Raw genomic sequence first — 144,179 nt, forward strand, 5'->3', positions numbered from 1 at the left:
CTAGTGGTGACTAATTCATAGGGTTTGCATTTGATGACGATAGTGATTCTAGTGGAGGTGGTAGAAAATTGGTGGCAGGTGGCTTATGCTGGTGGTAACAAATTGATGGTGGGCCACTCATAAAGTTCACGTGTCTTTTTCCCCATTCATCTCCATGCTTGCTTTTAAAAAATTGGTTTTCAAAAAAATCTTGTTTTGACTCCACAATTTTTCATCTTTTAGGTTTTTTTTTAGGTCCCAAATTTCATTTTTCAATAATTTCCAAAGTTCCAAATTTATTTATTTATTATTATTATTTTTAAAAAATTCCACTTTCGAAATAATCTTCTAAAATCTGATTTTAAATTTAGTTTACAAAACTTTTATTATTATTCTATTTATTTATTCATTTATATATTTTTAAAATTTTCATCTTTAAATAATCCTTTAAAATTCCGATTTTCAAATTTAATTCCCAATTTCCGAATTTAATTTTTAATTTTCAGAATTCCAATTTTCACATTTATTTATTTAATCATTATTATTTTCATTATTATTATTATTCTATTTATTTATTCATTTATATATTTTTAAAATTTTCATCTTTAAATAATCCTTCAAAATTCCGATTTCCAAATGTATTTTCCAATTTCCGAAATTCTAACTTTCACATTTATTTATTTAATCATTATTATTTTCTACATCATTATTATTTTGTTTATTTATTTATTTACTTATTTTTAAAATTCCATCTTTAAATAATTCTTCAAAATTCCGATTTTCAAATTTAATTTCCAATTTCCAAAATTCTATTTTTCACATTTATTTGTTTAATCATTATTATCTTCGTTATTATTATTTTATTTATTTTTCAAATTTCATATTTAAATAATTATTCAAAATTCCAATTTTAAAATTTAATTTTCAAAACTTCCATTTTCAAATAATTTTCAAAATTCCAATTTTCAAAACTTCCATTTTTAAATAATTTCCAAGTTTCCAATTTTCATAATTTAATTTTTAGAACTCCAATTCTCAAATAATTTTCAAAATTCCAATTTCTTTCAAATTTAATTTCCAAAATTCCAATTCTTAAATTTAATTGTTGAAACTCCAATTTTCAAATAATTTTCAAGACTTCAATTTCCAAATAAATTTAAAAACTCTAGTTTTCTTTCGAATAGTTTTAATTCCACTCATGTGTTTTTCAAATATTTTTAATTCACAAGTTTTCTTTGATTTTCAAATAATCTCTTGTTTTCCCTGATTTTTTTAATAAGCATGAATATGATTTTTCATAATTCTAAAATAATGAAATTTGTGAGACTAATTCGTGCTAAAATAAATTGGGTTTTGGTAGGGCCCAACATATGTGATTCTCTCATTGATCGATGGATTACTATGCTTGATTGGCTTGCCTCACTCTATGATATGCATGTGATTATCCTGTATTTGTGGACTAACCTTGTCTCTTATGATAGCACTCATCTTACGACTAAGCTACGTCTCATACCCGATTGTGTTTATCTGTTATCATACGTATCTTGCTTTCATACCCTTGATTACTGTTCGGTATCCACAATTAATCGATCAATTGTCACACTTGCTTCACCTTATTAGTAGAGACCCGTTTTTAGGGACTTAGAGGGGTGCTACGATCTTTATTGTACCTTCCTGATAAGTAACCTAACCCCTAAACCTTAATTCGATTTTTCACATACCACCTTTTCCAAATAAGGAGTCACACTTAGGGTTTTCTTTCTTATTTTATTTACCATTTTAAAATAAAACAAAAATAAGTAATGACTTCAAGTTTTTTTCTAAAAATCGAATTTTCACCAAACAAATAAAAAGTGAGTTTCACCATCGAGTGAGAACGCATTGAGTCAAAATGCAGGGTCCATAAAAGGAAAATGATTTTTTAATATTTGGTTGTTCTATAAAAAATATTAAAGAAAATCAAATATAATTAAAATTAGTTAGAAACTTATGCATGTTTTTATTATTTAATCTTTATATTGATGAGTTAATATAAGTAAAATGAATTTGAAGTAGCAAATAAAAATAATTTATAAATTTTTAATTTATATTTTATTTTCCTTTACTTTTTCTTTCATTTTATTTTTCCTTTGTATTTTCTTTCATTTACATTTTCCCTCAAATTTTTTGAGAACCAAACATAGACTATAAAAAAATATTTTCCTTTACATTTTTTTTTCTTTATTTAGTATTTTTCGTGAGCCAAACATAACCAAGGAAAAATGGTTTTTTCATATTTAGTTATACTATAAAAAAATATAAAAGAAAATAAAATATAATTAAAATTAATTTAAAATTTATATATTTTTAAATTATTTAATCTTGCTATAATAGATAGAAATAAGTAAAATGAGTTTAAGAAAATATATAAAAATAATTTATTAAATTTAAGAGTATTTTATATATTTTTCTTCATTTATTTCCTTCTATTTTTTCTCTTTATTTTATTTCCTTCACGTTTTTCTGAGAACCAAATATAGCCTAGGAGCATGTGAATGTTTTTTCTGGAAAATTTTCTTTTATTTTATGTTTGGTTTTCGAAAAATGTAAGGGAAAATGTGAAGGAAATAAAATAGAAAGAAAAAATGGAAGTAAAGAGAAAACGAAGGAAAATTAAAATGGAATTAAAATCTATAAATTATTTTTATATGTTACTTCAAACTTATTTAACTTATTTTCACTTTCTAATATAAAAATTAAATAATTTAAAAATATATAAAATTTTAATTGATTTTATTTATATATTATTTTCTATAATACAACTAAATATGAAAAAATTGTTTTTTTTTCTTTTTTTAGTACTTTCTGAGAACTAAACATAATCTTATAGTATAAAGTTTTAATGAAAATAATTCTCTTTGACTTTCACACCTTTTCTATCATACCTTAATTTTTTATTTTTCAAAATAAAATTAAATATACAAAATTATCAAATATCTCCATTTTCTACCTCTCACATAAATTCTAATTAGATAAATACCTTTATAAAAAAAAAAAGAAAAAGAAAAATGGGAAAAAGGGAGCATGTCATATCCAACCTAATAAAAGGGCATGGATGTGATAATTCACGCATGTTTCTTATCCAAGTAGGCAATAGGCATTAATAGCTAAGGAAGAAAATGTGTCATTTTTCTTCCAAGTTTCAACCAAACAAAAGTGGTCATTTTTTTTTTTTTGCTTTGTATAGGCTAGCCACACATCACATGGCGCACACACGGGAAAGTCCTTCACAAGAGAAATAAGGAGAATTCCAGCAAAGGATTTGTAAGGTGACAAGTGACAACAACTTTTGCACTTATAGTAAACCAGATGTGAACTCCACACCGCATAATTTTGGGCTTGTTTTGTCACTTAATATAAAGTTTTCATTGAAGGACAATATGATTGGAATTTCAAGGAGAATATGATGAGAATTTGAAACCTCTATTTTGAGGAGAATTTATATGTACGCTAACTCTTTTTATTTAATATTTATTTTTCCTATTTTATTGGGAAGGGATAAAATTCAAATATAAATTCTCTCGAATTTACTAGAATGAATGATTATTTATTTACTAAAATTTTGAATAGGAAGTACACATGGCATGGGATATTTTGTGTTTGGTTGGAGTATTGGAAAGGAAAAGAAAAGAAAAGAAAAAAGTAAGCGTGGACGGCTGACGAAAGCAAGAGAAAAGGGCAAGAAAAAGTTATAGAGTGCGTTGGGGTTTCGAATAAAACTGCTTGCAGTTATCTGCCTCCGTGAAATTGATTCAGGGAATTACTAATACTCTCTCAAGTAGAGAGAATGAACTGTACTCGCCGGTAATGAATGACCAGGTACTCTTCGTTGGGGTTTTTGGTAATTATACGTCAGGTTAGTCGGCGGATCGTTTTACGATAATACCATCAGCTTGCGGTCTCTCTTGTGTTCTGTTGTTCGTTCATTCACTGCCCTGAACGTGGTCCGTCTCTCTAGAAGTTTCTGTAGATCTGGATCGGGAACGGCACCAGATTCTCGAAGAGGCGGATTCGCCGGATTCATCGGTGGTTGAGAGGGTGCTGCCGGAGATGGCGGAGTCGCCGAAGAATCAAACTAGTTCCTCTGCTACTTCCGGCGAAGTTCAGACCGAATTTGAACCGGAGTTGGTTGGTGGAAGTGGTAGTGACGATAGAGCATCGGATAGCAGAGAGGGAGTGAACAATGGAGGCAGTGACTCTTCAGGTTGGTTCATTTTACTCTGCAATTTGTGTTTCAATGAATTCCATGTTTGTTTCCCGAGAGAAGTATTAAGATAAATGGAAACGATATAGCAACTTTTCTCTTTCCTCCAATTCTGGCATCGCAATTGAATCCTGAAGCTCTTTTAACCTTTTCTCCATTTCCTAGTTGTGCTTTGCTTGGATGCCTTGAAGGCTAAAGAAAGAAAAAGGACAAGGAATTCTCATTTTTTTTATTTTGAATTTTCTGTGGTTGAGTTCACATTAAGCATCGTATTAAACTTGACATTTCCAAATTATTGTATATTGCATAGTTCACTTGAAAATTTCACTTTCTTTGTGAATCCAGGCAAAAGTAAACATGAACTATCCCATATTTGGATTCCAAAACTTGCATCTACAGATTAATAAAGGAATGAACCCTATTGTTACGCACACATAGGCACACGGCTAGGTAACGGCCCTCCCTCCTGCCCTTCCATGACTAGGTCCTCCCTGTGTGGTGCCTGCTCTGATACCTTATTATGCACATATAGGGTAGAACTCACCCTTGAAAACCGGCAGTTAAGGGGAGGGTGCCCAAGTGCTTATAAGCCCAATCACTCATCCTTAACTTCTCAATGTGGGAAGCAATTGAGCTGTCAAGGGGAGGGTGCCCAAGTGTTACACCTATATACAAAATTCTTTAAAAAAAGATGCAACATTGCCTAATCATAATTGCATGATTAAAGTTTGATGTTCTCTCTGTGCACATTTTAAGTTGCCTATTCAAAATGGTTTGAAGAAGAGAGCTCATAGAATGAAATTATAAGCCTTTGTCGGTTCATTGGATATGGGCTTAGATACTTACATATACATGTTTGTATGTGTAGATATTTGTTTGAATGCTTTGATGTATTTTACCATTATATAGAGTATTATTAGCTTTATATTAAACATGTATATAGCCTTACAATGTGGGCTTATAAATACTTTCTGGTGCTCTTTATACTAGAACTCCAATAGTCAAGGTTTTCTAACCAAAAAAACCTCACCACCCTTTAAGTGGATGCTAACCATTCCAAAAAGCCTAAAAGGGAGAGAAACTCCTCTCCAATATATAGTCTAGCCTAACTCCATAAATTACAAACAAAAAAGTTCTTGAGTTTCTGAATATCTAACACACCCCCCTTAAAGGTTAATCTATTCCTCTCATTCCAAACTGTCCAAAAAATGCACAACAGGATGGATTTCCATATCTTTTTCCTTTTTTTCCCCACAGAGGGGTCTCTCCAGCTAATAACCCAAGGACGATATCCCACAGGACCCTGACCACTATATAAGAATATGATTTATAGATTCTTCTTCACAACCACACAAAAAACAACAATTAGGGAGCTGCCACCCTCTTTTCTGGAGCCTGTAAAGAGTAAGCACCTTCCCCCATGTAGCCTCCCAAGCAAAGAACGCAACTTTGGTTGGAACTCTATCCACCCAAATGCAACTTTTCGGAAAAACGGTGTCAATGGGGTTGGCCAACAAGTTGTACGCTTTCTTGACTCTAAACTGACCGTTTCTTCCTCCCTTCCAAGAAACCGAGTCTTCCTCCAAAGAAGGCCTGTGACCCCTCAAGACATCCCCTACCATATCCAACTCCCAATCATTAAAATCCCTAAAAAATCTTAGATTTTAACCTTCTTGACCGAAATTCTGGTCCCACATCTCCTCCACCCTAGCATTCCTATGTACAGCCATGACAAAGAGATGAGGGAAGCTTTGGGACAACGCTGTACCAACGCACCAAACATCAGTCCAGAATCTGATTTTGGTGCCATTCCCAGCAATGAGCACCATATTATCCCAACACCAATCAGTTTCCTTCAAGATCTCCTTCCAAACCCCTACTCCAGTCGCCCCATTAGCCTTCTTTGTCCTCCAACCTACTATTTTGAATTTAAAAAATGGAACATTAGTAAAACTAAAACATAATAAACTTAATCCTAAATAACATTCACTACACTCCCCCTCAAGTTGGGGAAAAAAATGTCTAGCAATCCCAACTTGAATGTGAAATCCTTAAAGTTTTGTCTCGGCAGGCCTTTTGTTAAGATGCCTACAGTCTGTTGCTTTGTAGGAATGTAGGTGATGCATATTAGCTCTTCTTCAATCTTCTCTTTGATGAAATGATGATCAATTTCCACATACTTTGGTTTATCGTAATGGAATAAGTTGTGAACTATACTTATGGCAGCTTTGTTGTCACAATAGAGTTTCATAAGACTCTGTGAGGGCATCCTCAACCCTTTAACAGTAGCTTAAACCAATCATTTCACAAGTCCCCCGAGCCATAGACCTAAACTTGGCCTTAGTGCTACTTCTAGCAACTACACTTGGTTTTTTAATTCACCATGTCACCAAATTTCCCCAAACAAATGTGCAATATCCCGAGGTGGACCTCTTACTTTCTACTGACCTAGTCCAATTAGCATCAATGAAAGCTTCAATCTTCTTCTATATTCTCTTCCAAAAAACAATCCCTTTCCTAGAGTCATCTTCACGTACCTCCATATTCTATTCATTGCCTCTAAATGTTCCTCACATGGTGCATGCATGTACTGGCTTACCATACTTACAATGAAAGCTAAGTTGAGTCTAGTATGTGCCAAATAGATAAGCTTACCAACTAGCCTTTGGTACTTACCCTTATCCATGGGTGTACCTCTTTCATTACGTCTAAATTTGTAGTTTAGCTAAATGGGTATTTCTATTGGTTTACACCCTAACATCCCAATTTCCTTCAAGAGGTCGAGGGTGTGTTTCCTTTGTGAGACCAAAATTCCTCGTTTGCTCCTTGATCTCAAATTCTTTTGCAAGAATTCCCTTTAAGCTTTCCATCTCACCTATATTGTCTCCTATAAGTATGATATCATCAACACAAACTACGAAGATAGTGATCTTACCATCCTATGAATGTTTGAAGAATAATGTATGATCTACTTGGGCTTGGGTGAAATCGTGGCTCTTGATTTCTTTCCCAAATCTATCAAACCATGCTCTTGGTGTTTGTTTCAAAGCATAGAGAGCAACCTTTTGAGTCTACACACCCTGTTAGAACTTCCCATTTCCTCAAACCCTGGTGGTAGGTCCATGGACACCTTTTCATCCAATTTTCCATTCAAAAAAGCATGGCCAACCTAAATTTTCTGCAAGAGATAGGAGAACCCTTTTATTATTGAGTTCTACAATAAGAGCAAAGGTCTCATGATAATCCACTCCATATGCTTGAGTAAATCCCTTCGCCACTAGTCTCTCCTTGTATCGCTCAATTGTGCCATCTAAATTCTACTTTATAGTGAATACCCATTGATAGCCCATTGTGCTCTTCCTTTTAGGCAAACTCATCAACTCCCAAGTGTCATTCTTCTCCACTGCACTCATTTCCTCCTGAAGAACCTTGTGATTTCTACATTAGAGATATTAGTAGTAACAGTATGGAAGGAAGACGAAAGTTTTTCATAGGACACAAATTGAGAGATGGGATGAAGTGTACATGACTTGACTCCTTTCCTAAGGGCAATGGGCAAATCTAAGTTTGTAAGGTCGTTTTTAATAGATGAAGCCAAGATGGGAATGAAATTGAGATTACCTGAAATATTTTGGTTTGCCACTTTAGATTCAAAGTCTTACCATGAGGAGACATGAGGTGCTGTCCACTTTGAGGATTGGATCTCCTTGAATAAAAACAAAGCACTAGTTGATTTAGCCTTTGAACAACCCTTTCTTCTAAATTTTCTTGATTTGTGATGACATAATAGGGTTGGCTATGACACAAGGAGAAGAAAGAGAAGGGATCAAAGTAGGATTGAGCAATGATAATTCCTAGAAACAATCTTCACTTGTTGTGTCTCCCCTTGAAGAGAAGTGCTTGAGAAATAAGGTTGGGACTCAAAGAATGTAACATCTTTGGACACCAAGAATCTTTTTGTGATTATATGAATTCTATGGGTTCAACAATCTGAGATCAAAACCCTAATCTGAATGCTCTGAACCCTCCAATTCCAACCCTGCAGTTCCTCCATTTCCTAAGGTCAGTGCTTTTTATTTCTCCCCTTTTATCAATCTTACTCTCTTCTATCTATCAAAGTGAGCTTCGGATGGAAAGGAGAATGAAGTGCAAAGTTGAAAGGATTATTGTGGAGAAAAAGTCTTTTCAGGTAGAGTTTGAAGGTTTGAATGGTGGAACTTGGGTATCGGCAACAGAGAGGAGCCGAGGTTTCGTAGTTTCAATAGGATTTGACATGGAGGAGTTGGATTGGCTGATGGAGCATTTGAAGAAAGTTGTGGAGGTGGAGGCTTCCAGGGGTTTTGTACGAAAGATCAGGGGCAAGACTAAGACCCTCTTGATGGAGATATGCTTTAATAACAGAGGGCGGTTCATGAAAATTACAGAATTTGTTACAAAAAGGAAACCTCTTTTTCTTGTCGTCCCCGAGGGCGTCAAAGGGAAAGGATGGGAAGATCTTAGGAAGGCAATCCTATCAGTGCAAGAGTATTCTGAACGAGATGGAGGAGCTTTGAAGGAGAAGAATGGTGATATTCGGATGAATGGGGACACTTTCAGAGGAGGACGGTCATATGTAGAAGTGGTGGCAGAGGCTGGTTTGAGGACTGGAGATACGTGGTCAGCTGGAAAATGGGCCAGAGCTGTAATATGTGAAAGCCAAGAAAAAGTCCAAGACTGGACTCACGAAGGAAGAGCCATTGCGAGGATGATGGGGATGAAAGGAATGGTGTCCATTAATCTCATTTCCGTTTTTAAAGGATGCTTCTTTGTGAGTTCAACAAGGAGAGCGGAAAGGGTTCACGATCAGGGAAGAATTTTAGTGAAAGGAAGGACGATTCTGCTAAGGAAATGGTCGCCTAAGGAAAATATGGTGGTTCAAGGAAAGTTCAGGAGGGGCTGGCTAGTACTGAAAGGTCTCCCTTTCCATTTGTGGGATGAAGTCCAGTTGAATTTCATTTTGAAGAAATGGGGGAGGGTAACAAAGGTGGCAAAGGAAACTTTGAAGTTGGTGGACTTGACGAGGGTGAAGCTGTGGGTGGAGATGCTTCCAAACGTCGTGTTACCAGCGTTGATTGAGGTGGAAGATGGAGAATGGTCCTATACAGTAGCAGTTTCAGTCATCGGAGAAGACGACGACGCCGACGCTGTCACGTCTGAAATAAACCGTAGCAGGAACGAGTGAGCGAGAGTGGGTGGTTGCGTCTCTCAGTTGCCAAAAGTTGCAGAAGGGCTACGAGGCAATGTTAGGGACATCGAGTGCTACAGAAATAGGGGTCTTCCCTGGGCACGTCATCGGCAATCAAGGATGCGTTTGGCAGACAAAGGGGAGATAGGAGGAGGATGGAGCAGATCGGGCCCAGTTGATTATATTGGGCCTGAGAAAGAGTCCTCCTCTAAAGCCCACAAGGTTAGGGCCCAAAGAGGGATGAGGCTTAGTGGGCTTCAAGATGGCCCAGAAGCTCCTCAAGCCCACTAGTCTGCATCGACATCGTCCCTTTCTCCCCAGTGAGATGCTTCTTCTACAAAGGCGATTGCGAAGTTCAGTCCAGATGATGCAAGGGCTGGCGCCGAGGCTTTCTTTGGAGAAGAAGGTCGGGCCGTTGAGCTAAAGGCCCAGTCCCTTCCCAACCCTAGGCCATCGTCAGACAACACCGTGGGCTGTAAGTGTAAAGGCCCGTTGGGGTTGGGCCAAAACTTAGGAGGAATGAAGCCCTCTGGTATGGAAGTCTCGTCGCGAAGGGAAGAAATTGAAGCGAGGAAGGGGAAAGCCCCCGCGGTTCACACGAGAGATGCAACGCAGGAGGAAGAGACGGCAATCTCAAAGAAGACGTGGTCTAACCTCTTCCCTCCAAGTGCCGATCGACGACAGGGAGATGGGTGTCGCAGTGAGCCTATTTTCACACGGGGATCGTCGTCGTCAAGTGAAGACCGCAACATGGAAGAGGAGTCTGGGACGGGCTTTTAGATGGAGCTAGGAATCAGAGTGAATCCTCTCTCCAGATGTCCTCTGACTGGTATTTTGAAGGAGGACACCTCGGCGAGCTGCGTGGAAGTCAAACGAGGGCTAACGGGACGAGTGGGGCTTGATCCTCGTGGCTATTCAGACATGGTTTCACCTTCTAATTCAATAACTAGAGGTAAAGGACCAATCTTTGAGGGGATTTGCGAAATTCCGGGAGCCAAAATCTTGGAGGTATGTCAGCCCTCTTCTTCTCAGCCACCCGAGTCTCCTTCTCTTCCTTTCTGTAGTCCGGATTCTCCTTTGATGAATCCCTCTAGTCCACTTCTTCCCAATTTAGTCCCTCTTCCTCAGTCTCCTACGGAAAATCAAGTCATCTCAAAATTTTTTTATGAAAAAGGTGGTGTTGACTGTTTAAAACCTGGTGACATCCCTGATCGTGTTGAGGAGGAGAACCAGTGTGCTTTATCTAACCAGATGACCGAGTGCTGTACCCCTAAGGAATCTATTGTCAGGTCGCATAAGGAGGATTCGGGTGATTTCCTTATTGATGGTCTGTCCCCCGAGAAAATGGCCAAAGTGCGAGAGGTATTATGCTCTCTTGACATTAAGGTGTATTCTAGGAGGAAGAATAGAGGCCCCACAGGCTATTGAGACTTGTTGGTTTTGGCTCGGAAGGTTAGGGTCTTTGTGTTTTCCCATGAAAATCATTAGTTGGAACGTGAGGGGTTTGGGATCAAGGAATAAGCGTAGGATGGTTAAAGATTTTCTCAGGTCAGAGAATCCGGATGTTGTGATGATTCAGGAAACAAAGAAGGAGAAGTGTGATAGAAGGTTTGTGGGTAGTGTCTGGACGATCAGAAATAAGGATTGGGTTGCTCTTCCGACGTCTGGGGCATCAGGTGGGATTTTGATCATCTGGGATTCAAAAAAGCTGTGTAGAGAGGAGGTGGTAATAGGATCTTTCTCGGTCTCAGTCAAGTTCGCTTTGGACGAATGTGGTCCTCTTTGGATTTCTGCTGTTTATGGTCCAAATAGTCCCTCACTTAGGAAGGATTTTTGGGTTGAACTTTTTGACATATATGGATTAACTTACCCGCTTTGGTGTGTGGGCGGTGATTTTAATGTCATTAGGAGAAGCTCAGAAAAAATGGGGGGTTCTAGCCTAACTCCAAGCATGCGGGACTTTGATAGTTTTATTAGAGAATGTGAGTTGCTTGACCGGCCTCTTCGGAATGCTTCATTCACGTGGTCGAATATGCAAGAGTCTCCCGTGTGTAAGAGATTGGACCGTTTTCTCTACTCAAATGAGTGGGGACTGCTCTTTCCCCAAGGCCTTCAAGAAGCTTTAATCATAAGGACATCGGATCACTGGCCAATTGTTATGGATACCAACCCGTTTATGTGGGGGCCAACACCTTTTAGGTTTGAGAATATGTGGTTACAACACACTAAATTCAAGGAGAACTTTAAAGATTGGTGGAGTGGGTTTCAAGGAAACGGATGGGAAGGTCATAAGTTCATGAGGAGACTTCAATATGTTAAAGCTAAATTGAAGGAGTGGAATAAGTTTTCTTTTGGAGAGCTTAAAGAAAAGAAAAAAAGTATTCTCAATGATTTAGCTAACTTTGATGCCATTGAACAGGAAGGGGGTCTCAATCCTGATTTGTTAAGCCAAAGAGCCTCAAGAAAAGGGGAGCTAGAGGAATTAATATTGAGGGAGGAAATTCATTGGAGCCAAAAAGCCAAAGTGAAATGGGTCAAGGAAGGGGATTGCAATTTTAAGTTTTATCATAAAGTGGCTAATGGCAGGCGGAATAGGAAATACATCAAGGAGTTGGAGGATGAGAGGGGCTTAGTGTTGAAGAATGCCGAGAGTATCACAGAGGAGATCTTACATTACTTTGAAAAGCTTTACACAAATCCTACAGGAGAGTCTTGGGGTGTTGAAGGATTAGATTGGTCCCCTATTTCGGAAGAGAGTGCGCTAAGGTTAGACTCCCCTTTCATTGAAGAAGAGATTTATAAGGCCATTTTTCAGTTGGATAGGGACAAGGCTCCGGGGCCAGATGGCTTTACTATTGCCGTATTCCAAGAGTGTTGGGATGTGATTAAGGAGGATTTGGTGAGAGTGTTCGCTGAATTTCATAGGAGCGGAATTATCAATCAAAGCACTAATGCCTCTTTCATTGTTCTAATACCCAAAAAGAGTTTGTCAAAGAGAATATCAGACTTTAGACCCATTAGTTTGATCACTAGTCTCTACAAGATAATAGCCAAAGTGCTCTCAGGGCGGCTAAGAGGGGTTTTACATGAGACCATCCACTATACTCGAGGCGCTTTTGTTCAAGGGAGACAAATATTGGACGCGGTTCTTACAACGAATGAGATAGTGGATGAGAGAAGAAGGTCAAGGGAGGAAGGTGTCGTATTCAAAATAGACTTCGAAAAGGCATACGATCACGTGAAGTGGGATTTTTTGGATCACGTGTTAGAAAAGAAGGGGTTCAGTCCTAGATGGAGGAAATGGATGAGTGGATGTTTATCTTCGGTATCTTATGCAATCTTGGTGAATGGTAGTGCTAAAGGGTGGGTTAAGGCTTCAAGAGGATTGAGACAAGGCGACCCTTTATCCCCTTTTTTGTTTACTTTAGTCGCAGATGTACTGAGTAGGATGCTTATGAGAGCTGAGGAAAGAAATTTGATGGAGGGTTTCAGGGTGGGTAGGAATAGAACTAGGGTGTCCCATTTGCAATTTGCTGATGACACCATATTCTTTTCTAACTCAAGAGAGGAAGAGTTGCAGACCCTGAAGAGTCTTTTGTTAGTGTTTGGGCACATTTCTGGGCTCAAGGTCAATCTTAACAAGAGTAGTATTTATGGCATCAATCTTGATCAGGTTCATCTTTCAAGATTGGCTGAGATGCTTGATTGTAAGGCGTCTGGATGGCCTATTCTATATCTGGGTCTCCCTTTGGGCGGGAACCCTAAGGCGTGTGGCTTTTGGGATCCAGTGATTGAGAGAATCTCAAGTAGATTAGATGGGTGGCAAAAGGCCTACTTATCCTTCGGGGGGAGGATAACTCTTATCCAATCTTGTCTTACCCATTTGCCAAGCTACTTCCTTTCCTTATTCAAAATTCCCGCTTCAGTGGCTGCAAAAATCGAGAGGTTGCAAAGGGATTTTTTATGGTCAGGGGTTGGGGAAGGCAAAAGGGATCATTTAGTGAGGTGGGATGTGGTGTGCAAACCGAATACAATAGGGGGTTTGGGTTTGGGGAATATTTCTTGGAGGAATCTCGCTCTTCTAGGAAAATGGTTATGGAGGTATCCTAGAGAGGGTTCAGGTCTTTGGCATCAGGTCATTTTAAGCATTTATGGTTCACACTCTAATGGTTGGGATGCTAACACTCTAGTCAGATGGTCACATCGCTGTCTTTGGAAGGCTATTGCTCAAGTCTTTCAGGGGTTTTCTTTGATTACTCGGTATGTGGTAGGAAACGGGGAAAGAATTCGGTTCTGGGAAGATTTGTGGCGGGGGGACCAACCTTTGGGAACCCAATATCTAAGACTATTTAGAGTAGTCGTGGATAAAAACATTTCTATTTCTTCAGTTCTTGGTCCATCTCGGCCTTTCTTGTGGAATTTGAATTTCTGCCGTAACCTGTCAGATTCTGAGATTGAGGACTTAGAAGGCCTCATGCGCTCTCTTGATGATTTGTATCTCTCTCCTTCGGTCCCATATGCTAGATTATGGCCATTATCCTCTTCAGGGCTTTTTTCAGTCAAATCCTTTTTTCTAGCATTATCTCAATCTTCTGGATCCCCTCAGAACTTTCCTTCAAAGTTCGTGTGGAAGTCTCAAGTTCCTTTCAAAGTGAAGTCCTTTGTCTGGTTAGTGGCACACAAGAAGGTGAATACTAATGACATGTTGCAAGTGAGAAGACCCTACAAAGCCCTTAGTCCTGATATTTATATCCTGTGCATGAGGCACGGGGAATCAGCAGATCACCTTTTTCTTCATTGTTCCTTGACGATTGGGTTGTGGCATAGGCTATTTCAGTTAGCTAAGATGGATTGGGTTTCCCCAAGGAGCATATATGATATGATGTCCATCAAATTTCAAGGCTTCGGTAATTCTAAGAGAGGGGTAGTTTTGTGGCAAGCTGCGAGCATAGCTCTAATTCGGGTTGTGTGGTGGGAAAGAAATGTAAGGATTTTCGAGGATAAAGCAAGGAATTCAGAGGTCCTTTGGGACTCTATTGTTTTCCTTGCTTCCCTTTGGGCTTTCTGTTCCAAGGCATTTAAGGGGACTCCCCTTAATGTGATTCAGTTGGATTGGATAGCGGTGTGTTCTCCATAGGGATTGGCCCTTAGTGGGAGTTCTTTTGTTTTTGTGTATTTTCCTGTTTTTTAGTTGTCTTTGGTGGGAGGATTTCTCATCCTTCTTCTTGTACTTCTTTTTATAAAAAGAATCTTTTTGTGATTGTACATTAGCATCTGTACCCCTTTTGAGGATGTGAATAACTAAGACAGATACATTTAATGGCTTGAGGTTCAAGCTTATGAACAAATGCTATACAACCAAAGATTTGAAGGGGTAGAGAGTTGACAAACTTGAAATGAGGATAGGATTTCATGAGGCTCGGAATTGGAGTTTGGTAGTTTAAGATCCTAGATGACATTCTATTTATCAAGTAAGAGGTAGTAAGGATGGCCTTTGCAATCTCCAGTAAATGCCTATTTTTCCTTTTTAGAAACCCCATTTTGTTATGGAGTGTCCACACATGAACTTTGGTGAATTATCCCTTCTTTGGTTAGGTATTCTCCCAAAGATAGAATGGAAGTATTCTCTACCATTATCCATTCTTAGAACCTGAATTTGCATTTGGAACTTATTTTGGACCATGGAATGGAAGTTTTGGAACATTTGGCAAGTTTCAGATTTTTCCTTCAACAAATAAACCTAACATACTGGTATATGGTCATCTATAAATGTTTAAAATCATTTTTTATTAGAGATGTTTGTTACTCTAGAAGGCCCCAATTGTCACTATGAATCATAGAAAATGACTTTGAAGATTTATTGGGTTGAGCAGGAAAAGTTGCACAGTTGTCTTTGGCAAGTTGGCATACTTCGAAAAAACATGGATTTTTATTTATGAATAACACAATGGAAAAAAGTTTTTCAAATAAGGAAAACTAGGATGACCTAACCTATGATGCCATAATATTATTTCTTGATCACTAGAGACAAAAGTAGATTTACAACTAGAAACTAGACCTTGGTTATACTTGGGTTCTTTGTATAACCCACCCCTCATGTTCTCCAGCATTGCGAATCGTCCTCCTTGAAAGTGGTTCCTAAAACTCACAGCAAGATGGAGAGAATTTAGCAACACATTTTTGATCTTTTGTTAGTTTGCTAATTAACAGAAGGTTACAAGACGAATTCGAAACATGGAGAATTGAAGGAAGAGTCAAGTTTCTTGAGAATTTTTATTGAACCTTTTCTAGCAATAATGGAAAATGATCCTTTGATTATCTTTAGCTTGTAGTTATTGGGACATGGAGGATAAGAAATAAAGGAATGTGGACTATAGGTCATGATCCGAAGAGCCTGAATCAATGATCTACGGCTTGCATTTATTTTTGCCAGCATGAATAGTAACAAATGTACTTGTTTGGGCTGGAGTGCATGAGGAAGAATGTCCATTGGTTGTGACTTGAGGTTGGGACTGATTTAGGAGCTTATACAGGTTATCTAGCTGCTCTTTAATTTGTTCCTTGTTGAGTGAATTCTCCTTACAATACTATTGGATTTGGTGGCAACATGATCATCTACTGTTGCTTGGAAACCTCTTGCAACAGTTGGTCCACTTGGTTTCCAGTTTGGTGGCTTACCATCTAGCTTCCAATAGGTCTCCTTGGTGTAGCGAGGCTTATGACAATGGTCACACCGGATTCTTTCTCCTTTTCTGGTTGTTTTTTGATCTCCACTTCCATGACCTGAGTTCTCATAGCCCCTTGATGTCAAAACTGAATCTCTGGTGTTCAAGAATGTTGTGGTTGAGTCTCTGCCTTCTCATCATCGCTTTTCTTATACTTTCTTCTTGTCTAGAGTTTGCAAATGTTTCTTGAGTTTAAGGTAATGGTTCCTTCCCAAGAATTCTCCCTCTTAATTCATCGAGGTCTTTATTGAAACTAGTGAGAAACTCAAACACTCTGTCCTTTTCAATCATTTTTTTTTTTTGCTTCACACTACACTCTACACACCCCTAATCGGCCTCATAAAATAAATCAAGCTTTTGCCATAAGTTCTTCAATGCATTATGGCATTGAGTCAGGGATTGGCTACCTTGTTTTGTATCTCATGGCTTTGATATGATCTCAAATACTTGTGTGGAATTTGCCCAATTTGAGTAGGTCATTTTTATAGCATCCCAAACATCCTTTGCAGTTGGTACAAAAGTATGTTCGGTTAATTTCAATCTCCATAGAATTAATCAACCATGCAATTACTATTAAATTTTCTGCATCCCATTCTTGAAAAGCAAGATCATCCTCCTTCAGTGGTTTAGTGGCTCCAATCAAGTCTCCGAGTCTTCCTCTCCACAACTAATATGATCGATTGAGACTATTGCTGATAGTTTGTTCTGTTCAACTTGTGGTCTGTAATTTGGAGAGAACCATTCTCTCCTCCCATGCAATATGCTTGTCCCTCCCATGGCCATTTTAGTCATTAAACCTGAGGACTAGAGGTACTGCTCTTATACCAGGTAAACAAAGGCTAGAAAATAAATGGAATAGGTCTCTCTTTGATTTATTGGAATGAGCAACCAGTACATTTATAGAGAAAAACGTAAAATCAAATAGAATCTAGGTTAAACTAAATCCCTAGAAAATAGGAACAAAAAATTCAAAGAGAAAAAACTTCCTAATCATTTATTATTTTGAATTTAAAAAATATAATATTAATAAAGGGCCCTATGGGAAATCGTCTTTGCCCTTGTTGGGGTTCAGTGGGTGTTCCCAGAGTTAGTGAAAGAGGCGTTATTCAGTTGGAGGGGATCCTTTGTGGGGAAAAAAAGGAAAAAAATTTGGAATTCTATCCCGTTGTGTATTTTTTGGATGGTATGGAAGGAGAGGAATAGATTAGCATTTAAGGGAGGGGTGTTAGATATACAGAAACTCAAAAATTCTTTTGTATGTACCTTGTGGAGTTGGGCTAGGGTGTATATTGGAGAGGAGTCCTCTTCACTCTTAGGCTTTTTGGAGTGGCTAGCGGCCACTTAAGGGTGGGTAAGGGTGCTTGTTTTTTGTGCTCTTGTTTTAGGCTGATTTGTATACTCCCTGTATGCTTGGTGGCCTTTGCCCTTTAATATATTTGTGTTTATCTATCAAAAAAAATATTAATAAAACTAAAACATAACAAACTTAATCCTAAACAATATTATCTGTGGTCTTAAAAGAAATTGCAAAAATCGTAAAGTTGTCAAATTAGATACATGATTTAATGAAAATAGCAATCAACCAAAATATTTGAAGTTTTAGTAAAAATAAGTTGTTACATTTTATGAAAAAATATTCTCATAAGAAAGTTAATTAGATAAACAATTATAAATATATGTTCTGATAATTTATTAATAACTTTAGTAATTTAAAAATTTAGTATGAAAAATTGTCAAACAAAATTTTTAAAAGATTTTTTTCCTTCATAAGCAATAATAAATCATAGAAACAAAAGTCTGTTTTTTCTCCCAAGTGCTTATAGGCTGTTGGATAAACCTAATGCCACAGTGTTTCCCGCAAAGAAAATATGGGTGGATAGGGTGCCAACTAAAGTCTGTTTTTTTGCTTGGGAGGCCACTTGGGAGAAGGTGCTCACTCTGGATAGACTTCAGATTAGAGGGGTGCAACTACCAAATTGTTGTTTTTTGTGTGGCTGTGAAGAAGAGAATGTAAATCATATTCTTTTACACTGTATAGTGACTAGAGTCCTTTGGGATATTATTTTTGGGTTGATAGATATCAAGTGGGTCCTACCAGAAACTGTAAAGGAGACTCTTATCTCCTGGAGGGGCTCATTTGTAGGGAAGAAAAGGAAAAAGATTTGGAAATCCATTCCGTTGTGTATTTTTTGGACGGTTTGGAAGGAGAGGAATAGATTAGCTTTTAGGGGGGGTGAGTTGAATATTCAGAGATTAAAGAATTCTTTTGTTTGTAACCTGTGGAATTGGGCCAAAGTGTATTTAGATGAGGAGTCTTTCTCCCTTATAGGTTTTTTTGGAGTGGATAGCTTCCACTTGAGGGGAGGTAGTTCTTTCTGGTCCTTTTCTTTTTTGGGCTGTAGCCAGCTTGTATACTTCCTGTATGCTTTGTGGCGTTTAGCCTTTTTAATGAAATCCTTGCTTACTTATCAAAAAAAAAAAAATAATAAATCATAAAAACAACAAAAAGGCAATACATTAAAGTACATAAGACATACAACGAGCACCAAACGACAATGCCAAAAAAGAGGACACAAAAAACTAATCTTCCCTCATATCCTAATGAATCTACAAAATGAAAAAGGCACTGAACCTTCTTTTGTGTACAACCTAACCTATAAAAAAAGATTCCTTAGGAATGAATATTTCAACTTTTAAAGAGGCTGCTCCTTATTTTTCGATTGGTCTTCGATTTCTTCCCCCCAACTTGTCCATAAAAGGTATGAAGGAGTGACTCTTCATAACTTTTTATGATTTCTTCTTACAAAAGATCCATGCCAACTTAAAAGAGTCTTTCTCATCTGGAAGGGAACAACTAAGCTACACTAAGTAAAGTGACTCCTTTGTGTCTTTATAAAGAAAACATCTATTTGCTAGCAACCATCCTCTCTTATGAAATCTTGTGAGGTATGGGTTCACAGAGCTAAAGTAAGGGTTAGGACTTTTCTTCAAGTTTTTTTCTCTATTCTTATTTTTCTCTTTCCATGGGATTTTTGGGTTAAAATGTTCTTTAATTTTTTATTTTATTTTATTTTTATTTATTTATTTATTTTTAATATGTGGCCACTTCATCTACAAAGACCCACAAAGCGTATGCCTCATTCCTCGATGAGTAAAAGGTGTAGCCAAAGCACACCTCTGCCACACCTCACTGTGAAAGGTGTATGCCTTTTTGGACTCTCATTTTTTTTTCCTTTTTTTTTTTTTAGTGCTTCAAGGCATGCTTGAAAAACATCTTTGAAAACTTTGTTCATGGATGCACATTCCTGCATTTGGAAAATAATGACTCCTTCAAATACTACTGTATGCATAAACTTTCTAGCCTCAATCATATGGCCGGTGTATCTTACTTTCGACCATTTGAATTTTCTCATTACCTAAGCATGACAACTTAGATCTAGATTGACCTCTTCAATCATGGTCTTTCTTTCCTATTCTCCCTTTAGCAACTAAACTTTCTCCCTATCCATCTATCTATATATATATATATATATATATATATATTAATTTCTTTTGATCATACATCATGGTATCTACAAAGTTTTTGCAAGATTTAGATAGGGAACCCATCAAATTATGATTTGTCCCTTCATACATGGAGAGTTAACAATTGCTTCTTTAAATACAAGTTATCTGTAAGATACTTTACAATGTACAAATTTTCTAACTTCAATCATAACTTGACTGTTATATCCTCTGCAACCTTACAAAATACCTCCTCACCTAAGCACAATAAAATTGCTTTGTGTGCTTTCCCATAAGTGCATTCCTCTCTTCATCTTCATTAGTCATCTATGCTAGTTGAGATTCTCTCTCTCTCTTTTAAGCGCTTTAGACAAGTTCTGTTAATTCAATAATGGACACATTTTTGCATGCCACAAACTGAGATATATATATATATATATATATATATTCTTTTTTCTATCAAAATTCTGAACTTAGAACTTTTGCAAACTCTTAACTTCTCTTTTTTACTAGTTTATTGTGTAAGGAACAATGACTAAGGAGAAGAAAGTCAGAAAACAAAAATAGACATCACACAAAACAGACAATGAGTGAGGTGATTCATCTCAAGGATGGTAGTGGGTCAGGTTTGTAAGGTAACCTGATGTGATCTGCCCCTATTTGGATGGGTATGGAAAAGCCAATTTTGGGTTATGGTAGTCTTGGAAAGGTATTTAAATGTCCAGGCCAGATTTCGGGTGGAATGGGATTTTTTACACCTGCTTGCCCTGCCCCGTTTATATCCCAGTGACATATTTAGCTTTAAGAATTTTCTAAATTCCCTTAAAAATGTCTTGTATATGCATATTTTTTCACCAAATCTCACCATTCCCCTTTCCACCTCTTACCAGTAACAGGAGAACCTTAGCCCTGCATTATTTCATTTTTTTGGTGTCTTCTTTGCCATCTTCTTTGATGTTTTCTTTGCCTCATATTTGACGGTATTCTTGGACATCTTAATCATGGGATAAACCAGGATTAGCATATCTAATGGAGGTCTTATGCAACTTTGCGGCATAGTATGCTTGGCCAAGATGTGTTTTTTTATGGTCCCATATCTGTATGGTACTCCTTTACATTGATAATGTACATCTACCAAAACTTCAATTGTGTTGGCAGCATCAATTCTATTGATGAAATCTTTGGTAATTTAGGGGTAAAGCATGCTAGACTAGGACATCATTGGAATGGTGGTAAAGGCTAAACCTAAAGCATCAAGGTGTCTTGGATTGGGAATGTAGTTGCAAATATCTTGTCCTTTATTCTTTAGATTTGGTTTGGTGAAAAATGTGTATATGGAGGTGATTCTGCATGACCTCCATATACGCATTTAGCTTTGGTGTCTTGGATTGGGAATGTAGTTGCAAATATCTTGTCCTTTATTCTTTAGCTTTGGTTTAGTGAAAAATGTGTATATGGAGGTGATTCTGCATGAATAAAATACGATTAATATTCTTCCTTTTTACTTATCAAAAAAATAAAAATAAAATCAAAGGTGGGATGGGGATGCTAATAAAATTAGGTCTCTGCTTGGCCTGCCCCCTACAGGTTTGGTTTGGGGATGATATATATTTTATATCAGGACAAGGTTAGGATAGGGTGACTTGTATGGAACTTGCCCTTTTGACATTCCTAGTTCAGCCTAGAGCCTATGTTCATTAGCAAAGTTGACGAAAAACTTTTGTCATCATGTAAGGAGATTACTATCCTAGAGCTCTGAAATCTCAAAACCTTAATTACGTCTAAAAGACTCTTTAAATCAAAATCTTTCTCTTAATTGTTGCTTCCCAATATAAGGATATTAAATAAGGCATTAATTCCTTAATTATGTCTAGATTATAGGAAATATTGTTGGAGAGATTGTGGGAAGGAATGTAGGAGAAATTGTGGGAATATTTTTTATTTATTTCCTTTTATTTTACTGTTATAGGTTTATAAATACCTTTTTAACTTCATTTAGAATAATAGAAGCATGATGGATCCTTGTTGAAAACAAGCATCATATTGGTTCAAGATTCAAGAAGAGGCAGCCAAAGTGGTTACAACTTGATTGTTATGCAGACATAAGCTACTGCAGGAAAGAATTGTTTTTGCTTCTAAATTATTTAACAGTTATCAAGATCGTTTTCTGATGACTCCTCTTTTCTTTATATACATCTTTTTTATCTATCAAAAAAAAAAAAAAAAAAAAGATTGTTTTCTGATGATTGGAATATTACTTATACTTTGTTGATAATGAAAAAATTGTAATTTCACTGTCAATTTTGTGACGTAAATTTTGGAATTATTTTTTTTCCCTGTTTTTGATTTACAAGATTCATTACCTTCTTTCTACTTACCAATTCCATTGTTATAGCATTAGTATCTTTTCTAATCTGGTTGTCATGACCCCCAACTGGAATTGGCTTTTGGGTATGTTACCCTATTTACCTCAGTTCTGTTTTGATGGACTTACATTTATGATTATTCCTGTTTTCCTTTTTTTTTTGATCCAGGAATTGGTGAACAAAATTTTCCTAGAGTCAACACTTTGACATCAAAGATGTCAAAAGATGACAAATTAGAGCCAACTTGGGGTCAGCTTAAGTTGGAGAGATCAAAAACTGAGAGGCACAACAGACATGGTAATCTATGTGCTGAAGACGCAGCACAAATTCTTGATGATAGAATTCCTGTCCAGCAGAAGGTATATCATCATTTATACCATTCTTGATCTTCCTTTTTCCTTATGTACAAGACTTTAGCTTCCACCATCAAGTAAGAATGAGGTATAGCTAAACAACCAGGGGAGGAATCATGATTAACCAAATAGAATGCCTCTATTTCATGAGGTTTGATTTTTATTTTTAAGTAATTTACTAACTAAAAATACCAGTAAGAAGTAAGGACAATATATAGGTAAATAATCAGGAGTGGAATCATGACTAACTAAATTTATTACTCCTATATATATCTTTAGCCAAGAACTAAGCTTCCTGGCACAATGCTCTTATAGGTCCCTTGACTTACTGTGCAATATGGCACAAAAATTTGGCATTTTCTTAGTTCTACCTTTTTGGTCTCACCCTTCCCACCACCATCAAACCTCCCTCTTTTGTCAGATTGTTTAACCCCAATAGCCGCTGAAGGTTCTCTTAAAACTTTGATGAGAGCCAAAACTTCTGTTTGAATCACATAATCCACCTTGACCTTGTCCAAGAATGCTAGTGCACCCTCTAGTTACTTCTGCATTTTTTTTTTTTTGCTTATCATTTAAGTAAGAACAATCTATTAAAATGATTATACCTGATAATACCTCCTATGCCCGTCTGGTCCAGATCAGCCAAAGGACAACTATCAAGGTTTAACTTGAGAAAATCATTCCAAGGAGTGTCCTGGGTTCCATAATGGTTTTCCTACTTCAAAAGGAACTAGCAGCTTCCTGATTAAAAATATGAACAATAAGGGAAACCCATAAAAGTCTTTAATCAAAGAGAGATGATGCAGAGCAAGTGAACAAGAAAAGAAAATTACAATATAACACATCTTGTCAAGGTACATTTATTGGAATTTTTTTTATCCATTTAAGGGATTTTGGTTATTTGTCAAATGTAGTGCTCTCATCTTATTCTGATGCCTCATAAAAAATTAAGTTACTCCCGTGGGAAAAGTTTTAAGTGAAGAGCTAGGATCTTCTGATTTTGCTTCAATTTGGCCTCTAAGTTCGTAGTCCCACACAATCCTTTGGTATAAGACTTACTGCAGCAGTCCACTTTTTGTTAGGTGCTGTTAATAATGTTTTTATTTTGCCTTTCAAGACTTGCTTAATGTTGTTAACGATCACAATGTGGACTAACAAGTTGGAATTCAAGAAACGGAAGTTTGGTTAATGAAAATGTGAGAGTTTTAGTTGTTGATAGGCAGAGAGCTTTACTTGGCTTCAAGCATTGAAGGCATGATCACCTAGATTCTTCTCTCTATTTATTTTCTGCATTTCTTTTCCTGGGTAGACCTAAACCTATTTCTGCATTTAGCATTTAGATCACCAGCTAAGCACCCAAAACCATAGTCTGTATGCATTTCTGCAACTTGTTTCTTGATATTTGCCTGCTGGTGCCAGTCCATGACTGCAATTCCTTTTTTCCCAAATAGCCTATGGTGTTGCTAGAGTGGCATTCAACCATGATACTTTGCCTCTGTTTGTCCTTGGAAAGATCCTAGTTAATCTCCAACATTGTAGGGGTTTCTTCTGTGACTACCCAAGATATATGCTTGCATATGAGAATATTCTCTAGCAACTAAGAAAAGGAACATTTTTCTTGAAAAAAAAAGGCTTTGATACTCTGGCATAGAGCTTCACTGGTCTTCCAACTTGGAGGTTCTCATTTTTGGAGGACCGTGCTATGACTGATCAGCAAGGAACCAGATTTGGTCATGCATGGCTAATAGCAAAGTTCCTGCTCTCATTCTCTTCCAGAAGAGATCAAATGCCAATCTCTATAACAAGGTTTAGGTTAAACAAGTCTAGGATGTGCCCCCCAAATTCTTAACCCATTTTTGAAAAACTACTTCATATTTATAAATTAGGTTTTGTGTGGACAACTCATAATTGGTGTCATTTTTCTCAAGAGTTAGAGCCTACTCATGTATTTCATTAAAAATATATGCAACCTGCTAATGTGTCTTTGCTTTGTTGGATTTTACCATTTTTTTCCAACCTTTTTTCAAAATTTCTTTCTCTTTTCAGTGTTCTGAACCTTGTTAAGCTACCAACTTTTTGAAAAGTTTGAGTTGTTTGGATATGGGCCCATTATGTAAACTAGGCTGATATCCTTCGTCACAAGCATGTGTAACCTGTTTATTTCACTTTGCTTTTTGTTGGATTATACTATTAAGTTCAACTTTTTTAAAAGTTTCTTTCCCCTTTTCAATGTTATGGACATTGTTAAACTACCAATAATATTAACTTTCCTAGAAGTTTAACCTGTTAGGATATGAGTTCAATTCTAAACTGAAAACTAATAACAAGATCAATTCAGATTTGTTGCAAATCTATTTGATTTCTTTCACCAAGGCGAATTTTTGCTTAAAACCAATACCTTGGGTTTGATCAACAGGTGTATGAAGTAATTATGTTTTCAGTAATTTATTCTACCAACTTTAATGTGGTAGTCTCTTAAAATCTGGTTCTCACCAAGATGGATGTAAACAAGGTATGAAGGGAGGTAAGAGCTGGTTTGGCATAGATTCAAAGTCTTCTTAAATCTCCATTGAGGAGGTCAATGATCATTTGCTGGGAAAATATTGGAGTGAGGCAGAGGTTTTTCCAGTTGGATCAGGTTTGGTGATTTGAGTTTGATGCGTTTGTTGGAAAGTGCAGAGCTTTGTTGTCTGGAGGAAGAAGGATTTACGTGTAAGGCGGATTAGGAGGAATGAGGGAGGAGATTCAAATTGGTATGACACAGTAGTGGAGTTGGTAGATTCATTCAAGGTTCGGTTGGTTCTGTGGAGGCGAAGCAATTTGTTTTTAGGGGATCCAAATTAGGTCCAGTAGGGGGTTGAGAAGGCTCATAGGAGGGAAGAGAAGCTGCAACAATGTTTGGGGGTAGATGGGGGAGAGTTCTCTGGTTTTTCTCTTGACTTGAAGGCTTTGAGGAGGTGGGCTTTTCTTAACTGGCAATTGAAAGGAGGGGTGAGGTTATCCTTGTTAGGGGCCATTTCATCTTGTTGAAGTTTGAAGACTCCTTTGATGTGAAATTGGTGCTTGTAAGAGGCTTGACAAGGTTTGAGAATAAGCCATTGTTGTTGGATAGATGGGCCTTAGAAATTGGGTGCTTTCGTAGTGGGGACCATGCAAAGGAAGTGTGGATGAGGGTCATAGGGCTTCCATTGCATTTGTGGATAGGTGTATTCGTAGGTTTACAACTTGTCCTCTCGATCTCTTTAAGTAGATCTAGGGCATATTTCCTTTGAGAGATGGCTATACCTTGCTTTGATATGAGTACCTCCATACCTAGAAAATATCTTAAATTTCCCAAGTCCTTTATCTCACACTCTTTTGCTAGAAGATTGAAGAAAATATTCTTCTTTTTTTCTGTGTCAAAACTGAATACAAAGGACCTATATATATACAAGTGGGATTCCTAATCTAAGCCATATAATATGCACAATCACTATCTCTAAGGAAACAATAACTAATTAGGAGAGATTCTCTCATCCATAAAATAGAAAGTATCCTAACACAATCCTTCTAATCTTGGCACTTAATTACAAATCATAATCCCATATTTCCACACTCCCCCTCAAGTTGGGTGGTAGATGTCTAGCATTCCCAACTTGCTTTTCATGTTTTCGTAGGTGGCCTTTGGAAGTGCTTTTGTCAGAATGTCTGCTGTTTGACGACTTGAAGGAATATACATAAGTCTGATTGTTCCCCCTTCAAGTTTCTCCTTGATGAAGTGACGGTCTATCTCCACGTGCTTGGTTCTGTCGTGTTGAACTGGATTCTTTGTAATACTTATGGTAGCCTTGTTATCACACAAAACTGTCATAGTGGAGTTTGATATAATTCCAAGTTCCTTGAGTATTCTTTGGAGCCACATTCCTTCACATATCCCATGAGCCATTGCCCTGAATTCTGCCTCTGCACTGCTTCTCGCCACTACGGACTGCTTCTTGCTTCTCCAAGTCACCAAGTTTCCCCACACATAGGAACAATACCCAGTAGTTGACCTCCGATCTGTCAAGGATCCTGCCCAATCAGCATCTGTGAATACCTCAACTTCCCTACTTGAGGTTTTCTTGAAGTAGAGTCCTCTACCCGGGCTCTTTTTAAGGTACTGTAAAATTCTGTATACGACTTTCATGTGTCTTTCAGTGGGATTGTTCATGTAGCGGCTTACCATGCTCACAGCGAAACCAATATCAGGCCTTGTGTGAGTTAAGTAGATCAACTTTCCTACTAACCTCTGGTACCTGTCTTTGTCAGTTGGATGACTGTCATTATCTTTATCAATCTTACCAATAGGATCCATAGGCGTGTCCACTGGCTTACAACCTAGCATTCCAGTCTCCTGAAGTAGATCAAGGACATACTTCCTTTGCGTGACCACAATTCCCTCCTTAGTTCTGCCAATTTCCATGCCAAGAAAGTATTTGAGTTGTCCAAGATCTTTGATTTCAAATTCTCTTGCTAGCAGCTTCTTGAGATTCCCTATCCCTTCTTCATCGTCTCCGGTAATTATAATATCATCAACATAGACAATGAACAAAGTCATTTCACCTTCCTTAGAGTGCTTCATAAACAGTGTGTGATCTGCTTGACATTGGATGAACCCATGTTTTTTCACAACTCTAGTCAGTCGATCAAACCAGGCCCTAGGTGACTGTTTTAGACTGTATAGGGACTTTCTCAGTTTACACACTTTTCCTGAATTTTTTGGAGTTTCCATACTAGGTGGAATCTTCATGTAGACTTCCTCTTCTAGTTCTCCGTTGAGAAATGCATTTTTGACATCAAGTTGGTGCAGATTCCAGTCCAAATTTACTGCAACTGACAATAACACTCTGATGGAGTTGAGCTTTGCTACTGGTGCAAATGTCTCTTCATAATCAATGCCATAGGATTGAGTAAATCCTTTAGCTACTAGTCGAGCCTTGAACCTGTTTATACTTCCATCTGGATTGTGCTTCACGGTAAATATCCACTTGCATCCAACAGGCCTCTTACCCTCTGGTAATTCTGAGATTTCCCATGTCCCATTTTTCTCTAATGCTTGTATTTCTTCCTGAACAGCAGTCTTCCATTCAGGTTGTTGAAGTGCTTCTTGGATGTTGGATGGGATACGATCATCTTCAAGAGAAGTGATGAACGCTTGGAAATTCTGTGAAAGCTTTCCATAGGACACATGATTACTGATTGGATGCTGAGTGCAGGATCTTACACCTTTCCTTAAAGCAATGGGTTGATCAAGATCATCAAGGTCATTATTGGAATTTAGATCATAAATTGTGTTACCTGGTTGTGAGTTTGGGTTGCTTGGATCCTGGTCCAATTCTTGGTTCTGCTCAGGTGAAGTGCTGTCCTCGGGCTCCTTTTGAGGAGGTTTCTCAGGCTTTTCCTTTAAATTTTTTCTAGAATAAACTATTACCTCTTTACTGCCTTGTGTAGTTGACTCAGGTATGACAGAAGGGACATCCAAGGAATTGTTTTCGGGGACAGAAAGAGTAGTATCTGTTTGAGGAGGCAGTGATGAACTCAAAGGAGAAGTAGTGCTGATTTCGGTTTCCCAGAATTGGAATTCATCTGTGGACCAGTTCTCCCCCTGAATTGCAATTTTGGGGTAGAAGGGTTGATTTTCGAAGAAAGTGACATCCATGGAAATGTAGAATTTCTTGGTTGTTGGAGAGTAGCACTTGTATCCTTTTTGGTTTGGTGAGTACCCGAGAAAGATGCATTTAGTGGCTGTCGGATCAAGTTTACTACGTAGGGACTTATGGATGTGAACGAAAGCAGTACAACCAAAGACTTTGATTGGGATAGACGAGATTATTCGAGCGGATGGATATGCAGCGAGGAGGATTTGACACGGGGTTTTAAATTGAAGAATCCTAGAAGGCATTCGGTTGATCAAGTAGGTTGCTGTGAGTACAGCTTCACCCCATAATTGTTTAGGCACGTTTGAAGCTATCATGAGGGATCGTGCAACCTCCATCAAATGTCTATTTTTCCTTTCTGCAACTCCATTTTGCTGTGGAGTATCAATGCACGAGCTTTGATGTACGATGCCATTCTCCAGAAGATATGACCCAAGAGTGTTGTGATAGTATTCTCGAGCATTATCTGTCCGAAGGACTTGAATTTTTGCCTGAAACTGCGTTTGAACCATGTTGTTGAAGTTTTCAAATATTTCCCTCACTTCTGATTTCTTCTTCATAAGGAATACCCAAGTCACTCGAGTGTGGTCATCAACAAAGGTGACAAACCATCTAGAACCTGTAATGTTGTTGATTCTAGAGGCCCCCCAAACATCACTGTGAATCAAGGAAAAAGGATGAGATGGTTTGTATGGTTGAATGGAATAGTAGTTGCGAGTATGTTTGGACAATTGACATATTTCGCATTGAAAATTTTTGGAATTTTTATTGAATAATGATGGATATAGTTTTTCAAGATAGGAAAAATTTGGGTGACCTAATCGGTAGTGCCATAACATAACAATACTATCCGTCTTGGTACTAGGGTTGGAAACTACACAAGCAGTCTTCATTGGTAGCCTTCGAATTTCCTCAGCTCTCAGAAGGTAAAGTCCAGCACGCACCTCAGCATTGCCAATCCTCTTCCCAGAGTTCAAGGCCTGAAATTCACACATGTGAGGAAGGAATTTAGTAACACAATTAAGATCCTGTGTTAGTCTACTTATAGACAATAGGTTGCAATCCAATTTCGGAACATAGAGCACGGAGTGAAGAGTAATATCCTTGGAAATAATAACTGAACCTGTGCCGAATACCCTAGAAAGGGTTCCATCGGCAATTCGAACAGAGGAATTGATATGGCAAGGAGTATATTCATGAAAAACCATGAGATTCCCAGTCATGTGATCTGAAGCTCCTGAGTCCACTATCCATGTAGTGTGATTTTCCTGTCTAACATTTAGGGCATGGGAAAAAATACCTTTCTGGGCTACAGATGCGGTACCAATAGTTGTTCCAGTTGATTGAAGAGTCTGTTGGAACATTTTCTGTAGTGCCTCCAATTGCTCTTTGCTAAACGGTCCAGGATTTGAGCTAGTGCCAGATGTGTCTTCTTCGGCTGTAGCGGTGTAACCCCGGCCTTCTCTGTTTTGCTGTGGCCGAGAAGGTTTCCAATCAGCAGGTTTACCGTGTAGATGCCAGCAAGTCTCTTTCGTGTGTCCAGGTTTTCTACAATGGTCGCACCATGGACGATTCTTCTTCGTTTGGTGGTTGTTGTTGTTGGATTGGGTTCCTCGTGCAACTAGGGCTGAGTTCTCAAGATTTTTGGAGGAATTTTGGGTTCCCAACATCACTTTTTGTCTGCTTTCCTCTCTGCAAATTTCAGAAAAAACTTCCCTAACACTAGGTAATGGCTTAATACTTAGAACTCTTCCACGTACCTCATCTAAATTCTTATTAAGGCCAAGTAAAAATTTGTAGATGCGTTCCTTTTCAATGACCTTCTTGTATAGGAGTCCATCTTCGGGACACTTCCAAACCAATTCTTCATAAATATCGAGTTGTTGCCAATACCGTGTAAGGATATTAAAATATTCGGTAACAGTTGAATCTCCTTGTCGAAGATCCTGGAGAATACTCTTGATTTCGAAAATCGCCGAGGTATTATCGATGTTGGAGTAGGTCTCTCTAGCTGCATCCCATATCTCCTTTGCTGTGCCATAATACATGAAGTTTTCTCCTATGTCATTGGTCATAGAGTTAATTAACCAAGACATCACCATACTATTTTCCAACTTCCAGGTTCGGTATCCTGGATCATCTTCCTTCGGCTGAACAATGGCTTCCGTAAGGTATTCTTCCTTACCTTTCCCGCAGATGAAGATCCGAACAGATTGAGCCCATTGAATAAAATTCTGCCCATTGAGTTTATGACCTGTTATGGGAAGAATGATGCCGTCTGTGGTGCTGGCACTGCCGGAGTGAACTGCTTCAGGTCTGGACGTCACCTCCGAGTTTGATCCTTCCGTTCTGCTCTCCATGGAAAAAGATGATTTTTTTTTTTTTTTATACGTGGTTCAGATCTGAATGCTCTGATACCATGAAGAAAATATTCTTCTTTTTTTCTGTGTCAAAACTGAATACAAAGGACCTATATATATACAAGTGGGATTCCTAATCTAAGCCATATAATATGCACAATCACTATCTCTAAGGAAACAATAACTAATTAGGAGAGATTCTCTCATCCATAAAATAGAAAGTATCCTAACACAATCCTTCTAATCTTGGCACTTAATTACAAATCATAATCCCATATTTCCACAGTTTCACACTTTTAATTTTTTCTATATCATCACCTGTATCAATGATATCATATTCATAAACAATAAGAATAGTGATTTTTTCGAGTGATGAGTGATTAATAAATAGAGTATGATCCCCTTGGCTTTGAATAAAACCATATTTTTTCAGCAACTTTCTAAATCTCTTAAACCATGCTTTAAGTGATTGCTTGAGACCAAACAATGGCTTTTTTAACCTATACACCTTCTCATTGTTGGATAAATCCTCAAAGCCTAGTGGAAGGTCCATATATACTTCTTCCTCCAAATTCCCTTCTATAAAGGCATTTTTTTTTTCACATTGTTGAACAACCAATTTTCATAAAAGCTGCATGTGGACCCTCCCTCATGGGTGGCCTTACTTGCATGTGGAGAGACACATAGGTTTGTAGGCATATAACCACAATCAACCTCCTTTTTGGGCTTACATGTGGGATCAATAAACTGGGGAAATAAATATTATGCGATGATGCTTTAAAAAATGTCCTGCTAAATAAGGCTTTGATACCATATTGAATAATCAATTTTCTTAAAAAAGTTTAAACTTGTAGGATTTGGGTCCACAATGTATATCATGTTCTTCAACACACATCAAATTGGTGAAGAGACCAGTCTAGATTAACAACTAGAGATAAAAGGATTTTGATCGAATTCATTTTTGCCATAGGAGCAAATGTTTCTTGATAATCAATTTCAAGAGGGTGTTTACCATTAAATACAAGGAAAATGGGTCAATAGATAGACATAAGGCTACATTGATAGCTAAAGAATATATGCAGCCAACAGTTTCTCTCTATTGATAGCTAAAGAGTAAGGCTACATAAGACTACATTTCTCTCTATTGATCCATTTTCCTTGTATTTAATGGTAAACAGCCATTTGCAGCCAACTGTTTTTTCCCACACAGTAACTATACCACTTCTCAAGTCTCATTCTCATGTAAGGATCTCATATCCTCAAGTATAGCTTCTCTCCATTCAGGGTCTTTTAGAGCTTCTTGTATATTGCTGGTAATAGATTCTGAAACCAAATTTAGTGGTGAAGGCTTTGTGGCTAGGACTAAGACAATGACAAGACACAAAATCAAATAAAGGTTGCTCAGTTCAAGGTCTAACCCCTTTCCTAATTGCAATTGGAATATCTAAGTTAGATTTAAATAAAGAACTTGAACTAGGCAAGGGATGTGCAATACCTTTCCATTATCACTAGGAAAACGACACTTAAGAATATCAATTGGAATTTTCATGTCAATGGCTTTGGATGACATATGATTAATAAGACAGGTGGTAGATAACACAACATCAATGAAGTAGATGTTGGGGACATTTTTTGTAAACATCAAAGCTCTAGCTACCTTAAGTAAATGCTTATTTTTCCTCTTAGTCACTTAATTTTTCTGTGGCTTGTCATTGGAAGAAGAGTCATGTATGATCCCATTTTGAAGAAGATATGAACCTAGACTGGTATTGAAATACTCTTCCCATTATCAATCCTTAAAACTTGAATTTTGGTATGGAATTGAGTTTGGATCATCTTATGAAATGCTTTGAAGAAAGGAGCAGCTTTGGAATTTTCCTTTAGAATATAAATTCATGTTGTTGTTGTGCAATCATCAATAAAACTAATGAACCATTTATAGCTTGAATAAGAAGTGACCCGAAAATATCTTAGAGAAAATAATTGAGGAAATAGTAATTTAAGAGACAAATTTTGGATGATCAATTCTACAGTGCAGCAACCGAATCTCTGTTTCTTTATTATCAACAATCTTTGAAAGATGAGCCTATTTAGTTTTCTTGGGTTTGGGAGTCAGGTAATACAAGACACTCTCCCTTTTTTTTTTCCTTTTCTTTTCTTTTTTTTTTTTTATTAGAAACAAGAATTGTATTAATATTGTATAAAGATTTCATGAGAGGGATGGGGAATCCTTCCCACTCTTATGAAATGCTTTGAAGAAAGGAGCAGCTTTGGAATTTTCCTTTAGAATATAGATTCATGTTGTTGTTGTGCAATCATTAATAAAACTAATGAAACATTTATAGCCTGAATAAGAAGTGACCTGAAAATATCTTAGAGAAAATAATTGAGGAAATAGTAATTTAAGAGACAAATTTTGGATGATCAATTCTACAGTGCAGCAACTGAATCTCTGTTTCTTTATTATCAACAGTCTTTGAAAGATGAGCCTATTTAGTTTTCTTGGATTTGGGAGTCAGGTAACACAAGACACTCTCCTTTTTTTTTTTTTTTTTTTTTTTTGATTAAAAACAAGAATTGTATTAATATTGTATAAAGATTTCATGAGAGGGATGGGGAATCCTTCCCACAAATGTACAAACCTGATCTAAACCACTAAAAACCTCTGCTATATAAGGAGATTTGTACAAAAAAGATATATCACAAAAGAATTTACCAAAGGAACCTCTCTTGAAAAAACAGCTAGGCTTCTCTCAATGGTAGCATAACCCTAATGGTGTACATACTGCAAACCAACTAAGCTAAATGACGTTTAAAGGACAACCTTTAGATTCATCAATATAAAAGGCCCACTAAGAAGTAACGAAATGACATAAATCCCATACAGTCCGTTTGTCTACAAAGATCCTATCATGTCTCTCTTGCCACACCATCTAGATCAAAGTGAGGCAAGCTATCTTCCAAAGCGTCTTGCCCCTGGTGGAGTTCCCAAAACCCATATAAGAAATAGACATCATATCACTAAAAACTCCTAGGCTGAACCCACATCATCCTTGGTTGTAAGAAAAACTTGTGTCACAACCCCAAAGTGAACGGACAATGTAGAAATAGGTGGTCACTTGTCTCTCCACTCTCCCTACATAGTATACACAACTCCGGACTAAGGGCTTTGGAAGGTTTTCTTACTAACTGAAGCAAGTCATTAGTATTCACCTTCTTGTGTGCTGCCAACCAAGTAAAAACCTTGACCTTAGATGAGACTTTTGATTTCCAAATAAAATTGGTAGGATGGAAAGGAACTGAATATGATAATTTAGACGAATTAAGGAAGAAAGATTTTATCGAGAATGAGCCTGAAGAAGTCAATGCCCAAGCTTGCACATCTGGGATAGATGTGGATAAGTGTACACGAGTAAGAGAAGTAATTAATCCTTCGAGATCCTTGATCTCCAAATCAATTAGGTTGCGGCGAAAAATTAGATTCCAAGAGAGAGGAGGCATTGCCACAAATATCCAAAATGGAGAGGTTTCTAATCGTGATGACTTTATAAAGTCTTGGAAATTGTGAACACAATGATTGATCCCCCACCACAAGTCTTTCTAGAAACGAATTTTGGTCCCATCTCCCATCATAAAGCGAGTATGTATAGAAAAAAGTTGGAATGTATGTGTAATGACCTTCCAAGGGTGCCGATGTGACCATCTAACTAAAATATTAGCGTCCCACCCATTAGGATGTGTCCCATAGATACTTAAAATAACCTGATCCCAAAGGGCGTACCTTTCCTTAGGAAACCTTCATAGCCACTTCCCTAATAAAGCATGATTCCATAGAGAAATCTTTCCAAAACCTGAACCACCAAACTCCTTAGGCCCACACACTTGACCCCAATTGATTAGATGGTCCTTTTTTCCCTCCTCGGTACTCTGACCATAGAAAATCTCTTTGCATTTTTTCAATCCTTGATTGAAAAGGGATAAAAAATAACTCGGAATGTGAGACAAACAAGAAAGAATTAGAGTTCCCCCTCCCCCAGTGACAAAAAAGCCTTTTTTCCAACCATCCAATCTCCTAGAGACTCTATCAATCGCTGGATCCCTAAATGATATTGATTTTGGATTCCCCCCTAAAGGAAGACCTAGGTACATTAAAGGCCAATTAGAGACTGTACATCCAAGCATCAAAGCCAACTTGGATATTTGATCATGACTTGTGTTGATGCCACAAAGAGTGCTTTTGTTTATATTAATCTTTAGCCTTGATAGAACCCCAAAAATCAATAAAATGAGCTTCAGATTTTGAAAATCATCCACAGAAGCCCTAAAGAAGAAAATAGTGTCATCAACAAACCATAAATGAGACACTCTAATCCTATTTCTGCCCACTAGAAACCCTCAAATAAGCCCCTTTCCTCCACTCTAAACAACATCCTACTTAAAACATCAACAACAATAGTAAAAAGAAAAGGGGAAAGAGGATCTGCTTGCCTTAATCCTCTATAAGCCTTAATCCAACCTTTGGCTGTTCCATTCACTAACACTGCAAAACTTGCCGAAGACAAGCACCCCCTCATCCAAGACCTCCATTTCAAGCTGATTCCTTTTCTCTCCCTCTTTAGCATTGCTAATTTTCTTCCCTGCAGCTAGGTCCTTAGAATTGAAATGAGTGGGATAGAAAGTTACATGGGACTTGGTCACTTTGCTAATGGCCAATAAATAGCCAGCAATCTTAGGTACATGAAGAACATAGTTTAAAGCTTTTACACTGTATATCAGCTATAGGGTATCACCATCACTAACACTGTACAGCCACATATTTTGTTTTTCTTGAACTCTTGACCTATCCTGATGGGGAAGCAAGTGGTAAACACAGACTACAGGGCTAGTTGTGACACTCAATATTTTAAATAATATGATATACTCTTTTTATTCTTGTGCGTCGATGATTTTTATTGAGCTTTTTAAAAATATGCAGCTCAAATTGTTGAACAGAATTGCTACTGTGAAAGATGATGGATCTGTAGAATTTGAAGTTCTGGGTGATATTGAACCCCAAGCTCTTAATATTAGATCTGAAGATGTTTATAAAGGAGCTGTTGATGATGAAAATCTTGATTCAACAGACCTTCAATGCATTCCACCCCTGCAAATAGTAATGCTTATTGTTGGAACACGAGGTGATGTGCAGCCATTTATTGCAATTGGCAAGAGATTGCAGGTTTGGAGACTTTCCTCTTTTTACAAGTTTGTCAATAATTGATTTTTTCTATTGTTTGTTTTTCTATGTGGATGATTGATTAAACTGTTGACCTTGGTTGCGATTTTCCATTTGGACATTTTTATTACATGGTAGATTCAGAGGTTCAACACAATATAAGCTTCAGATGAAAAGTAGAAGGTACAATTAATGGCATACCCACTTGTTGTATGACAAATTTGTTATGTATACATGTATTGCATAGAGTTTATTTTATTTTATTTTATTTTTGGGAGAAACTAAAATTTGTTTTCACAATGTGAAAGCTGCCATCCTACATATATGAGCATTAGGAGAAAAGTAGAAGGCATGCTTGATATTATCCACTAGTAATGCAACCTGTTTGTTGTGTAAGACACATTTTTTCATACTGAAACTTAAAATTTGTTTATTAGATTTAGTTCAACCAAAGATAAGGTTCCGCAAGTTCCATGTTAATAGAATCAATCCCCAAGAATTTCTCATATAAAAGGGCTAAAGAATCAGCACAAAGAGAATTATTTATGACACAATCTACTAGGTGAATACAAGACAAACTTCAGAGCTGGGGATATCACTTATTTATTACTTATTATTATTTTTATATTACTAAAGCTAAAATGAAATCATTATTATTCTTATATTACTAAAGTTGAAATAATGAATTTGTTGTCTTTTTCCTTGTAAAATCGAGTACTTTGGACCATGGAGAACTTATGCTTAAGCCCATAGATCGAAGAGTTTGAGTAGGGGAGTAGGGTGCAAGGTGGAAATAAAGAAATGCTTATGATCATGTGAATTAGGACTTCTTGTGATTGGTTATAGCTGAGGTTCAATTAGAAATGGATTTGGAAGTTTAGATTTTGCATCCCCATGTTAGATTGTCATTGGTTAATGGATCTCAGACTAGACCTTGTAAGAGCTTGAGGGATTTGATGCAGGTGGTCCCCCTCTTTCCTTGTCTTTTCATCCTAGTGAAGGAGAAACTGAGCTGCTTTGTTTCTAGGGCAGAGGAGGAGGGGTTTATCAGTGGCCTCATAGTGGAGGTCTGAGGAAGGGAGGGGATTGAGATTTCATACTTTCCTTTTGCAATGATAGTTTGCCTTTTTTGTGAAGTGAATTGTGATCAGTTTCTATGTCTGAGATGGAATTGTTTATATTCTTTATCCTCTATGTTTATTTTGAGGCAGTGTTTGGTCTTAAGGTCAAGCTTTAGGAGCAAGTTCATCCTGATGTGTGATTTGGACTAGTTGGCATTAGCGTTGAGGTGTAGTGGGGGGAAACTACCAACTACCTGTTTGGATTTCCTTTTGGGGATCCTCTGTTAAGGCTAGTGTGTTTGGGATCCTGTGTAGGAGTGGCTTGATAGGATATTGGCCTCTTGGCAAGGGTAATGCCTTGTAGACTAAAGCGCATCGAAAGTACCTTTTTTAGCTTACTGCTCATCATTAAGTTGTTATATGTGATTAATTGGGTGGTTCCTACAAATTGTACGAGACTTGAAAAGATTTAGCCTTATTAGTTCTTTCCCTTTCTTTCTTTTCTTTTCTTTTTCATTGGTACCACTTGTTTTCTTCCCTGTTGGAAACTGAACTGGGAGCCTCCCATTTCTTCACCCTAACCCTTTGCCACTTGAGTGCCTCGAGGACTTGTTGGATATTCTCTATCCTATACAAGGCTTTATTAGGGAAGTGATTATGGAGCTCTGCTGTGGAATGGGAGAGTTTGTAAAGGAGATTTATTATCGGTAACTTTGGGAAGGAGGATGGGTTTTGATGTTCTGTTGTGGGAGGGAGCCTTCTGAGATAGGGCTTTGGAAATATATCAGAAGAGGCTGGGAAGTATTCCAAGATATATCTTGTATTTAAGTGGGCATTGATTTGAGAACTAGTTTTGGTTGGGTGTTTTTCTGCTTATCACTCTGAAGATGGCTTCTAGAATTTATTTCCCATCATTGCAAACAAGAATGATGTGCAGCTTATTCAAGAGAGGAGGTTCTTTTGGGTAGTGGGGGTGGTGAGCTTTCTAGAACCTAAAGATCCTTGAAGGGTTTCCATGGTTGGGAATTGGAGTTGGTGGAGTTGTTTTTGAAACTAATTATTTTTTGGCAATTTATGAAGGGGAGGATGGCAAATTAGCCATGGAGCTTGTCCAAAAATCTATGTTTCTCTAAAAAATTTTTTTACAGATCTTTGGGCTTGAGAATTGTATCTTCCTTTCTGGCTAAAGAAGGTACCATTAAACCATCCAAGATTTGCCAATTGATAAGTTTGACTTTACAACTATTAGCTTGATGATGCAAAACTTGGCTTAATAATCTGCTATGTTATTCTCTTTCTTAACATAATGGGTTTTGAATTATTTGCATATGGAGGTATCTTTAAGAATATATAGTTTTGATTAAATCCTCATCCTTGGATGTCTCGTGCTATAATTCTTGTTAAATCCTTTTATGAGTCCTCATTGTTGGGGCACCTGAGGCTTGTTTCCTATCAAGTTGGTGTTGGGGTGGAGGTCTCCAACTGAACAACTTATGAGGGTTAGCAGGTGGTTGATCCGTTTTGGTTGTGCGGAGGAGTCGACCAATCATATTCTTATCTATTGTGGACAGGCTTGAATTTTGTGGTTTATTTTGTTTTCATTATTTGGTCCTTCTTAGATGGTCCTGCTGTTGGTAAAGAGTGTTTTGCTTGGTTGGCATTGGAGTTTTGTGGATAAAAGATATAAGAAGATAGAAAGAATGACTTATTTGTGCTTATTTTGATGTACATTGAAAGAGTGATATTCTCATCAGGCTTTGAAGTAGTTGTCCTTCAAATCTCAGTTTAACTGGATAACTCATGCTATAGAAATGTAACACTTGATCTCTTCATTAGCTCTTAATTCCAAAAAAACTGGAAGCTGTTGATGTTTTCCCCGGGGATCACTAAATCAATCTGTGTGTAAAGCAGGGCCTGCTAAGCTTTCCAGGATATCAGGTGTTGCTGTTTCTGTCATTGTTTAATTGTGCATTTGCATGGGATACCTTAAAATGGCATTTGCTTCTGAAGAGGCCTTTTCTGTATCAATGTGATATTGATCTATTTATCGTGGTCATGACTGTCTTGTGTTTCCTTCTAGTTGATAGCAAGTTGTGTTTAGTTGTTTAACCTTGGATGAGAATATATAAGATATCAATTATTATTTTATTGTCACTTAAGTCATTAGCCTTAGGCCATTTTGAGTTCATTTTAAAAGAATATTTGTATGCAGGACTATGGACATCGTGTTAGACTAGCAACTCATGCAAATTTTAAGGAGTTTGTCTTAACTTCTGGATTGGAGTTTTTTCCTTTAGGCGGCGATCCAAAAGTTCTTGCTGGTTGTATGTATCTAAACACACCATATGTTCTCTAACCAATGGAATATCTTATATGGGTTTTGCATTCGTCATTAATTTTGACGCATGAATTTTCATTTTAAACTTCCAATCAATATCTTTTCTTTCTCTTTCGCTATTTTTTTTTTTTTTGCTCAGATATGGTTAAAAACAAAGGCTTCCTGCCATCTGGACCTTCAGAAATACCTATTCAACGAAATCAAATGAAAGAAATTGTCTACTCTTTGCTTCCAGCATGCAAAGACCCAGATATGGATTCTGGTATTCCTTTTAAAGCAGATGCTATTATTGCGAATCCTCCAGCTTATGGTAAGATTTCTTCTCTTTATTAACTATTGTATTGCTTTTATTTTTTTCAAAAACATTTATTGTTCATATTGTTCCATTCTCCTAGCATTTGGTTCTTAAGTGTTTGTAAATTGTGATCATGAAGTTCATAATCACCTGTGTTCAGAATAGTGAAACAGGACAGAAAATTTACTCGTATATTTTGTAGGTTATTTTTTTAGGTTACATCCTAGCTGATATATATATGTATAAGAGTCCTATATTAGGAAGTTAACTATGCAAAGATAATTACTATAAATCAGCCTATAAAGTAGGCACTAATACTGCAATCCTAATTTATCCTGATATAGACTTAGTTAAGCTCTAGAATACATTACTAACACTTCCCCCTCAAGCTGGAGCATAAATGTCCATCATGTGAAGCTTGTCACTCAATCTAGTGAGGTCATCCTTCTTAAGGGCCTTGGTGAACATATCAGCAACCTGGTCCTTTGAAGGTGTAAACGGAGTACGATCTTTTTACTGGTGACAACATTTCTCACTGACCATCAACTTCAATATGCTTTGTCCGTTCGTGAAAGACAGGATTACTCACAATATGAATTGCTGCTTGATTACCACAATGCATAGGAATAGGATCTGTATATGTGATACCGAAATCTTCAGGAAGTGCCTTCAACCATATCAGTTCACATGTGGTATGAGCCATGGCACAATATTCGGCTTCAACACTAGACCTAGACACAACTATCTGCTTCTTGCTCTTCCAAGTTACTAGATTACCTCCTACAAAAGTACAATAACTTGATGTGGATTTTCTATCCCCTTTGTTACCAGCGTAATTGACATCTGAAAAACCAACTAAATTCATATTTTTGTTCTTTTTGAACCACAACCCTTTTCCTGGATATTTTTTAATATATCTCAAAATATTACAAGCAGCCTCCCAATGGCACTTCTTAGGTTTTTCCATAAATTGGCTAATTAGTCCCACGACATGCACAATATTTGGTCTAGTCACTGTTAGAAGCTCGCAAAATTCATTGATAATCCCTTTATAGGCAGCAAAAAATTTTGGAAGGGACCTCTCACCTTGTTTATTATCAACAAGTTGAAACAAAGAGAATATACAAGAATTATTACCATCATTAGAAAAATCTCTTTGTTGGCATACCACATCTCTTTAGCTGTTGATGCCAGACCAATAGAGGCAGCAATCTCAGGTTCCAAGGAATTCAACATACATGTCTTCATTGCACAGTCAGACTAACGCCATGCTGCATACTTGGAATCCTTAGGATCCAACATTTTATCAACAAGATGATGGTCGCGACTTGGGAACCCAGGAAAGTACGAAAAGCTTGGGACCAAAGAACATAATTTCTTCCATTACACTTCACTGTTGTACCAACAAAAACACAAAGATTTGAAGTAGACATGTTATCTATCATCTTGAATCACAAATACAGTTACTACAAGGCACACAACCTCAAACACGGAGGCACAAAGTGATCAATCACACAAGAGGGGATCAATCTACCCTCACAATAAACAAACTAGGACTGAAAAAGGAAAAGAAAGGATCACCAAGACTAAGAGGTGGCTAGGGTTAGAGTTGAACTTGCTCTGATACCATGTTCAGAATGGTGAAACAGGACAGGAAATTTACTCATATTCTGTAGGTTATTTTTTTAGGTTACATCCTAGCTGATATATATATATATATATATATATATATATATATATTGTACAAGAGTCCTATATTAGGAAGTTAACTATACAAAGATAATTACTATAAATCAACCTATAAAGTGGGCACTAATACTGCAATCCTAACTTACCCTGATATAGAATTAGTTGAACTCTAGAATACATTACTAACAACCTATAATAGTGAAGTGTGCCATTTTTCTCTTTTAGTTTTTGCTTTTTTGTTTGCTTGGTTTTTATTTTGAAAATTTGGTGATTTAGTAAATAATCACCCAATTTATTTTATTTTATTATTTTTTTTTCTGTTAAGAATCTCTTGAATTATGTATCTTCTAGATACCAGTGTGGTAACTTGTACCTGGTACAGAAATTTGCTGCAATACCAGTGCAGTAAGTTACTACAGTGCTCACTATATGTGAGAGGAGTTGCCATTAATTTTTATAGTGTCAGTGTTACAAGTTTTAGGCTTTAATCTTGAAACCTTAGAGGCATATAATTTTTGTTGCTGATTCAACTTGATTTCTCTTTTGAGAGCAACTATTCTGACACTAAATTGACATGTATCCCAAACTGTGAAAACCATGATGCAGGATAACTATATTAGTTAAAATTGCTGGCTACCCTCACTCCATGAGTGACGAGGTTTATGAAGGTATGGGTTTAAAGATTGTGAAGATGGAAGCTGATTGTTAAGTTCTAGGGTAAGGATTTATCAGTAATTAGGCCCATTCCTCAATGTTAGCATTGTGATCACCATCCTCATTTGAGGTTTACTCAAACAAACATAAGACAACTCCTGTTTCCACAATATCAGACTGTTTGTCTGCACGATGATATTGAACCGGATGAATGGGATAGGAAGATATAAAGGGGGTTCTTGAAAATTTCTGATGATTTGGATGTTGCAACCAAAGCTAAAGTAAAACAAGATCCTACCCTCTGCTTGTCTAAAACTTGTTCCAATTGGGTTTTTGCTTAAGACAGTGACTGCCAATTTCTTCAGTTTTTCAACTTAGTCATCAAAATTGTTGTGGGAAAAATTATCTTAAATTCTGAACATCTGTAATAGTGTCTAACATGTGGCTAGGAGTGCAGGAGGAATGTCATAACTGACACAGTCACTACTTTTAGAATGGCCATTTGCAGAACTTGGGATTTACCAACATTGTCTGCCTACTTTGTTGCTCTTTCAATGAACTAGTTAACCTCCATTATAATAATTCCTACAACAAACCCAATTTTCCCTTTCTTTCCAATCCTGCCTTGCTTCAGGGAGCATTTTCATCCTTTTGAAGATGAAGTGATCTTGTTGTGCTAACTTTACTTAGTGGCTAGCTTTAGTTCAGTTTTCCTTGATATTTCCCATCTTTGGTGTTGTCCATCTTCTTACTCCTGGGAGGTACCAGAAGCAAAAGTTTTTGCAGTGGTGCTAGATTAGAATTAGATATTCTTCAAGCCATTGGGGCGGAAAGAAATAGAAGATGATTTTTGGGAAATCTTTAAATATTTCTCAGTTATATCATTCTATATGGCAAAATTATTCTTTGAACTGTAGGCCAGCATGTCTTTTCTCACTGCTGCAAACTCTTTCTTGACATTCTTATTTATATGGAACAAATAGTTTGGAAAAGATCATGCTAAGTTCCTCTTCATTTTCTTCTCAGTTAATTTAATCTAATATTATATTTCCACTTTGTTTGATCATTGTTGGACAGAATTTATCCTATCTATGTTTGGCTGTCTTATTTTCTGTTACTAACCTGAGCTATTTTTTTTAGGACATACACATGTGGCAGAGGCACTGAAAATACCTATTCATATATTTTTCACAATGCCATGGACGTAAGTCTTGTTTGGGTAATGGAATCTTACTGAGATGTAGATATTGCTCTAACCATTTAAGAGTTCGCCTTTTTTCAATTTCTTGCTCATGTAATAGCAGTCTATTATTATATCCCTTTGTTTTTTTTAATTTTTCATGACAGTCCAACTAGCGAATTTCCACATCCTTTGTCCCGTGTGAAGCAACCAGCTGGATATAGAGTGAGCCTTTTGATTTTTAATTTTTTGCTTTTATCTTTTCCTCTTGTTGCCTTGTTATTTACTTATCTAATAGCTTAAATTCTTAGTTCTCTAGTTTCATGATTGTTTCTTATTTTGGCTTCTTACAAAATTTGCAGTTGTCATATCAAATTGTTGACTCGATGATTTGGCTTGGGATACGGGACATGGTAAATGATATGAGGAAGAAGAAGCTGAAGCTACGACCTGTTACATATTTAAGTGGTTCTCAAGGATCTGATTCTGATATTCCACATGGATATATATGGAGTCCTCATCTTGTTCCTAAGCCAAAAGGTTATTGCTTTGTTTTTCTGATTAAACCAGAATAGATGTCTTAAGGTTATAGCTTGTATTATCCTCGCCTAGCATAAAAAGGTTTCCATTATGCTAAGCAACTCACATTAAAATATGATTATTAATTTATTATATGGTGTTTCCTATCTTCTTATTTTCCAGTTATTCTTGTTAATGGGTCTCTGAAATTATTTGAGGTTGAGGGGGTAGTGTGTACAGAGGTTTTGTTGGAAAGGTGGTTATAAGTGAGATGGGAGACAAGCTCTTAAGTTTTGCACTTATTGGAGTGTGCTCATCATTCTTATCCTCTGGTTGGCAGAGCATGTAGTGCTCTAGTATCCACCAGCAGAGATCTCAGAAAAAGTTTAAAGCAACAAACAATTCTTTTTCCCTTTTCTTTTCGGGGTGGATCTGTGGAGTGAGAGGTGATTCAGGTTTGTCTGTGATTCTTAAGGTTGAACTTCTAGCTATCCGACAAGTTTTCCTAAAGGCATGTTTGGTTGCTGTTTTATGTTGAAAATAGGAGTGCAGGTGGTGGAGTTTGTAGGGTGGGCAATGAAAGCATAGTGATTATCCCCTAGAGTTATGGTGTGAAGATAACTTGATGGCCTACTAGTGGTCCAATGCTTTAGAGGCCGATAGAAATTTTCAAGTGCTTGAAAAGAGAATGGGATTTTGAATGTCTCATTGCTTGTATGACTGGATGCTCTGGTGTTCTCAAATCCAAAGTCAGTGCTGTTTCTGAGTGAGTGTTTTTCAACTGCCTTTATGGAGTTGGGCAACTTGTAAGACTTTAGGCAGTAGTTGCATTGGCTTCCTCATGGTTGACTGTGGTCTGGGAGTGGGTTTGATGAATTCATGCTTCTGGAGAGAGATAATATTTAAATCCAGCAGGTGTTTGTGGTAGATGATGACATTCCCATTTTGCAGCTTTGCTTGTTGAGTTGGTGCCAATGATAGAGTCTAGGCTGCTTGAAGTCAAAGTGACATAGAGTAGTTGATAATCTTCATATAGGTGGGACATGGTGATGCCTAAGCTGCAGTGAAGGTGGCTGGGGAGAGATGGAGAGATGAAAGTGAGTGGGTTTGCAACTGAAACTTTGCATTTGGGGATGGAAAGGTTGGCATGACATAAATGCATGGTTTAAAAATGGACCAAGTAGGTCTAGGTTCACATTTGGTAATTGCTGAGCTCCTGACTGGGGCTTATGCAAGGGAACTAGGAATTGTTTAAATTTTAATAGCATATTCAGGCTTCAGATGGGGAGAGTAGGAAGCATCCTGGTTAATTGGATAAGGAGAAGCCTAAGATGGATAGAGTTTGAGGGAATTCCTCCTTCAGTTTGCCACTCCCTCTCCTTTCCCCTCAGCTCAATTGAGGCCAAGTCTGTCATTCTTGGTTTTGTATGTCCTTTTATTTTTCCCATTAAATAATAGGTTTACCCTCACTACAAGAGTTAATCACATTTCTTGATTTGCAGATTGGGGACCTAAGGTTGATGTGGTAGGCTTTTGCTTCCTTGATCTTGCATCAAATTATGAACCTCCTCAAGAGCTTGTAAAATGGCTCGAAGCTGGTCAAAAGCCTATTTATATTGGATTTGGTAGCCTTGTGAGTTTCTTTTTTTCGTTATTTCTCCTAAGATTCAATATTTTTTTAAGGCAGTTACAATTTACTTCTGTTAAGATTCAAATTCCTCTTGTGCTGTAAACTGTGGTAATCTTATTAGAGAACTAAAATGAATAAAGAAAAAAGCATGCTTTGTAAAGTTTTGTAGTTTGAATTATTAATTCTGGATTGAGGTTTTTTTAGTCGGAATGACGAGGAAAAGAAACTGAGAAAAGGTACCAGGGCACTGCCCACACCTCATATATGACCTCCTGAAATGAGCAAAATAGATAAAATCTAAAAAGATTGACCACAAAAGGTTCTAAATGGATAACATCTTTAACTTAATAGTCTTACGGTGTTTGTTTTCAAAATTCCCTCCTAACTATATGTCTAATCTTAAGTTTAATTTAGTAGGGGTTCTCCAAAAGGATGCAGGTGATAGTTCACACAGTGTTAGATTCCATGTTAATTTTATGCTTATTAATTAAAAAAAATTAGAATTTGTTGCCATACAGATGTCTGGCTTTTGTTTGGACTGCTATGTAGCTATTCTCCTTATTATGAGATATCTTTCAGTTGTAACCTTTTCATTTTATTTTAGCCTGTTCAAGAACCAGAGAAAATGACTCAAATAATTGTGGATGCTCTGGAAGAGACTGGACAGAGGGGCATCATTAATAAAGGCTGGGGTGGCCTTGGGAACTGTAAGTTTTTTATTTCCATTTTTACTCTTTATTCTTATGCAAGTATGAGCTGTTTAACTCTTTCTCCCTTCTATATTATCTCTATTCAGGCACTGATTTTATGTATTTATTTATTTATTTTCATTTGTTAAAACCTTTGCAGTCATTGTGAGTGCAGTTCATGTGTTTAGCTAATCACTTCTCTTGTAATTGTGAGCATTATGACGTTTTCTTTTAATTGTATTCTCTCAGTGGCCCAACCAAAGGAGTCCATATATTTGCTGGACAACTGCCCTCATGACTGGCTGTTCTTACAGTGCAAGGCTGTGGTGAGGCTTGATTACCTAGTTCTGTTGTTTACAAGAGTTTATAATTTACAAAATCAGCATAAGATTGCATGATTTGACCCTTTTTTTTTTTTCCCTGCTATATGCAATCTACTGTCATAGGAGCGACAATTGGAGTCTTACTTAACTACTTAACCACTTAACCTGACTAGGAGGTCTGCCCAGTATTAAGTTGGCTTTGGAATAGAATGTAGACCCCTTACCCCAACTGCCCTGCCCTGGCTGGCCCATTTTCATGTAGGCCATGCCAATGCTGGAGTGTTGTAGATAATGACCAGCTGTATTCTTTATTTCTTCATTTTTTTTTTTTTTGTAGTTATACAGTTCTGTAATATATAACAAGTTGAAAGCTCTCTGAATGGTCAACACTTTGTCTTGGAATTTGGGTCCTAGTGAAGCTAAGAAGTTCTAAATTTTTTATGAGTGAACCCAGGTCCTGGAAAATTAATTTAGGAATGGACCAAGAGTAGGCACATAAGCCTGTGAACTATAGCATGTCAGATGTGGAATATTAGAAGCCTTGCCAGTTCTGACCTATTGGCACTCCTAGTTGGTAATGATGTGCTGCAGCAGCACTGCAAGAACAATGGGAATACTGCTGGCACCACCGATTCTTAATTTTGTTATTTCCATGTTCTATTATCCTTGGCAGTTTAGAACGGTTTGGTTAAAAAAATCGAGCATGAAATATAAATTCAAAATCCAGAATTTGATTTACAAGGACTAAGTATCTGGATTTCTTAGTCTTTTAGAAATATTCATTATGATGAGCTTCAGCATGTCACTTCATGTGAGCATAAAAAGGATAAAAAAAAGAAGCTTATTTATGTATTATTATTACCTGTAACCATATTGTATACAATGTTAGGCTAGAGCTATATTGAGGCCATGAGTTGAGTTTGGGCTGGATTTAGACAGGTGGGCCTAGCCCAATGCAAATTGAGGCTGAGTTTATAGGTAGTAGTACCATTTTATGTTGCTTAGATATAATCGTATACTTTTTAAAAAAAGATAAAAAATTGCATCATAAATGTAGACATTTTGGTGATTGACAAAATAATATCTTGTATTGAAGTTGACACCAATGGTGCCACTGGTTAATTTATCGTTTCCATTTATACGGTAAAAGAGCAACTGCAAATCAAGATTTGCCAAGCCTGAACCCAATGAACTTGAATTGGGTTGGATTTGGGCCTGCACTTTTTACTGAGTTTGGGGTGGTTGAACTGAAGAATGCTTGATGAACAACCCTATAGTTTTAAGTATTCAAGGAGGGGCATTATGGTTCGGATTGTTAATTGTCTCACCAGGAAGTGATTCTGAGAATGTAGTGAAGTTAGAAAAACACTTGACATTGAAGTTTGATACTAAGGACCTCAGTCTATTTAAACATTTTCCCACAATCAAGGTTGCCAGACTGAGAAAAGGAATCCATTTTTCTCAAAAAATGAACCAACTGAATATTTATAAAGAAGTGAGAACGTTAGGTAGTAGGCTAGTTGATGCATCCATTGGGCAGAATCTTAGATTGAATGCTCGATATGGATAGCTTTAGTTGATATCAGTACAGTAATAGAGGGAATTCAGTGGATTGAGTCTCTCTCGTGTCCAGACATAGCACATGGCTTGGAAGTTGTCGGTTCATATGTGCTCCTCAAATCATTGATTGGGAATCAGTACGTAATATTGTGGCTTTTAAAATCCTCAAAAGGTCTTAATTTCCGATCATGATGACTTTGGAGCCAAGGTTTATGCTGATATTGATTAGACTGGTCTTGGGCTGAGTGAAGGTATACATCTAGGTATTGTGTAATGGTTGGTAAATATTTAGTTCCATAGAGAAAGAACACTTCCAGGAATTTATGGCTTAACCTAGGGAAGAAATTGACTCAGGACTTAACACTCTTCACGTTTTAGAATATGAGCAAGGAGTCAATGCTAATAGTCGAATAACCTAATGTAACAACAAAATGGTGCAGCTACAGCCTAGTTCAATGTTCAGACACCAAAAATATTGAGGTTGACTGGCACTTTATGAGGGGAAAATTGACAACAGGATGTCCATATTCCATACTCCTAGCCTAAACAGTACCATATGGCTATTGTTAGATGATAGTGGGCGAATCTCACCCTTTTGACATTCTTGACAAGAAGGGAAAGATGGATATCTATGCTTCAACTTGACAGTGTGAGTGGACAAATGTAATAGTGCATGTTTCTATAATGCAGTAGTTTCAGTAGTTGTATCTCATTTTACACAGACACACACAAATAGCCTAGAAATATTTTTCCTCTTTCCAGTATACGCATCACTGACAAGTACGTATTGGATAAAACCTGTCAACAACAGTTTTTTTGACCTTAACTTGTATGTATTAGCTATGCTGATCTATGAGCGATATGAAGCTCTATCCAGATTTTCCCAATTACTTTTTACTTAATTGCATTTTACAGACGCTGGAGTATCCTCCATGGATTCTAGCAGATATCTATCAAACCTATTAAATCTCCTCTATTGTCAACAACAGCTTTTGTGATCTTAGACATGCTGGTCTTTGAATAATGTGAAGCTCTGTCTTGATCATTTTGATTATTTCTTACTACATTGTTGAAGTGAGGCCATTTTTTTGGTCAATTTATCATGATTGATATCCACTTTCTCTTGCTATACAGAATTTTGGTGGAGTAATAGTTTATGTACTGTACTATATCCATGGAATTGAGTCTTTAGTTCCTGCTTGCCTCCCAGTGAATTTAAATGTAATGAGATAAGCATATTGCTGCAGTTTCCAATTTAGGAATCTGAGAAGAAAGCATGTTCTGTTTTGTTTATTTATTTTCTCAATTCATCTTTTCTCTATGTCAATCTAGAGCCTTTTAGAGTGATTAAATCACCAGTTGACAGAAACTATACAACACTGAGACATTTTCAATTAATTTAACCTAGCTGAGAGTGTGTTTCGTTTTGTTTTGTTTTTTTTTTTTTTTTCAAATTATAGAGTGAAACTGGTGAGAGAAAAAAATACTGTATTCATTTTGCGTTCAGTAAATGGAAATATGAACATAATTTCTTTCACATGGAGAATCTCAAAATATTGCCCTATTTTCAGGGAAACCGCTTCCTACAATTGCATATTCTGTGAATAATTTGTGACAAAAGCTTGTAGTATTATGAAAAATATTATATTTGATTATGTTTATTTCTTATTTAAAGGGGAAAAAGACTAAATCAATATGTAAGCCAAAATGTCAAGGAAGATATGAACATGAACTTCCAACTAGGACCATGTATTTTATTTATTTACTTTTTCCTGTGATATGATTTTCTGTGTTGGAAAACACTCTTTTACTCAATGATTTAACAATTTCACTAGCCATTCCTGTCTTGCCTAAATTACTGTACCTTCTCTAACATCATCAGTAGCACAAAAATCATGCCACCAGTGAATTAGGGCCTATTCGGACAGGCCCTGAAAATGAGTCCTGTTTTCTCTTCAAGTCTCTTGAATAGGACTTTACTGTAGGTTTGGTGATGTTGCAAGATGTTCCTTGATAGCCTAATTGACAATGGAAAAAGTTTTTACTGGACACCATGTAAAAAAAATGAGTTCAAGTGTACATACAACAAACAAGAAGATAAATCAATTAAAGCTAAAGGATATTAACAAAGAAAAGTGGAAGGATATACATCATACAGCAGGTCATGAAATACATAACTCTGGATTTAAAAATGAAATCTAAAGAGTTTCTGGTTGTATGGAGAAGGTTCTTGTGAATTTTTTTTGTTATAAATAGTAACATACAAGTCAAGTAATACCATTTGCTTACTAGACATTTTAGGCTTGTGTGAGGGTTGCATTATCTTCAAGGCTAGGTCATAATGTTGTTTTGAATGTTTCTGAGTTCTGACACTTTTTGTCTAAGTACTGTTTTTCCTTTCAATTCTCAAGGGTTAGTTATCATTGGTTTGCAATTTTCTTTCAGGTACATCACGGGGGAGCTGGAACAACAGCTGCTGGTCTTAAAGCTGCAGTAATGCCTTCATAATTTTCTCTCTACTTCTATATTTGAAATGGTTCTATTTTTGGCTAATCATGGATAACATTATTATTACGATATAGTGCCCAACAACAATTGTACCTTTTTTTGGCGACCAACCTTTCTGGGGAGAACGAGTACATGCCAGAGGAGTAGGTCCTTCACCCATCCCTGTGGAAGAATTTTCACTTCACAAGTTGGTTGATGCAATAAATTTCATGCTTGATCCCAAGGTAATTGATTTTTTTTTTTTTTCCTTTTGAAAAGCTTGATTTTCTCATGTCATGTAGTTGCTAAAGCAGTATACAAAACACTTCCCATCATTTCAAAGAAGGGCCAAAGTATTGAAGAGCTAAAGAGAAAAATATTTTCTCTGTATTTTCTATTCATAATACTTTCGGCATTTACAATCCTATTTATTTACAATACTTGCTATAAAGGAATTCTATGTACAAAGGTAACTTAGAGGGCGTTTGTTTTTTAAGCTTTTTGCTGAAAATAATTTGCTTTCAGATTTTAGGTTGTTTGTTTTTTTTTACTTTTTAATGACTTAAATGACTTTTTCAAAATAGAAAAAGTACTATGTTGGTTTTTCTTTACTTTTTAATGTTTAATAGAAGTAAAATATTAAAAAAACAAACAATCTAATACTTAACACTATTAAGCATTAAAGCTCTATTTAGAATTAAGTTAAAAAAAAAACAAACACCACCTTAGTCTAAGGATTAGCCTAAAAATATGAACTGCTATATTTAACAAATTATAGGAGATAATTTCAAAAATCTCTCGTATCTCCTAATTTATTGCAATCTCTCTTAATTTATTGCACCAACACTCCCCCTCAAGCTAACTTGAAAATATCTTACATTCCCAGCTTGCATGTAAGATTATCAAATCGCCCTTTCAACAAGCCCTTCATAAGAACATTGGCTGGTTGTTCTTTAGTTGGAATGTCAGTCAATTTTCCAATTTCTCTTTAATAAAATGTTGATCAACCTCCACATGTTTTGTTTTGTCATATTGGACTGGATTATGAGTTAAATTGATTGCTGCTTTGTTGTCATAGTAGAGCTTCATAGGCAATGGATTAGGAATTTTCAAGTCTTTTAAGTAGTTTTTTTGGTCAAAGTAACTCACAAATTCCATGAGCAGCAGCTTGAAACTCTGCTTCAGCACTATTCCTTGCTACCATCGTTTGTTTTTTACTTCTCTAGCCAACTAAGTTACCCCTAACAAAAGTGTAGCACCCTGAAGTGGATCTTCTATCCATTACACTACCTACCCAATCAACATCCATGTAGGCTTCAATATGAAAATGACCATGATTCTCAAGTAGTAATCCTCCCCCTACTGCCCCTTTTAGATATTTGAGAATTCGTTGGACTGCTTCAAAGTGTTTATCTCCTAGTGAGTGCATGAATTGACTTACTTCACTAATCACTAAAGGTATGTCTGGTTGAGTATGTGAAAGATAAATTAGCTTTCCAACTAGCCTTTGGTATTACTCTCGATTTCCATTCTTTCTATTCTTGTTGCTTCTTGTTTCACATTTTGTTCCATTGGAGTATCCACTAGTTTGAAGCCAAGTAAACCGGTTTCTAAGAGTAGGTCTTAACACATATCTCCTTTGTGTGACTAATATTCCTTTCTTGGATTTTGCAAATTCCATTCCTAAGAAGTACTTTAATGCCCCAAGATCTTTAATTTCAAATTATCATACAAGAAATGACTTCAATCTATTCAACTCATTCACATAATCTCTAGCTAAGATAATGCCATCTACATACATAATGAGAATCTTTCCTTCACTTGAGTGTTTGAAAAACATCGTATGATCATCTAACTTTGGAGGTATCCTTGGTGTTTAACAACTCTTGTAAATCGATCAAACCACGCTCTAGGTGATTGTTTCAAGCCATAGAGTGCTCGTTTCAATTTGCACACTTTTCCAACTTCATAAACTACTTCTTCAAACCCCGATGGCAAGTCCATAAAAACTTTCGCCTTCAACTCACCATTTAGAAAAGTGTTTTTCACATCTAGTTGTTGCAATGACTAATTCAAATTTGCAGCAAGTGAGAGGAGAATTCGTATGGAATTCATTTTTGCCACAAGAGGAAAGTTCGGTTGATAATCTATCCCATACGCTTATGTGAACCCCCTAACAACAAGCCTTGCTTTATATCTCTCAATATTCCTATCCAACTTGCACTTGGTTGTGAATACCTATTTGCACCCTAATGTCCTTTTTTCTTGAGGCAAATCAACAATCTCCGAAATTTTTTGTTTTTTTTTTCAAGAGCCCACATCTCTTGCAAGAGTACTGCCTTTAGTATAGTTCAAGGATTCCTATACAGTTCTAGGAATAGAAACACTAGAAAGATTAGTGGTAAAAGCATTATATGTGGTTGATAGTGTATGATAAGACACATTTCACAATAGGATGCATTGCGCAAGAGCGAGTGTCTTTCCTAAGTGCAATGGAAATTTCAAGATCAAAGGAAATTCTCTCACTACCAAACTTGGGAATCAAAGCAGAATTAGGGACCGAGTTACCTATTCATTTGAGTTGCCTAGATCCGGAGAAGTTTCTTGGCATTGTTAGTTGGTTGATGTTCTTTACCCTAATGATTCTTCCTTCTAGGTGAAGGTAAAGAAGTTGAAACTTTCCAAAAATGGTCTTCCCTCATTATTCTCCCCTTGAAGAGTATTTTTGATGAAGTATGGTTAGTTTTCAAAGAATGTGACAGTCATACTAACAATTTTTTTAAGAGATAGAATTATAACACTTGTACCCTATTTGTCTAGGAGAATATCCTAGGAACACACATTTTTTAGCCTTTGGATTGATTTTTTATCAATTTTGTTTATGAATATGGACAAAAGCCACGCAACCAAAAACTGTAAGAGGTAATGAGGTGAAGAATCAAGAAAATACTTTTGACAAACCGTTTAAAGGAGTTTCAAACTTTAAGACCCGAGTTGGCAACGTATTAATCAAAGATGAAGCTGTAAGAACAAACTCAACCCATAGATATTTAGAAACCCCCATTGTGAACATTATTGCCCTTGCAACCTCTAGAAGATGTAGATTTTTCCTCTCAATGATATCGTTTTGTTGTGGGGCATCAAAGCAAGTGGATTGATGGAAAATACCCTTTTCTTTTAGAAAATTTCCAAGGATTTAGTTGATGAATTCTTTTCTATTGTTAGTCCTAAAGACTTGAATTTTGGTTTGGAATTCATAGTATAGAATTCTTCGAACACTCTCTCAGCCTCAAACTTTTCTTTTAATAGGTATGCCCATCACACTCTAGTATGGTCATGAATAAAAGTGAAGGACAGCCTAGCTCCTGTAACATTGGTCACATGAGGTGGATCCCACACATTACTATGTGTTAAAGAAAAAGGTTTTAATACTTAATAGGATTGAGAGGAAAAATAGGCACGATGGTGCTTGGACAATTGACAACTTTCCCATGAAATAACAAAGCATTCACATTCTTAAATAAAGTTGGAAACAAGTGTTTCAAGTAGGGAAAACTAGGATGGCCTAACCTCTAGTGCCATAACATTATTTGACTTTCAATAGGAAAAGAAGCTACACTATTGCTCGCAACTTGAACTTGTTCATTCTTTAGAGGATCGTCATCAAAGCAATAAAGCCCATCAACCATTCTAGCACGGGCAATCATCCTCTCCAAATGCGGGTCTTGAAGTTCATAGTGAAAATCAAGAAATTTAGCAATGCAATTGGAATCTCTGGTGATTATGCTGATAGACAATAGATTATATGAAAGTTTAGGAACATGTAGGATAAATTTTAAAGTAATATTCTTTGAGAGGACTATGGACCCTTTTCTTGCAACATGTGACAAACTATGGGGTTTTTTAACTTATACAACAACTTTAAAAAAAAAATATTAAAAAATGGTAGTTGCAAAAATATTGACAAATTTACGATACTTTTTGCCACATTAGAAAGTGTCTCTTGAAGAGACACCTTCCATAATTTTCAATATCAATGATACATATTAAAAAAAAAAATTGAATTTAAACTAAAGGTGTCTCTTCAAAAGATATTTTCTACAATTTTCTTATCAATGATACATGTTATAAAAAAATTGAATTTTTAGTTAAACACGTTAAAAAATTGAATTTATACTAAAGGTGTCTCTTAAAGAGGCACTTTCCAAAATTTCACAAAATCGAATTTATTTTAAAGGTGTCTCTTATTGAATTTATACTAAAGGTGTTTCTTTAAGAGACACCTTTAATATAAAAGAGAAACCTTTAGTATAAATTGGATTTTTTTGAATTATAGAAGGGTGTTTCTTGAAGAGACACTTTTAGTATAAATTCAATTTTTTTGAATTGTGGAAGTTGTCTCTTCACCTTTAGTTTAAATTCAATTTTTTTATAACATGTATCATTGATATGAAAATTGTGGAAAGTGTATTTTGAAGAGACACCTTTAGTTTGAATTCAATTTTTTTAATATGTATCATTGACATTGAAAATTGTGAAAGGAAGAGACACCTCCCAATGTGGCAAAAAGTGCCGTAGATTTGGAAATATTTTCCAATGTGCTGCATTTTAAAAAATTAATTTTAAATCTGCCGTACTTTTATCAAAATCTGACAACTACCATGAACAATTCTAACTTATAAATGGCCTGAGCAAGGAGTATAAGAGGTAAATAACTATGATAGATTAGTCATGTAATTGGATGCACCTAAATCAATGATCCATGGTGTAGAGTTCTTTAAATTAGTGAGGGCATTTGGGGGACTACCTTTTTGAGCAAGAGATTCGGTTGAAATTAGAGTTTGAGAGGACTGAGTTTGATGCAGCAGCTTGTAGAGATGTTCCAGCTGCTCTTTGCTAAAAGGGAGAATTCTTAGGTCCAGAAAATTGCATCCTTGTTGCAGCTTGCATTTGCTGCCTCATGTTGTCTCCAAATCGGTAACCTTTCCAGTTTGCAAGTTTGCCATGTAATTTCCAGCAAGTAGCCCTTGTATGTTGAGGCTTATTGCAGAAATCATGCCAATCATTGCCCTTATCTTCAACCTTTTGCTGCAGTTTTTGATTGGTTACAACAGCTGCAGCTTCTATAGTCGTGGTGTTCAACACAGAGTTCTGCTGCAGTTTCTATAGTCGTGGTGTTCAACGTAGAGTTCTCAGTTGAGACACCAATTGGATTCTTTCCCATCATCACTATATTCTCATTCTTGTCTCTTCTAACATCCAAAAATACTTCTCTAGTATCCAACCCTGCATTGAGTCTTGCTTGAAATTCAAACACTCAACTCTTTTTCTAACATCTTGAATAAGGTGCTATCCGTGGCATATGCCCGCTCAAACTCATAAAAGAGATTTAAGTTCTTGCCATAACCCTTTGAGAGTGTTATAATATGTTGTAACACTTTCATCACCTTGCTTAGTGTTTTGACTTCATAGATCTGTGTTGAATTTCCTAAATTGGAATATATCTCACCTATTGCCTCCCATATATCTTCTGCAGTAGTGAGAAACATGTATGTTTGGCCAATTTCTGGTTCAATAGAGTTCACAAGTTAGGACATGATCATTGAGTTCACAATTTCCCTTTCCTCTAATGAACAACTTCATAGACTAAGACCATCTTGAGTAGTTTTGTCCGTTCAATCCATGAGTGGTAATTTGCAGAGTCGGAATGTCTCTTGTACCTGCAAATATAATCTGTGAATTCTGGGTAAAAGTTTTCTTCAACGAGTCTTCATAGAACTCATAAAAATATTAGACATGATGATTACACACCTAATTTGCCAAAAAAAATTGAAGAACAATAGAAGAATAGTCTTCTACAGATTTGGCAAGCAACCAGTATAAACAGATATTGCTTATTTAAAGAACCATCAAACAAACGAAAAAAAAAAGGGTCCCAGGAAGGGACGTCTGATACCATGTTGAAGAGCTAAAGAGAAAAATGTTATCTCCAAATTTTCTATCCATGATGTTTTCAGCGTTTACAATCCTATTATTTACAACACTTACTATAGAGGAGTTCTATGTACACGCCTAACTTTGTTTAAGGATTAGCCTTGCTATATTTAAAAAATTATAGGAGATGATTTAAAAAATTTCGCCTATTTCCTAATCTGATGCAATCTCTCCTAATCTATTGTATCAATCACGTAATTTACTGCACCAAATCTGGCAACACAAAGTATACATGCAAAATTTTTTGGGTATACCTGGATCCATAATGTTTTGCTTAATTCTGCTGCTTCCACTCTATTTGGTTTTATGATCCAAAAAAAATTCTGGACTCTGATTTCTCAATTTTGTCTCAGGTTGTATAGTATGCTTTAGGAGAAGCATGTCAACTGTGCGAAACCAGCTACTCAACATTAGACTGTGTCGAACTGCTAGCACACAAACAAATAAGAGTATCTCCATTTTCTTGTGTAGAAGATTGGCAAGAGGAAACCAGTAAAACATATAAATCCAAATATGAATTTCCCATATATTTTCTGGTTTGGGAACTCCGAACTCTAAGCCTTAGCCTGTGTAGACCCCCAACCTTCCCTTAAGCTTCTAATGGATCTTGAAAACTCGAAGCAGGCACTTCTTGAAGGAAGAGACATAGACGAGAGTGCTTCTGATTACCATCCTCTAGGTTTCATTAAGTCAATAGGTTTCAGAACTGTAACAAGAGGTTGAACTTTGATTGTAAAACTATGATTTGAAGTTGGATAAGGTAAAACAAAAACACTGAACATAAAGTGAAATCAATTATTGTAATTTTACAAGACATAACAAAAACCAAATTGTTACACAAAGCATGGAACTCAAGTACAGGATATACTCCTGGTCATGATCAGAGTGAAACTTAATTTGTGGAACTGCATTTGTAATCATCAAATCATATATAGAATATTTTTGTATTTTTTCTGCTTTGTATGTCAGATAGTATTTTATAGCCAATGAGAAAATTGTATGAAATATGTTTTACATCTTCAGAAATAGATTGAAAAAGGTATGCATATGTAAAATACACACTAAAAATAATGGGCAATTTCATGACTGATACTAAGGTCTGGCCTAAAGTGGCAAAGACAGTTTATCTTTATTATAATTGACTATCGTCTTTGATCCACTGGATAAACTTTCCATGGATCATGGTGCTTGACCAATGTGCCAAAAAGAAACATTTTGACTTGTATAAAAATTTGTCTACTTATAGATTGTTCTATATCTCGTAAGTTTTTGACTACTTGCCTGGTGGAATTTGCAAGGAAGTTTAGATTAATTGATTTCGGGACAAAGAAAATTACCCATGTAAGAGTTGGTGCAGGTGAAGGAGCTAGCGGTTAAGCTTGCAAAAGCTATGGAGAATGAGGATGGGGTCACAGGAGCAGTGAAAGCCTTTTTTAAGCATCTTCCCCAAAGAAAGCTTGAGCCTGAACTGACTCCCATGCCATCAAGTCTCTGGTCTATAAGTAGATGTTTTGGCTGTTCATGAATCTCAAGCAGATATTACCCATTTCTTTCATGTATACTAGTTCAGTTGCCCACTCCTGACAGTGTAAATTGATGATATGATTCTCAAATGTTTTTCCTCTACTGATCCAAGTTAGCTGATGTCCTATTCTATAAATCATTTTCCTGGATTTTAGGGTTGGATTGATCTTTATTCTTACAGCACAAGATACTGAAATATTATTTTTTTGATCCTCGAAATAAATGTACATGTATGAAACTCTTATTGCTTTGAAATTTTACGTCTGTTATCTATGAGATTGATGTTCTTGAATGAATCCATGAAAAATTCCTGGCTTTTAAATTTGGGAGTTCATAGGTCTGGCAATCCATTTTAGTTCCCCGTCTGATGATTGTTGAGGCAAGCGTTATATAGCCTGTTCCATTTTCTCCTTTTTTTCCCCTTTGGTCATTAACTTGATTCAATCATGGCCCATCTGATTGTTTTGAATTTCTTGTACAGGAACCCTTATAGAGCTGATCCTCTTTCTGCTAAGAAGGTGATGTCAGAGAAGTTTGGTGCATTCCCAGTGGTAGTGTCTTTGCCTTATTTACACGTGGATTACTAACCATTTATAGGCTGAAGCATTTTAACATCGGAATTACCACAAGGTATGGCCTTCCTCATCACTTAAGATACCACCAACTCAAATTTGAAGATGCCTTGTGTGGTCCTCACAGCTTGCAGCTTACAGCTTTCATAGCGAGTGTAGCAACACTTGCTCCTTCACAGCGGTGGATATCTACCCTACATCTACAGAATATGCTGGACGGCTGGTTCCTTTGCATAGTGGTGTGTATTCTGCCGAGAAAGGAAGTACCCTTTACAAGCTGAGAAGTGAAAGACATCAACTTCAACCATGGCCTTTATAAAAGAGGCTAAAAGAATGGGTCAGCAGTTGTCCTACAACTCAATGTTCCCAATATATGAATTCAGTTATTTCAAAACATAAAATGATTTTTTTCATTCATAGTATGAATCTAATGCAATAGCCATCCTTTTAAACTTTGCAGGAAGGAACAAGATCTACCAGTGTTTCTGAGTTCCAGAGGGCCAGTTAAAGATTTTTACAGAAGGAACAGGGATGAGAAAAGGTTAAAGACAAAAGGGCTTCCCTTGAAAACCCCTTTTTGAAATTTGAATCCAGCAGTTGCAGAGGTTGCCATAACTTGAACCAGTTCTGAAGCAGAGGACAATTATGAGAGCCCCATTTTTTTTCCTTTTTTTTTTTTAAAAATAAAATAAAATGTATTTCTTGGAACATTCACATTTCATTGTTCCCCACTAGTTCGGGTAAATCCTAACCCTGTGATTCCTACCATCAGATAAAAAGAACAGCAAATAGACGTTGGAGACCTGACGCATACCTCTTGAGGGGGCGACAAGTGTACGGATGAACATGGGAGTAAAAGCAGGTATAGGGTTCTGTCGTTGGAGGGCATGAGGGTGAGGCTTCAGTGCATGCAAGGAATGGATGTAAAGTGACAAATTGCATGGGATTGGCGGTGGAGAGGTCAGACCAAAAATGCAGAGGGACTAGTTGCTGTATGCTCCATAACCATTTATTTAAAAGAAAAAAAAAGGGGAAGGCAGAGGAATTCAGAAGCAGAAGAGCCCCATTTGTATGCAGACTGAGAGAGAGAGAGAGAGAGAGAGGAGGAGGGGTGCGCGAGAGCTGAACATTAAGGCAACCACCAGTGAGGTCAGAGGCCCAAGTGGGGACTCTGTCTTTAGCTTTTAAGTCACCCAATCCTCCCACATTGGCCACTGGACATCACAAAACCTGATCATCTATGCCTAGCTCCTCTGACACTCTTCTCTTCTCTCCCCTCTCCCCTATTTATTACCCATCTCATTAATGGGTTGAGGTGTCCTTAATTTGAATCATTAATGGGGTAACTTCTTCATCGATTGCTATGTTAAGTCAGAATTGCCCCCTTTTGTTGGCTTAACTACACTGATTTAGTAAGGGCAATATTGCCTTTACTTTAGTGGGAACCCCATTTCCACCTAGAAATTGAAGGGTCACCCAAGATTTCAGCCAAATAAAGGAGAAACTAAGGGAAACCCAAGTGCCCATGAAACCGATAAACTGTCAGAGAGAGAGAGAGAAAGAGAGAGATTCCATTTCCCAATCACACACTCTATTCACCTTATAGCATGCAGAAACGTATTGGTGGATACTTGCCCAACTATCTCTCTCTTATCTCTTCTGTTCCCAAGCCCATACGTCCCCTTGTGCCCAAGCACTCTTTTCAATAATTACTCTCTCAGTGCCTCTTCACATTTTCCAACTCTTCAAAACTTAAGCTTCTGAACTCTCTTTCAGATCAAACGCCAAAGCTCCTAAGTCTGGAACATTTGCTTCATATTCTCTTTCCTCTCTGCCATCATCCACTGCTCAACTCCCTCATCTTTTCTTTATTTTCCTTCGCCCTCCTTCAAGGTTCTCTCACATGGGTTCACTTTCTACTTGTCAACCAATTCTCAATTGGCTTCTCATTTCTGAATTCTAACCTCCATTTTCTCTGTTGACAGCCATGGAAAATGAAGACAAAACCATAGAAGATTCAGCGACAAGGGTGTTTCCTTGCTTATTCTGCTCAAGAAAGTTTCACAGCTCGCAAGCACTAGGAGGTCACCAGAATGCCCACAAGAAGGAGAGGACAGCCGCAAGAAAGGCCAAGAGAGCTTCTGAATACACTCTAAACAGCTTCTCAGCCACCCCACCACCACCACTCGTGTTTGCTCCAAGCCACCACTTGGGCATCTTCAATCCTTCAATGTACATAACCGCCCATGCAGCGACCTTTGCTAACCATTTCCCCACCCCCCAATTCTCAGAAAGGTTCGGAGCCAGTGGTGCACCAAGGCTGGAGAATGTAGTATTTTACGGAGGAGGGAGTTGTTCGGGTAATGTGTATCAGCATCAGTTGGGAGATGATGAACAAAGCTTGGTGAATTGGCAGAGGAGTGCTCTGAGAAGCAATGCCATGAATGGAGGATCATCACAGCATATTAAGAACCAAAAGCTTGGAGGTGATGTTGAGAGGGATAAAGATAAAAAACTGGACTTGTCTCTCCATTTATGAATGGGGTCATACTGAAGCTGTGATTCTGTGAAGGATTTGGCTTGATGATGGGAGTAGGAAAATGTGCCTTTGCCTTTTTTAATTTGTTTGTTTGTTCTAATTTGTCTTTATAATAAAGCATATCATGCAAAATGGCTTCAATTCCTTGTAAGCAATGCTTTTATTTCACAAGTACTAACATTTTAATGTTGTAAAATATGTGGGGTTTTTTTTTTTAATTACTGATTGAATCTGAAAAAAAAAAAAATGCTCTCAAAGAAATCCAGCCTCTTCCAAGTTCTCTACTAGGGCTATGGTTGATTTTGGGAAGGTACAACTCAAAGAAAAAAAAATGTTGAGAATCTTATATTTGATTTTAATTTTAAAAATATGAACGAAAATATAATTAAATTAGTTGGAAACTTATTTATTTTTAAATTATTTAATTGTTATATATAAGAAATGAGTTCGTAGTTTATAAAAATAATTTACTAATTTTAAATATATTTTTATTTTTTTCACTTTTTCTTCCTTTTTTATTTTACTCAAAATAGGCCAAATTCGAGCGGTCCTTGTTATTCAGCTCATTTGGCCCATTTAGGATCGTTTTTAGGGGGCAAATGTCCACGTTAAAATTTTAATGGAGTTTACCAAATACTTTTGAAGTACGGCCCCAAATGAACCCATACGTCCTTGTATTGGCATTTCCAACAGAAAACCAAAACACAATCCAAAATTGAATTTTATTACCACCCCTAATATTAAATAATCGAGATGATATTTTGATGTAAATTCATTCATATAATTTTAAAATCATAAACAGGAAATTTATATTTTATTTTTACTAGACAAAGAATGAAAATGGTATGGAACAAAACTCCCAAACATGATTTGGTATTTTACTAACTTAAATTAAGTTCTTAAATGATGTTAATAGCATAAAATTTTTAGGGTTAAAGTGATAGTCTAAAGTAACCATTTTTTTTTTAATCTTAAAGCCTGAATAAGCTATTTTTTTTAAAAAAAAATAAATTAAATAAAGTGTCATGTCTTCAACTTTTAGATAAAAAATAATTTTTTACATTTTATATTTAGATAAAGCATTTTAAAAAAAAATACAATTTCAATTAAAAAAAAAATGCTAATAGTAATATAGTCTTAAAAAACACAAATGTTTTATCAATATGTCTTTAAGATTTTGAACAAAAATTTTACATATTAATATTTCACTAATATCTAAAATTTCATAAATGTTTTTAGAGCCTTACTGACATGAATGTTTTGACATATTTTCGAATGTCAATATTATCATTGGAGGTAACGGGATAGGAAGTAAGTGATATAGGATGACCTTCACCGGGTTTTTTTAACTTTTGCGGCAATTTTAAAAAATTATAATTAAAAAATGGTAGTTTTGAAAATATTGATAAATTTACGATAGTTTTGGTCACGTGGAAGGTGTCTTTTAAAGAGACACCTTCTACAATTTCAGAAAATTTGATTTATATTAAAGGTGTCTCTTGAAAAAACACTTTCCACGTGGCAAAAAATCCAATATGCATTAAAGGTGTCTCTTGCAGAGACACTTTCCACGTGGCAAAAAATCCAATATGCATTAAAAGTGTCTCTTGAAGAGACACTTTCCACAATTTGACAAATTTGAATGTCTTATGAATTTGATTTTAAAGCTAAAGATGTCTTTTGAAGAGACACCTTCTACAATTCCTAAAAATTTTAATTTATACCAAAGGTGTCAAAGGTGTCTCTTCAAGAGACACCTTTTAGAATTTAAAAAAATTAGATTTATACTAAATGTGTATCTTGGAAAGACACTTTACACAATTCCACAAAATCCAATATGTATTTTATTTGTGGAAATGATTTTAAAGCTAAAGATGTCTCTCTTTAATGTATGAAAATTGTGGAAAGTGTCTCTTCAAGAGACACTTTTAGTATAAACCCAATTTTTTGCAATCCCCGTTTGATTCCCAAGAAAATCCATCCCCCATTTGCTTTCCAGGAAAATTCATCATCCTTTGATTTCCGAGAAAGTCCATGCAAAACCCCCTAAAAAAACAAACAAAAAATGATTTTTTTTTTTGCTCCATGCTTTCTGGATTGTTCTAGGGGTCTCTTTACTTTTGTGCCATTGGATTTAAATTTCACAAACCCTAAATCCACGATTTTTGAGCCACGCTGAAAAACACATCCTTTCCCCTCAAATCATGATCACCTTTCCCCTCAAATCATGATCAGATTACCAAATAGTTTATGTTCTTTTATAAAAAAAAATTCGACATATTTTGTATCCTGTGCGCGGGCTGGACTGGTAGGAAATATTGGGAATTTTTTTTTTCAACTTTCCCACACTTTCTTGGCAACCAAATAGAATCACAACAAGCCGAACCACAAAAAAATTAAAACTTTCTCCATTATTTTTAGTCTACTCAGTTTCATTGTAAAAAAAATGAAAACTTTATTTTTTTTTACAACTTTCCCACACTTTCTCGGTGACCAAACACAACCACACCACCAAATATAACCACAAAACTTACAAAAAACACCGGAGGCAATGGTTTCTCAGATCTGCACTTCACTTCCTTCCTATTGGTGTTGAGGCAAGGATCTCCACCCCATGATCAACGTGTGGGATAATGGGTTTTCGGGCAGAGGAGATTTGATGCAGAGAAGAAAAACGGGAAAGGAAATGGAAAGGGGGAAATGGGTTTTCATATCTATCTTACATGTTATCCTACGTGTTCAAAAGTGCCGTAGAATTGGAATTATTTTCCAAACTATGGTATTTCAAATATTATTTTTTCTAATAGCAGTATATTTATCAAGAATTCGACCTTTACCCATGGTAAAAATGAATGCCTTCATCATAATAGCCTAAACCAACCCACTTGATCACAAAACTTGAGCTCTAAGAAAGGGAAAAGATAGGATATCATTGGACTTGCCTAGAGAATAGAAAAGGAGCAAAAACCCTACAAAGGAGAGGGGAAAAAATGATTATAAAAGAAGAAAAGCACTCCTGAGATTAGCAAGGAGAAAATACTTTGTACTATCTCCATTAGCATTGTTTGTGGGAAATGCTTTGTTTTGAAAGCTTAAGCCTTAGCTTAAGAATGATCAAAGCTATGAAAATCGATGAGGAACATCCGGGCGAGACGGAAGGAGCAAATAATTTTTACCATCTCCATTGGCATTGTTTATGGGAAACGCTTCATTCCCAAAGCTTAAGACTTAGCTTAAGAATGATCAAGGCCATGAGATCTGGTGAGGAACATTCGAGCAAGATGCAAAGAGAAAGTATAGAAAAAATGGCCATTGAAAACTAGTTGTCCCAACTATGACATCAAATAGAGCAGCAACAATAGGAAAATTAGTGGTAGATGGAGCTCCTCAAAAGGTTGTTGTGCAAACCTCACATGAATTTCTTTAGGGCACGCCCGATCCCTAGGAGGGGTTCTTAGAAAATAACATGACTAAACACGAGCAAAACCTAACCTAGTTTAGGGGAGTCGGGTCGATTGTGGGACTGATGGGAAGCCAAACCAAACTAGAGTGCAAGCATGAAGAACTAATAGTGGAAGTTCAATAGTTCAGACTTCAAGCAGAGCCAACCCCAAAGTGGTTATGCGATTAGGGTGGGATCCACACCTCTCTAATTAAACCTAAGCTCCACTAAGAGAAATCACCCCCCACTACATGACTCAATGTTGAATATATAAGATGAAATCAAGGCCCAATAGAACATCTGTATTATTATTAACAACAAGCAAGCTACTCTAAGGACCATCATGAACACCAGGATGACAAAAGAAACTCCCATTAGAGATCATATGATTCATATGATTGCACTGTTTAAGGAGATAGAGATCATTGGAGTTGAAATTGATGGGGAAACCTAAGTCAATATGATTCGATAGACCTTACTGTACTCCTTCAAGCAGTTTAAGCTCGAATATACTATGAATAAGTTAGTGATGAGCTTACCAAAACTAATGAAGGAACTCCAGATGATTGAGGGGATTCTCAAGGATCCTAAGGGTGTTCACATTGCAATAAAAGATTCTTCAAGTTCTTTTTATAATAAAAATAAGAATTATTTCAAGAAATCCAAACAGAGAAAGAATAAGACTAAGGAAGGAAAAAGCAAGGGTAAGGGCAAGTGTTTCATTTGTGGAAAGAAGGGATATTGGAAGAAAGAATGCTTTGATTTCTTAAAGAAAAATGAAGGTATGTCCCATTCACTTTTAATTGAATTGTGTTTAGTAGTGGATTCCACCAAGTCACGGTGGATAGATTTTGGGGCCATTGACCATATATGTAATTTATAACAAGGGTTTCAACTAAGAAGAACCCTAAATTAGAGAGAGATGTACCTAACTTTAGCATCTGCTACTAGAATAGCTATACATGCAATGGGAGATGTTATCTCAGTATTAAAGAATAATAATATCTAGAACTATAGAATTGTCTTTATATACCTAAGTCTAGAAAGAATTTGATTTAAGTTTCTAGTTTAAATAAATCAAATTATTCAATTTATTTTAATAAAAAATTTTTTATGAGAAAGAATGATTCATTCATTTGCTTAGGTATGTTGGTTGAGAATCTCTTTCATATCACTCCTAATTATTTATCATTTGTTGTTGAAAATAATCATGTCTCACTTAAGAGAAAAACACCTAGCATGAATCAAACCTATCTTTGGCATCTATGCCTGGGTGACCAAGAGACCCTTTATTGCTAAAAGGGTTAGAGCTAAATAATGTTTAGAGTTAGTGCATACTCATGTGTGTGGACCATTTAATGTTTAAACATGTGAAGGGTATGAGTATTTTGTCATTTTCATAGATGATTACTCTACATACGATTATGTTTACCTTATGCATAGGAAATCTGATGCCTAAGATAAAGTCAAGGAAATTAAGGTAGAATAAAACAAACCAGTTAAGTATACATCTCAAAGCTTTTCAATCTAATTGAGGTGGATAGCACATGTTTAATAACTAGGATTATATCCTAGTTTAGTGCTCCTGGTACTCCACAACAAAATAAAGTGGTGAAAAGAAGAAATCAAACTCTTATGGACGTGGTAAGATCTATGATGAGTTTTTCAACACTTCCTACATCCTTTTGAGGATATGCCTTAGAAACTACAGGATATCTTCTTAATCTAGTTCCATCTTAATCAATATATTTAACTCTTATGAGTAAAATCGATGACAAGTAATAAGGTTATGAGTAAGATCGATTTGAGAGATCTAGATAAGATTCCCACAACAACAAAAAAATACTATGGATCTAGTACCAACCATTTTTGTTTCTAGTACATCGATGCCTTGTCATAGTGGGAGGATTGTTATACAACCAGATCGATTCATGTATTTGGGAGAGTCTTTCAAGTCTTTTCTAGAGGAACATGAGATTGATCCCATAAATTATGATGAAACAATGAGTAATGTGGATGTGCATCTTTTCCAAAAGGCTATAGAGGCAAACTTAAAATCTATGTATTCTAACCAAGTTTGGGAGCTTGTAGAAGCACCTTAAGGGATAAAACCCATAGGGTGTAAGTGGGTTTACAAGAGGAAGAAGGGAGTAGATGGAAAGGTTAAGACTTTTAAGGTTAAGCTTGTAGTGAAGGGTTACAATTAGAAACCCGATTTCGACTATGAGGAGATCTTCTTATTGGAAGTTATGAGTAAGATCAATTTGAGAGATAACTATATGACAAGTAATAAGGTTATGACATATAGTTATCTCAGTATAACTTTAATACTGAGATAACTCTATGAGGAGATATTCTAGAAGATGACTATATGACAAGTAATAAGGTTATGAGTAAGATCGATTTGAGAGATCTAGATAAGATTCCCACAACAACAAAAAAATACTATGGATCTAGTACCAACCATTTTTGTTTCTAGTACATCGATGCCTTGTCGTAGTGGGAGGATTGTTATACAACCAGATCGATTCATGTATTTGGGAGAGTCTTTCAAGTCTTTTCTAGAGGAACATGAGATTGATCCCATAAATTATGATGAAACAATGAGTAATGTGGATGTGCATCTTTTCCAAAAGGCTATAGAGGCAAACTTAAAATCTATGTATTCTAACCAAGTTTGGGAGCTTGTAGAAGCACCTTAAGGGATAAAACCCATAGGGTGTAAGTGGGTTTACAAGAGGAAGAAGGGAGTAGATGGAAAGGTTAAGACTTTTAAGGTTGAGCTTGTAGTGAAGGGTTACAATTAGAAACCCGATTTCGACTATGAGGAGATCTTCTTATTGGTAGCCATGCTCAATTCCATCAAAATACTCTTATCCATTACGACACATCTCTACTATGAGATATGAAAAATGGATGTCAAGATTGCATTCTTGAATGACAATCATGATGAGAGCATCTATATGATGCAACTAGATGGTTTCATAACAAAAGGCCAAGAGCATATATGTGGTATGCAAGTTGCATAAATCCATTTATAGATTAAAGCAAGAATTCCGTTCATGGAACAAACGTTTCGATCAAGTAGTCAAGTCATTTGACTTTAATCACAATGAGGATGAACCATGCGTGTATAAGAAGGTGTAGGAAAGCATGGTGGTCTTTATGGTCTTGTATGTTGATGATATTATGCTCATTGGTAATGATGTAGAGCTATTGTCATTAGTCAAGATCTAGCTGTCCACTTTTTTCTAGATGAAGAATTTAGGAGAAACACAAGATATTCTTGGGATTAAGTTCCTTAGAGATTGCAAGAATAGGAAATCGTTGTTGTCTCAAGCTACCTACATAGATAAGATTTTGATCAAGTAGGTGATGCAAGATTCCAAGAAAGGTTTGTTATCTCTCAGGTATGAAATTCCTTATTCTCGAGATCATTGTACTATGACACCGAAGGAAAAAGAGCGCATGCAAGTAGTACTCTATGTCTCTATAGTGGGTAGCCTTATGTATGCGATGCTATGTACTAGGCTAGGATATTTGCTTTGTAGTAAGTATGATGAGTAGATATCAATCAAATCTAGGCCCAGAACATTGGACAATTGTTAAGCATATACTCATGTATCTTAGGAAAACGAGAGATTATATGTTTGTATTCTAGAGTGACTAGTTAGTACATAAAGGGTACACAAATTCAGTCTTCTAGTCTAATAGGATTCTTGTTGATCTACTTCTGATTTTGTTTTTAATTTTGATGGTACGGCCATTAGTAGGAGAAGTGTGAAACAATCTTACATTGTTAACTCAACTATGGAAGTCGAGTGCTTTGGAGATTCTGAAAAAGCAAAGGAAGTCGTTTGGCTTAAGAAGTTCCTCATGGAACTTGGGGTCATACCCTTGGTTGTATAACCTATGATACTATTTTGTGACAGTAGTAGAACTGTGGCACAACCTAAAGAACCAAGAAACCATTGAAAAGGAAAACACATTGAGATGAAGTACTACTTGATTTGTGAGATAGTTCAAAGGGGTGATATTGGTTGAGTAGATACATTCTGTGGATAACCTAACAGATGCTTTGCCAAGACATTAACAAGAAAAGTCTTTGATGGTCATATGGATAGCATAGGTGTTAGATGTGTACATAATATACTTTAGAGACATGATGCTTTGAGGGTTAGTAGAAGAATGTTAGGGTAAAGCCTTTTAAAGCATAACATGATGTAATAAACTCTTAGATTTTATTTTTTGTTTAATAAAGTTCTAGTTCACTTTTATCTATCCTATTTACATGTATTATATTTTGTAAGCACTTTGGCTTGTATCTTTTACATTGTATGTGACGTGGATGCATTAGAAGTTGTATTAAAGATCCAAGTCACAAGTTCCTTGCAAATAAAAGACTTGTTCACAACCGGTTTGTGGGTCTAGGCAACCCATTAGAGGTTGTTGTGCATCACCTCCTAATTGGAAGCATGACTGGCGTTGGCTATTAGGATGAGTTTCACATGGTGAGGGCACTAATATGTATAGTTACACATTATATAAGACCTTGGTGACATGACTTGAGACTATCAAGTAGCCATGACCTCACCAAGTTGCTTTATTGTGTTGTCTCTCAACCTTGAGAGAATATTGGATTTGTGCTGAAGTTAACAGTAACTTTGACCAATAGGTAAGATCGTAAGTTAATCATATATTCCCTATGGATTGGATTAGTATTGATGGAAATCGGTAGTAATATGTATTCTCAATAGAAGTACCATGATATCTCATAGGATTGAGACAAAGTGTCCCCTTGGGTGATCCTAAGGAGGTATGTTCATGAAAACTATGACCATAAGAGTTCCTTAAGTGGAACTTGGCATTAGCTCTTGAAGAGCTTAGACATGTCAATTGAACACACAACAGGAGGATCTGCAACTCAAGGATAGTAGAGGTAGTCTTAAACAAGGATTGAAATGTTGGTTTTTTTGGTCGAAATATCAGTGAAATATCAGATATCGGTGGTGCCTGAAACGATATCGGGCACCGATTATCGATCAACAAAAATATTGGCAAAATCGTCGAAATATCGGTTTAGAAGCGATATATCGGTGAGTGTGGGGCGATGTGCGACGGCAGGTAGGAGAGAACACAAAAAATCGTTGATTTTTTCAAAAAAATCAACGATAAATCAATGATTTGTCGAATAATTCGACGATTTGTCGAAAAAATCGTCAATTGTTTATTTATTTTTAATTATATATATATATTTATTTATTTATTTATCTTTTTTATTTTTAAATTATTCATTTTTAATTTATCTTTTATTTTAAATTTATATTATCATTTTATTTTATATTATCCTTTTATTTCCAAATTTGTTACATCATATTATACTTTAAGGGCTCTATCCTAACAATTGGAAATGTTGATGAAGAGAGGATGTCCCTTAAGGTAAATGAGTTGAAATATTATATGTTTTCTTGTTTGCAAAGCGTTATGTCTATTTCATTTGGCTTTTGCCTTTAACTAATACAACAGGAGGCTGATTGTTGGTGAAACTAGCAAAAATGCAACTCATGTTCTTCAAAAGAATAGAAATTCAAGAATTAATGCAATTACTGCAAAAATAACTAATGAGAGCTCGACTCCCAGATCAACAAAGTGTAGGGTAATTGCCCCCCATACCCACTTACACTTGCATACATATACGGGTATTTTTCATAAGGAAATATATGTACTACACTGCAAACCTAACATGAGTTTCATATGCACACTGTAGGTATCCATGACTGGAATATCAAAGCATACTTTGGCAACAAACCCTCGATCAGAAAACAGAAGGTATTTGGCTTTATAAAAGCCCCAAAAAATTAGCTCACAATTATTGATTTTTGTATGGTTAGAATTTTTAATATTTTACTCCTTTCAATTAAATAGTCAGTTGTATTATTTACAGGACCAAAACTCTACTTGATCAGTCAATTTTTGGGAACTGAATAGCTGAAGGGAAATGGTAGTCATTCTTAGCATAGTAAGAATCCTCACACTACTTTAGTTTTAATAGATTGTTCATGTTTCACTAAATTATAGAGTACAAAGATGACATTCTCTTTACTATTTTCTTCTCCAAATTACTTGTGAATGTTAAGGGTAGACAATTAAGAATCTTATCTGAGTTTTTAGGATGGGGTTCAAGTTGAATGTTTGTTCAATTGGATTAGACTCGAGTTAGAGGCAAACCCAACGTAACCCACTCAGGTGCACAAGTATTTGAAAAACTCTTTAAACATTAGAAGGATGTATTCGATACTAAGGAAAAAGATAATTAAACCTAGTAGAAATCTAGGAATTTGTTGTCTTTCATAGGGCTGTTCTCTTTCAAAGTGTCCAAATCATTGTAGAGGGTGTTGTGGATCTCATCCACAATTGTATTAGCATTAAAGGCTTTTTGTCACTCTGATTCATCAATTATCCTAAACTTTGCAACAATTGTGTTCCCATTAAAATTTGAATCAAGAAACAACTTATCCTATATGAAGTTACATATGTAGCTATGGAGTGAATGGGTCGAGTTATTTATCTGGTTTAAGTAGAGTTTATTATTTTGTTTTCTCCAAGTTCTTACTTATCTTACATATGTAGCTATGGAGTCAAAATTTTTGTAAACGGATATTCAAAGGGTGAAACTTGTTTAATTCCCATAATATTTATCCTTTTCTGTTTTTGGATGAGGAGCAGATCATAAACATTTTGTGATTTCTTCAAGCAATAAATAGGTGAAGATTGTGTTGGGGGCTCCTTAAGTAGCAATTCTTTTGTCGGCATATTTTTTCTCCATGTGGTTCACCATTTTCCTATATAATATTCATTGTATTGTAAACTTTGTTTTCCCAACTGATAGGAAACATGGTATTAGTAAAGGATTGAGGAGACTAAAATGTTGTATACTTATTTTGGTCATGTTAATTAATTTTAATAAATTTTCTTTTGAACTATTTTATGATTAATTTATATGGTTAGTGATCATGTTCTTCAAATAATTCCAGTTATTTGTATGCATTTAAAAAGTAAAAAATAGAAAATTTCAAAAAACCAAATAACTTCCCATCACAAATTGGATTTTAGGGATTAAAATTAATTTTTGCCACAAACTTTATTTTATAATTGATGATCTTTTATTATTAAATTAGTTTCAGGGTTATTAAAAGTATTTTTAGCTTTATTTCATCACAATGTTTAGTCATAAATTTATTTTCATGGTTGAAAGTGACTTTTTGCCATAAACTATTTTTCTTTGGTGAAAATTACTTTTTGCCATAAATTGCTCTTTATGGTTAAAAGTAAATTTTTGCCACAAAATTTACGTTCATGAAGTTGTCACAAAAAAAATTTTGTGACCAAAATCTTTTTGACATGAAATAGATGTTTTTTTGTAACAACATATTTCATGGCTAAAACCTATATTTGTTGTAGTGATTTCATATTGGTTTCCTCCCATTTCTCAATGGAAAAATGAGTAAAACTGTACAAAACCCACATCAATTTTGTTAGAGAAGCATGGATACCATTGAACATAGACTGGGGAAGTGAGGAAACTTAAAAGTATGATATCATGCATAAAATATTTTCAATGCAAATAGTCATACCAAATATGAGACTTTGTAATTGAACATACAATTATATATGAAAACATATAAAATAACAGTGATAATTTATTTTAAATAAAAATGTTAGATATAATGTTCAAGGTTGGCAGATTTTGAATTTTTTTTTTCTTACCATTTAGTTTTTTTTTTCTTTTTCTTACAACATATTTTTTCTTTTTTCTTACAACATATTTTTATATAAGTTTTAAAGATTAAAACAATAAAATATATCAAAATGAGCACAAATTAATGCACATACATTCGACATGTAGGAGAAATGGAGAAAAAACTAAGTGCATGTTTGGTAAACTAACTTAATAATTTAAAGTGACTTATAATTTAATTTAAATTATTAAGTAAATTATGTATATTTTATAAAAAAAAAAATTAATGATATGACTTAAAGTCAAAAACAAATTTAAATAATAAATAAAAATAATTAATTTATTTTTAAGTTTATATCTTTATTTTATATTTTTACCCTCATTTGTCCTGATTACCTCAATGAGCTCTTTTGTTACACAATGACCTCCATTGTTACTTGACATTTTTTTTATCTTAGTTAAAATTTTGAGAATAAATATGTTAATGTAATGATTTAAAATAAATTTTAAATTAATTTTATAAAATAATCTTAATACTTAAAGTAAAAATTAAGTAATAAATTATAAGTTAATGATTTAAATATAATTTAACTTAAAATCGATTTAAGTGTAATTTAATTTAAAGTCGACTTAAGTTAATAAATAATAAGTATTAAATTTTACCAAATACTTTCCAATAATTAAGGAAGTCTTAGAAACCAAACATGGAATATCATATCTCAGTGTGTTTGGAAGCATTGATTATCTGCTTGTATTTGTTAAAATATGAAAGCAGTCCAAACACATTTCATGTTTCTGGTTGAGAGTTGAGACCATATTTCTTATTTTCTTTTTATTCTCTTGTACACAGACATTGTTTTAATCCAATCTTTACACCTTATTTTATTTTAAAATCATACTCTTCTTCGTTTTTGAATCTTATCTGATTTATTTAGCATTAAGTTTTCTATTAACCCAATTTCCATCATGGGTTATAACAGGAGCGACCAAGTGTGAATTAACAAACTATTAGCCCAAGACTTAACTCAATTTGAGCTCTAACTTGAGGTTAAGGTACTAAACTCAAGTCTAACTTAATTTTTTCTTAAGTTCAAGTTAAATTTGAGTTTTTAGGATTAGACTGTGATTGCTCGAGATTGTAATGGCTCAGATCAATTGAGTTGTACGATTTGAAAAATCTATCCTCCATGTCTTTTAAAAATATTTTTCAATAAATTTATATTATAGTTTAAATCGTAAATGAGATAATATTTTAGGATAGTAACAAAAAAACAAAAATAAGTTTACATATTATTTTTAACAAAAGAATATATATATATATATATATATCTATATATATATGCAATATAACTATAATATGATATTTTTCTTAAAAATTAAAAGAAAATGAATATTATTATATAGGATAATTTATATTGTAATATTATAATTTAATTTAAATATTAAATTGGATTCAGATTAGATTTGAGTTATCCCATTAAATCTTGAGTCTGATTTGAATTGAGTTTAGGTTAAAATAAAAAACTAAATTAAAGCTTAATAACATTAAAAATAATTGTCTAATTAAGTTGACTGAAAGATAAGGTTGAATTTAGATTAGGTGAGACAAACCTACCCAAATTACATACGTATTTTCATCAATATAATTATATTGACCCACCCGAATTCTATGTGCATTGTTAGTGTGTTAATATAGCTCAATTAGGTTAACAATTTTGTTTTAAAGGCAATGGTTCAATGCTACTTACTTCTTATGGGGCCTAGTAGCTCCGAGTAGAATTGAAGACTAAAACGGGGGAGTACAGTGAAGTAAGTTGTTTGTATTGTGGTTAAAGTAAAATTAAAATGTGAATTTATAGACCTAAAAGGATGATGGACATGCTTAAATACTTAAAAGACTTGAATCAACTTAAAATGTGAATTTATATGTTTTTGGTTTGATAAAATATATTAATAAATTTAACCCACTATTGGTGCTTAAGTGCTAGATGTAGATATATCAATATAATAATAAGAGTGTGTTTGATAGTAATTCTAAAAAGTGTTTTTTTTTTTTTTACTTTTTTAATATTTAAAAATTTTTTATTTTTTAAATATTAAAGAAACTAAAAACATTTCCTAAAATCAATATCAAATGCACTCTAAGTGTGTCAATCAGGATGATATTAAAACAACGGTTTTAAAATTTGATTAATGAAAAAGTTATCAAGTTAGAGTTTATTGGTTGAACCAATGATTTAATGGAGTTGAATTGTGATATTAATATCATATCACAAATATATATAATTAAAATTAAAAATAATTGTAAGAAATTAAAAATATGTATAGATAATTCAAAAACTTAAAAATATTTTATCTTTTTTGTTTTCAATATTGAAAAATTAAATAATAATAATAAAAAAATTTAAATGCACCAATATTTATAATTTTCTTAATAAGTAAAACATAACATTTATGCAACAACCAAATAAAATTTTGAAAAAAGTGGGATTTGATTCACTAATATGAAAATATATAGAAAAAATAACCTCAAATATTTTAAATTAATATTATTTTTATCTATTTAAAAATAATTTGAAATACATGTGTTTTTTTAATGAGTCGTCTAATTATTCTCAAAAATACCCCTTTACTTATCATGTCATCCAAATCAATTGACAACTAAACTTTTTCATGTAGATGTTTTCCTTCCTTTAAGATATTTTCGTTATTATTATTATTATTTTATTATTTAGGATTTTTTTTTTCTCTAGAAATATTATAAAGTAAGAATTTGAAAAAAAAAAATAGTAGCATTAATTAGTTAAAAATACATTAATATTTTTTTATCATAAATAAACCAATAATAAATTTGTATTTATTATATAATATTAATAATTATTTATTATAATAGCGAATAAAATTTGTTGTAAGATTTTTTTAGATATAAAATGTTTTACAATATGGTTGTACTTTGATATATAAATATTTTATATTAAATAAATTAATCATAATTAAAATAATTATATATTATTGAATTTATTATTTAATAAACAACCTTATTACTTTTTGAATGGGTAATCATGATTAAATCAGATTTGTTGACAATAATCCTCCTAAAATTCTAGGAAATAAAAAAAATATTAATCCTATTTAACTATAATTTTTTTGTACAATATTTCCTAAACTTTTAAGAAACTAAATTAAGAATCTTACTATGTGTTTGTTTCTAGAGAGAGAAAAAAAATCTCAAATAATAAAATAAAATAATAATAATAATAATAATAATAATAATAATAATAAAATATTTAAAAGGAAAGGAAACATGTATACGGAAAAGTCTAGTTGTCACTTGATTTAAATGACATGGAAAGTAAACGGGTATTTTTGGGAATAACTTAATGATTCATTAAAAAGTATATATATTTCAAATTATTTTTAAATGGAGAAAATAATACTAATTTAAACATTTTGAGATTTTTTTCCACATATTTTTATATTAGTGAATCAAATCCCACTTTTCCCTAAAATTTTCTTATTTAATCCACATTTAGCTTTATATTCTAGTATTCTATTATCTTAAAATTTAGTTAATGGAAAATTGTTTTTTATGTTTATGGTGTTATAAATGAAGATGGATAAATTTATTTTAAAAGAATTTATTTGAAATATTATCCATAAAGAGATAGTTTTAATTCATTAAAAATATTTAAAATCGCTTAAAAAGTATTTTTGAAAAGGAATTAAGAGTGATAAAATTTGAAAAATTGAAAAAGTATTTTTAAAAATTAAAAAAGTCAATTATAATGTTTTTGTTTTTTTTGTTTTTTGTTTTTTTTAAAGAAACACAAAGGATTCTCCTAAAACACACTAGTAAAAACACTTCTATTAAAAAAAACACACTTTAGGAAAACAAGAGTATTAAAAATACACTCCAAATAAAAACAAGAGAACATGGACATGGTGGCCCATTGACCACAATCATGTTCAAACCCCGGCCATTGCAAAAAAAGAATTCAGAGTTGCAGTGTTTGCTTGCTAAGGAGTGGGCTTCATTAATGATTTGTGAGTATGATGAGACCTTTGACGTGATTTGTCTGCTATCTTTTGGAGCTAAGGAAAGCTACCCATTTGGTTGGTGTGGGCACATGTTTGTTTACAAATCTGACTTAGCGACAGTCGGTCGAGACTCTTGCAATTTCCAGGTCAAGACTCAAGAAGGCTGGCGAATAAAGATCGATTCAACTCAGCACTATACATGAATAGAGGCGGACTCGACTACTATTAGTTTCGAGGACTAGAAGGTAATAATCATAGACTATTGCACCATGAAAGGATAAATCATAGTTGTGTTGGGTCATTAGGTCATTGTACGTATGACAGAATTTATTGATGTCTTAAAAACTTAGTAAAACATGAGAGATAAACAATTCAACGAATAAGGTTGATGTGCTAACAGAATTTTCAATGTAAATGTAATAATCTAATAATTGGTATAAAGGTACATGAGATCAAGGACGAAAATTTCCATTTTTATTGACAAAATGGAGAATTAACTGGCATGAGATGGAATTAATGGAATTTTGAATTCGATTTGGCTTCTAAAACCCGGGCCGACACTCCAAATTCCTACGAAGCCCACCACAGTAGCCCAACTTATCATGCATCACCTCATTTGTAGTGAACTTTGCTTTAAATATTGGTTTTGGATTTTGTAATTGACCGATGTGGGATTGCATTTCAAGGTTGCAATAAACCTATGATCTCAAGTTCAAAATGAGCCAACTGTGCAACCGTGCCGCCAAGCTAATGTTACTATTAGTAACATACTTGACATGCATTTATATATATTTAAGTTACAAACAAACATTATGGCATAAAGTAAATATCACTTGTGTATTTATATTATAAATATTATCTATATATATTAATAAATTATATATACATAAATTAATATATATTTTTTATATACATTATAAATTAATTAAAATATAGATTATAGTAAGTAAATTACTTTTAATTATTATGTATATTGTTTAATAATTAAATATAAAATAAATAAAATTATCAACATTTTAAAATTAAAAATACGTATATATGTATCATCATTTATTTTATATCATTTAATATAATTGAATTAAATGTATCATAATTTTAATATTAAATATATTTTTAAATTAGATATATTATAATAAAATATCACAATATTATTGTTGAATAATATTTGATGTAATTTAATAATAAATGTACACTTATAAAATTCATATTTTTTTATCGATGCATACAATATTATTATCAAATGGGATAAATTATATCATATACATATATCATTTTCTTATAAAAACAACTTTAAAATGTCTATTGTTACTTATTATATCATTTTTAGAGTTTTTTTTATTTATTTATCAACATTTCCATTAGTTTTGATCAATTTTAAACCCACCAATATTTTGTGTTAAAATACCTGTCGATATATCTCCAATATACTTTATATATCCTTAAAATTGAAGTACCAATATATTTATGATTACTAATATTTTCATCATTGCATGAGATTTTAACATGATTCAATTAATCATATTTGTATTAAAAAATTAAAGAGAATATTTTACTACATTACAAAAAAATAGAAAACAAGTGTATAGTCTCCACAAGTCCACAGTTTTCTTATTGCATCACATATCTTCATTCTTTTTTTTTTTTTTTTTTTCATCCTTATCCATTTAGTATAGTTTTCACAAGTCCATAATTTTTTTTTCCATAACATATCATATTTATAAAAGTATTTCTAATAACTTTACTTATTCAATAGAAGAATACAATTACAATTATAAATTAATTAAGACATACTTTGTATAATTTTTTTAATAAAAATATGTAGCAACCCTCCTTAATAAAGGTCAACTAGGAAATAGTAAGTCCACTCCAAATCAAAATCTAAAGTGGAATCACCATCCTAAAAATATAGGAGCATGAAAAATATAGAACACAACTTGATGATGCTAGTAAAACAACAATTTGATATAACAATGGCGGAAGTAAAGTTTATAGATGAGCTGCATGGCCAAGAATAACTACATTGAACTAAAATGCATAATAAAATAGACTACATTTCCCACAAGTCTAACAAAGAAAGCACTAGAGCTAGATGCCTAGTGGCTGGCTCTTTGAAGCTGATTCTATCTCCTTAATAGGAATACAAAAGTGCTTACCTAAAAAAAGATGTTAAATCTAGAAAGTGAACACAAGGTCTAGTGAATATTTACAGTACACAAGTGTTAAGATGGTTAATCCATATTAAAGATAGTTCTAAAACATGTCTATAATAAATTTGGTAATTAAAAAATAGCATAAAATAATCATAATAATATTTAAAGAACGTATGAGATGTAAAACATGTAATCATAGGTCAAGACATATCTATGGTCAATTGATCAACTATACAAAAGCCTAATACTCGTGAATCCTCACAATTACATGGTCTTTAGGGTCTTACTATACCGAATCACAATACTAGAGAGTTCATCTCTTGGTCATCCCATTAGGGACACAACAAAGCTTATTCTGCCATTTTGGGCTTATCCTATCTTAAGGCATTCTTTTTACTAAATAAGTGGTGTGGAGTCTTGAAACAAAATTGCATGAAATACCCCATGGGTGTATGTGTTATAATGTCCATCAAATATCAATGTTGAAAAAGTCTAACAATTTGTTATATTATAATAAGGTATGTAATGTCAATTGTTGTAAACATATGCATTGTAATAAATAATTTCTTAAAAGTAACGTTCATTTTTGTAACTCAATATAAATCATGTGCATTTTGACCAAAAAAGAATTCAATATATATTTCATGCCTTTAGAAAAATTAAACAAGTAATATATATAAGATATGCAAGAGATATTTATTTTATGAAAAGCTTAGCAAAATTATGCATATTGTAACTACTCATACAAAATCTCACAATAAAACTATAGCAGAACTCACAATATGATAATTCCACAAAGTCTAAATCTTCCCCTCACAAAAGAAAATTTAAGTGGACTTAGGGAATTGAAAATTTCATAAAAAGGGAATTATGATTCTAAGGTTTTATTAACTTTTTCTTAATCGGACAATACTTTAATTGAAATGTGTAGTGTTCCTAAAAATGAAAGGCTAGAAAAATAGAGTCCAATTCAAGTGAAACATAAGACAAAAAGTTTATTGATGAGTCTCGAAACCTTAAAAATTAATTTTTGATTCAAATGGTCATCAAAAGACCATCGATTAAGCCTCAACTTAAATTAGTTCCAAATTTGCCCAAAATAGAGTATGTTGCAATGCTACTCATTTTCTTGATTTTTCTCACCAACCAAATAAGTTCCAAAAATTATGAAATTTGTATATCTAATATATGATGAGTTTAGAAAATTTTAAAAATAATTTACAAACATATAATAAACTCTAATTATACCAAAACTCTCAAAAATAAAAATTGTCTTAGCATATAGCTTGCTAAAAATCTATTAACGTTTCCTTAATTATTTTCTTATGAAAATGAATTTGGAATTGCATGAAATCATACTCTTAAAAGTTTTCTTTTTTATTATAATAATTTTTTTTTGAAAAAAAAAATAAGAACCATGATAATTAGCGAGATATCCCAAAACTTCAAGAGACCTAAGTAGTTCAAAATTATCTTAGTTGAATCACTATGTTTTTTTTTTCTTTTTCTTTTTACCAATTTCCTTAGAATTTTCATACTAAGCTACCAATGTTCAAATGAGGTGAAATTTGAAAATTAAATTCCTTAGGGAGTCTAATATTATATAAAAATAACTAGGAGTACAATATTCTTCATAAATAATCCCAAAAATTTTGAAATACATAATTGGTCCTAATTATCTCTATAAACCTCTCCCTTGCATTTCCTAATATGTTCGAAATTTTCTTATGGGACAAACACAGTTCAAAATGTAACAAATAAATAAAAATCAAACCCAAGTCCATGCTATTTAACCCCAAGATGAAAAACAAATTCAAATTGATAAACAAGCCCAAATTATGAATATGATTCAAGGCTAAATTGATTAAAAAGGACAAAATCACCATAAAATTGCAAATCTAACCTCCCACTTTTAATAGTCTAAAAAATGATCCATTTCAAATAAAAATACCCCTTCAACTCATTTTCCCTCCAATTCTAATTTTCCATCTCTTTACCTTTCTTATTCTTTTTTTTCCCTTTCTCTTTCTCTTTTTATTTTCACTTATTATTTCAGTTTTTTTTTTTTTTTTCCATCACATTTCTTCAAATTTTTCACAAATTCTTTTAAGGTTTCTTTAGATTTCTTCAACCCACCCCTTACTTTGCATGCCCGTTCCTTACCCTTCAACCATATTCATTACCCTTTAGGGAAGAAAATGCAAAGCACAGTTTCATTCATTCTAAGAGAATAGGAAGCCAACACGAGAGAAAACGTAGAGTAATTTTCATGGTGCCCTTCTTCCATTTCAGTTTCTCCGAACTCCAAAAATGAGCTTTCATATAGTTTAGTATATTGGAGTGAAAAGAAACCCTAAGTGTCCTACTTCAATTCTCCTTATTTTTAAAAATCTAACCTTATTTTTCTTCTTATCAATATTGTCAGTTGACTCAATTTATGAAAATGGAGAAAGAAGAAGATTCGTTGATGAAGAATACCAAACAAAAGAGGTATAAAATCCAAGCAAGAATGGGAAGTGAGGAAAACAATGCTTTGAAAACCCTCCATCATTAGTAGAAAATGTGAACAAATCAACTGGATCAATAAGCATTAAATTTCTAATTGAAATTTTAGATTTTGGATTTTGGATTTATTTATTTATTATTATATTTTTTATGAATTTATTTTTCATGAATTGATAATGTAATTGAATAGAACTTTTATGGAATTAAAGTTGTAATTTTTCTTTGTAAGGTCATACTCCAAGGTTTGAAGCAATAACTCAATGATAAGAAAAAATTGAACTTATTCTTTGGTTTTGTTGGAAATTTTTTAATGGATTTATTTGTTATCAATTGATAATGTAATTGAATAGAATTTTTGTGGAATTATTTGATCTAAATATTTAGAATTTTGATTTAAATATGTTAACGACTTGATGTTTTATTGAGATATCTATTTTATCAACTTTTCATGATATTTTAGTTAATAAAACTTAAAAAAAAAAGGAAGATGAAATTAAAGTTGTAATTTTTCTTTGTAAGATCGTAGTCCAAGGTCGAAGTAATATCTAAATGTAAAGAAAAAAGAACTTAACTACTATCAAGTTCATTATCAATAGGTTTAGGTTTAAGTTGTTTTGTTTTTGTTTTAAGGAGTATCAAAATATTCTCAACTTTTTTAGTTCTAGTTGCAACTTAGTCAAATTTAATAGCTTCAGTTGCATCAGTATCATCAACAACATCCTTATGTAATATGGCACCTTGTAGAATATTAGCATTTTCTCCAACATCCTTGAATAATACAAAAAGAAAATTTTTCTTGCACTCTCAATCCTTAATAACAATTCTTATGTTGATTATTAGTATATCATGTAGGGTTTACTGTGGAATGTTTGTAATAAAATATGATGAATACTTGATGCACAATCATCCATTTGATTTAGTAATAGGTGCGCATATAGACTAGTTCTAGAAGAAAATGTCAATGAAGTTATTTTATATGAAGGATTTACCTATATAATTTCTTCATATAGACATATAGACTTGATGTTTGATTATGAATGTTGACTAATTTTAACTTTACATCAACATTGGCATTTTTATGTTTAAAACATGTACTTTAGTTTTTATATAGTTGAAAGTTTTATATATGTCAATATAAATTTAAATATAGCTTCATGGTGGTCGGTTTCTTATTGAATGACAAAGTGATTCTAAAGTTATTAATAATATTACTATGAATTTACCAAGTAGCAAATTAATTGTAAACACACTTGTAAGAAGTTGTGTCCATCAAGTTTAGTATGAACAAACTTGAAAGAAAGTCAAGTCCAAGTGTATTCTAAAAGTTATCAAATTAAGTATGGACTTAACAAGTATCAAGTTAATTTTGTACAGACTTATAGGAAGTTATGTCCATAATTGACATTTTAACTTGAACTTACCTATTGTTAAGTTGTTTTTTTGTACAAACTTGATGGTAGTCAAGTCCAAAATCTTCATATAAAACTTGAATTTAATTGCTATCAAGTTAATTGTGAACAAACTTAATTGAAAGATGTCAAGTCCAAGTCTATTCCAAAGTTATCATACTTACTTTGGGCTTAATAGGTATCGAGTTGATTTGGTACATACACATAAGAAGTTATGTCTATAATTGACATTTTAACCTTAACTATTATTAAGTTGTTTCATATACAAACTCGAAGGTGGTTAAGTCCGTAGTCTTCAAATAGAACATGAACTTAACCACTATAAAGTTCATTAGCAACAAACTTAAGGATAGTTTAGTACATAGTTTGAGAATAAATATGCAATTTCCATTCATTCTTTATACATGTCTCATCCAATATAGAAAATAAAAACCTTATATTTCCATTTGTATATGTTTCAAAAAAATGGAGCATTATTACAACTATTATCTATGTGGCTTATTCTGTGACCTATACAAAAAAGTAACTTATATTTTCATTCACATGGGTAACAAAAGAAAAAAAAGGGTCACTATTACAATTTTCATTCTATGTTAGTCATAGGGTGCCAAAGCTATAGTGATTTAAAAGGATTGGTCATTTGCATGTTTTTTTTTCTTATGACCATATTGACTACATCAACTACAACAAAGTGTGTGCTTACCTTCTCTACTAGAAAGGATTCTTAGTTTCCTTGGTCTTCCTATTGGTCGCCTTGTTTTAGGTGGTAATACAACTTTGTTATGAGTGTGATGAAATATTATCCAGTCTATCTCATTTCCAATTGGATAAATAGATTTCGAATATGAAAATAGTAGTGTTTTGATAGTAAAGTATTGGGAACACTTAGTGTAACATGAAATGTTATAATATCAACAAGCAATAGTAGCATGCATATACAGAATATGATTAAGATCAAATTGTCAACATGTACATGAATGATTATCGAAATTCACTTGAGCACTCATGCCAACATATTTAACATTAAACTTCTTCGAGTTGATAGATTTCACCTGATATGTTGATGATATATTATACCTTAAATGAAGTTCTCCATTAGCCCACATGGTAAGTTCAGTAATTATCGACATTGCTTGTTGTTGGCTCATTGTGAAATCTTGTTCTATTTCCACCATCAACACTTAGAGTTTCAACTAACTCACAATGAATGTATCTACTTTTATTAATCAACATTAAGTCCTCGTCTAATTCTTTCTCAATCTCAAAAAAACTTATGATATTCAAAATAAGTGCTACAGATTGATTTTCGACAATGATTCTGAATTCTCTTATCTATTGTGACATACAATGGAATAGGTAGCTTTCCATTTATACAATTTAAACCAATAAAAAATTTCATATCCCCATCACCAGTTAGCTGTATAGGACTTAGTATATTAGCATTGAATACATACTTCATTGAAAGAGAGAACTCTACTAGCTCTAGCTTTAGAATATGATGGACAACCCCTAATAATTTTTCATATGTCATAATCTTCGGGATCTCAACGTTTTTACCTTACTTCATTTGAAATAACAAATATTTTCATCTCGTACTTAGTCTCTTGCATATAGAAGCATTATTCCTACTTCACCAACTATTGAAACAACAAAATAATTCAACTATTGGTAGCAACATACTATAGTAGAATATTTTTTTCGTTATAATAGAGCATTACCATCAATAAATAGGTATTCACTTCAAAAAACTTATTCATTATTAAAAACATATTATTTCATTAGACACATTTATTTTTTTAGTAAATAACAAATAAAGAAGATTATTAGTATCTTTACTACCACACAAATAATATAAACAATGTTATAGAAATACAATGTTTGTAGTTATTAAACAATTTCAGATATTATAACTCTCAATTATTTTTAGCAATATATATATATTGAGTTGAATCACTTGCAAATTATCCTTAACATTAAATGAATTATAATGTAACCAATATTTTATTGAATATATATATATATATGTATGTATAACTAAAAAAATATGCAACTATATATAAACTTAACCTATTTCAAATTCAACTTAACATTGGTAAAGTTTTGGTATACGATTAAGGAATGCAAATTTATATATTATGTCAAAACCATATACCACATATATTTACAGTTGTATAAAACAAAATGCAAATAATACCAAAACCATAAAAAAAATTTCATAGTTAGATCTTATTACTTACCATCATTTGATCTTGTCGTATGGATAATGTCCCTCCATACTTTTCAAGTTGGTTGCTTACTTGTTTTAACCCCTTGTCATGGTTGTAAATGACTTCAAAAAATTATAATAATTTCATACTTATTTACATATTTACTTCATCTCATTAAAGGTTTAAAGATATTCAATAAATAAAAAATGAAAACAAAGAGAACCATAATTTTAAGCTGAAGAAACTTGAAGTGAATCTGTGTAACTTTTTTTTTAAATGTGATAAAGAAGAGAGAAATTTGAATATCCAAGGAAATGAAAAAGGAAAGAGAAATGAGAAGAAAGAATAAGAAAAGTAGAAGGATGGAAAGTTAGAATTGAAGGGATTTGTGGAATTGGTCAATTTTTAAGGCTATTAAAAATGGGAGTTTAAATAATAAAAGGGCAAAAACAAACAAGCGCAAAATTTTCAAAAAACCAATGTTGAAGATGAGAGATAACTTGCCCATGTTTCTAGAATAACGGAGTAGCAACCATGGATAAAGAGAAAAGTATGTGGCAATGGTTGTGTCATGAGTGACAATGGTGAATGGAAGTGGTGATAATGCCAACAATAATGGTGGTGCAATGAAGGGTGGTAAGGGGATGAAGATGACAACCATGGTGGGTATCCTTGTCAAAGATGGTGGTAGTGATGATGTTGATCAAGCGGCAAAGGATCACAAAATCACTGTGGTGGAACGAGTGGTATGGTTAAGGGTGGAAGCAGTGGCAATGTGTGGACGTTGATATCTATAGCAAGTGGCAACATAATGTGTAGATGGATGGGGGCAATCATGGTTGCAGCGTTTTTGGCATGGACTAATGGTGGCAACTGTTGTTGTTAGTGTAAAAGGAAAGACAAGTATGTCAATAAGAAGCGGTGCCTTGAAGGGAAAAATGTTGGCAAAGATGACATGAGTAGTGACACATGGCCATAGAATGAAAAAAAGTGATGTTGTGGGGAGAAAGGAGTAGGTGCGATGATAGCGAAATGAGATGGAAATTACAATGACTATAATGTATATGTGAATGGGTTGCAATGGAGAAAGTCGCAATGGGACAATGGCGAGCCACTGAGGGTGATGCGTGGGAAAGCCTCATGTGAGAGAGAACTTCATTTTTTAAAAATTCTTCTACTATATTTAAAAATAAAATAAAATCTTATTTTCTTCTCAAAAATTGATTTTTCTTTTAAATTATTTCTTTTCCTAAAAAATAAACAAAATTAAAATAAAAATAAATAGAATAAAATAATAAATATACAAATAAGAGTGCATAGGCTATGGGTAAGAATAGAGATCATATATAGGGGTCTTCAACGGTCGAGCTGGGCCGTAAATAAGAGGCCCGCGGCCCAGCTCGGGCCGGGCCGGGTCGGGCCATGCAAAAATGGTAGGCCCGCCGGCCTATGAGCCGGGCCGCGGGCTGTGGGCGGGCCGGGCCGGGCCGGCGGGCTTTTTTATTAAAGCCAAAATGAAACCAATGGAAGGGAGAGGGGGGGATTTGAACCCCTCCCCTCATGCTTAAATCTTGAGGTTTTAACCAACTAAGCTACATTCTTTTTATGTTTATTAATTGAGTTAGTTATATGTATATAAAAATAAAGTATATTATTTTTTTTAAAAAAATTAAAGGCTCCAACGGTCACATGACCGTTGGAGCCTTAGCTCCATCCCATTATTCCCATATGACCGTTGGAGCTAAGCCTCCAACGGTCACATGGTCAATTTTTTTTTTTTTTTAACCTTCCTATAAATACATCTTCTTCCTTTTCATTTTTTCATCAAATTCTCTCTATTTCTCTCTCTATTTCTCTCACATTCTACAATATTTCAAATTTTTTTATTTTTCCATCAAATTATACAATATTGTTGGTGGTGCAAAACAAGCATTGGTGGCTCCAAGAGTTCAAATTTGCTAGGAATTTCTGCATCGGTTCTCTAATTGAGTAACATACTTCACCCCTACTACTTTATTTTTTTGTTACATTTTTTTTTATATTTATTACTTTATTATTTTTGGCATAATATTTTATCAATAATTATAATATGACAAGTGCTTCTTCATCTAGTCCATGTGATGAAATATCATCAAACAAAAAATTTACTTCAAATATATGGAATTTTTTTGATAGAATAGAAATAATTTTAGAAAATAATAAAAAAGAAATAAAAGCAAAATGTAAAATTTGTAATAAATTTCTTACTGGTGGCTCAAATGCAGGCACAAGTCATTTAAAAAGACATCATGAAAATTGTAAAACTAAAAATAATGTAGATATTAGAAACTATATGCAATTAGGTAAAAATGAAAGTGGAAATTTAAAAACATTTTCTTATGATGAATCTAATTGTCGTGAAGAAATGATTGATTATATAATAAGAGCAGAACAACCTTTCAACATGATGGAAACTCATGATTTTGTAGGAACAATTCAACGAGGTATTAATCCTCAATTTAAAGGTTGGTCTGGAAATACAGTTAAAAGAGATATTATGAAAAAAAATTTATACACAAAAAGAAATTAATTTTTTTTTTTTTTGCAAATTTTGAAGGAAATATTTGTTTAACATATGATATTTGGACATCTTTAACTCACACTGGTTTTTTATGTATAACTGCTCACTACATTGATAATGAATGGAAATAAAATAAAATAATAATTTCATTTAAATTAATAAATGCTCCACATAGTGGTAAAAATATAGCATCTTTAATAAATGATGAAATTATAGATTTAGGCATTCGTGATAAAATATTGACAATAACATTAGATAATGCTGCTAATAATGATGCAGCAATACATAGACTAAAACTATATTGACAAGTAGAAGAAGATCATGCTAAAATATTTCATGTGCGTTGTTGTGCACATATTTTAAATTTAATTGTAAATGATGGATTAAAAAATGTTGATAGTACATTGGAAAAAATTAGAGGCATTGCATATAGTATTAATAGTTCTCAAGCAAAACATGAATTATTTTTTCATTGTTGCAAAATGTTAAATATGAAAAGAAAAAATATAAATTTGGATATGGCCATTAGATGGAATTCCACATATAAACTTTTACAAAATATTACAAAATATAGAAAAGTAGTCGAATTATATGAAATACAATTAATTAACAATGATTGTGAAGCAGATATTTATGCATTAAATGATTATGATTGACATATTGCGGATCTTTTAAGAGATCTTTTTGAAATTTTTGATACTTCAACAAACATTTTTTGTGGTGTATATTATCCAACTTCAAATTGAGTTATTAAGCAAATAACTAATATTTTTCTTGTATTTCAAAAATATTTAAGTTTTGAAATATTTAATGATACAATATTTGCAATGATAGAAAAATTTAGAAAATATTGGGGAGAAATACCTTTAATTTTTTATATTGCTTTAATTGTGGACCCTAGATTGAAATTTGAAGCTTTGGATGAATGGTTAAAAGTTATTTATTTTAATGACCAAATAAAAATTGAAGAAATTAAAAATGAAATAAATTCATTATTATATAATTTATATAACTATTATAAAGAAAGATATGGTAATGATATTAATACTATTAAATTACCAGCTACATCTACAAACTCCTCATCTTTTTATAAAGGAGCTCTAGAAATGTTGAAAAGTCGAAAAAAGACAACAAATAGTTTTCCAAATAATACATCTGATTTAGATAAATATCTTAATACTGATACAATTTTATTTGAAGATCAAGAATATTTTGATATTTTAATATGGTGGAAATCACATCAACACAAATATCCTGTGCTTTCTATAATTGCTCGTGATGTACTAACAATTCCTGTGAGTACAATTGCATCAGAAGCTGCTTTTAGTGCAGGTGGAAGAGTAGTTAGTAAAAAACGATGCAACTTAGCGCCAGATGTTATTGAAGCAGGGATATGTGTGAAAGATTGGGAAATAGCAGATAAAAGGATGTACGATTCCATTCGAGAAACAAAGATGCTTGCCGATATGGAATCTTTAAAATTATCAAGATCTTTATGGATGCATGATAGTTCGCCATCACCGCCAGAAAATAATGACTAAATGTATATTATATTTTTATTTTTATTTTTTGTGGTTGAAAAATACAGATGATTGACAAATAAATAGGTGCCAACCTAGTTGGGATGTATTTATTTTGTAGTGATGTAAACTTTTCCCACATTTTCAAATGTAATTATACATTCAATGAATAAAATTTTGAAATGAATATTTTTTTTAATAATTTTTATTTTTGTAGTTTTTTTTAAAGGGGCGGGCCTACGGGCGGGTCAGGCCGGGCCTAAAATTAGGCCCGCGGCCCGGCCCACCCAAAAACGGGCTCGGGTCGGGCTCGGGCCCGGCGAGCTTGGGCCGGGCCTAAAGCGGGCCACGGGTTTTTTGGAGACCCTTAATCATATATATATATCGGTGTATAAGATATATCATGTATCGTGTGGGACCCTCTCTACAAGGCCATCCGAAACTCCTTTACTTTCTCGCAGTCGTTCGGGAATGTAAGCTGTCAGGAAGATCACTTTTAGTCGTATGGCTCAACGTCCCTAAGGCCGAGTGATTGGTTCGTTCCAAAGTGGGTCAGATGGACAAATCTTATACAAATACAGCAAGATCGGCGTCCGACTGTCCTCCACACATGTACTCACCCATTAATGGGTAGATTGCGAGCCAAACATGCTCCATACTAAATGCAACCATTACTGGAAAACATTCCATTATCGACAGCTCATCAAGGCAAGACAATAGTTATGCATCGACAGTCAATGCCATAATGTCGAATAATCAAGCGCAGTTAAGGTGATATTAAGACACTTGGAAGTGCATCACACTCAAGGACGAAAAATGTCAGATAAAATTGACCATTTATCGTCAAAATATCGGGTGTTAGCGACGCCTAATGCGAAAAAGGTGACCGAAAAATCAATCAATGGATATTTTGGAAAAATCGGTAAAAAAATCGGCGATTTATCATCGATATATCATATTTTGGCGATAAATCATGGAAACAGGCGAAAATAGTGTTATGTGCACAAAAAACGGTGATATATCGCCGATTTATCAAGGAAAAATCGATTGATTATGTCGATAGCTGATTGTTCTTGGTGACAGGCGACAACTACTTTTTTGACTTGCTTTTTAAGCTTGTGGCAATATATTTTTTAGGCTTATGGCAGATTGATTTTTAGGCTTGTGGTAGGTTGATTTTTGGTTTGTGGTAGGCTATTTTTTAGGTTTGTGGTAGGCTAATTCTTAGGCTTGTGGTAGGCTGATTTTTGGTTTGTGGTAGGGTATTTTTTAGGTTTGTGGTAGGCTAATTCTTAGGCTTGTGGTAGGCTGATTTTTGGCTTGTGGCAGGCTATGTTTTTTGCTTATCCAACGGGCAAAAATATGGTCATATATATTGAAGTGGTTGAATGGTCAAAATGGTTTATTAAAGGGCTTAGATTAAATCTGGCCTTAATCTAACGACCAAAAACACAACCACCTTTTTAAAGTTAATCTCAACAATTAGTTTCCAAATCCAAGGGCTAAGATTAAATTTGGCCTTGATCAAACGGCCAGAAATATAGTCGTATTTTTAAAGTTGATCCCAACGGTCAACTGCCAAATCCAAGGGCCAAGATTAAATATGGCCTTGATCCAATGTTTGGGAAGTGATTCCAACGGTTATTTGAATATCCAATGGTCAGATTTCATCCAAATTTGATCAAACGGCCAAAATGAATTATAATGTTAAAATGAGCATCCAACGACTATTTTAGCCTAATTTATTTATTTATTTTATAAATACTTCCTTCTCTAACCATTTCATCCTCAATTCAATTGAAAGTATCTTGGTTTCATATTGCTCAAATTTTATTTATGATTATTCTCAAAATTTTATAAATTTGGTGTTCAAATGGTGCATTAACTCCAGATCAAGATCAACCAATTACTTTAAAGTATCATGTATGTACTTAATCCAATTTAAATCATGTAATTAGTATAAGTTTAATAATTTAAATAATTGATTTTTTTTATAATAGTTTAATATTAAAAAAATTCAGAGTAGTTTTTCTTTTAAAATTAGTATAATATTGAAGTTAAATTATAATAAATTATTTATTCAATTTCATGTTATGAATTAAATGTAATATTAGTTTTATGTAGATTTGTTTAATATTAGTATATTGTAAATTATTTATTCAATTCCATGTTATGAATTAAATTTAATATTAGTTTTATAATCAAGTTAAATTATAGTATATTGTACATCCAATTTAATTTATATGTGTGGTTCTAGATTTTAATCACCTAAGTATGTATATGTCCAATATATTAAAGTTAATTAAATTAATGATTTAAATTTAGGATTTACAATTGGTGTAGTGTTGAACTTAAATTAATGGTTCTAGATTTAAATTTTATGTTATGCATAGTTCACTTTCAATTGTAATTAAATTTAATATTAATCTTATATTTAAGTTAGAGTATAGTTTATTAATCATCCAATTTCATTTATATGCAAGGTTCTAGATTTTAATCCCCTAATTAATTAGCACATGTCCAACATATTTAAGTAAATTAAATTTCATTTGAATTTACATTTCAATTGTTTATTTAATTTGATGAAGTTAAATTATAGTATATAGTAAATCCTATTTAATTAATATGCAAGGTTCTACATTTTAATACATGTCTAATATATTTAAGTAAATTAAATTAATTGTTTAAAATTACTATTTTTGCCAATAGTGTACTATTTAAATTAAATTATAGCCAATTGTTTATTTAATTTTAGGTTATGCATAGTCCACTTTCAATTGTAATTAAATTTAATATTAATGTTATATTCAAGTTAAATAATAGTCTATTGTACACCCAATTTCATTTATTTTAAATCACATAATTAGTTCATTTAAGTTAATTAAATTAATGGTTTAATGCTTCAAATTGAAGAGAATGGCTGGTAGAAGTGGAAGTGGAACTACAAGTGGGAGTGCTGCAACGAGACGAGATCCAGCTTGGAAACATTGTACACCAGTGAAAGGAAACAGAAATGGCACAGTTTGTAACTATTGTGGCCTATTGATTAAGAGTGGAGGCATCACTCGACTCAAGTTTCATTTATCGCATACAGACTTGCACTTAAACACCAAAAAGTGTCCTAGAGTGCTTCTTGAAGTAAAAGAAGAAATACAAGAACTTAGCATAAAAAAACCAAAGCAAAAGCAAAGAAAGCTATAGACATCGAAGAGATTTGTGTTGAATTATGTGGCACAATGGGAGACAACCAAATATATGTCATAGGCGAGGATGATGATGATGATGATAACAATGGTGTGTACATGTATTCGACAAATATGCACCTTTATGAGCGAGATGCTTATGGAGTTGTAGTTCCAGCCTCCAAAGCTACAGAATGGGATCAACAACAACATGAAACATTTGTGGGAAGCAAGCATAAAACAGGTGAGTCGTCACGTCCTAGTGATGCACCGAGGCCGATGCGGAAATCACAAAGCGTTCGATATTGAAAACCATCATCGCCTATTACCCCTTCATTGTACAAGTCTTCTACAACAAGACAAAGAAATATCAAAGATTTATTCAAATGTGGTTCCATTAAAGAAACAATGGGACACTTAATAAACAAATTCTTCATTTATGAGGGTGTTGCGCCCTATAAAGCAAACTCTCACCCTTTTAAGAATATGATCATCGGTGCACAACAAGTAGGTAATTATTAATTAATCTATTCTTAGATTGTTTGAGTAAGTGTAGTATTTTATGCCATGTTTTAAATATTTCTTACACATGAATTTTAGGAACGGGAATCGAACCTCCATCTCCATATGAAATAAAGAACAAGTACTTGGAAATTGAGTATGCTGAAATGGAAGCTTAGCGAACCAACAAAGAGAAAAATGGAAAACATATAGGTGCATAATAATGTTTGATGGATGGACAGGGCCACGAAATTAAGTATAATTAATTTCATGGCCTATTCAAAATGGACCATGGTGTTCCTTAAGTCAATCGATGCATCTAACAATATTAAAGACCACAAATATATGTATAAGCAATTGAAGAGTGTTATCAAAGATGTTGGGGAAGAAAATGTGGTCCAAATTGTCACAGATAATGGGTCGGCGTTTGTGAAAGCAGGCAAACTGTTGATGAAAAATTTAACTTATATTGGATTCCGTGTGCGGTGCTCTGCATCAACTTAATGTTTGAAGACATTGGCAAAACACCAAGTGTTGCAGAAGTGATAAGCAATGCCCGAAAGTAACCAACTTCATTTACAACCATGGTTGGTTACTTACACAAATGAGAAAGTTTTGTGGTGGAGACATTGTTCAACCTGGAGCTACAAGGTTTGCTACCAACTATATTGCTCTTGATAGCCTTCTTAAAAAAGGGGTTGATTTGAAGAAATTGTTTATCAGTGATCAATGGGCACAATAGAAGCTCAGTCGAACAAAAATCGGTCAAGAAGTGGAGAAATTAATGTTTGACCATCCGTATTGGGACAAAGTGATAAAAGTAGTTTCATTATATGAGTCACTATACATGGTGTTTTGTCTCGTAGATTCAGAATTTGTTCCCACAATGCCTTTTGTGTATGAGCTTATGTAAGTGATGAAAGAAAACCTCATTCATCAACAAGCTAGAGAATGGATGTTTGAAATTATAAAAGGTCGTTGGGAGAAAATACTAAAACATCCACTTCATATAGCAGGTAATTAACCACTATCCATCTTCATAAGTTCTTAGTCTTGATGTTATATAATTTTTTCTCCTATAAAATACTAACTTTACTTCATTTTATTATAACATATTTCTTGAATCCAAGATTTCAATACAAACATGGAGTTATCAACGATCCTGAACTGCTTCAAACAATCCATGACGTTTTTACGAAATTAGACCCAATTGCTGAATTGCTTAGTTAATTTGGAAATGAGGTAAACTAAAAATATTTTATTTATCAATTTATTTGAACGTTTACTAAAAATATTATATTCACATGTTGAATATTAAATACATAGCTTGTACTTTTTTGAGACGCAAAAAAGTGATTTGGTGATCGAGCGACGGTTGTCGCAAGGCCAACTATGGTTCCTGGTGAGTATTATTTCTTAATAGAAAACTAAATTTATTATCATTATTGTAAATTCACAACATAAGTATTTATATAATTATGAATTTGGTTGCAGCTGAATGGTGGTTCATGTATGGAAACCATACACCGGCATTGAGGAAGTTGGCCATCAAAGTTCTTTCACAAACTGCATCATCTTCTACTTGTGAAAGAAATTGGAGCACATTCGCTCTCATTCGCATGAAGCAACGAAATCGTCTGGCTTACCCTCGATTGCATTAATTAGTTTTTTGTTATTACAATACGAAGCTAAAGCTATGTGATATAGAAGTAGAAAATGATAGAGTTGCTGAGAAAGATTACTTTGATCTTCTTGACATTTCAGCCGAGGTAGGTGAAGAAGAGGATAATCAATTGTTCCAATGGGTTAGGCCTCTACACTTGGATGATGAAATTAGAAATTCTGATCCACGGATTGCCACTCATGCTCAAGAATTTGGTGTTGACATTGATCAAGTGTTGCTTGAAGAAGTTCATAGTGAGAGTTTTAGCAATGACACTGATGATTCATCGAGGCAACATTGAATTCACATCCTTTGATTGACTCCACAAGTGTTGGGCAAAGTAGTAGACCTAGTACTGGTAGTACTTCTGCTTCTGGTTATGATGGTTCAAGAGGTGGAACTAATGATGGAGGTGATAATGCGAGAGGAGATTTTGGGTAACAACAACAAAGTCAATATCCAATGAGCCCGTTCACCTGTGAAGATGATTTCACACACTGCACCCAAGATGAAGACCATGACTTTAGAAGAGTTGGTCCAGGCATAAGAGCTATTGGGAAGCCATACAGAGAAAGAGAACGAACGATGGAACCACCATTTAATGAGCAGTTATTTTCAGCTAGTTTTGAGTCTACGAGTATAGGGACTCAATTTAATGACTCATCCAATGAGGCTAATGTTTATCCTCCTTATGTGATGGGTTATGGTCAACCTTCAAGTTCAATGAATGAAGAGTATGGTATGCCTCATCATTCTCCTTCTGCACAAATGTCATACGACTCATATCACATTCCATGTTAGATGCAAGGAGGATTTGACACAAGCACATGGGTGAACCCGGAGTATCCCATCCATGTAGAGGTAGTGGGCAGGACTCAAGAGATCTATGCATGGCATCTTCATATTTTTAATTAATACTATCGAAGCTCATTAACTTGGTACCAATATTGTCTCCAACAACAAGATGGGATTCCTTCATCTATCAATTCCATTGAACCACATCGGTCATCATTTTGGTACTAAAGGTTCATTACAATGTAATATATATAAATTATTGATATTTAATGAAATCAAATCTTTCATCTAGCTTCATAATGAGTGTACACTTACAAAATTTACATTTTTTATCGATCGACACGAAATAATTAAATTTAATATCGGAAATCATATATACATATATCAATTTCTTCAACAAAATAACTTTAAAATGTTTATTATACTTCTAAAGAAGGGCGTGCCCAGACAAATAATCTAGACAATCTTTTATGTAGATAACATAGTTGGCTACATCTCAAGCAAGCTATACGGAAATTGTTGATTGTGCCATTCATTCGGCTTTTGGGAGCTAGATAAGACAATCCATTTGGATCATGCAACGACATTGGTGCCGTCTGTGGGAAGTGACACAAAAAGCACACTAGCATGATGGCCAACACATCTCACGTATCCAGTCAACCGTTATGGCTGACCAATTTTAGGCTTGGCAAGCTAGAATAAAAAGAAAGCAAGGAGAAAACGAGCGTCGTATGGAGTCAGTGCTCCAATAGGCTGAGCAGTTGAGGCAGGAGAACTAAGAGTTGCAAGCTCAAATGACTGAAGGGTGTCGCTCGTAGAGCCATCACACCTTTACTCAAAAGACTAACCCAAAACGGAGTCCCAGCCAGGTGGCACACTTATCCTAATGGCACGCTGAGCCGTCTCATCATGCGCATGAGGAAGACATTTCATCTAATAATTCTCTTGCTTGGCCTGAACCAACTTATCCCTCAACTGACTAGTCTCACCCTAACGAAGCCACTAGTTCCACCAAAGAAAAGCAAGGAAGGGGGTAGCAAAGGGGTTCCCCTTGTTTAACGCCACGAGGGCCTGCTCAGGGCCCCAAGACTAACTAGGGCAAACATCATGGTGCATCTCCGATCCCTTAAAGGCCCGACTGGGCCAACTAAAATAGGGAGCGTCACCAAGCTTCTAACCATCATAGACGAAGTTATCAGTAGTGCCTAAGCCCATAGGAAAGGCCCTCCTTGGCTCTATAAGTCGGAGGCTAGATGATATGTTCTCCACACTGTTTGGTCCTCATATAATCAGCTACGAGCCTCCTAGAGGGTTTTTAATGCCCAAGTTCGCCATGTACGATGGGATGAGTTATCTATTTGACCATCTACTGCACTATCAGTAGTTAATGACATTGGACATTGGAAACAACATATTGCTTTGCAAAGTCTATCTGGCCAGCCTTCATGGTTCGACTCTCTCATGGTTTCATCGGCTCCCTCAGAACTCCAATTCTTTTTGCGATGTTTTTGAGGCATTTGTTGGGCACTACTTATGTTCTACACGCCATAAGCAGAATATAAGCACCTTGCTAAACATTAAGATGCAAAAGAACGAATTGTTGAGAGGCTTCATGAAGTGATTTAGCCAGGCAGTACTCCAAATTGAGTCCTACAACATTGTTGATATTCTCTAGATCTTTAAATGGAGCATAAGCCTAGACACTTCGTTCTTTGAGTCCCTCGCCAAACAACCGCTCGACTTGATGAACAACTTGTTCAGACAGGTGGATAAGTATATTATGCTCAAAGATGATGTTCAAACAGTTTCCCAGCAGATTTTGGTCACAAACTGACCAGCAAAGAACAATTAAACTAGAAGATCAAAGCCCCTAAACAATTAGTCTAGACAAAGGGGGTGAAAGTATGACAGATGGCAGCAGCAATCCCTAAGGTTCACCCTATTGATTGTCTCTTATGAATGACTCCTTTCATTAATTTAAGAGCCGCCCAAATTCAAATGGTTAGATCTGATCAAAACTGATCCGCCTAGGTGAGATCGGAAACGACAATGCTCCTACCATAAGGAGCATGGACATACCACGAATCAATATAAGAATTTGCACTACCTGGTAAAGGAACTCATCATGGTTGGACACCTTAAGTAGTACATCCATACCTCTGGTGGACAAGATGAAGCAAAGGCAATCGAATGGGCCATTCCGTCTCCTATGGCACCTAAAACAGTTATCAATTATATACATGGTGGACCCATAGATGATAAATACCACTCTAAAAGGCAAAGGCAAAGGCTAGTTCGCCTAGCTTTTGTAAGGGAGAGAGTGTTTAGTTGATAGACAGGTCCATTACCTTCCCTCATATTCACTTCAAACGGGTAACCCTATTGCATGAGGATGCCATAGTCTTAACACTTAGAGTTGGCGGTTTTGATGTGCGTAGGATTTTAATCGATCCAAAAAGCTCCATTGATCTCCTGCAAGTGTCGGCCTATAGGTAAATGGGATATTCTCCGTTTGCCTTAGAAAATCCAAGCCGCATTTTGACCGGCTTCAATGGAACCTCAACTGTCTCCTTGGGCGATGTTATACTCGTCTAAGTCAGCTCAATCACCTTAAACGTCCGATTCTCAGTGGCAGAGGGCTTGATTACTACTCAAAATCTACACATTTTAGATACTAACTTTCATGAGTTTTACACCTTTTGAGTAGTAATTATGCCTAATTTGCCCAAGTAATACATTACTACCCTTGCAAGTGATACTAATGGTTCTTTGTTGAGTTTTGGAGATATTTTAAGGTGATTTTTGAAGCATGGAGTGACAAATGGAAAATGAATGGAGGAGGGTACATAATGTGGTCATGAGGAAGAGGAAATGCACTTGAACCAAGCTTTGAAGCTTAATTGAAGGTGGTGGAGATGGATTAAACATGAAGAAATGAGAGAAATTGTAAAGATGAGCCGAAATAGCATGATTTTCGGTTTCGCATGACCATGCGAAATTTTCGCACAGTCATGCGAAATGAGACAGAAAGGAGGTGGCTGCAGCATAAAAGGAAATTTTGAGGAAGTGATTTCGCATGACCATGCGAAATTTTCGCACAGTCATGCGAAACGCTCCAGAAGAACGAAATTGAAGCTGTTGGATTCTCCACTTCGCACCATCATGCGAGATTGCTAGGGGCTCGTGCGAAAATGCATTCTCTCCAGATTCCTTGATGAAGAAGCATCTAGAAGACCTCTAAAATGTTGCCAAGTGTCCTTTTTACCTTGGCCTATAAATAGAAACGGGATTGACTCATTTAAGAACTTTTGGTACATTTTCTAATTGTAGAACTTTTCATACTTCTTCTCTTTATATAATTCTCCATTTTCTTTTCAGTTTCTCTTATTTTCTCGGTAGCCAAACATGTCTTGTGAGATCAAATCTCCAAGCATGAGTGGCTAAATCTCGTTTTTCTCGGAGGAGGAAGGATCTAGAGGCAAGATCTATAGTGAATTAGAGAATTGAGCCCGAATTGTAAAGGTAATTATATCCAATTGATTGATTAATTGAAATTTGAGGATTTTTCTCTTCAAATTGTCTTGAATGATTACTACAATGCAAGCTAGGTAGATTCATCAAATTCTTAATGCTAGATTTGATGAAATTGAATAGTTGCATTGTGTGAATCATTGGAAGATAGTTTAAGATGAATTGAATTTATGATTCAAATTGATCTCTTGGACTAGATTACCTAATTTTAAGAGAAATTAGATCTAGATCTAAAGCTAAATCAAAAATCAGTTTAGATGAAAATTTAGGTTTTCAATCTAACTTGATGAAAATTATATCTTAACACCTATTCACCATGGAAATTGTTCTCTAGAAAATCCTAACTCCGAGAATCTCATATCTTATAAATTTTCTTCTCTTTTACACTTCATTTTCAATTCAATTTGAATACATTGCTATCTTGAGATTTTATCATGCAATTTCAAGTAAATTTCACTTGATCACCATCATTTCTTATCATCTCGTTCAAGCCTTAATTACCGAGAATAATCCATCCTTGTGGACGATACCTAAATACCACTATACTACGGTAGTTTGTACTAAAACCACTTTTTGATCGAGTACAAATTGCTATAGAATAGTGAATTAGGTTATAAATTTTGTTTTGATCCAATAAACGACAAAATCTGAGCGATCAAAAATGGCGCCGCTGCCGGGGATGGTGCCAAGGTGATTGAGGCATTTTCTTTGGTGACGATTAACTCTTATGATCCACATCACAAGATTGGTGAAGTTCTCTTTACCAATTCTCCACTTTCATCTTATTTTTCTTCCAGATTTCATTTTTCTTTTTCTTTTTCTCTTTTGTTTTTTTTGTTTTTTTTTTTTTTTGTTGTGTTTTGGTTTTCTTTTGTTGCTGTGTAGGTGAACCCTTGTATGCTCCATTGGGAACGAAATTCTAAGGGAAGGTTGGAAAGAACTAATTCATCTACTCAAGTGCTGAATTTTGGAACTGCTACAAATAAAATGGAACCTCAAGGTGAAGATCAACTAAGTCAACATGGTCCAAATGAAGAAAACTTCCATTTGTATCGATCTATGAGGGACCATATGCATCCACCGAGAATGAGTGCACCATCATGCATTATTCCTCCTAGTGAGCAAATGATCATCCGTCCTTATTTGGTGCCACTTCTTCCTCAATTCCATGGAATGGAGAATGAGAATCCTTACACTCACATAAAGGATTTTGAAGAAGTATGTCATACTTTTCAAGAAGGGGCTGCATCAATTGATCTTATGAGGCTTAAATTGTTTCCTTTCACTCTCAAGGACAAGACAAAAGTGTGGTTGAATTCTTTGAGACCGCGAAGTATCCGCTCATGGCCTGAACTACAAGCTGAATTTTTGAAGAAGTTTTTTCCAGCTCATCGTACTAGTGGACTGAAGAGACAAATTTCCAATTTTGTGGCCATGGAGAATGAAAAATTTTATGCTTGTTGGGAGAGATATATGGAGGCTGTCAATGCTTGTCCTCATCATGGATTTGACACTTGGATGTTGGTAAGCTACTTTTATGAAGGTATGTCACCGGCTATGAAACAATTGCTAGAAACCATGTGTGGAGGAGACTTTATGAGCAAAAGTCCTGATGAAGCTTTGGATTTTCTAAACTATGTGGCTGAAATATCTAGATCATGGGATGAACCTCATGGAAAAGACTCCAGCAAAGTCAAGCCCCAAAACAATGCTAAAGGAGGAATGTACACTTTGAATGAGGATGTAGATGTGCAAGTAAAAATGGCAACTCTATCAAGGAGATTGGAAGAACTTGAAGCAAGAGGAGCTAATGAAATCAAAGTGGTTAATGATGTTCCAATGCAAATTGCTCAATGCTCCATATGTCAATCCGGTGAACATCTAGTGAGCGAATGCCCCACCATACCAACTGTTAGAGAAATGTTTATGGAGCAAGCTAATGTTGTTGGATTTGTTAAACACTCTAACAATTCTCCATTTTCAAACACTTATAATCCGGGTTGGAGGAATCATCCAAATCTATCTTGGAAGAGTGGACAAGGACAATTTTCTTCTAACATGCAAACTTCTCAACCTCAAGCTTCACCGGTAGAACAAGCTATAGTGAATTTGAGTAAAGTGATGGGTGACTTCATTGGAGATCAAAAGAGTATCAATACTCAATTAAATCAAAGGATGGATCATGTGGAGACATCTTTCAATCAGAAATTTCTTAGCTTGCAAACCAATCTCACACAAAAATTTGATAATATGCAGCTTGCTATTTCCAAACTCACAAGTATGCATACAGTGCAAGAAAAAGGAAAATTCCCTTCACAACCCCAACAAAGTCCAAGGGGAGTTCATGAAATTGGAGAAAAAAATGAAAATTCGGCTAAGGTAGATGAAGTGAAGGCAATTATTACCTTAAGAGGTAGCAAACAAGTTGATCAACCTATGCCAAAACCAAAAGAGAATAAAGGAGGGGAACAAGAAGAAAATGTGAAAGAACAAGAAAAAGAGAAAGAGGTGAATGAAGATGATGGACCAAAGCAAGATGAGGTTGTCAATGAAGAGGTTAAGAAGAAAGATAAGCTCTTATCTCCACCTTTTCCAAAAGCTCTTCAATCAAGGAAGGTGGTAAATAATGCAACTGAAATTTTTGAAGTTCTCAAGCAAGTCAAAGTTAACATACCACTCCTAGTCATGATTAAGCAAGTTCCTCCCTATGCCAAGTTCCTTAAAGATTTATGTACAATGAAGAGGGGGCTGAACATCAACAAGAAAGCTTTCTTAACTGAACAAGTTAGTGCAATCATCCAATGTAAGACTCCAATCAAATATAAAGATCCAGGGTGTCCTACCATTTCGGTGAATATTGGAGATACATATATAGAGAAAGCTCTTCTTGACTTGGGTGCAAGCGTAAATCTTCTTCCCTATTCGGTGTACAAGCAATTGGGGCTAGGAGAACTCAAACCTACTTCTATCACACTATCTTTGGCTGATAGGTGATTCATGCCTAATTGGTGTCTCAGCTGATTCGTGTCCAGCTGGTGCTCCTTGATTGAGGGATTAATCAACAAAATTTATAACCTATTACACCATATACTAGGGTAGCAAAGACAAAGCTACTATAGCATAGTGGCTCTAGGATCGTTCACTGGGATGGGTTTTCACTTCACAAATGATATTAATTCAAAGCTGAATTGGTGCCTTTTCATTTCAAGGTTAGCTTTAAAAGAAAACATAAAGATGTTTGAACAAAGATTGGTTTTAAGCTAACCAAAAATAGTAACTGATTTTAATTACAAAGAAAAGTGTTTCTTGGAGTTTGGATCACTGGGCTCAGATTCCTCATACAAAAAGGGAGTTCCGGTCACTTGTTTCTTTTCCTCGCATTAGAGAATTAACATATAGTTCCTTCTCCAACCGGTGTTGTACAGATGCTTCCCATTAATGGGTTCAAACACTAAATCCCTCTCACTGATGCAACTTGCAATGGCTCGTGCCTCTCACCTAGCACTTGCCATTCAAGGTGATCTTTAACCTTGGATTTCCCGTCAAAAGCTCGCAAGAGATAACTAATGGATGTCTCCTTGGAGTCCAAAAGCTTACCAAGTGTTGGCAATTCTAGAAAATCCTACCTTCAAGTCACCTCCCAAAGGCTCGCAAGGGGTAAACTAGTGAATCTCCATGGATGGAGATCACTTGCCTTAACAAGTGTTGGCCCAGGTGATTAAAAGGAGTTTTAAGTTAACTAAAAAGATAAAAACCATTAACGGGTCACACTTTCTCTTCATTAAAAACTAAAACAACAAAACTTCCAATTTATGCATGAGGAAACTTACCCGGTTACCTTAGCTCCAAGAGACGAAGAGCCTAGCCTCTCATCCTCTGAGAAAAAATCCTCAGAGTTTGGTTGGCTAGAAAGAAAACTAAAGAGAAAACAAGAATATAAAGAAGAAACAGAGCAAGTGCCCTGTTCGTTAATTTCACATATATTTGGGTATATTACATATATTTCTCTATATGTTTCAACGGATGCAAAGGAGTATAAATAGAGAAGCTTTTCCATCCTTCCTAGCTAAGAAATCTTATGATTGGTGGATTACAAGGAGAAGAATGGAAATTTATACAAAAATATCTAAAAGAAAAGATCTCGTGTGGAGTCGGCAAAACAGGGGAGATTTCGCACAGGTGTGCGAAATTCGCATAGGGGTGTGCGAAATTCGCATACCATTCAGAAGGTATGCGAAATTTTCGCATACCTGGAGCAGTTCTCTTCCAAAAGTCATAACTTCCTCGTTTCAGCTCCAAATCGTGCACGGTTTGAAGCGTTGGATTCTTGACTTCTTGAGCTTCGAAACGGTATATAGCATGTAGAAAATGGACTTCGGGAAGTGCTCCAAAAGTGCCAAAGAAGACTGCAGCTGCTGTCCTCAGTTTTCCTCCTTGCTTCTCTTTGCTTTTCTTTTGCTTTTCTTTGCTTCTCTTTGCTTTTCTTTGCTTTTCTTCTTTGGTTGGCTTGTCTAAGTAGCTCCTCCATCATTTGGCATGCTTGAATTGATTCATAAGCTGATATAAACATGTAAACTTGCCACAAAATGGTTAAAACCAATTACTAAGGACCTTAATGAATTAATTGGGTTAAATGAATATGATTACTACTCAAAGGTGCTTAAAACCATTATAATTAGGTCTACAAAATAGCACTTTTTGGTAGTAATCACACCCCCCAACCGACTCATTGCTAGTCCCTTAGCAATGGAGGAGATAAAAACTAAGTAAACTATAATATACATAAAAAGGATCATGCAAATCACTCCAAAAAATTATATGAGTGGCATGATTGGATCAAACTCTCACATGGAACATTAAAGAAATAAAACTCAAACTTCAACAGGAGCTATCAAATAATTTGCCTAGTCACAATTCATAAAGAGAAGGTATTATGCAAATTTAAGCTTTAAAATCATTTCCACTTCCAAAGGACCAACTCTTAATCTTCCACAAAAATCTATGTGTTATTTATTAGTTTCCGAAAATAGTATGTCAAACTAATCTCTCCCCTCAACCTAGTTCTTTTCAAAGCTTAGCAAACTAATCAACCTCCAATAGGCTAAGAACACACCTCTTTTCTTTCACACTTTTTTTCTTGTAGGAGTGCAAAGCTTAAAGGCATTCTTTTCTAAATTGTCCATGTAACGGGGGTCCATCGATGACTCCCAACCAATCAAGGTTTAGGGCATCAAGCTTTAAGGATCTTTCAACCACTAACTCCTCGGATTTCACCCCGGACTTTTGAGAATGAATTTTAATACCCAAGCACCTACAGTATGTTAAACTCCACCTATCCACCCATGTAACGAGCATTGAGGTCGGTGACTCCCAACCAATTAAGGCTTAGGGCACCAGGTTTTAAAGATTTTCACCATATACCCCTCGGACCTTGCTCGGGTTTCAAGGCAAGCAAACATTTTTCTTTTTCTTTTTCAAAGGCTCATTGGCCTTTTACAAGGTGTCCCAACACTATTAAATGAGGTCAAAGGTACCAAGTCTAAAATTTTCCTAAGTCAAGAGAGAAGTAGTTTTTCATCTTATAATTGGAACCTAGTGTGCTTAGTGTGTGGATAGCTTAAAGTGGAAGAACTAAGCTTGAATTCAATAGAAGTTTCAACAATTCATCAACTTTAGTAAGCATAATACAAACTCTAAGACAAGTAAAAAGACAAAAATTCAATTTCTCCCTTTTCATTTTTGAAAATTTTTCCTTAATAACCATGGAGAGTAGAATAAAAAACTTAAAATTTTTTAAAAATTAAGCAAAAAACAACTAAATTACCAAAATAACTTAGCATTAATAGCAATACTTACTTCCTCAACTCTCCCCCCAACCAAGCTGAACATTGTCCTCAATGTGACAAAAGCGATTAAAAAATAGGGAGGAAGTGGTACCTCCTGAGTGACATGGAGTCTTAGTCGTATAGGAGAAACCACATGTTTCAAATAAAATATAAGAGTTAGTGAGTAGAGAAAATAGAAAAATGCCAAGTTTAAACAAAAATTGATGTCTATGTATGATTCTGAGAAAGTAAAACATAAGATATGATCAATGGATACCTCCAATCCCAGAATATAAAGCATCATAACATGGAGCTATGTATACTAATATAATATGTAAAGACATAAATAAAGAGATGATCAAGTAATGGAAGGGTCCTGTGGAGCTGATGCATCTGTGGTGGCCTCTTGAGTGGGTTGGATCAGAACTTCAACCTCTGCTTTGGTAGTCTCCTTAGGTGGCATAGTCTCCTCAGCTGGAGCTATGGGCTTTGATGGTTTTAAGGAGGTAAGAAATGGAATGAGAGGCTTCATGTGTGATCTCAGGGTGCGCGGGGCTCTCCTCTAGTCTTGGCCATGGCTGAAATGGAGAAAAGTGGTTGTTCATGAGTTCCAGAGGGTACTCAGCTGGTGCGTGGGGCTCTGTTGGCATTTTAGCAACTTCCCTTAGCTTTGCAAGGTGTTTTTGCAAACTTCCCTCCATTTTGCAAGTCAATTTCACAATTTGAAGGCCATTTCGAAGCTTGGAGGTGATTTCGCAGCCCAAAAGTGATGAAAAGAAGGAAAAAAAATTTTCGCAGCCCATTTCGCAGCTGTGAAATGAGGGTCACTGTGCTGCGAAATGGCACTCGTGTGCCAAGAAGTGGTTTCGCAGCTGCGAAACACCCTTCCAAATGGCGTCTCGACTGTGAAATTCCCGCTCAGCTTTGCGCGCTTGTCTTCAAACGGCCATAACTTCTTCATTTTACCTCCAAATTGCATACCGTTTAAAGCGTTGGACTCCTGACTTCCCAAGCTTTGAAACGAGATATGGTATGCATAATTTGAGCTCCAGTAAGTGCTTCAAAAATGTCTCCAACAGTAGCAAAATGGAGGTGCGACATTTCCGCTCATGGTTTGCACAGTCATCTTCAAACAGCCATAACTTTTCCGTTTCAAATCCAAATCGAGCACCGTTTGAAGCTATGGACTTCTGACTTCCCAAGCTTCCAAACGATATATGGTATGCATGAAATGAACTTCGGAAAGTGATCCAAATGTGTCCAATAGTTGCCGAAATGGGGGTACGGCTGTGACATGTCTGTTCATGGTGTGCGCGCTGAAGGATTTTAAGGTGTGGAGGTTTCGTAGCCATTTTGCAGCTGCGAAATGAGTGTACGGAGCTTCCAAATGGGACTCTTGTTCCAAAAAGTGGTTTCGCAGCTTCGAAATCCTCTGCAAAATGGAGCTTTCCCTGCGGAAATGGGATCTTTCATGCTTTGGTGGTTCGCAACCGTTTCGCAGCTGCAAAATTGGGGTCACTGTACCGCGGAATGGCACTCGTGTGCCAAAAGGTGGTTTCGCAGCTGCGAAACACCCCGCGGAATGGAGAAATCATTGAGAAATCGTTGCGGAATTGGGGCTTTTTACGCCTTAGTGGTTCGCAGACCACTTCGCAGAGGGCTTAAAAGTGTTGCGAAGTGATTTCGCAACAAAAAACCATTTTCGCAGAGAAATCCTCCTTGGCTGCGAAATCTCGCAGAGCTCTTTTTCTCCCCTATTTTTGCTCTGTTTTCGCTCCGATTTCTTCCCGATTTCTTCCTTTGCATTTCCTCTTGATTTTGATCATCCAAAAACCTATATTACATCAAAACAAAGTAGAATTAAAGCATTAAAATCAAAATTAAAGCATTGAAATCAAAATTAAAACATTGAAATCAAAATTAAAACAAGTAATAAGTAAAACAAAAAGCTATGGACTAGTTAGTCTTTAGAAAGACTAAGTCCATCAAAAAATTTGATCCTGATTAAGCTTGCCCGGATCCCATATGAAGTTTGCATCTCTCACTAGAGATTTGCTGAGTATGATGGCAACAAAACCAATTCCCTTTTTGCCATACAAAGCTTGGAGAAAAAGCGGATGCACGTATTTCATCATTTTTTCCTTGATGACTATCCTCTGTGGTTCTTCATCCAATTTAAGATCATAGTCATCTTTTTCTATCCTTTTCCCCTTTCTCTTTCCTTTGATTTCCTCACTCTTTTCTTTCTCTGTTTCACTCTCTACCTTATGCTCTAGCTTGCATGTGGGCAGATCAACCTCTTTACCACTCAAAGTGATCACTTCTTTGACTTCCCTCTTTTGTGAAGATTCTCCCTCCTTAGCCTCCATTTCATGGATACTCATGGAATTTTGATAAGGTTGAGAAGGAGAGTTTTCTTTTTCTTACACTGTGTTGAGGTTGGCAAACCTTGAGATTGAATCTTGGAGATTATCTATCTTCTGAGATAGATAATTTTGCACTTCATCCATCTTTTTCTCTACATAGTCATTTCTTTGACTGAGCTGAGCATTGATGGATTTGTTAGCTTCAACAAAGTCTTCCATGACCTTGTTAAGATTCATCATAGCTTGTTCAAGGTTTGAGGCTTGCTGAGGTGCTTGAGCAGGTTGCTGATACTGAGGCGGTTGTGGTTTCCAAGAGAAATTTGAATGGTCCCTCCAATTGGAATTGTAGGTGTTGCAATCACCAAACATTTCCCTCGCCACTGGAATGGTAGGACACTCTTCCCCCAAGTGCTCATAAGATAGACAAATGGCACAAGGCATAGCTTGCAATGGTGTCTGAGAGATGGCTTGCACTTCTTGCATGTTCTTCATTTCTAGCTCATCCAATCTCCTTTCCATAGCTGCAATCTCTGCCTTCATGTCCATGTCGTCATTCAAAATATACATCTCACCCCTAGCATTAGGTTGAGACATCATTCTTCCCATATCTCTAGCATTTGGTTCACCTCATTCTCTTGAAAGTTCAGCCACATAACTCATGAAGTTCATGGCTTCCTCTGCTATCTCGTATTCAATATGGCATGCACAACTAGCAAATTGTGAATTAAGAACAGAGAACACAAAAGAAAACAAAAGAAAAACAATTCTAAGAAAAAACTAAGGTAAACTAAAAACTAAATAAAAGGTATACTAAAATATGAACAATAAAGAAATAAAAAGAGTTAGTAAAAGGAAAAGAAAAGTCACCAAACTTGTGATGAAGATCACAAGTACTCTCAAAAGATCATATCACTGCAAAGTGGCACCATCCCCGGCAGCGGCGCCATTTGATTCATGCCTAATTGGTGTCTCAGCTGATTCGTGTCCAGCTGGTGCTCCTTGATTGAGGGATTAATCAACAAAATTTATAACCTATTACACCATATACTAGGGTAGCAAAGACAAAGCTACTATAGCATAGTGGCTCTAGGATCGTTCACTGGGATGGGTTTTCACTTCACAAATGATATTAATTCAAAGCTGAATTGGTGCCTTTTCATTTCAAGGTTAGCTTTAAAAGAAAACATAAAGATGTTTGAACAAAGATTGGTTTTAAGCTAACCAAAAATAGTAACTGATTTTAATTACAAAGAAAAGTGTTTCTTGGAGTTTGGATCACTGGGCTCGATTTCCTCATACAAAAAGGGAGTTCCGGTCACTTGTTTCTTTTCCTCGCATTAGAGAATTAACATATAGTTCCTTCTCCAACCGGTGTTGTACAGATGCTTCCCATTAATGGGTTCAAACACTAAATCCCTCTCACTGATGCAACTTGCAATGGCTCGTGCCTCTCACCTAGCACTTGCCATTCAAGGTGATCTTTAACCTTGGATTTCCCGTCAAAAGCTCGCAAGAGATAACTAATGGATGTCTCCTTGGAGTCCAAAAGCTTACCAAGTGTTGGCAATTCTAGAAAATCCTACCTTCAAGTCACCTCCCAAAGGCTCGCAAGGGGTAAACTAGTGAATCTCCATGGATGGAGATCACTTGCCTTACCAAGTGTTGGCCCAGGTGATTAAAAGGAGTTTTAAGTTAACTAAAAAGATAAAAACCATTAACGGGTCACACTTTCTCTTCATTAAAAACTAAAACAACAAAACTTCCAATTTATGCATGAGGAAACTTACCCGGTTACCTTAGCTCCAAGAGACGAAGAGCCTAGCCTCTCATCCTCTGAGGAAAAATCCTCAGAGTTTGGTTGGCTAGAAAGAAAACTAAAGAGAAAACAAGAATATAAAGAAGAAACAGAGCAAGTGCCCTATTCGTTAATTTCACATATATTTGGGTATATTACATATATTTCTCTATATGTTTCAACGGATGCAAAGGAGTATAAATAGAGAAGCTTTTCCATCCTTCCTAGCTAAGAAATCTTATGATTGGTGGATTACAAGGAGAAGAATGGAAATTTATACAAAAATATCTAAAAGAAAAGATCTCGTGTGGAGTCGGCAAAACAGGGGAGATTTCGCACAGGTGTGCGAAATTCGCATAGGGGTGTGCGAAATTCGCATACCATTCAGAAGGTATGCGAAATTTTCACATACCTGGAGCAGTTCTCTTCCAAAAGTCATAACTTCCTCGCTTCAGCTCCAAATCGTGCATGGTTTGAAGCGTTGGATTCTTGACTTCTTGAGCTTCGAAACGGTATATAGCATGTAGAAAATGGACTTCGGGAAGTGCTCCAAAAGTGCCAAAGAAGACTGCAGCTGCTGTCCTCAGTTTTCCTCCTTGCTTCTCTTTGCTTTTCTTTTGCTTTTCTTTGCTTCTCTTTGCTTTTCTTTGCTTTTCTTCTTTGGTTGGCTTGTCTAAGTAGCTCCTCCATCATTTGGCATGCTTGAATTGATTCATAAGCTGATATAAACATGTAAACTTGCCACAAAATGGTTAAAACCAATTACTAAGGACCTTAATGAATTAATTGGGTTAAATGAATATGATTACTACTCAAAGGTGCTTAAAACCATTATAATTAGGTCTACAAAATAGCACTTTTTGGTAGTAATCAATAGGTCAATTAAAATTCCAAGAGGAATGATTGAAGATGTATTGGTTCAAGTGGATAAGTTTTATTATCCGGTTGATTTTATTGTCCTTGATATGGAACCAATTGCAAGAGAACCTAATCATGTTCCAATCATTCTTGGAAGACCTTTCTTAGCCACAGCAAATGCTTTAATAAATTGTCGGAATGGGGTAATGCAGCTCACTTTTGGGAATATGACTCTTGAGCTGAATATTTTTCATCTATGCAAGAGACATCCAAATCAAGATGAGGATGAACAAGAAGAAGCTTGCTTGATTGATACTCTTATAGAATAACATGTGGAAGGAATAAGGGAGGAAGAGATGGAGAAGGCTTATGAAGAATTTGAAGAAATTGAGCAAGAAGAAAAAACTGAGGAAGCTAATGAAATTATCTCCATGAATCATCCTATGCAATGGAAAGCAAAAGAAAAGCCTTTATCTCTAACCAATGATGAAGAAGAAAAGAAGGAAGGATCACCTAAGCTCGATCTCAAGCCCTTGCCAAGTGATTTAAAATATGCATACCTTGAGGAAGATAAGTTTCCAGTGGTGATCTCTTCAAAATTATCATGCCAACAAGAAGCTAGCTTGTTGGAAGTTCTAAGAAAATGCAAAGAAGCTATTAGTTGGTCCATTTCTGATCTTAAGGGGATAAGTCCTTTGGTATGCACTCACCACATTTATTTGGAGGAAAATGCTAAGCCAATTCGTCAACCTCAAAGGCGATTGAATCCTCACATGTAAGAGGTTGTTCGAAATGAGGTACTTAAGCTGTTACAAGCTGGAATTATCTACTCTATTTCGGATAGCACTTGGGTGAGTCCTACTCAAGTTGTACCTAAAAAGTTGGGAGTGACCGTGGTACAAAATGAAAAGGGAGAATCTATTCCCACAAGATTGACCACGGGATGGAGGGTGTGTATTGACCATCGAAAGTTGAATGCTATCACAAGAAAGGATCATTTTCCTCTTCCATTCATGGACCAAGTATTGGAGAGGGTTTCGAGACATCCTTATTATTGTTTTCTTGATGGTTACTCTGGTTATTTTCAAATTGAGATTGCCTTGGAGGATCAAGAGAAGACAACATTCACTTGCCCTTTTGGTACCTATGCATATAGGAGAATGCCATTTGGTTTATGCAATGCTCCCGCAACTTTTCAAAGATGCATGCTAAGTATCTTTAGTGACATGGTGGAGAGAATCATGGAAGTTTTCATGGATGACCTTACCATCTATGGTGAGGATTTTGGAGTTTGTCTCTCAAATTTGGAAACAATACTTCAAAGGTGCATTGAGAAAAATTTAGTGCTAAATTGGGAGAAATGCCATTTTATGGTAGAAAAAGGCATTGTCTTAGGTCATGTTATCTCAAGGAAAGGGATCGAAGTGGATAAAGCAAAGATTGAGATAATTGTGAATCTACCACCACCAACAAATGTTAAAGAAGTTAGACAATTCCTTGGTCATGCAGGTTTTTATAGACGTTTCATCAAGGATTTCTCTAAGCTAGCAAGACCTATGTGTGCCTTACTTGCTAAGGATGCCAAATTCAAATGGGATCAAAATTGTCAACATTGCTTTGAAGAGTTGAAGAGACTATTGACCACTGCACCTATTGTGAGAAGACCAAATTGGAACCTGCCTTTTGAAGTTATGTGTGATGCAAGTGATCAAGCAATGGGAGCAATTCTAGGGCAAAGATATGAGGGGAAACCTTATGTTATCTACTATGCAAGTAAAACTCTTAATGAAGCACAAAAGAACTACACCACCACTGAAAAAGAGTTGCTTGCGGTTGTCTTTGCATTAGACAAGTTTAGAGCATATCTTGTTGGAGTTCCTATAGTGATCTTCACCGACCATTCAACTTTGAAATATTTAGTCAACAAGAAAGACTCTAAAGCAAGGCTAATTCGTTGGATTTTACTTCTTCAAGAATTTAATCTTGAAATAAAGGATAAGAAAGGTGTAGAGAATGTGGTAGCTGACCACCTATCCCGAATTTATGTGGAACACATTCCGGAAAGCCCCCCCATCAATGAAGAATTTCTTGATGATGCTCTTTTGAAGGTAGACACCAATCCATGGTATGCTCATATTGCAAATTATCTAGTCACTAGAGAACTACCTAAGGAATGGACTATTCAAGAGAGAAGATTTTTCTTATCCAAGGTGCATGCATACTATTGGGATGAACCATTTTTGTACAAATATTGTGCTGATCAACTCATTAGGAAGTGTGTACCGGAAGAAGAACAACAAGGAATTCTTATGCAATGCCATGCTTATGCTTGTGGAGGCCATTTCTCCACTCAAAAGACAGCTTTGAAGGTTCTTCAATCAGGTTTTTATTGGCCTACTGTATTTAAAGATGCACATGAAGTTTGTAAGTCTTGTGACAAGTGTCAAAGGCTTGGGAAATTGACAAAAAGACACATGATGCCACTTAATCCTATATTGGTAGTGGAATTATTTGATATATGGGGGATTGATTTCATGGGACCGTTTCCACTCTCATTTGGATACTCCTATATTCTGGTAGGAGTTGACTATGTGTCAAAATGGGTGGAAGTAATAGCTTGTAAGCATAATGATCACAAAGTGGTTGTTAAATTTCTCAAGGAAAATATATTCACAAGGTTTAGGGTGCCAAAGGCCATTATTAGTGATGGAGGTACTCACTTTTGCAACAAGATATTCAGTAACCTTCTCGCTAAATATGGAGTGAAACACAAAGTAGCCACACCTTACCATCCACAAACAAGCGGACAAGTGGAGTTAGCTAACCATGAGATCAAGAACATCCTGATGAAAGTGGTGAATGCAAACCACAAGGATTGGGCACTAAGACTTCATGATGCACTTTGGGCTTATCGAACTGCCTACAAAACAATTCTTAGAATGTCACCATATAGGTTGGTTTTTGGTAAGGCATGTCATCTACCAGTGGAAATGGAGTATAAAGCATGGTGGGCCATAAAGAAATTGAATTTTGATATGCAAAGAGCTGGGTTGAAGAGATTCTTAGATTTGAATGAGTTAGAAGAAATGAGGAACGAAGCCTACATGAATTCAAAAATTTCTAAGGACAAACTCAAGAGATGGCATGATCAAATTGTCCTTAGAAAAGAGTTTCAAGAGGGACAAAAGGTGCTCTTATATGATTCAAAATTGCACATCTTTCCGGGAAAGCTCAAATCTCGATGGAATGGCCCATACTTGGTTCATAAAGCGTATTCAAATGGGGTAGTCGAAATTACTAATCCAAAGAATGGATGTATTTTCAAAGTTAATGGACATCGACTTAAACCATATATGGAACCTATGGTGCAAGAGAAGGAGGAGCTGTACCTTCTTGACCTTTCCATAAATTGAGCATTCTAGGTTTGGTGGGCTTAGTCTTCTAGAAGACTAACTAGCCCAATGATCTTGCAATTCTTTTCTTTGATTTTTTTGTTTTGTTTTGCTTGTGTGTTGTTATATTTTTTTAGTCATTATGAATGATCCCTTTTTAATCATATCAGTTGTGTTTTGAAGGATTTTCTGGATGGATGGAATGCATGAGGCAAAGGGAGAAGGAGTTTTAATGACCCAACACCAGTGTGCATGTTCATGCCAAAACAGGGGAGTCTTCATGCCAAAACAGGGGAGTTTTCATAGCTTTGGAAATGTGCAAAATGAGTCTCTGTACCAGTTCTCATGATCATGCGAAATTCTCGCATGACTGTGCGAAACTGATAAGGGTAGTGCAAAATTTTTTTTCTCTCTGGACCATTTCGCATAACTATGCGAACATTTCGCATGACCATGCGAGATCCAGCTTAAGCACTGTAAAATTAACCCTCTGGACCACTTCGCACACTTATGCGAAAATTTTGCATATCCGTGCCAAAATTTCTCTCTAAAAAAAAAAAAAAAAAAAAAAGACAAAATTGTCCCCAATATAAGCCCTGTTTTATTTCGCACCGTTAACTGAAAACAAGCCTCATGCGAAAACTCTTCATCTTCGTTAGTCATGCAAAACTGAGGAGGAATACCATTGGTCTTTTTTTTCCATTTCACCCACTCTCTCTTTCGCATATCTCCCTTGCCCTAAACCACGATCAAACATCAGGAATCTGATTACTTTCAGTTCTTGATTTTCGGAGATTTACTTGAACACTCCCGACATTTCAAGCGTTCCAGGTATTTGAATCTCACTCAACCTCTCTCTGAAATTGCAAGACGAATCTGAGTTGAATAATCTGAATCATCTTGGGAGATTGCCGCAATTTTTTTGCGAACTTCGGACAAATTGATATCTATTATTCCATTTCCCAGTTAATTCATCAAATTGTTCGTTGTAATTTTTGTTATTCTTTGTTACAGATGGGAAATCAAAAACGAAAATCATCAGACATTGAGAAAGAATTTGTGGTGATGAATGACGGAAATGGCGAAGACACTGATCCCGAATCACCTCCGGGATTTTCCCTCTCTGAACCTCCCATTTCTGGACATCGAAATCAGAGGAATGCTGCAAGATCTTCAATGGATAAAGGAAAATCAAATATGGTTGCTACTCTTGGAAAATTACCGGTGAAGAGAACACGAAGTGTCAGAGCTCGGACTCTTTCAAATTTTCCGGCATCCCCTGCTACTCCTTCAGAGCAACATGCTGTAGTTCAATCCACTGTTGCTAAAGCCCCTGCTCCTAATCCGGTTACAAAATCTACACCTCCACCAAGCCGACCACCTTAGTTCCAATTCACGAAAGCACCGAAGAAGAGGTTAGCCACTGGTGCAAGGGAGGACTGCTCAGGTAGAAAATTTCATGAAGAATGTTACTATGATTTCAAGGCTTTTGCTGCATCCCCTCTTACTAAATTCTCCATGGAGCTTTGTTGTCGATATTTTTTGGAGCCATTCATGGTGCCTAGACCATTCTTCTATCCTCGCATAATTCGGGAATTTTATCGCACCATGACCAGCAGAGGAGTATACCCACCTTCAGTGATTTATTTCGAAATTGATGGGAGACAAGGTATGCTAAATTCTGAAATGGTAGCAAGAGCTTTGGATATCCCTTTCACATCTCCAAATCCAGCTGAGTTTCAACCTATTACTCGAATTGAGGCTGCTGAGATGGTGCGGATTGTTTCTCAAAATCAATCCATCAACACACATGCAATGCTAAGGAGAGAAATAGATTCAAAATTTTGGTTCTTGGATCATGTCCTACGCTCCAATGTCTATCCTTGCCAACATACAATGCAAAGGTGAGAACAAATCCTAGAGGCATTATTCAGAATTATTAGTGGACAATGGTGGACACCTGCTGATTTATTCATGGCTGCCCTGTTCTACTTTGAAGATAAGGTACATCTAAAGCAATTGCAAAGAGCCAAGAAATATCCATTATTCTTCCTGCGCATGTTGGGCACCATATTGGAGTACTATGGCTTCCCTACTGAACCTGATAAAGAAAATAAGCATCATTGTAGGGAAGTCTATACTGTTTCCAGATGGCAAGGTAGTGTGACCAAAACCGAATCCACTCTCACAAGTGCCTCATTGACTACTGACAATGAACATCATTATGTGCCTCCTCCGAATTTGATCCTTGAAGAGTTTGGTGATGGAGAAGATACACCCCCAAGACCACCAACTGCCACCACACAAGGAGCTACTTCTACTCTCCCAAATCCGGATACAGCTGCACATATTTTGGCTAGTCTTTCCTCTACCCCAAACATAGGTCCATCAGCTTCTGATGGCTATGTCCATATATCAGTTGAAGCATTCAATCAACTCTTAGCTCGCTTGGATATGATTCAAGAAAATCAAGCAAACATCCAGCTCACTCAGCGGCAACTTGTCCAAAGAGTTGATGAACTTACCATGGCTTTCCAGCAATGGAATTCTTCTTCTGAGAAGCCAGCTAGTGTTCATGATGGTCCTCCTCTGTCCGTCCCACCTACACAAGAGACAAACTCTACAACAAGGGAGTCCACAGTGCCCACCACCATTTTGACATCTTCCGAGATCACCCCCTCCCATCCATCTCATGCTTGAGGATAGTGAGTGTCCTCATTTTTCTCCTTGACTTCATTTTTTTTTTTTTTTAGTGTTCAATTTTTATTTTTCTTCCTTTCCTAACACACTTATACTTCTATATTGTTTTGTCACAGTTATAGAAGCTGGAAAACAATGCTTTGCAGGTACCTTTCCCTTCCTTGCTTTACATTTTTTTTTTAGTAAACATTGAGGACAATGTTTAGTTTGGTTGGGGGGGAGATAGGAAAGGAAGGACTTTTGCTAGCATGTTGATTCTTTTGGTTGCTTGTTGATTTAGAATTGGTTGCTAGATTTTTTTGCTTGTGTATGAGCTAGTTTTTTTTTAGTAATTTTGTTTTTTGAGAAGATCATAGCACTTATGATTGATAAATAAGCATACCTGGCTTGAAAGAAGTTGATTTGGAATATCAGCTCATTTGCTTGATCTTAGAAAACTTGTTATGTTGATTGAGTTGATTTGACTTTGAAGTTTTCATCTTCCCAAGTTTTTTTTCTAATTGAGTCTTGACACACATTGTGCACTCTAGACCCCTGATATAAGATGAAAGACTAATCTAACCCTAAGACTTGGACCCAATTGTCTTAGCAAGTTGAATCACTTTTAAATTGAGTTGAGACACCTTAAGAAGATGCCAATGTGCCCAATTCTCTCTAAAAAAAAAAAAATTGATTGAATAAAAAGGTTGAGTTATGCTTTCCTTGAATCTGAGCAAGGTCCGAGGGGTATATGGCCCAAAGGTCTTTAAAACCTGGTGCCCTAAGCCATTATGGTTGGGAGCCACCGACCTCAATGCTCGCTACATGGGTGAATAGGTGGAGTATGAGCTCGATTGTAGGTGCTAAGGTATTGGATCCTAAATTGTGGAGTCCGGGGTGAAGTTTGAGGAGTTAGTGGCTGAATCAGTCCTATAAACTTGGTGCCCTATGCCTTATGGTTGGGAGTCATCGATGAATCCCCGCTACATGGACCGTATACTTGGAGATACCTTTAGCATTGCATTCCTACAATTAGACCTTTGAAAAAAAAAATAAATAAAGATAGGTGCGTTCTTGACCTATGAGGGAGTGGTTTTTGTTGCTTAAGATAAATTAGACATGGTTAGGGGGAGGAATAGTTTTGAATAATATATTAGGGGGCTAGTTTAATTTCACTCAAGACTTGTTTGGAAATATCATTTTAGGGAGTTGAAAATGGATATATCTTTGACACTTTGATTTGCATGATGTCTTTTCTATTAGAGATAGTAAATGAGCTTGAGATTTTGATGACACCTATGGATGGTGAGGTGTGTTTTATTTTTGACCATTTGTGCTATGGGATTTTCAAACACATTTTCCAAATGAGTTTAAGATTTTCTTTTTTAGTAATGTTCTTTTTCTTTTTGTTATACCATTGCTAAGGGACTAGCAATGTGTTGGTTTGGGGGGAATGATTACTACTCAAAATCTACACATTTTAGATACTAACTTTCATGAGTTTTACACCTTTTGAGTAGTAATTATGCCTAATTTGCCCAAGTAATACATTACTACCCTTGCAAGTGATACTAATGGTTCTTTGTTGAGTTTTGGAGATATTTTAAGGTGATTTTTGAAGCATGGAGTGACAAATGGAAAATGAATGGAGGAGGGTACATAATGTGGTCATGAGGAAGAGGAAATGCACTTGAACCAAGCTTTGAAGCTTAATTGAAGGTGGTGGAGATGGATTAAACATGAAGAAATGAGAGAAATTGTAAAGATGAGCCGAAATAGCATGATTTTCGGTTTCGCATGACCATGCGAAATTTTCGCACAGTCATGCGAAATGAGATAGAAAGGAGGTGGCTGCAGCATAAAAGGAAATTTTGAGGAAGTGATTTCGCATGACCATGCGAAATTTTCGCACAGTCATGCGAAACGCTCCAGAAGAACGAAATTGAAGCTGTTGGATTCTCCACTTCGCACCATCATGCGAGATTGCTAGGGGCTCGTGCGAAAATGCATTCTCTCCAGATTCCTTGATGAAGAAGCATCTAGAAGACCTCTAAAATGTTGCCAAGTGTCCTTTTTACCTTGGCCTATAAATAGAAACGGGATTGACTCATTTAAGAACTTTTGGTACATTTTCTAATTGTAGAACTTTTCATACTTCTTCTCTCTATATAATTCTCCATTTTCCTTCAGTTTCTCTTATTTTCTCGGTAGCCAAACATGTCTTGTGAGATCAAATCTCCAAGCATGAGTGGCTAAATCTCGTTTTTCTCGGAGGAGGGAGGATCTAGAGGCAAGATCTATGGTGAATTGGAGAATTGAGCCCGAATTATAAAGGTAATTAGATCCAATTGATTGATTAATTGAAATTTGGGGATTTTTCTCTTCAAATTGTCTTGAATGATTACTACCATGCAAGCTAGGTGGATTCATCAAATTCTTAATGCTAGATTTGATGAAATTGAATAGTTGCATTGTGTGAATCATTGGAAGATAGTTTAAGATGAATTGAATTTATGATTCAAATTGATCTCTTGGATTAGATTACCTAATTTTAAGAGAAATTAGATCTAGATCTAAAGCTAAATCAAAAATCGGTTTAGATGAAAATTTAGGTTTTCAATCTAACTTGATGAAAATTAGATCTTAACACCTATTCACCATGGAAATTGTTCTCTAGAAAATCCTAACTCCGAGAATCTCACATCTTATAAATTTTCTTCTCTTTTACACTTCAATTTGAATACATTGCTATCTTGAGATTTTATCATGCAATTTCAAGTAAATTTCACTTGATCACCATCATTTCTTATCATCTCGTTCAAGCCTTAATTACCGAGAATAATCCATCCTTGTGGACGATACCTAAATACCACTATACTACGGTAGTTTGTACTAAAACCACTTTTTGATCGGGTACAAATTGCCATAGAATAGTGAATTAGGTTATAAATTTTGTTTTGATCCAATAAACGACAAAATCTGAGCGATTAGGGCTTATCGCCATACAACGCCATTATGGGACGTGTGTGGCTGCACAAAATGAAAGTCATCCCATCTACATATCATCAAATGGAAAGCTACCTTATTGAGGCTCGACAAGTGGACTTACTCGACAACTAATTGGCTGCCCGACAATGCTACCAGGTGATCGTAGAAGTTAGGCAGACACACCCACCTGGAGACGAGTTCAAGTCGACAAGTGTGAAGGGCCAATAGCAATTGCAACGGTAAACGGAGAAAGATCCACTTACCATTGATTCCGTGTTACCACTGGCCTTATCAAATGAAGAAGACCATATGACAAACGCCAACTTCTTGCTAATGGTGGAGGAATGTAGCCACCTTGAAACTCTGCTCCGTCGAAATACAGATATCTTCATTTGGACCAATTTCGGATATGCTGGGAATCGACCCTTTTGTAACCACTCATAAACTGAATATTCTCTCGAATACATGACTTATGAGACAAAAAGTTAGAAGTTTCCACCTGGATCAGTAGAAAATAATCCAGATGAAAATTGATAATTTGTTAGCTGTTAGCTTTATTTGGGAAGTCGCCTATCCAGATTAGTTAGATAATGTCATGGTGGTCCCGAAAAAAGGAGGAACTTGGCGAGTATGATTATATGAGCTTAAATGATGTTTGCCCAAATGATAACTTTTTTTTGCCCCGGATTAACTAGATTGCTGATTCTACGCCCAGAAATAGAATTCTCTCATTCCTAAATGCTTTATCTAGATACTACCAAATCCCCATGTTCCGGTTGGATAAAGAAAGATCTTCTTTCATCACACCTCAGGGATTATACTGCTACAACGTCATGCCTTTTGGGCTTAAAAATACGGGTACAACATATCAAAGGTTGATGACAAGAATTTTCAAACCATTGATGGGTCGGATAGTGGAGGTGTACATTGATGACATAGTCATCAAAGATAAAACTTACGTAGAGCATGTTCAACATTTGGAAAAAGCGTTCGACTTAATGCGGAAATATAATATGAATCTTAACTCGCTTAAATGTGCATTTGGTGTCAATGCGAGTAAGTTTCTTGGTTTTTTGGTGACTCTGAGAGGAATCGAAGTAAACCTGGACCAAATAAAAGCTGTACTCGGGATGCCCATTCCGTCCACTAAGAAAGAAACTCAACAACTCACGGGTCGTCTAATAGCCTTGGGTTAGTTCATAGCTCGCTTCACTGATAAACTCTGTCCTTTCTTTACTACTCTATGCGAAGCCTAAATGTTTGGTTGGATTGAGGAAAATGAAAAAACGCCTTTGATGCTATCAAGAAATACCTCATAGAACCTCTTATTTTAAGCAGTCTAGAGGTGGGCGAGGAACTATACATGTATCTTATCGTGTCAAACTATGCAGTTAGCTATGTTTCATCCCGACATGTCCTAAACGATGGGCAAAAATCCGTCTACTACATGAGTAAAGCTTTGGTAGACTCCGAAACCCGTTATTATCAAGTATAATAGATGATGCTAGCACTATGTATTGCTACAAAAAAACTCTATCCATACTTCTAGACACATCAGGTAACAATTCTAACAAATCAACCACCGAGGGTCACCTTGCACAAGCCAGATCTATCCGGACGGATGATGAAGTGGGCTATTAAATTAAGCGGGTATGGTATACAATATAAGCCTCGACTGTCATTGAAATGACAGGTCCTCATAGATTTCATAGTTGAGTTACCCCAAAAACAAGTACAGATTGACACAATCGACCATTGGTGGTCTTTCATGTAGATGGAGCCTTAAGGACATCAGGAGCTAGGGTAGGGTTTGTGCTATTCTTTCCTACCGAGGAGCAAATCGAATAGTCTATCCATCTCAACTTTCCTACATCTAATAATTAAGTCAAATACGAAGCAATTATAGTTGTCCTTGACCTCACCTTGATACTTATATCATCAAAAGTGGAAGTACGAATTGACTCTCAATTGGTGGTTGGGTAGATTAAATGAGAATGTGAGGCTAGAGTTGAACACATGGCCTACTACCTTACTAGTGTGGAAACCCGTTTAGACAAGTTGGCCGACTAGCGAGTTAAGCGTATTCCCCATGAAGAGAACGGAAAAGCAGATGCGCTGGCTGGAGTTGTCGCCACCCTACCAATCACTGAATTCATAATGTTGTTAGTCTACATCCAGCCCACGCCTTCCATTGCATCAGAATGGGTCTATGATATAACTCATGTGGATGTAAGGTGGATGCAACCTATCATCAATTACCTCCACATTGGTAAAACCCTTGGGGATGGAAAACAAGCACACAAGCTTTGCGTTCAGGCTTCTCGATTTACTTTGATAAATGATCAATTGTACAGGTGGTAATTTGGGGAGCCTTATATGAAATGCTTGACCGATTCGGAGGCCTAATATGTTTTGGCCGAATTGCACGAGGGTATATGCAACAACCACCTAGGAGGACAGACCTTAGTGCATCAAGCCTATTCTCAAGGCTATTATTGGCCTACAATGAAACAAGATGTTGAAAATTACGCCCGAAAATACGATCAATGTAAAAAACATGCACCCCCCAATTGCTAGTCGACTACCTTAACCCAGTGACCAGCCCATGGCCGTTTGTATAGTAGGGAATGAATATAGTCAATCCATTACCAATCGACGCGGCTCAGAAAAAGCTCTTGCTCGTAGCCACGGATTATTTCAGCAGGTAGATGGAAGCTAAGGCCTATGCTAGCATTAAAGACAAGGACGTGACAAAGTTCATCTGGAAAATATTGTGTGTCGATTCGGAATTCCTCACGCCATTGTTACAGACAACGGACCACAATTTGATAGTAATGTCTTCTGAAAGTTTTGTTTGGAACTGAAGATTAAAAATGTCTATTCAATGCTTCAATATCCACAAAACAATAGGTAGATAGAGGCGACAAATAAGACATTGTTAAATTCTTTAAAGAAACAGTTGGAATGGGTGAAAGACAAATGGGTAGACAAATTGCTTGGTGTATTATGGGCTTATAGAACTAATAGCAAACGACTTATTTGGGTCACCCCGTTTGCTTTGTCATATGACATAGAGGCCATCATTCCAACCGAGATAGGACTACCTATGGTCAGAACAATAGTGTAAGAATCGAAAACAAATGAAAGAAATCTTGAAATGAATCTAAACTAGGTTGATGAAGAGTGTGAGGCTACATCTGTTCGAATGATCTCTTACCATCAAAGAGCAATGGCTTAGTACAACAAGAGAGCACTCCACGGTTGTTCCTCCTAGGGGACTTGGTTCTAAGATGAATCTTTGAGAACACAGCCGAAGTAGTAGTCGACAAGCTCCAACCCAATTGGGAAGGACCATACGTCATACTCAAGGTAAGAGAATAGGGGCGTACCATCTGCAAACATTAGACGAAACGCCACTGCTCTGTCCCTGGAATATAACAAATTTAAAGAAGTATTATTAATAAACAAGTTGTACATTAGTCAAACTATATTTCATATTTAAAAGGCTAGTAAGTTGAGTTATAAACGACATGGCCAATATGGAGCAAACCATAAGTCTAAAGAACATAAAGGCATAGCCTAAGCAACACAAGCCTTAAGAAAAATAATAAGCTTCTATGGGAGATATGCCAAAAGGCTCGAGATAGTACCACTCAAGGCCAAGAAAATAACTTGTGCTAAGAGTGGATATGATGGTGCAAACCAAATACACAAACAAAAAATAGTACATATTATTGGAAGACAAATTCCTTAAACACGATGTTAATTTGTCACATTCAAAAAAGACCAGAAGGCCAATGTCTTTACAATGAAAGGCTTAAACAACCAAAAGAAAGAAAAACAAAAGCAGCAGTCTCAGCCAATATCCTGATTATCATGGTTGGTTGTTGCGGATCCATTTCCTACTACTGAGTCATCTCCTTACCTGGCTCACTCTCTCAAAATGTCATCCTCCTCTTCATCCGATGGAATGCTAGGGATATCATTAGTGATGTCATGTTTCTTCATACAACATCGATAATCGTAGAAGAACATGTCATCTACTTGATGTTGGTAAGCCACCTCTAACTCCTTCATTTCCTTAGAGAAATTGACCACGGTTTGCTTGAGCTCCAATTTCAACCGAGGGCCTTATTTTTCAGTTTTGGCCTTAGATGTTCCTAAAATAGCCATGTCCAGTTTCAGCTGGCAGATTTTGGCTTAGAGCGCGTCATTCTTTAGCTTCGCTTTTCTCAACAAGCCCACGCCCTCTTCTGCCACCTTTTGTGCCACTGATTTGGCTGCTTTGGTTGTCTCTAGCTTGGTCGAAAACTCCTTGGATCGTGTACGCCCTGATTTTTTTGGCTGTTCTCAACCATTCAAAAAGATGAGAGCATTATCCGTATGAAATACAATTTTTCATAAAGAACCAAGAAGAATAAGTAAGGAATAATGATATATGAAATACAAACATTACATATAGAAGGTATCTCACCACTTTCGCCGTTTGCATGGTTGTATAGTCCTTTAGGCACATGATCGCTTCAATGGTCTCATGTGTGCTCCTATGTGGGACACAACCATGAAGTTCTGTGGAGGTCAGCAGTCACATCCACTAGAATCCTCTTTAGTACCGGGAAGAGTTCATTCATGTTGGATGTCAGAGGTTCCATATTGGTGAATGTACAAAAGCACTCCAAAAAAACTTCCAACTCTTCCCAGCTAGGCACATCAACATGAGCAATTGCCAAATGTTGTACGTTGGGCATGGAGTCATCACTTGATATGGTGACTGTTTCTCCTTGCCCGTGAAATGGAATACTCTCCACATTCTTTGCCTTGAGAACGAGAGAAGAAGACGGAATCAACGTCGAAAGAGGTGGGACAGTAAGCTTAGATGACGAACCTTTTTTGTTGCTCGTCTTTTGTTTTTTTGCTGAAGACCTGACTTTGTTGGCCTCATTCAATCTTTTTTGTTGCCACTTGCTCGTCATCAAGCGCTTTTTAGGGCTCATCTTGATGGTATAGATGAACAACACCTCTAGCAAAGACAAGTCCAACTGATACAAGGTGTCTAAGACACTACATCCTATCAAAATCCAGATGACATTGGGATGAATGAAAGCAGGTGGAATCCATTAAAAAAAAATGTAGGAATTGTTTCACTAAGGATAGGATTAATAGTCAAAGTCCCACTGCAAATTGTTCTTTGGTGAAATAAACCATATTATGAGGAAGCCCATCTATAAATGAAGCCTTTCCATCTGATAGCTGGATGAAAATCGAGTCCGGGATGTAGCAGCGAACACAGAATTCCTACTCGGACAACTTGCCGATCAGACACCCTATCATGGAATGGCCAGATTGGGACGACTTAGCCAAGCCACTTTTATCCATATTTGCAGATGGAACAAAGGACTGAATAAACACTTGTGTGGCAGAAGCACTAACTAATTAGCATGGGGATGCCTTAAAAAGACGCCTAACCCTAAACGGCCTAACACAAGACTTGTTGAGCAAGTCACACCCAGACTGCTTCATGGCCTTAGGCAAGGATATTGCCTGAGCCCAAGAATGCTACTATACTTGACAGAGTGCTAATGGGAAGCAAAAATAAACTCCAAAACCACAACCAAACTAGCACAAAATAGATTTCGATAGAAGTTTATGGGTAGCATAAACTGAAATAGCGATTCAAATGCATTCCATGATTGGAAAAAAAGGCCGCAAAAATAAAGATCAAAGAAGAGCTACGTACCCAGTAGATTGCGTTGTGGTGAAAACAAAGTCGTCTCATTGAGAACAAGCCATCAACGATGGTGGTAATGAAGACTCGAGGTGTCATCGATGGAAAAGAAAAGACAGAGACAACCAAAGTAATGATGGCAAAGAAATGAGTCATCTCCCTAAAAGCAACCAACCTATATAAGGTATGGTTGCAAAGATTGAGGCGTCCAAAGGGGTGAGCCACCTAACACAATGCCTCGATTGACGTGACCCTACAATGAGTGAGCATAGGAAACGTGGAACTTGGCTCCATGTTTTCAAATTCTCCAAAGGTTGCAACTCTTGTAGCTGACTGTATGATTTCTATTCGGGTCCAATTGTAAGACTTGAGAGGCTTTGTGAGACCGTCTTTGCAAGGCCATCCTAAAGTCTTTCACTCTTTTGCAGCCATCTAGGAGTGTAAGCCATCTGGAAGATCACTTTCAACCGTATGGCTCAATGCCCCTAAGGCTGAGTGATTGGTCCGCCCCAAAGTGGGTTAGATAGACAAATCTTATACAGATACAGTAAGACTAGTGCCCGACTGTCCTCCATGCATTTACTCACCCATTAATGTGTAGATTGCACTCCGGGCACACTTCATACTAAATGCAGTCGTTACTAGAAAACATTCCATTATTGACGGCTCATCAAGGCAAAACAACTGTTATGCATCGACAGTCAATGCCATAATGTCACATAATCAAGTGCAATCAAGGTGCTATTAAGACACCTGGAAAGGCGTTACACTTGAATAAGTATAAATAACCACGCAAAATCCACAAATGGTATGCGCTTTTATTTTTGACAAATTTCCTTGCTTGCTTAACCACTTATTGACTTTAATATCGGAGGGGCGTACTCGGACAAATCATTCGGACAATATTTTGTGCTGATAATGCAGTCGTCTACATCTCGAGTGAGCTAGACGAAAACTATTAACTGTGCCATTCATATGGCTCTTGGAAGCTAGACGAGACAATCCATTCGGAATGTGCAACAACATATCGGTTGATGACTTGATTTTATTGAATCTGATTTTTCAACTTGGTCAAAGCAGGCTACCTCAGTCAATGTGGGTTGTTGCTGCTAGGCCTTGGTCAAACATAAGCTGCCAAGGCTGCTATTGAAAAGATTTGAATTGGGACAAAAGATTTAGAGAAAGTAGCAACAACCACTAAAGCATATTGCTTTTCATCATATATCATGCACCAAAATGTATATATATATATATATGAATAGTAAAGATTATTTTATTAAATAAATTAATTTTAATTATTTTTATTTTTTCATTTGATTTAATTTATTACCAAAAATATAAAAACATAATTTTTCATATTTTTTATATAACCTATATATTTATCAAATATAAAAATTATAAATATTAAAAAATATATATTTTATTATTTATTTGATATAATTGAATACATATAAATTAAAATAGATCCTAATTTCAATATTAAATATATTTTTAAAATTAAACATGTTACCATATTATTGTTGTAAAATAATTTTATGTAAATTAATAATAAATGTACACTTATAAAATTTGTATTTTTTATCGACACATATAATATTATTTATTATCAAATATGATAAATTACATCATACATATATCAAATTCTTAAACAAAACAAATTTAAAATGTCTATTATTCTTCTAATTACATTTTTATGAATTTTTTCTTATATTTTCATAAGTTTCGATCAATTTTAGACCTACCGATATTTGTTTTCAAAATATTTACTGATATATCTCTAATATATATAATATATATGTAATTACCAATATTTTCATCATTAGGTAAGAGGGCCTAAAATTCTTAATCCGATGAGCTTAAAATCTATAAATAAAAATAGGTTTGACACTTTAGATAAAAAGACTGTAGAACTAATTTTGGGGTCTTCATTTAATTAAATTATTATATTACAAGATGATAGTTTCTAATCAAGTACTTTATTTGTCTATCAATGAACTTTTATAAGTCATTTAAAATCCAACTTAATTAATTCTAATGATTTAAAAACATTAACATTTATGCACACAAAATTATAGTATTTCACTTGATAATGTTGAAGTTGAATGGGTCAAGTGTGTTGCTCCCTTTAAGAACTTAATTCAAAAAGTCCAAAGGGATTGTCCTAAAGGCTTCTTCAAGAAGGAAAAAGAGTATCACGGTCTTAATAAAATATTTTTTAATATGAAAGAAATTAACCCTATTAACAAAAAGACTTAATATACAATCAAGGTTCAAAAAACAATTTTAAAATTATTTAAATTATAATAGACTATGACATATATCTTCTGAACGTCAAAGGTAAAAATATTAAGAGTATGAAAGTTACTTGGAGTGACACAAGTGAAAGTGAGTCTTCAATCTTAGAGATATCAAACACGATCAAAATGATCATCTAACTTTTATTTCTTTCGATAATAATTTTTTAAATGATGGTGACTTTGATGATAATGTATGTGCTTTTGATGATTCAGGTGATGCATATCAAAGTATTTTGAATGAATGCATTATATTGAAGAAAGAAAACATGAATGAATAATAAATGTAATGAAATATTGCTTTGCACGATGCGCTTAAAAGCGAGAATGTTGTTTTGAAAAGAGAAAAGGAAAATTTCTTGGAAAAGATTGAGATTTATTATCATTTACATTTCAATTTTATATTTTTCTTTCATTTTTTATTTTATTTTATAACAGTTTTCCTTGTCAATTTGAATAACTTAGTTTTCGCCTTTATATTTTAAAAATTAAATAAAATTATTAAACTATTAGTCTAATATAATTAAAAAGTGAAAAATGTGATTTGTTACTTGATTGAAACCCAAATCCAATCCAAATTAAAAGTCCAATCTACATAGAAACCATTTACTGATGTTTATGTGACTCAAACCTATTATTACTAAATATTAACATCAAAATGCTCCACCTCTCTCTCGTAGGACATAATAAAAACAATCCAATAATTAACCAATTTCACATTTTTAATTTTTTTTAACCAAATCCAATCCAAATAATTAAGAGTGATATGCAACCAAAATTGGAACCAGAAATTTTTTATAATTCAAAACTATAATTACTGTATAAAATAAAACATCTATGATAAATCTTCCACCTCTTTAGTTTACTCCCATGTCTCATCATACTGGACATAATTAACATCTATGATATTAATTTACAAAAAGCCAAACAATAATTCATCAAATATGAGAACGAATCATTTAAATAGAGAAAAATCATTATTTTTTACCTGCATAATTGTTATTTTAGCTTAGGTAACATCATAAATAAAGCATTTGAGCCTCATGAATATAAGTAATCATGCCAACATTATGAAACAAGAAAAAAATAATCAACATTTGAAACAAAAAACATATGGTTTCTTTTATTCTTTATATTTAATATTTTCTTTCACTTTTGGGTTCCTCCGGACTCCACCAAGAGAAGGCTTAAAAGTTTGGTAACGAAAATTTCAGTGTTCAAACCAAGTTGGATTTTGAAATATGGCATTTTGAGAATTTGGTCAAACTTTTAAAAATTTTCTTTTAAATTGTTCAACATAATTTCCAACACATGTAGGTGAAAAAAAATATTTAATATTTATAAAATAATCCATTGAAGATTGATGCAATAATAACATTTTGTTGAAATAGGATAGTCTTTTAATAGTTTCCAAGAAAAGATTATTGATTTCAGTTATTTTTATTAGTTAATTGAACGTTTGGACAAAAACTTTGAAAGTCTTGATGAAATTTGTGAAAAGGAAAAAATGAAATTACTTTTGAGTGACAATAATATCAATTAATAAAAAAAAAAATTTATAACAATATTATATTATACTAATTAACAAATTTTCTCATTATTAATTCAAAAATTTTGATATTTAGGTTTTCAAAAAATAATAAGGGAAGAAAAAAAAAATTAAAAACGTAACTTTATCATATTTAGCTATACTACGAAAAATATAAAAAATAAAAATCAAATACAATTAAGGTAAAAAAAATTTTATTTTGAAATTATTTAATGTTTATGGAGAAGAGTTAACTAAGTGAAATGAGTTTGAAATAAAATATAAAATCAATTTATTAATTTTAAGTCCGTGTGTTTGAAATGAATTTGGAATAAAAACAACAACAACAACAACAATAATAATAATAACATAGTTATAAGTTATAACATGGTTGCTTTCATTTTATGTGAAGTTTGTAAGAACATAAATGGTCTGTGAGTTCGTAAGAACATAAATGGTTTGTGCCATAAAAAACTTGTTCATAACTGTTTTCCTGTTATAGTAGCCAATACCAAAAAAAAAAAAGAAAAACACTACATAAAATTTCTATTCAAATACTTTCTAAGGCATTCAATTTAAAGTAACAATTTTCCTTTATTTTTTTTTAATAGTTTTACCTTATTGAATTTAGATAATAATGTTGTGTGATTCAAAGGTGTAAAAAAATATCACTAGCATCCTGAGCTATATCATAAATAAGAATTCAAATATTGGAAATTATGAAAGTACTGTCCATTGAATTTTAAGGAAATATATAAAAATATTATAAATATTAGATTAAAGTTTGGAAAAAAATGATAGGATAGAGATTAATGAAAACTCGGAGAAATATTGGAGAAAAATATTATGAAATGATAAAAGAAATAATAATATATAAATTAAAATTACTTTGTTGGAGAAAATAATATATGCATGATATAATTTATTATATTGATAGTAATATATAGAATTTTGAAATATATTTAATATTAAAATAATAATTATTTAATATAAATATATTTAAAGATAGAAAAGAAAATATTATAAATATATATATATATATATATATATATATATATATATATATATATATATATATTGAAAGATTTTTTAATAAGATTATTGATATGAATTTTATATTTTTTAAGTATGAATTTGAAAATAGGATAATTAAAATCAAGGGAGAATTGTGCTTTATACCCAGTTGAACCTTAACATTGGCTCTTGGTCCATATAACTTGCATAATTGATGGGAATTATATAAAACAGTAACAGACAAATATACCATTCAGGATGTCATATTAGATGTTTTTAAAATAGGACTGGTTCATCATATGTGGCTATGACTTGGAAATATTGCCCAATAAATTATCTTATCAGAGAGAAAAGATATGGGTATGGTTCGCGGAGAAAGAGGCTGAGATTTAGGGAAGAAAGGTTTGTAAAGATGATGCAATTCCTCCACAACAGCTTCTCTCTGAGTCTCAAAGAGATCTGGAAAGTAGAGAAGATGATCGAAATGATGGTGAACTTGCTCCACCACACCAAACGAAGAAAAACAAGAACTTCCATGAAGATCCAAAGTAGTTGCACCACTGGTAGTAGTTGTAGTCGTTGTGGTAGCAGTGGAGGCGATGATGACGGTGGCACAACAACCTCCTTTGAACATTAAAATATGGTAAACAATAGGGTATATGTCCTATTAGAGTTGTTTTGGGGTTCATCTATGGTTCATTTATGCACTTAATCAACTCTTACACCTATGGTAGATAAATAGGGTTGGAGGGTGTATAGGTTCTCCTAATTGGATGCAATTCTTTGATGCATCCAACCAGAAATTTCAGCTAAAGCCAAAAAATTTGTTATTTGCTTTCCTTCTTTCTAAACATTTTTTTTCTTTTGTAAAGATTGAACATATTTGAACAATAATATTTATTTAGGTAGAGGATTAAACAAATACAAAAAAGAAAGTGGACTCCTTCCCCATGACAAATTCAAATATTACTAAAACATATTGGAAGTTTGTATATAAGGATTTGCATGAGCCCACTGTGGATCCGCATTTTTCACGTGCGTCCCCCCCCCCCCCCCCCCCCCCCCCCCCTTCCCCACTCAATGGCAAGACTCATTTTTATATGTGAAAAATTAGTTTTGGAAAAGTTGGAGTTTTCACAAATTTTATTTTATTTTAAAAGGGAAAATAAAACAAGAAAAAAAAACCCTAAAGAAGTGACTCCATAATTTTTGGAAAAAAATGTCTTTGAAAAATCTGAGTTTAGGTCCAGGAATCAGGTTATCTATTGGGAAGGTACCTCTAAAAGGTAGCACCCCTATAAGCCCTACAAAGGTCTCTACTAACTAAGTTGAGGGAAATGAGACAATTAATTAGTTGATTATAGATACCTAGGTAGGCTAGGTGATTTCAGAATTAACATGCCAAGCCAAAAAGTCAAATAATGATCATAAAGGTGAGTCAAAGTGTGCACCTGGATTGCTTCTCAAGCACTATAATAAAACATCAAAGTTAGTATACAAATATAGTACACAATATGCATTTCTATCAAAGGTAACCAAACGATCCAACGTATACCAAGGCAATCAAGCATGACACCAAGCAAGGGCATAGTATGCAAAGAAATGGATATTTGTGGAATTTTGAAAATGGGGTGATAGAGAGCGTACCTTGACAGTGAACTGAGCGCTAAAATGAGGAACATGGTTAGCTCAAGAATAAGGGTAAAATCATTTCATGTATTCACAAGGAAACACAATCAATCAGATATTAAACAAGCAATAATTGAATAAAATATCATGAATGTTGGGCCCCCACCAAAGCCCTAATTGTTTTTGCATGAATTAATCCCACAAATTCCATTGTTTTGGAATTATGAAAATTGCATTCATGCTCATTAAAAATCAAGGAAAACGGAAAATTATTTGAGAATAAAAGTTTTGAAAATTGGAGTTTTGAAGAATTATTTGAGAATGGAAGTTTTAAAAATTAAATTCGAAAATTGGAATTTTGGAGAATTATTTGAAGATTAAATTTGAGAATTGAAAACTTTGAAAGTTATTCAGGAATGAAATTTTTATAAAAATTAAATTTGAAAATTGGAATTTTGAAAATGAGAGTTTTGAAAATTAAATTCAAAAATTGGAATTTTGGAAAATTATTTGAAAATGGAAGTTTTGAAAATTGAAACTTTGAAGAATTATTTAAGAATGGAAGTTTTAAAAATTAAATTCGAAAATTGGAATTTTGGAAAATTATTTGAAGATTAAAGTTTTGAAAATTAAATTTGAGAATTGGAATTTTGGAAAATTATTCAGGAATGAAATTTTTATAAAAATTAAATATTTAACATTAAAAGATGAAGAATTAAAAAAAAAAAATCGAACACTTGGCCATTTGGGTGGTACATTGGAGGACTTCCTTTTAAGAGCAGCATGCACGTGGGCTGTATGATGGGCCACCTTATTGGCCATATGGAGTCCCTTTGAGAATGCGTGGTGATGTGCATGAAAAACAATTGTGTGTTGTCACATGATACCCCTTTGCATGGGTGAGTAAGTTGACTTTGGGTCTGCCCATCCGAACGCCATGTAATTCATTAACCCAATTGCTGTCTCCGAGCCAAAATCAATTGAATCCTTAGCAGCACTCATTGTCCACCTAACCCTATAGTTTAGTGACAACACCCTACAATTCTCAAACATCATGGGTGCCCCACCAATCCTTTTCCTAGTTGTACTCGTGTTGGGCTCCATTGTCGACGATGACGCTAAATCCGGGCTTACAACAATATTTCCCCACAAAGCTCTCATTTTTATACGTTTTTGTTCCATTTATCATTGGAAAAGACAAACCCAGAAGCGAGATTAGCAAAAACGGGTTCGGCGGCACCCCACCAGTGGAGTGATAGAAAACTGAGAAGAGCGTTGGCCACATGTACAATAAGATAGCCATGCATTTATGAAATTACATGCATGCGAGAAGTGAAGGGAAGAAAACAAAGATAAGTTGGGTGTACAGTTGACGCTGGCATTTTTTCCCAGCAAATTCGTGCCACTACTCCATCATTTTAAAGGAGAATCATCTGAACAAAAATGGAGTTTCTAGAAAGTGGAGCCATGAACCAAATTGGAACCAGAGAATCCATCACCTTCATATAAGTATACAGATCTATTGCCCATAGTTGTAAGTGGTGTAGTTCCCTTATCAAAAGTAAACCTCGAATCTGCATCTTTCGAGGCATTCCTATTTTTCAAAACCCTTGTGGCAGTTTTAAACACCGAGGTCATTGTTTTCAACTTTCCCAGTTATATAGACTGAATCGAAAAGTAATAACTCTCCTCGTGGATTTTTTCCAATAAAACATCAACTCCGGGTTTATTTAGCGCCAAACTCGTGATGAGCAGTTGGGATTATGACGGTTTCAAAGAATTGTGGAGAGATTTTAGTATCACGGAGATGATGATTAAGAATATTTGCCAAAACCACCACACTTTAGAAGGTGGTGAGAGTTTTCTATTTATAATCATTTACAGAATATTGCAAATCAAATAATATCAAACTGATTACAAAAGAAATAGAAAGTAGGAAATAATATCAAACTGATTACAAAGGAATAGCATGTAATCAAGGGTCAAATATGATACATATGGTAAATTGTAATGGAAAAGCTAAGTATCCTTAACACCCCCCCGCAAGCTGAGCGTCGGATTGGAACGAATGTGAAGCTTGGATCGGAAAAATTCAAAGAGAGGTCGAGAGACACTTTTGGTGAATATGTCAGCAACCTGGAGGTGGGAGGGCACATACTGGGTGCGAAGTTTGCCAGCGACAACGAGTTCCCGAAGGAAGTGGTAATCTAATTCAACATGCTTGGCCCGCTTGTGAGAAACAGGATTGGAACTAAAAAAGATAGCACTTTTGTTGTCACATAAGAGTAGGGGCTGCTGTGGAATGGGGACCTTGAGGTCATGCAAAAGATGCGTAAGCCAAAGAAGTTCAGCAGCAGTCATAGCAAGGGCACGATACTCAGATTCACAGCTAGAGCGTGAGACAGTAGGTTGCTTCTTTGCACTCCAAGATATTAGATTGTTACCAAGATAAATAGAGTAGCCGGATGTAGAACGACGAGTATCGGGACAGCCAGCCCAATCAGCATCCGAATAAGCCACTAGCTCACTAGGAATAGTGGATGGACGAAAGGTAAGGCCAAAGTGGAGTGTGCCCTTAACATAGCGAAGAATACGCTTGACAGCAAGAAAATGATCTGTAGTAGGGGCGTGCAAAAATTGGTTGACAGAATTGACAGCATGGGCAATATCTGGATGCGTAATGGTCAAGTACTGAAGGGCGCCAACAAGAGATCGATAGAGAGTAGGATTAGAGAAAGGAGAACCAACAACAGTCAGGTGTTGGGAAACAACCATGGGGGTGTGAACAGGTTTGCTGTCGAGCATCTGAGCACGAGTAAGAATATCTCGAGCATATTTTAACTAACTGATAAAGAGACCATCAGGAGTGGGCGAAGCTTCAAGACCAAGAAAGTAACTGAGGGAGCCCAAATCCTTGGTAGCAAACTCAGAATGAAGCTTGCGAGTAAAACTGTTAAGAAGTGATGGGTTGTTGCCAGTAACAATAATGTCATCAACATAAAGAAGTAAATAAATAAGGCTAGACTGCTGATGAAAGACAAAAAGAGAGGTGTCAGCGCGGCTAGAAGAAAAACCGAGTGTAAGAAGAAATGAGCTGAAACGTTGAAACCAGGCACGAGGAGCTTGCTTTAAACCATAGAGGGCTTTCTTTAACAGGCATACATGAGTGGGAAAACGAGAATCAATATACCCAGGATGTTGTTCCATATAAACATGTTCAGTAAGGGTGCCATTGAGGAAAGCATTCTTGACATCAAGTTGCCGAAGAGGCCATTTATTTGTGACAGCAAGAGAAAGCACAACACGGACAGTAGTAGCTTTGACAATCGGACTGAAAGTGTCTGTGTAGTCGAGACCAGGTACCTGGGTATAACCTTTAGCAACAAGGCGAGCCTTAAGACGCTCGATGGATCCATCCGGAAAATATTTAGTGCGAAACACCCATTTAGAGCCCACGATGTTGGTGTTGACAGGTCGAGGGACCAAAATCCAAGTACCATTTTGTTGTAAAGCTTGAACTTCTTCATCCATGGCAGCAAGCCAAGCAGGATTCTTAGCAGCAGATTTGAATCCTTTTGGCTCAGTGGATGCAAGAAGAGCAGAAAGAAGTCCAGAGGAGCCCAAGACACCAAGATTTGCTGGATGACGAGTCTTGAAAATACCAGGTTTGGCTCGTGTGATCATAGGATGAGAGCCCAAAGAAGAAGAGGAATCAGCAGCAAGCTCAATATAATGTGGACTGGAAGCCAAGGGTGGCAAAGAGGAACCTGCAAGAGAAGTATCAACCTGCACAGACTCATCCACAAGATCAGAACAAATATTACATGGGGAGGAGTTGGATCGAGGAATGTGCGGGGAAGGAAAGGTAGGGGAAGGGGGAGGTGGATCAATATGGTGAAGACGTGGTTCCAAGAAATTTGAAATATGAAGAGAGGAAAGAGGTTGGGCCTGGGAGCTTGGGGCAGTAGGAAAGTGAGTTTCATCAAATTGAGCGTGGCGGGTGATGTATAACCTAGAGGTGGTGGGATCAAGACAACGAAACCCTTTATGAGAGGGACTATAACCCAAGAAAATGCAAGGAATGCTGCGGGGAGAAAGTTTGTTAGGCATATAATCACGCAAGCAAGGATAAACACGACAACCAAAAGGATGAAAATTCTCATAATGCGGAGAGTAGCCATATAAAAGTTCAAAGGGTGACTTACCACCAAGAAGTGGAGTGGGCAACCGGTTGATGATATAAGTTGCAGTGCTGAAAGCGTCAACCCAGAAACGAGGAGAAAGGTGAGAGTGGAAGAGAAGGGCCAAGCCAGTCTCAGTCACATGACGATGTTTTCTCTCAGCACGACCATTTTGAGCAGGTGTATATGGACAAGAGAGTTGATGATGGATGCCAGAAGTACGTAAGTGAGCTTTGAAGCAAGTATTAGTAAATTCAGCACCTCCATCACTTTGAAAAACCTTGATACGAGCGGAATGTTGGTTTTCCACAAATTTTTGAAATTGAAGAAAAATATCAAAGAAATCAGATTTAAATTTCAAAGGATAAAGCCAAGTAAACCGGGAATAATCATCAATAAAAATAACATAGTAAAGAAAACCTAAATTTGATTTTATGGGGGAAGGGCCCCAAAGGTCACAATGAATAAGATCTAACACATGAGACGACCTATGTTCATTTTGGGAATAAGGTAATCGATGATTTTTCGCAAGTTGACAAGTACTACATAGTGAGGGAGAAGACAATAAAGACGTAAGAGAAATATGTCCTTTTTTTATTTAAAAAAGAAATTACAGAATAATTCACATGACCTAGGCGAGCATGCCATAAATCATATGAAGCACGTAGAGATTTATTTTTAAGGACAGAAATAAAGGCAGAGTTGCCGCGCTCCAGCACATATAACCCTCCATCTCTTTTACCGGTCGCCACCACCCTTCCTGTTTGACGATTCTGGACAGTAAAAAGATTATTAGTAAATGTAACGGAGAGAGGAAAATCAGACGTTAATTTACTAATTGAAAGAAGATTTTTAGTGAGATGAGGGACAACCAAGACATCTAATAAGTGAATATTTGGAACAGGAGAAAGAGTACCAGTGTGGGTAATGGGTAGAGAGGCACCGTTTCCTACGATCACAGAATCCTTACCCATGTAATTTTTGGACTGATCCAAAATAGATGGATTGGTGGTCATATGAGCCGAAGCTCCGGTGTCCAAAAACCAGTCAGCAGCCTCGGGTCCAGAAAGAGAACAAGATGTGTTGAAGGCCTCGGCAAGATGAGCAGAGGAATCAGTCCGAGCATACCGTTGGTTGCAGCGGTCAGCATAATGGCCCTCTATGTGACAAATTTGGCAGCGAGGTGGTCGACGACCATGACCACAGTAGGTTCGTCCTCGGTTGGAAGAGTTGTTGTTGTGGGAATGAGAACGACCTCGTTGGTTGTTACGGAAAGCAAATAGAGTTCCATGGGAAGTGGTGCGACTGCGATTAGTGGCTGTGAATGTCGCAGTGGTGGGTTCAGAAGACTCGAGGGATCGCTGGAACAACTCAAAGCTTTCAGCTTTGTAAACTAGATCTGCAAAACAGGGGAGAGGGGTGAGAGCCATCTGAGCTGTAGAAAAACTGGAAAAATCGGTGCCGAGTCCACGAAGGAACCAGTGCACTTTGTCAGTGTCCTCGACGGGTCTTCCAATTGCATGAAGCTAGTCACAAAGTGTTTTGAAGGTACGGGCATACTCAGCAACGGGTTTGGTGCCGCGTTTCATCAGCTGCAAGTCATCCTTAAGTCGTAGTTCACGGGCTTTCGAATGATGGCTGAATGTATTCTCCAATGCGAGCCAAACTTCACGAGCAGTGGAGAGACCAACAACGACAGCAATGGCTTCCTCGGTGAGAGAGGAGAGCAAGAGACAGAGAAGCCGTTGATCAGCTGCTTTCCATGCCAGATATTTCGTGCTGAGTGTGGTAGAAGTTTCTGGTTCAAAACGGGGTGGTGGAACAAGAGTTCCATCAACGTAGCCCAACAGGTCTTGACTCTCAAGGAGAGGAAGAAGTTGGCTTTTCCAGAGAAGATAATTGGAGGAAGAAAGTTTGATGGTGATCATGTGGATTAGAGTGTTGAAAGGAAGAAGATGAGAGGATTCAGAAGCCATGGAGAAAAATGGATTGGGGTTGCTAAACCAGATTGGCTCTGATACCATAAGAATATTTGCCAAAACCACCACACTTTAGAAGGTGGTGAGAGTTTTCTATTTATAATCATTTACAGAATATTGCAAATCAAATAATATCAAACTGATTACAAAAGAAATAGAAAGTAGGAAATAATATCAAACTGATTACAAAGGAATAGCATGTAATCAAGGGTTAAATATGATACATATGGTAAATTGTAATGGAAAAGCTAAGTATCCTTAACAATGATCTTCTTCATGGGAATGGCCTATAGTGTAAAATGCTTGGACGCCAACAATATCAACATGGCAGCACCAAGGACATGGCCAACTTTGTATAATCAGACAAAAACAACTCGTAGATAGTCTTTGTTGCATGAAATAGTATGAACTCGCCCTTTTAATTCCCATCATGAATCCCCATAGGTGAAGCGAGGGCCCTGTTAGCCACAAAAAAACATGAATAACTGAATCATCCCATGTCCATGTAAGTAGTTCACCATAACAAGATTATAGGAATCTGACTTGTTCAATGCCTTCAAATAAAATCAATAATTTTTTCATCTTGGCACTTTTAAAGAAAGCAACCTACAGTAGGACGTCATGTTGTACACATCCAATATCTTCCAAAACATCCTTGCTATCGTTTCCAAATTCTGTAGGCAGTAGAGCCGAGTGGTATTGAACAAAAACACTTTGAAGATCATGGTGCTGGAGGCAACTTTTTTCAATCAATTATCTCTCTTACGTACTGGCATTCCAATGAACCCGGCATCCATGCATGTATTAGTTGTAGAACAAGGTGAAAATTATGATTTCACCCTCTTATATAACTATTGATGCTCCCAAAGGTATGACTTGGTTGACAAGAAATGGAAGAAGGGCCAAAACATTTATACTCTCATCTATATTCTGGCACCATGCTTCTTGAATTTGTAGCCTGTTTGTCATCTTTTGGTTAGCGTCTTTACCTTCTCATTGCTCCATTTTTGGTTCCAAAATTTTATTAAATCTACTGTGAACAACTGTTTTGGTGAAGGACATCTCTAATCAAAGAGAAAGGCTCTAAGGCAGTGCTAATGGCAATGTATGTAAACTAAAGACCAACTAGAATAGCTCCACGTGAATTCTTCAATGGAGCCAATGGTAGTTTGCCTACTAATAATCCTTAGTAGTGCATGTTGATTTTCTTTGATGATGGATGTTGATCGTATATACTCAAATGAAAATGTAGGAAAGACAGACAATGTATCAAAGGTTTATTGTTTATGCCTGGCTATGTTGAAGGTTATTTCATCAAACTCCATATCATGTTGCCGTTGACATTGCTGGAGAAATCACTGGAACCTCAATGTTAGAAGTAGACAAATCAAGATTCAAGATGGCAGAACCCATTCCAAGATTTTGAGATGAATGTTCATGAGTGGCACCATTAAGAGAGAGCACTTGAGATATACCAGCTTGGCTTTGACGCATTAATCATCCTTGCAGAAAAGGTAATTCCCAATATTTTGGGCCTCTACAAGGTAAAAACTGATGTAGATGCCCAAACTCGATGGACTTTAACAGACTAGATATGTGCCTAGGAACTCCACGTGATGCACTATTGGCACCACTAAAAGTATCTAGGTTTGCATTTCAGTGGAATCCATGGCATCAATTTTAGGGTCCGGAATACCATTTTCCTTTCCATTAAGGACACGATTAATTTGTGTACTTCATGTACTAGGATTTGAGCAAGAAGGCATAATAGGAGAAATTTCCATTGGAAACACCATATAATCATATTGGCCAGCTGCATTTGCATCTACTTGAAATTGCATTGAACTAGAAAAACCCATTTGTACCATGCTTGAACCAGTAGGCCTATTAGCGTGATACAAATCTATTCTTGAATCATCCCTTGCAAATGAAGGAATGAATGAGAAAGGTAAGGATGCAAGGTATAGTTCGGAAGCCAATTTGAGACGGTCACTAGAATTAATATTCGCCAAAAATACTAAAGGATGAGGATAATGCAAGTAACCAGGAGATATTGCTCTTGTCATTGAAGAATCTGAAGAATCAAGATCATTGACCTCCGCAATCAAGAGAACTGGAGCACCATGAGGATGAAAATGCACAGCATGAAGTGAACGTCTTGTCTTTAATATAATGGTTGGTGACAAAGTCTCCCCTTTCCTGTTGTAGTGCCATACGTATAGCTTGTGCCCTGAAGCAACAACAAGTAGTTCTCCTTTGGCATGGAAAGCAATAGTGCGGTAGAAATCACGAGATCCTATACACTCCACAATATTTGCATCCCATATACGAACTTCATGATCTAAACTCTCACTTGCAAGTATTTCAAGATGCAATGGGTGGGACCTAACCACCTTTAAGTAGCTTCCAGTATGGCAATCAATTATCTTTACAGTGTGGTCACCATGCGTGGAAGCAAGTGTTTTTCCATTTGGACTGAATGCTGTTGCAGTAGTAGACCTCGGAGGAGGCATCAGAGGACAATACCTGGCTGATAAATGTTGTAATGAATCTTTCTCTACCCTTTCACTGACTGAGCCCATAGAAATACACACCGCTCACATACATACCAATAATGGAACCAATAATTTCCAAGATACTTGGGGCTTTTCAATGGTCTTATCTCAGCAATAGACTATTAGTCAATAACGGTCTTACCTGCTAATGTAAAAGATTTCCCCAATACACACCCAGATATACAAATAGGGACCAGAAGATCATATGAAAAGTGAAATAGAGAGTATGGATAAAAACATAGTAAAAACCCAGGAAATAAACAAAAGGTACCAGCTGATGAACATAAAGAAAGCCTCGTTTCAAGTGTTGATCCACGGGCCAAGATTAAGGGGACGATTCCAAATAGGATTTGAACACAAATAGGGGCATGATTTCAAGCATCAAATTCAAAAATGGACCCACATATAGATTTATTTCAGATAGAATCAATGACATTAAAAAAAATGAAAACCAAAACATAGTGAAGGAGTAAACAACCAGTTTGAACAAAATGAATTGTGGCCCTTATCACCCTCACCAAATAATAAAAGATTGAATGTTCATAAACAACCAATAGAATCGAATATAAGTGAGAATATAGAAAGTAACGAGAATCATACCTGGATAGTCTTGACTTCGATCGTTTGGCTTCAAGTTACCTTTTCTCTCTAAAATCCTTTCAAAACAAGTGTACCACCAGTTTTGCTCATTCTGTGAACACAAAAAAAATTCCCATTTTTTCCTATATCTCTTCACCTGTTCCAAAAACCCATCTGCTAGTGCATTTTATAATAATTGGCAGTCATCCCCACCTGAGGACTCCTCTTCTCTCCGGACTCTATCTCATTCGCCATAAAAATCCTCTTTTTTTTTTATAAAAAAAAAAAACAATCCTTGCATATCACCTAAAGAGTCCTATCTTTTCTAAAAACTTCTCCATTGGTAGATTTTCCTATAAAACTTCAAATTATTAAATCAGATAAATGAATAAAGATTTTCTCAAAGAATGATAAGATGATAATAATAAATAAATGAAGAAATAGCAAGATAATGAACAAATAAATAAGTAATAGTAAATAAAATAGGTGATCGATAATAATAAAAATAAATAAACAAATAAATAAATAATAACTAAATAAATAAAAGTGATTGATAACAATGAAAATAAATTAAAACAAACAAATAAATAAATAAAATATAATAAATGATTAAATAAAAGTGATTGACAATAATAATAAAAAAATAAAAATAAATAAATAAATGAGACAAATGAGCCATGCAGTCATACAAGTCACGCTAAGAATGTCTAATGGGTCAAGTGTGCCTAAGTGGGCCTAAGTAAACCTAGACGGGCCTAAGGAGTCTAAATGGGCCTAAGGTGGTGCCTAATGTGTCGAATATACCTATACGGGCTTAGGGTGAGACTAGGTGGGTCTAACTAAGTCTAACCTAAAGTGCACCTAAGTGAAGTCTAATCTAAACTTGAAGGATAACCAAGGTCATAATGTGGAGCCGGATAAATCCCTCAACCAAAGTCTCCAAAGTGGCTCAGAAAAGATATGCTACATGAGTAGTATTGGGCCATCAAAGAACAACTATGGAGCATTGGAAGTGAACTTAAAGATGTGTGCTAAAGGGATCAAATTGAGGGTGTACAAATATGCCCCTCTTCGGTAGAGATCACGAGTGTAGGGAATGTGAGTTGAAATACAAATAATGAGTGGAACGAAGTGAACTGTACCTAAGAACTAAAATGAAAAGACCAGAAATTTTGTTTTAGCACATGAAGAGGTAAGGTAAAAAAATGGGGTCGCAATGACATGGATGGGACGACTTGATGTAAAGGGATGCCAATGGAGGGAGAAAAGTGTATGATGAATAGAACAAAGATGGAAAATGGTGAAAAGAATGACTCAAGGTCAAAAGCTCAGGGCTTTAAATGATATGGATGACTCTGGGTCAGAAGTTAAGGGCTTCAAATGCTATGGATGACTCTGGGTCATAAATAAGAAGAACGACTGAAGATCGTGAGCTCAGGGCTCTAAATGGATAGCCAATTAGGATGCTTTCCATCTCATGATGTTGGGTTGAGGCCACTCACAGGTGGCTAGAATGATGAAAACAAAACATCTTAGGGATGCAAATGATACGAATGACTCCGGGCCTTAGGTCAGGGCTCGAAATGCCATGAATGACTCCAAGTCATGATGCAATGAGTAACTCAGGACCATGGATGGAATGAATGACTCTGGGTCATGATGCAATGAGTAACTCAGGGTTATAATGGATAGATCAGGGTCATGGATGGAATGAATCACTCTAGGTCATGATGCAATGAGTAACTCAGGATTACAATGAATAGCTCAGGGCAATGTGAACAACTCAGGGTTATGAGCTCCAGGCTCTATTAATGATTGACAAGAAAGAGAATGCGATACACAAACTCCAAGTCAAACCACTCATGGGCGACCAAATGATGAAGGCTCAACTCAGGGTTGGAAAGACTCTAGGTCTTAAGGAAATGATAACTCAAGGCTATCAAGCTCAAGGCTTAGAAGGAACGGGTAGCTCAAGGCTATAAGACTAAGGGTCTAGAAGGAATGGATAACTCAGGGATAGGAGACTCAGGACCTAAAAGGAACAAATAAAGAAAACTAACTCGAAAGTGGATAGGAAGTAAATGAGCTCAAAGTCGTATCTTCAAAATGCCAAGGGTCGGACTACTGAACTTAAGAAGATAAATATGCCTAGTATCCAAGGTGCTCGCACTGCTGAAACAACCAATAAATCAATCATCCACTGAAATCAATGGATTAGAAACTGATGCATCATGACAAACCTATGAAAACTCTGAACTGAAAGAACTCTATATGTCTCACAAGCTGCTCTGTCAACAAATCTCAAAAGGTAAATCTTGGAGTGTGTATATCGCGACTCATCTAAAAGCAAATCTCGAAGTGTACAAAGTACTGCTCATCTGGATAACCCAATCTACAAGGTAACAATGACAAAGACAATCTATCTCATAAGCATCTGACTAAAGAATCCGTCAACGCTCCTCGAGTGAAACCTAATATGATCCTCTTCTATGTTAATAAAACCATGTATGGAGGTCCTAATATCATCAATCATTTGAAGCCCCAAACTAGTACTCAATCTAAAACCAAGCTGGTCTTTGTCTTAATCTCAAGGATACTTAAAGAAAATGAGAAAATATACCCCAGTATAAGATCTGATGTCAAAGTCATGAGGTAAATAACCAACACCTATCATCCATCCTCGTATTACTACACAAACGAAATCTCATCAAGGGGGGGAGAATATGCCCCAGTATAATGTCTGATGTCGGATTCATGAGGTAAACAACCAACAATGATCATCTATCTATGTACCGTTGCCCGAACACAATATCATCATGGAGAGGGAAATATGCCCCAATATGGATATTGATGTATAGTAAAGAATTCGTCAAAATCAATCAAACATCTTTATAACCATAAATAGGGATAGCCATATCATCCGACAACAACTAGGAACCTTAGAGAAAAGGGGAAATATGCCCAATGTGGATATCTGATGCACAACAAAATGATGAATCCGATATCATTAATGAACTGTCTGCAAACTCAAAAATCCATTAAACATCAATATGCCAAGCAAGAAAGAGAAACCAAATGCTTCCAAACGTATCTCTCATAAGAGAAAACATAGTAATGACTATACTTCAACCAATCTACAAAGCTGTCCAAATGAAAACTGTCAAAGATAATGTTTGATCTATGGCCTCAGGGTGGTCTCAAGACATATCACGTAATGTAGGCCAAGGTGAAAAGACAAAGAAGCAGAAGAAAACTAGGCTCAAATACCCAATGATCAAACCCATACCTCTTGTATCGTGTACAACGCATAGGAAAATCTCATGAGCATGTGAACTTAAGAGAAGTTGATGAGAATGTTAATGTTGAAATGTGAAATGAGGAGAAGTGGTCAAGCCATCAGCAAGTCATGTAAACGATGTGAAGAAAGGCGTCGAATCGGGAAGGTGTATAGGTGTCGGAATAGACAAAAATGGAATAAATAGTAAGAAAGAAATGATGGGAAACCAAATGAAGGTAGTGAGAAAGTAAAAAAGGAATGATGAGTAACACATATCAGTGCAACAAAGGTAAATCATATCACCCATGATGGAGTAATAGAGAAGACATTGATTCAAAGACCTTAGTGAAAGGTTGCTCAACTCTCATACCTATAAAGTACAACAACTTTGATCCAAGAAACAAAAGATCTCATAAAACTCAAATCTCTCACGAAAAAATTTCATCCCTCCAATTGCATAACAAAAGTGACTCAAGGAACAAAAAGCCCTAGTGGAGAACTCGCATAAATCCTAAATGATAAACCCAATAAAAACCATCAAATAACAACACATGCTCATTGGAGTAGGATATCAAGTACAAACATATCATTGTGCCAATTTTTTTTTTTTGCATGCGCATACCCTGGTTATCAATAAATCATACTCCAATGAGAACTACAAGGGATGAATAAACTCTCTCAAATCACTAATGAACACATGAAACCCCACCCATGAGATAACCTCTCGAATTGAAATCTTCAAATCACTATCAAAAGATGGAATGAAAAGAGTGATATGACTACCCTCTATGCATAATATATGAAGAATCATCATTCTAAGTGAAGGAAATATGAAATATAGCGACCAATGATAAAATCCAGGATTGATATGAAAATGTGAAAATAACGAAATATAACAAACAGGGTGATGAGGTGATAGTAGCGAGGATGAGGAAGATAAGCCTATAAGTCCAAATCTCATGAGACTTTCCTAGCAAACATAACTATACATCAAAGGGCACCAACTTGGGTGTAGAAATGATAGTAGGGCTATAGAAAAGAAAAGGCTATAACATACCATATGAGGCTCAATGGGCTAGCAACGGTCTAATATATCAATAAAGGTGATAAGGTGTAAGGTTAACCGAAATGATGGTCACCCATCTTATGACCATAATGTCAAACGTAATACTTCTTCAGCTGATCCACATTGGTAGGCTTTGAAAACTGGTTTCCATCTAAGTTAGTCAACCATGTAGCCCTTCCGGAGTCAATTATCGAATAATATAAGGCCCACTTCAACTAGCTCTGAACTTTTCTCTAGGGTCTCCAACCAAACCTCTAAGAATCCTAAGACCAAATCCCTCTTCTGTAATGGTCTAGGCTTATCCGTTTCTTGAAGGCATGAGCCATCTTCTTTTGATAAATTTGAACATGATCTGCTGCTCTCAATCTCTTTCCATCTAAAAGGTTAAGTTGATCAAATTGAGCTTCAGCCCATTGTCTCAGAAATCTACTGCTCGAGAGCTACTGTCAATGAACTCATCTATGTTTCGACTGGAAAAACAACCTTCATACTATACACCAGAGAGTAAGG

At 35.5% G+C, this 144,179-nt stretch overlaps 2 protein-coding genes and 1 pseudogene across 5 annotated transcripts; all 3 read left to right on the plus strand.

Annotated features, from left to right (window-relative positions):
• Positions 1–3,734: 3,734 nt before the first annotated feature.
• LOC117918449 (sterol 3-beta-glucosyltransferase UGT80A2) lies at positions 3,735–57,863 on the plus strand. Of its 3 annotated transcripts, none has more exons than XM_034835127.1 (14): positions 3,735–4,222; positions 22,210–22,400; positions 35,405–35,647; positions 38,918–39,029; positions 39,183–39,353; positions 42,822–42,885; positions 43,029–43,086; positions 43,224–43,401; positions 44,883–45,013; positions 45,615–45,717; positions 45,949–46,025; positions 50,028–50,075; positions 50,165–50,314; positions 56,417–57,017. In XM_034835127.1, exons 1-14 carry the CDS (start codon positions 4,069–4,071, stop codon positions 56,423–56,425), a joined length of 1,689 nt encoding a protein of 562 aa, XP_034691018.1. In that variant the 5' UTR covers positions 3,735–4,068; the 3' UTR covers positions 56,426–57,017. The 3 variants fall into 3 exon arrangements, with proteins under 3 accessions (XP_034691018.1, XP_034691016.1, XP_034691019.1); XM_034835125.1 differs by lacking the exon at positions 56,417–57,017 and adding an exon at positions 57,421–57,863 and having other exon boundaries at positions 3,739–4,222; XM_034835128.1 differs by lacking the exons at positions 3,735–4,222; positions 56,417–57,017 and adding an exon at positions 57,421–57,863 and having other exon boundaries at positions 22,245–22,400; positions 35,422–35,647.
• A 216-nt stretch (positions 57,864–58,079) lies between these two features.
• LOC117918450 (protein LATE FLOWERING-like) lies at positions 58,080–60,916 on the plus strand. 2 transcript variants are annotated; one of them, XM_034835130.1, is made up of 4 exons: positions 58,080–58,496; positions 58,620–58,700; positions 58,932–59,021; positions 60,145–60,916. In XM_034835130.1, exons 3-4 carry the CDS (start codon positions 59,000–59,002, stop codon positions 60,696–60,698), a joined length of 576 nt encoding a protein of 191 aa, XP_034691021.1. In that variant the 5' UTR covers positions 58,080–58,496; positions 58,620–58,700; positions 58,932–58,999; the 3' UTR covers positions 60,699–60,916. The 2 variants fall into 2 exon arrangements, with proteins under 2 accessions (XP_034691021.1, XP_034691020.1); XM_034835129.1 differs by having other exon boundaries at positions 58,620–59,021.
• Positions 60,917–99,517: 38,601 nt separating this feature from the next.
• LOC117918146 lies at positions 99,518–112,196 on the plus strand (annotated as a pseudogene).
• The last annotated feature ends 31,983 nt before the right edge of the window (positions 112,197–144,179 follow it).

This window comes from Vitis riparia, chromosome 7 (assembly GCF_004353265.1).
Source record: "Vitis riparia cultivar Riparia Gloire de Montpellier isolate 1030 chromosome 7, EGFV_Vit.rip_1.0, whole genome shotgun sequence".
NCBI classification, from domain to species: Eukaryota; Viridiplantae; Streptophyta; class Magnoliopsida; order Vitales; family Vitaceae; genus Vitis; species Vitis riparia.

What these genes read in the sequence shown, in the direction of transcription:
- LOC117918450 (XM_034835129.1), top strand. Translation starts at nt 59,000, where the DNA reads ATGAACATGGGAGTAAAAGCAG. An exon ending in GAACATGGGAGTAAAAGCAG is followed by an intron (nt 59,022 to 60,144) that starts GTATAGGGTTCT and finishes CTCTGTTGACAG; the next exon opens with CCATGGAAAATGAAGACAAA.
- LOC117918449 (XM_034835125.1), top strand. Translation starts at nt 4,069, where the DNA reads ATGGCGGAGTCGCCGAAGAATCAAACTAGTTCCTCTGCTACTTCCGGC. An exon ending in TCCAAAAGTTCTTGCTGGTT is followed by an intron (nt 39,030 to 39,182) that starts GTATGTATCTAA and finishes TTTTTTGCTCAG; the next exon opens with ATATGGTTAAAAACAAAGGC. An exon ending in TCTTACAGTGCAAGGCTGTG is followed by an intron (nt 46,026 to 50,027) that starts GTGAGGCTTGAT and finishes ATTTTCTTTCAG; the next exon opens with GTACATCACGGGGGAGCTGG.